This window comes from Helianthus annuus, chromosome 8 (assembly GCF_002127325.2).
Source record: "Helianthus annuus cultivar XRQ/B chromosome 8, HanXRQr2.0-SUNRISE, whole genome shotgun sequence".
Taxonomy (NCBI): Eukaryota; Viridiplantae; Streptophyta; class Magnoliopsida; order Asterales; family Asteraceae; genus Helianthus; species Helianthus annuus.
In genome coordinates, this window is record NC_035440.2 from 51,071,337 (window position 1) to 51,215,515 (window position 144,179).

The 144,179-nt window shown below is 37.5% G+C and overlaps 6 protein-coding genes and 2 long non-coding RNA genes across 10 annotated transcripts; 3 read left to right on the top strand and 5 right to left on the bottom strand.

The window, feature by feature from the left end:
* Window positions 1-2,370: 2,370 nt before the first annotated feature.
* Window positions 2,371-4,922, bottom strand: LOC110872861 (monosaccharide-sensing protein 1). 3 transcript variants are annotated; one of them, XR_002554734.2, is made up of 5 exons: window positions 4,723-4,922; window positions 4,479-4,537; window positions 3,609-4,274; window positions 2,887-2,924; window positions 2,371-2,701 (listed from the first exon to the last, which is right to left on the bottom strand). XR_002554734.2 is itself a non-coding variant. In XM_022121752.2 (4 exons), the coding sequence occupies exons 2-3, from the start codon at window positions 4,484-4,486 to the stop codon at window positions 3,641-3,643; spliced, it is 642 nt and encodes a 213-aa protein (XP_021977444.1). In that variant the 5' UTR covers window positions 4,487-4,537; window positions 4,723-4,922; the 3' UTR covers window positions 2,371-2,924; window positions 3,609-3,640. The 3 variants fall into 3 exon arrangements, 1 of the variants encoding a protein (XP_021977444.1); XR_002554736.2 differs by lacking the exon at window positions 3,609-4,274 and having other exon boundaries at window positions 2,887-3,011; XM_022121752.2 differs by having other exon boundaries at window positions 2,371-2,924.
* Window positions 4,923-5,931: 1,009 nt separating this feature from the next.
* Window positions 5,932-8,041, top strand: LOC110870002. The gene is made up of 2 exons (XM_035975989.1): window positions 5,932-7,902; window positions 8,003-8,041. Exons 1-2 carry the CDS (start codon window positions 5,932-5,934, stop codon window positions 8,039-8,041), a joined length of 2,010 nt encoding a protein of 669 aa, XP_035831882.1.
* Window positions 8,042-8,059: 18 nt separating this feature from the next.
* Window positions 8,060-9,144, top strand: LOC118481119. Its single transcript, XM_035976266.1, has 2 exons — window positions 8,060-8,896; window positions 8,991-9,144. The coding sequence occupies exon 1, from the start codon at window positions 8,095-8,097 to the stop codon at window positions 8,893-8,895; it is 801 nt and encodes a 266-aa protein (XP_035832159.1). The 5' UTR covers window positions 8,060-8,094; the 3' UTR covers window position 8,896; window positions 8,991-9,144.
* Window positions 9,145-26,216: 17,072 nt separating this feature from the next.
* On the top strand, window positions 26,217-32,227 carry LOC110870001. The gene is made up of 14 exons (XM_022119198.2): window positions 26,217-26,486; window positions 28,295-28,489; window positions 28,583-28,831; window positions 28,918-29,038; window positions 29,111-29,241; window positions 29,320-29,574; window positions 29,658-29,819; window positions 29,901-29,981; window positions 30,107-30,597; window positions 30,680-30,841; window positions 30,919-31,069; window positions 31,138-31,233; window positions 31,319-31,441; window positions 31,874-32,227. The coding sequence occupies exons 1-13, from the start codon at window positions 26,217-26,219 to the stop codon at window positions 31,418-31,420; spliced, it is 2,466 nt and encodes an 821-aa protein (XP_021974890.1). The 3' UTR covers window positions 31,421-31,441; window positions 31,874-32,227.
* Window positions 32,228-34,116: 1,889 nt separating this feature from the next.
* On the bottom strand, window positions 34,117-35,001 carry LOC110870000 (ATP-dependent DNA helicase PIF1-like). Its single transcript, XM_022119197.1, has one exon. The coding sequence runs from the start codon at window positions 34,999-35,001 to the stop codon at window positions 34,117-34,119; it is 885 nt and encodes a 294-aa protein (XP_021974889.1).
* Window positions 35,002-57,836: 22,835 nt separating this feature from the next.
* Window positions 57,837-59,100, bottom strand: LOC110871120. Its single transcript, XR_002553492.1, has 3 exons — window positions 58,990-59,100; window positions 58,387-58,440; window positions 57,837-58,063 (listed from the first exon to the last, which is right to left on the bottom strand). It is a non-coding gene; the product is annotated as an uncharacterized LOC110871120 (long non-coding RNA).
* Window positions 59,101-60,279: 1,179 nt separating this feature from the next.
* Window positions 60,280-63,815, bottom strand: LOC110869998. The gene is made up of 5 exons (XM_035975990.1): window positions 63,358-63,815; window positions 62,319-63,312; window positions 62,018-62,213; window positions 61,243-61,625; window positions 60,280-60,897 (listed from the first exon to the last, which is right to left on the bottom strand). Exons 1-5 carry the CDS (start codon window positions 63,813-63,815, stop codon window positions 60,280-60,282), a joined length of 2,649 nt encoding a protein of 882 aa, XP_035831883.1.
* Window positions 63,816-64,583: 768 nt separating this feature from the next.
* LOC110871119 lies at window positions 64,584-65,828 on the bottom strand. The gene is made up of 3 exons (XR_002553491.2): window positions 65,737-65,828; window positions 65,134-65,187; window positions 64,584-64,810 (listed from the first exon to the last, which is right to left on the bottom strand). It is a non-coding gene; the product is annotated as an uncharacterized LOC110871119 (long non-coding RNA).
* Window positions 65,829-144,179: the final 78,351 nt, after the last annotated feature.

Here is a 144,179-nt window from a genome sequence, read left to right on the forward strand (position 1 = left end):
TGAAAATTGAAAAATTCAATAGTAGAAGATTTGGACGGCCAACTTTAGTAACATTCTAATTTTAAGTAAAGGCATATAAACACGGATATCCATTGGGAATAGCCCAATGGTGTTGGTGAGATAGATAAGGTGTAGAATAGTAGGAGGTTATGGGTTCAATTTCCATGGTGTGCAAGTTTAGCCATTCAAAAAAAAAAAATATAAACACGGATTGAATGAAAAAGCCGTTCATTCAATCAACTACTTAAACTAATGTGTAGGTCCTCTAAGTTTATATTAAATTTGGAGTAAATTACTGTTTAGCCCATGTGATTTAGTCAGTTTAACTATTTCAGCTAAAAATAATCTTTTAATATATAAGACCCTGAGGTTGCATTTTATAATAGTTTGGGCCCCTAACACTAACTTTTTTTTTTTTTTTTTTTTTTTTTTGCAGTTAAGTGTAAGGGTAATTAGGTAATTATATACCTTAGGGGCTGTTTTTGATAATTACAAAATTCTTTTAATATATAAGAGATTACTAATGCAATTATTCAAGTTTTTTTTCGTTATTTTAACAATTATTATTTAACAAAATATGTTTTATATATACAAATAAATATGTATATTTTAGTTGAGTGTTTGTTTATTATAAATGTCTTTTTTAAAATCATTTGTTTTTTAACCTTTTTTTAATCGTGTATAATTTTTAAAATTATTTATTTTTAAATCGCTTAGTTATTAAAATCATTATTTTTAAAGTTGTTTGTCTTCTAAAGTTTTTCTAAATGATTCATCTTATAATGTTCTTTTGAATTCTTTTTAACTGTTTTAAGCAATTCGTTATTTTAAGTCGTTAATTTTTAAAACCATTTCTTTTTAAACAATTCCTTTTAGAATCGTTTTCAAAATCGTCCATTTTTTAAACTTTGTATTCAGTTTACTTATAGCCGTTAAGGAAAAAGAACTTCAGAAAATGAAGAAAATGAACGATTTCAAAAATAGAAGGAATTTGAAAACAACAATTTTAAACGAACAAGTGGTTTAAAAACCAAAGATCACAAAAATGACGTTCATAAAAAAAAAAAAAAAAAAAAAACCTTAAAATCCTGCATCCGTCACTGTCTAAACTATAAAAAAACTAAGACTTTCATTTATCGATAGAACTGAGGATAACTCCATACGTATTATCAAGGGAACTCATACGATGATACGAATTTGCATTATAAAAACGATTTAATGGCTGGAAAGTTCATCCATGCCCAATAACTCAATAAAAGAAACCCTGCCGTAAGCACACCTTCTTCCTAGGGAGTTCCTAACCTAAACACACCTTCACTAGTACAAAAATGAACAAAGGATGCTATGGGTGTTTTCAAAAGATGCGGTTGGTAGGTTGCAACCGCATCTTTTGATTCATCTAACAAAGTCATGTATTCATTTAAAAAAAACATCGCCCAAAAGATGCGGTTCTAATGTAACCGCATCTTTTGCATCTTTCAATTTCGCAAAAGATGCGGTTCTAATGTAATCGCATTTTTAGCATCATTCAATTTCGCCCATAAGATGCGGTTCTAATATAACCGCATTTTTTACATTCTAGTGAATGAATGTACTTGACCCATTCAATAATTAATTAATTCAATCCATAAAGTCTGACAACTTGACTTTTATATACATAAATTCGAACCATTTTAACCTTAATATAAATAAACTATTGATAATATATACAAATCAACTCACATATATCTTAAATATTTATTTTTAAAAAATAAGATATTGATAATATTTTGACTACACACGTAGTCAAAGGAAGGAGAAAGAATTCAAAAGTTTGAAAATCATCATCTTCTTCCATCATCTTCTTTCCTTTAATATCTCAAACAAACATTTCATATTTTTCATATCTTTTTCCTTTGATACTTGAAGAAACGAAGGCTCGTCAAATTTGTATCATCTTCTTCGTTTTATCTTATGTATACATTAAACTAAAGGTATTATTTCATTTATTGAAATTTTATTTTAGTTTTATTGAATATTATTGAATATATTTTGTTATATTTAGGTGAAGGTCGAATTTTACAAGTTTTTTTAGACATCTCATTCAATCATCAAGCAAAGGTATGAAATTTTAACTTTATGTGGTTATTTGTTATGTGTATGTATATTTGTGTGAATACCTTCGGTGGGTCGTAAGTCGTGTTGCACGTTAGGTCAAACGACTCGTCTATAGAGCAACAGGAGCCTACACCGATACCAAATAATGTTGCCATGAAACCAAACACTAGAGCTACATGTGAAATAAAAGGAAAAATCATCTCATCACATGCAGTTATCTTAAAATAGAATGCAAAATAATCAGGTTTGGGAAAGATAAACAAAGGCAAGACATGAAAAACTAAAAATCTTTCCATTTAGATACTGCTAGGCGTAAGTCACGTCACACACACATACATATATAGGCACAACACTAACTATATTGGACCATTTACTAAGTAATTAAGTTTTAACATGGCCGATGGCCGATGTTGTTAATAAAGAACCACGCAGCTAATGTGAATACCATGACTAGAAATTTTGAACCATTAGAGATTGGTCGACAAGCATCTGGTGTTTTTGCATCACCGATGTATCCTGGCCAACATGTACAGTTGTAGCTCCCTGTTGTATTAATGCAACGCCCAAAACAAAGGAGGTTGCTTTTATCGTCACTCTTTGACGTCTAGGAAAGAAAAATGTTCAAAAATTAAAACAAACTTTTTTACAAGTCAACTAAATAGAATAATGCATGTGTGCATTATATATATAGCAAACGAATATACAATGCTTGTTGTAGGTAGACTAGCTAATATATCTCATAACAATCAAACTATAAAAAAAGAACTTTAAGCAATTCAAGTATTCAACCTGCTTCATACCAGCATCGCGTTACTCGTATAGGTGAACTGCAATGAAAGAAACTGGCCAAACTAAGCCATAGCTAGAATAGTAGAAGCCCAAATTCTAACAGCGAAAAAATGAACCAATAAACCCTAAAACATAAGGAAATTAAGATTATACGGAAAGGCAACCAAGTAGACATCAATCAAGTAACAACATATCAAAATGTAGCTGCAAAAAATCCATTGAACATTAAAAAGATCCATAATATAAGAATAGAAAGCAAAAAAAAAAAAAAAAAAGACACACCTTCGCAGCGACGCCAAGTTCATACATAAACACAAATCGAATAACGCATAGCCAAAATTAGACCTGGCAAACGGGTTGGGTCGGGTCGGGTCATGGGTCAAAACGGGTTCGGGTCAAAACGGGTTAATTAAAAAACGTGTTGTTTTGGTTCGGGCGTTCGGGTCAAAACGGGTTCGGGTCAAAACGGGTTCGGGTCGGAACGGGTTTGGGTTAGAACGGGTTTCGGGTCGGGTCGGGATGGTTAAAATAATGTTTTTTTTTTAAGCGACTATCCATGTTTAAAGGTATTTCTCCTGAGAGCTTGTTATTATGCATATTTAATGACTCTAAAGAAGATAAATTTGCCAAAGACGTTGGAAATTCACCAGTGAGATTATTGTTCTGTAAGTCCAAAATATTTTTCACCCTGATTACCATACACCTGAAACATAACGATTCACCTGTTGTAGTATTTGAATCCCAACACCAACAATCAATGCTTGTTTAATACCAGCTTGGAAAGATCAGCCCAACTCCTCACATCTTTAGTAGACGGTTGCGGCTTGATCAGACCCGACTGAATCGGGTTCTGACCCATCGTATTATCTAAACAAAGAACTGATCTACTAACAAGAGCCGAGGCCCGAACCCCGTCACCGTCGTCTGCAACCGGGAGTGAAGCAATGGACCCGCGTCTGGATTCTGCACCACCCTCCTGGTGCAAGTAAATCCGCTGCAACCCGCCCGCTTTCTTCCCGTCTTCGGTCTTCGTATACGCCAACTGCCACCCACCACCAATCCCTATCACACTATTCGACTCGCTAGGCTGAACTGTGTTTAACATACTCCTAGAAACCGGAGCAATCATGTCTTTATCTACACTAGTTGAATTAAGCGATAGCAACGGGGTTTTTACATTATCATTAGTTTCGTCCACGGATAAGTTCCCATTTTCGTGATTACTCTCTACATCCCAGTTATCGGGTTTATGCTGATCGCCATGAAACATGCTTCCGAAATTTGGGAAGATCATGCTTCCGGTTTCGTTCTGTTTCTCGTGAACACTTCCGAATAGAGTCACTATTGGATCCATCATTTGTGCATAGATGGAACATACTGAAGTGAATCTACAAAACAAGGGTTTACAAAGTTTTTGGTGATATACCAAAGAGTAACTAGCTACAGATATACCAAACAGACACCACAGAACAAAACAGAGGTTTTCAGGTTTCAAAATACAATGTCAGTGTAACAAAGTTTTTGTTTCTTGACAGTAATTGTTGACAAGAAGTACTCACAAGTGACAAGGGATATATAAGACGGAAAATCACCTGGTCATACCAATTAATACTTCATCTCTTCATCTCTTCTGGCATATAAAAAAACAGTTCTGAAATAGAAAACTAATCAGATCAACTAAATCCAAAACATTCACATAAATTATGATACTTATGATACACATATTAATACTTCATCCCTTCTGGCATATAAAAAAAACAGTTCTGAAATCTATGAACCTAAGAATAACAATTTGGCAACTTGTTATCGAACTAGAGTTTGAACTTTATAAGTTACCTCAAAAGAGAAAGTGCATATTTCCTCCGATGGTGGCTGATAAATAACTATGTGTGTGATTCAATTAGGGTTAGGGGAGGTGTTGATGATAATTTTTGAAAACCGAATTGAAGAACGAGGGAAACTTAGTTAATATCGGAGGGAAAGTGAAAATTTTAGGAAAATTATTGGAGGTAAGACCATGGGTATGGAGGGGCGGGGGTTTGCGGCATGGGTTGACACGTGGAGTTCGAGCCCCCTTGCTGGTGAGTGACGTGTCCGTAGGGTATGGCGAGGCGGGGCGTGGCTAGCCCGGTGTGGCTTGGTCAGTTGTATTAAAATAAGAAAAATATAAAATTAAAACATGGCCCGCTATGCCCTAGCCAACAAGCAAATAAGAGTCGGTCACATAGGATCGCTAGCATGCCCCACGCCCGGCCTTAAAATCCCGCCCAAGGGGCCACGCCCAAACCCAAGCCCACCCGGGGTGGTGACTTGGGCGTTTCTCTCCAACTCACGTGCCAACCCACGCCCCATACCCCATAGTCTAAATATGGTTAGGATCCCCTTCTTACATACACACTTATTTTTTTTTAAACTAGTAGGAAACCCACCGTGCGAGAAGTAAATAATGTTCAAAAAATGGAAAGGCGACAAAACTTACATAACAAAAAACATGTAATAAAAAATAAAACATAGCATAGTAATTTCATAATAGAATGTATGATACACGAAAGTGCATTCCTTAGTCGAACTCTCGCTCCCTTGTTTTAGCTTTGTAAATTCTTGTTAAAACTTTGGTGGTAGAACTTCTTTAACTAAGGGTATCAAAAAGTTCTTCTTTAATATATTATATATTTTCAGATGGATCGTGATTATTGGATGTATAAAATTTCGCGTGTATCCGAAATTTATACAGTGGGTGTTCGAAGTTTTATTAAGGCTGCCGAAGCAAATCGCGTAAAGAGAGGAAGCCGTTCGATTTGTTGTCCTTGTGCCAAATGTGAGAACCTTAGATATTATAACTGCAATGAAATAGAGTTCCATTTGTTCGAATATGGTTTTATGCCTCAATACCATTGTTGGTCAAGGCATGGAGAGTCACTAGTTGATTTTAGCACCTCCTCGACCACTTTAGACATTAATGATAGTACATACAACAACGACTCATTATACGTTGATGACCATTCAAATGACCCTAGTGACAATTTAAATGATATGTTAAATGACATGGAGACTAATATGGGTGATGCCGAAAAAGAAAATCTACAACAACTATTTGAAGATGAAGAAAAAACATTATATACCGGTTCTAAATTTACGAAACTTGATGCTGTGTTGAAGTTGTTGAACTTGAAGTCGAAAAACGGATGGAGCGATAAAAGTTTCACAAATTTATTAGTGCTTTTGCATGACATGCTTCCGGAAGACAATGAATTACCAGTTTCGACATACCAAGCAAAAAAGTTGACATGTCCGATGGGATTGGAAGTTGAAAGAATACATGCATGTCCAAATAATTGTATATTGTATAGAAAGCAGTATGCAAATGAACATAAATGTGTTAAGTGTGGTGCATCCAGGTATAAACGACTAAAAGATTCGGACGACGCTGATGATGATGTGAAAAAAAATGGACCACCAGCTAAAATGTTGTGGTATCTCCCCATTATACCGAGGTTGAAAAGGTTATTTTCAAACGAAAAAGAAGCAAAATTATTACGTTGGCATTCAGATGAACGTGTAATTGACCAAAAACTAAGACATGTGGCGGATTCACCTCAGTGGAGAACCATTGATAACAAGTATCCTGAATTCGGGAAGGAGACGAGAAACATACGGTTTGGGCTTAGTTCAGACGGGATGAATCCTTTCGGGAACATGAGCAGTCGTCGTAGTACGTGGCCGGTTCTTTTATGCATCTACAATCTTCCACCGTGGTTATGCATGAAACGGAAATACATTATGATGTCGTTGTTGATTCAAGGTCCTAGACAGCCAGGTAATGATATTGATGTGTATTTGTCTCCTTTAATTGATGACTTAAAAACTCTTTGGGATTCGGGTGTAGAAGTATATGATGCCTATAAGAAAGAACACTTTCAATTGCATGCCATGATTTTCTGTACAATAAATGATTTTCCAGCATACGGAAACTTGTCAGGATATAGTACCAAGGGTAAGAAAGCTTGTCCTGTTTGTGAAGATGAAACAAGCTCAACATGGTTAAAAAATTGCAATAAAACTGTATACATGGGGCATCGAAGATTCCTTCCGAAGGGTCATAGTTTTAGGAAGAAAAGAGAGGAGTTTAACGGAGAGATCGAGACCGGAACGATGAGAACACGGTTCGATGCATTTTCACGAGTTGAAAATCTAAATACTGTGTTGGGAAAAAGATCTCGTGATAAGAGTGGAATCAACTGGAAAAGAAAATCAATCTTTTGGGATTTACCTTATTGGAGAGATTTAAATGTTAGGCATTGTCTAGATGTTATGCACATAGAAAAAAATGTATGTGATAGCTTGATAGGCTTATTATTAAATATTCCGGGTAAAACTAAAGACGGGATTAATGTCCGAAAAGACATGGTACTTTTGAATATACGTAAAGATCTTGCCCCAGAACAAAGGGGCGACCGTATTTATCTGCCACCTGCTTGTTATAACACAACAAAAGAAGAAAAAAGGCAGTTCTGTCAATGTTTGCATGATATTAAGGTTCCATCAACTTATTCTTCAAACATTAAAAGATTGGTGTCGATGAAAGATTGTAAATTGCTTGGAATGAAGTCTCATGATTGTCATGTTTTGATGACACATATGATTCCTATCGCGATTCGTGGATTGTTACCGGATAACGTCCGACATACGATCACAAAACTTTGTTTGTTTTTTAACAACATTCACTCAAAGGTTATTGACAAAGAAGACTTGGATAAATGGCAAAAAGATATTTATGTTACCCTTTGTGAACTAGAGATGTACTTCCCACCATCATTTTTTGATGTAATGGTTCACCTGATATCTCATATCGTACAAGAGATTAAAGCTTGTGGTCCGGTATTCCTACGGTACATGTACCCTTTTGAAAGATACATGGGTTACCTAAAAGGTTTTGTAAAAAACCGTAATCGACCAGAGGGCAGTATTATTGAAGGGTATACTTCTGAAGAGGCGGTTGAGTTCTGTCAAGGTAATGTTATCAATAATATATTACAATAAATAATATTTTATATATATATATATATATATATATATTAGTGTTAATTTACAATATAATAATTTGTTTTTTTCATAGGCTATATGGAGGGTGTCGACAGTGTTGGTGTTCCAGTAACTCGTCATTTGGGCCGGCTTCTGGGTCAGGCAGTAATTGGTATCAAAACAACCATGCCACAACGAAAAGACGTGCAAGATGCACATTTAGTGGTCCTAAAACACATGACATGCCTTGCTCCATATGTTAATGAACACATGGAGATGTTACGGTTGACACACCCGGGCAAGGATGATTTATGGTACATAAACACTCAAAACAAAGAGTTATCGAAGTGGATGGAAATGAAGGTAACCAAAACAGATGTTGATGATACTGTGAAAAGGCTTGGGCAGGGTCCAGACTGTAGAGTTATAACTTCCCAGGGGTACGACATTAACGGTTATACTTTTTACACCAGTGATCAAGATAAAAAAAGTGTTGTGCAAAACAGTGGAGTTACTATAACAGCATCAACGACCGAGTTCAGCAGAGGGCGCCACGATACAATGATGAATATCGCCAAAAATTCTTATTATGGTGTTATACAGGAAATTTGGGAATTGGACTATCATGATTTCACTATTCCTTTGTTCAAATGTAAGTGGGTGAACAACAGTACAGGTGTTCAAGTTGACAAATATGGTTTTACACTTGTCGACCTTACCACTGATGGCTATAAATCTGAGCCATTTGTTTTGGCAAAGCATGTCACACAAGTTTTCTTTGTCAATGACCCAAGCAAACCAAGATACCACATTGTCTTGCAAGGTAAACGCCGTATTCTTGGTATTGATAATGTCATTAACGAGGATGAATATGACCACTTTGATGATCTACCACCATTTTCGGTCGGTATTGAACCAAGTAATTACGACAACATTAAGCACACCAAATACCTACGTGATGACACCGATGGGATTTACGTTGATTAAGGTATGATATACTTAATACATCAATACACCTTATTCTTGTTTTTTAATATAATAATAATCATTTTATTAATATATCTTATTCTTATTTTATGCAGGATAAACGGAAATGATGAAGTAAAAAGACGTGTTTGATTATTTGTGCTAACTAAGGAGACATTTTCGATTGTTTGTGTTATTTCATTTAAAACTTTTACATTGGATAGGCCAATGTTTAACTTATTGATACACTTTTTCACTTTATTTTTTTAATCGTACATTTTCAAAATTTTGTGTAACAGGGAGGTGATTTATACACCACTAAATATGATTGTACATGTTTAGTGATGAAAATATAATATTACCTGAAGTTAGTTTTAAAAGACCTTTTGTTTGTTTTGTGTAATACTTGGTGTAAATAAATGAATCATGTAGTATTAGTTATAAATGTTATTTGAAAAACAAATTTAACCTTTCAAGTCGATGAGAGAAAAAACTTTCAGCAAAGAGAAGTCTTCCCTCCTTTCCACCAAGGATAATTATATTTTTTTAAAACTGTAAGCCTAAACCTCCTTCCCCAAAATTCTCCCCCCAAAACTCAAACCCCTACAATCTAACCCCACGTTCCACCACTTCCCACATTCAATCTTTCAATTTGCCATTTGCCACACTCCATTGCAGCCCTAATTCTCCAAAAAATTCACCCCTCAAACGCCCCTCTCCAGCCAACTGTTCTGGCGCCCCCCAAACTCCACAGCGCCATCTCTCCAGCCAACTGCTCCGACGCCTCAATCCCTCAGACGCCGGCCTTCGTCACCCCTCAAACGACATCTCCAGTTCCGAAACCACATCTAAGAGGTGATGAAAACCCTTAACCTTCTGTTTTATAAATTTCATTATTTATATGTTTGGGTCTTACATTTGATGACTTGATGTGGTTGAGGGTATAAACATAAATATATAGTTTGTGGTCCAGATTCTTGTTTGTATTGCACGTGTAGTTTATTCGAAATATGATTGTTAGTGTATTACACGTGTAGTTTATTCGAAATATATATATATATATATATATATATATATATATTCGAGCAAAAGTACTTCAGATGAAAACAATTACTTCAGAACCTAGATGAAAACAATTACTTCAGAACCTGGACCCATGGAGCACTTTGTTCCTCTTCTTGGAACGCTATAATGTTTTGTTTTCGAGCCGAGCCAGCTCGTTTTTTAATCAAGCTGAGCTCGACTCGACGACTCGACCATAGAATATTTTTCAAGTAAAGTCAAGGTAGCAAGACAACACATCGAGTAGGTTGGGTAACAAAAACTTATTGGTATGGGCCTGATGTGTGTAAAATGCAACATATAAAACACATCAATTAAGGCATAAAACTAACCCTTTTTAAGTACTAATGTTGGAAAAAGAGTGTTTTTGTCTTCCTTTTGTATTTTCAGGATGAAATGAGCTCAAAATCACAAAAGAAGCAAAAAGACTACTAAATCTACCATAAATACAAGAAAAGGAACAAAAGTGAACTGCCCGGACCCTCAACGGCACCTCCCAAGACAAAGAGAAGAGAAACAGAGCCTGAACACGCCCCGTGTCCAGTGAACACGGGGGCGTGCCCAGGAAGCAGCAGAAAAGACAAACCAGTAGAAGCTTCCATTGCTCACCACGGGGCCGTGCCCAGCGGACACGGGGGCGTGTTGAAAGTACAGCAGGCGCATTAATTGTAATTCGCAATTACAATTAATGAAGAGAGAGAATGTCAGACGGGCACGGGGCCGTGTTCAGCGAACACGGGGCCGTGTCCAGCGTTCTGTTCAGCCTATAAATAGAGGAGCTTGGCTTCATTCTCTCTCATCCCTTGGCACACCACCTCTCTCACACTTCATCCACCACCCACCACCACCATAACACCATCATCCACCACCATCATCCATTGTCCATCATAGAGTGTGTGAGTCGTCTCGGGATCCAAGATTGATCGTAAGAGTTCTTGACAATCAAGGCCATGTTTGCCTAAGTCTCTTACATCACTTGGTGAAGACAAGTGTTTAGTATAATACTTTTTATTTTTAATCTTTTGCACTTTTTATTTGGTTTTGTATTAATGACTTTAATAACTAGTTACTTATGTTGAAGGTGATCTTTCCTTATCGTTTGTCCGTGGTGTCTTGGCATTATTTTACTGTCTATATAAAATAAAAGATTTTCACCATTCATATCTCCACGGTCTATATGGAGGTATGTTGGCTACCTGGTCGGGGGTTAAGGGAACGGTTTGGTAAAGGTCTTGCCCTTGTTCAGCGTTTAGAGGTCCTGCTTGGGACCTGGGTCAAATTTAGTAGGATCTCCTTCAATGCCCATAGGTATTGGATGGCGGGGATCCAAACTCTTTGACCCCCTCATAAGCTAACTACTATTAATACTATAACCCGGCTATTTAGGACTGTATCCCTGCTGACTCAGACTACTTAGCCGAGGGTAACGTCACCGCCAAAAGCGGGGCCTACCATAATTTGCATTAATAACTTAATTCATTATCTTTCAATAATCCAACCCTTTAGGATTGTATCCTTGCTGACTCAAACTACTGGGTTGAGGGTAACGTCACCTCCGAAAAAGGGGCCTACTACAATAACTAAGATAATCTCTTAAACAAGTGCAAAAGTGCGAAAATAATCAAAGGTTATACTAATACACGTGTCGGATCCAAGTGATTCATCTTGTCTATCTGTTTTTTATTTTATTTTATTTTTCAGCATTTAGTTAGTTTTTATTTTTCTTAGTTTAAAACATTTTTCTAACTTTTTGATTTGATTAGACGTTGAGGATAAACCGGTATTAAAAGCTCTTGTGTCCTTGGACGACCTCGGTATCTTACCAACACTATACTACGTCCACGATGGGTGCACTTGCCCATATGTGTGTTTAGTGTTAGTAAATATCGTGTTTTATAAATTTAAAACTTGGCTAAAAGTGTAAAAAGGGCTTAAAAATACATCAAAAATATATACACACTAACACGCATCAAGTTTTTGGCGCCGCTGCCGGGGACACAAGGATTTTAAGAAAGCTTAAAATCAACGGCCTAATCAGTTTTTCAAAACCTTTTCAAAACGCGCGCATTTTTCTGCATTTTAGTTTAGTTTTTGCATTTACAGTAGCCTGAACACGGGGTCGTGCTCGCTGAACACGCCCCCGTGCTGCATATTTTAGAGTAGATACCCAGATACAGAGTCTAAACACGGGGCCGTGCTCGCTGAACACGCCCCCGTGCTCAACGTGACCAGTTAATTTAATTAAAACGCCCAGATACAGTCCCTGAACACGGGGCCGTGTTCACCCAACACGGGGCCGTGTCCAGCTTCTGTTTCCGTCTTATTTTTGTTTTCTGGTCCCGAGACTCAGTTGTAGTCTGTTGAGTGATTCCTATGGATCAATACTCAAGAGATTACAACTACACCTATGATGAGGATGATTATAGAGGTAATTATTGCACTAATTGTCGTAATACACACTCGGTTCAATATAATACTTCATATCAACCATCCAATTCATACAACCATTATGAGGAGTCCAGGTACGAGCCATCAACTTCATACACATCCTATGAAGACCAAAGGTATGAACCTCCTCCCTCATACTCATATTTTGATGAACCAATGTATGAGCCTTCATACTCATACTTTGAAGATTCAACATATGAGCCACCACCTTCATACACTTATTATGAGGAACCATGGCGTGAACAACCCACCTCATATGAGTACTATGAAGAACAAAGTTTCGACCCTTATCCATCATATACTTATAATGAAGAACAATGGTGTGAACCATCTACTTCATATGAGTACTATGAGGAACCAAGGAGCGAACAACCGGATTCAAGCTTTGAGGATCCAAATTCTTTCAACCTCACCGAAGTGACCAATAGGATATTAGAACACATTAAAACTATCGAACGTTGCATAAGAGAATCTCGCGCAAGGGAAGAGGAATCCCACGCGAGAGAAGAGTTAAAAAGTAATAATAACGTAGAGGTAGTTGAAAATGTAAAAATGGAAGAACAAGAAAGTGAAAAACAAACACATGAGTTAAACAACGAAAATGGTGAGTCCGATAATGTAAAAATTCAAGAAGAGTCTAATTTAGAGGAAATTATTCTCTTATCACCTACTTTCGAAAACCATTGTTTAATAACCCCTCATGCCAAGTTTTTAAAAGAGTTAAACACTAGTGCTAAAATCAAAGAAATGGTAAGTGTTAAGTTAACTAATGATCAAACCTCGCTAATAAAAGAAGATCCTTTTGAAATTAACATCACACCGGTTCCATGTTTCTTTCAAAATTCGTTTATTAGTAATGTCACTATTGATAAAGATCTTTGTGTTAACATAATGCCCAACTACATTTTTGAAAAGTTAAGTATTAGTGATTTTACTCCACTTCAAATACCCATTTTTCTATCCGACCGAAAAGTAATGAAATCAATCGGTGTAGTCGAAGATATTTTGGTTCAAACAAATCAAATGGTAATCCCAACCGACTTCGTCATCTTAGATGATGCCCCCCTAGTCTTGGGAAAACCTTTTGTACAAACTCACAAAGCTTTGAAAAACCGGAAATTCAACACTCTAACTCTTCAATTAGGGGCATTCAAAAGGAGCATAGATCTTGAGCGCTCAATGAAATATCCTTTTGGCAACAATGACCCCCTAATTGAAGATGAAGCTGAACCACCTGATACAAACCACGAGGAAGACCACTTTGTCGACAAAGAGGTAGCCATAGAACAAACTTTTAAAGTTCTTGATCTAAATGAGCCACAAAATAAGGTGTCTCCTAAAGACCCACCTATCGAGCTCAAAGAACTCCCTAAGGGTTTGGAATATGCTTTTCTAGGCAAAGATGGTAGTCTACCTGTAATTATTTCGTCTAAATTAACTAGCATAGAAAAAGAAAAATTAGTTAACCTACTTAAAAAACACAAAAATGCGATCGCTTGGAAGCTTGTAGATATTAAGGGAATAAGTCCTTCCATGTGCACGCACAAAATTTTAATGAACGATGACTACAAAACGGTGATTCAACCACAACGAAGAGTGAACCCCAATGTTCAAGAAGTGGTTAAAAATGAAGTCATCAAACTACTCGACGCCGGACTAATCTACCCTATCTCCGATAGCCCGTGGGTAAGTCCCGTCCAAGTAGTCCCAAAGAAAGGAGGTATGACGGTAATAACTAACGAGAAAAATGAATTAATACCCACAAGAACCGTCACAGGATGGAGAGTCTGTATAGACTATAGGAGATTAAATGAAGCAACAAGGAAAGACCACTTTCCTTTGCCCTTCATTGATCAAATGTTAGAAAGATTATCCGGTCATAAATTTTATTGTTTCTTAGATGGTTTTTCAGGTTACTTTCAAATACCGATAGCACCAGAAGACCAAGAGAAAACAACTTTCACATGCCCCTACGGAACTTTTGCATATCGACGCATGCCATTCGGTCTATGTAATGCGCCTGCAACATTCCAACGTTGTATGGTCGCCATTTTCCATGATATGATTGAAAAAACCATGGAAGTCTTCATGGATGACTTTTCCATCTTTGGAGACTCATATGATCAATGCCTCGATAATCTTGAACGAATGCTATCCCGATGTGAGGAAACTAACCTCGCCCTTAACTGGGAAAAATGCCATTTCATGGTAACAGAGGGAATAGTACTCGGACATAAAATCTCAAGCGAAGGAATGGAAGTTGATCGAGCAAAAATCGAGACCATATCTCGATTACCTCCTCCATCCTCCGTGCGAGCAATCAGAAGTTTCCTAGGGCATGCCGGATTCTATAGAAGGTTTATCAAAGACTTTTCGAAAATTTCAAGACCTCTAACAAAATTGCTTGAAAAAGATGCACCCTTCATCTTTGACAAGGAATGCAATCAAGCATTTCTGACCCTCAAGGAAATGCTAGTCAATGCACCTATCATGATAGCACCAGATTGGAAATTTCCTTTCGAAATCATGTGCGATGCAAGCGACTTTGCTGTTGGAGCAGTCTTGGGACAAAGAAAAGAAAAACATTTCCACCCAATCTATTATGCTAGTAAAACTCTAAATGATGCACAAGAAAATTATACAACTACAGAGAAAGAGTTACTAGCGGTGGTGTTTGCTTTTGATAAATTTCGTTCTTATCTTGTTCTTTCTAAAACAATAGTTTATACAGACCATGCAGCCATCAGGTACCTCTTCAAGAAGCAAGACGCAAAACCCCGTTTGATAAGGTGGATTCTACTCCTCCAGGAATTCGACATCGAAATCAAGGACAAAAGAGGAGCAGAAAACACTGCTGCAGATCACCTCTCACGCTTAGAAGACCCAGCTTTGGAGACAACCAGGGACGAGCAAATCAACGAAAAATTTCCCACGGAGTCCCTGGAAATGATGGAAAGCAGACAAGAACCATGGTATGCCGACTACGCTAATTTCTTAGCCAGCGGTATAGTCACCAAAGGATGGCCACATCATCAAAGAAAGAAATTCTTTGCTGACGTAAAGCATTACTTTTGGGAAGACCCCTATCTTTTCAAAATGTGTGCCGATCAACTCATCCGAAGGTGTGTCCATGGTAATGAAACACGAAGAATACTCCGTCATTGTCATGAAGGTCCATACGGAGGACATCATGGTGCCTCAAGTACCGCGAGAAAGGTATTTGATTCTGGATTTTACTGGCCAACCATTTACAAGGATGCACAAAACCTTGTAAAGACATGTGATGCCTGCCAAAGATCAGGTAATATTTCTTCCAAAAATGAAATGCCTCAAAATGGCATTCTCGTTTGTGAAATCTTTGATGTGTGGGGACTCGATTTCATGGGACCTTTCCCACCTTCAAAAGGAAACAAATATATACTTGTGGCGGTCGATTACTTGTCTAAATGGGCAGAGGCCGAAGCTCTTCCAACAAATGATGGAAGAGTAGTGGTAAAATTCCTAAAAAAATTGTTCTCACGTTTCGGCACACCAAAGGCATTAATAAGTGATAGAGGTACCCATTTTTGTAATCATCAACTCGAAAAAATCTTAACAAGATATGGGGTCTATCACCGGGTCTCAACAGCATATCATCCTCAAACAAATGGGCAAGCCGAAGTGACTAATCGAGGTTTAAAACGAATACTTGAGAAAACCATAGGGATAAATAAAAAAGAATGGGCTGACAAACTAGATGACGCTTTATGGGCTTTTCGAACCGCTTATAAAACCACTATAGGCACAACCCCATATAAACTAGTCTATGGAAAAAGTTGTCACTTGCCAGTAGAAATCGCTCACAAAGCCTACTGGGCAATAAAAAACGTAAACTTAGATTTAGAAGTTGCCGGTAAGAATCGATTTTGTCAAATAAATGAATTAGAAGAACTTAGGAATTATGCATATTCTAACTCCGAAATTTATAAGGAAAGAATGAAAAATTTGCATGATAAATATATTAAATCTAATGAATTTCGGATTGGAGATCAAGTTCTACTGTTCAATTCGCGACTTCGATTGTTTCCTGGTAAGTTAAAATCTAGGTGGTCGGGACCTTTTTCAGTCACCCATGTCTTTCCACACGGTGCAGTAGAAATTAAAACTCGAAATGGAACACCATTTAAAGTCAATGGCCAACGGCTGAAACTCTACAGAGGATCCATTGAGGATGAGGAAGAGGAAATCGCACTTCAAACGGTCAACGAATAAACTCATACCCGACATGTTACAGGTAAGTATACATTCGAAACTGGTAAAATCATCTAACCATTATTCGGAGATAAGGGGCATGCACACGAGCACGTTAAAAAAAAAAAAAAAAAAAAAAAAAATTTAATTTTCACCCGGCACGGGGCCGTGTTCGCTGAACACGGGGCCGTGTCGAGGCGACTGTCGGGATAAAACCCATTTGTTCTATCAGTTACACCATTCCACACGCCCCGTTTCGCCGAAAACTCTCTGGTATAGAGCGATTTTCTGCCGATTTCGAACGTTACCACCAAGCCTAACAACGTCAAGGTATGATTCTATCCTTCTTAGTAGTTAGATTAGTTACTTGCATGTAGTTAAAACATCAAAAATTGGGGGAAATCTAGGGTTCTTCATGTTCATCCGGATCGAACTCAAAATTTTTGATAAAAATTGTTAGTAATAGTTTAGAGTAGAGTAGTAGGAAGTAAATAGCCATGTATTGTTGATAGATTTGTCCAATTTCCAACTAAAAACACAAACCCTTGTTCTTGAACCGAAAAACTCAAAATTGAAAGGGTAAATGGTTTGATTTTGGAAAAATGACACTTAGGGTTTCATTTTCGGGGGAAACCGCTGCTATTAGGCTAAAAATTTTCAGATTTTCGAAACCGGGACGAAAAAATGAAAAATAGGTGTTACAGACGCCTGAACACGGGGCCGTGTTCGCTGAACACGGGGCCGTGTCCAGCCCACTGTTTGCAGTTTTCAACCCGAATTTCAATGTTTCGCACTAACTTTTGTTGTATTCTTTTCAGATGTCCAAATTCACACGGTTCAATGCCAGCGAACTTGACGCCAGGGCTCGCTATGAGGTCCTACAAACAAGGCCCGAAGAATATCCAAGGCGGGCATGTACCGATCTTCTGACAATGGTAAACCAACTGGACCGCTTCAACAACATAGTGACTGGTCCACTGCACGTTGCATTGACTGCCCGACTTCGGTCGGTCCACCAATGCACATTGGAGTTCTATAGCACGTTCATCTTCAGCTCGAGACGCGACCCGTTTGATCACGAGGCGGTCGAGTTTCGATGCGGGGGCACGACCTATAGGACCTCCATGGCGCAGTTCGGATCAATCATTGGGCTGTACAAAGACGAAGAAGCGGGGAACGAAGAGAATACCGGGGGATTGCGAGATTTGGACGCAACAGAACGCCAAGCCGCATGGGCTCAAATCGGTGAGGGGATCTACAACTCCAGCAGCACAAAGAGTACCAAACTGAGAGACCCGTTATACCGCTACATCCACAGGCTCCTCACGTACTCGCTGAACCAACGCCATGACAGTAGTGGCGTTGTTGGGGTTAGAGATTTGGTTGTCCTTCACTGCATCCACAACCGGAAGCCTCTCGATGTTCCTTACCTCCTACTGCGGAACATGCACTTGAACCGCCTTGCCTCTGCTCCTACACCAATCTTCTTCGGGGGATGGGTGTACCGTCTTTTCAAGCACTTCGCGAACATCCCGAAGTCCTTCGAAAGGGGCCCATGGTCGGGACGGGTTGATTACCATATCTGCCGGGCCATGAACTTGCTCTATGAAGCGGAGGACGGGACGGTGAGCTTTCAAAGGACGCAAGGCTACGCATGGAACCCGCAAGAGGCTCTAGTTCTTCATGCACCACCTCCACAGTACCAATTCCCTCCCCAAGGCGAACAGGGTCAATCCTCCTCTCAAGGAGGCGGTTTTCCTAATTTCCAAAGTTTGCATGATCTTTTGCAGGAAAACCTCATGTGCACCCGGAACACCTACAACCTCGCCAACAACACACACCTCCGGGTAGGAGCTATCGAACGAAGCGTCAACGACATACAAGATGACATCGGTAGCATCCGGGAGTACATGGCGAGGCAGGGAGGCGGAGGTGAAGACAGTGATGAAGATATGGAGTAGGAGACCGGGAGGAGCAAAGGGCTAGCTGGTTATGAGCCCACAGGTTTGATTACCCTTCCTATCGAACAATTCATGGCCTGCGTGCCATTTGTCAAGACAATTTACTTTCCTTAACTCTTTTCTTTTTATTTTTACTTTGTTTTTACTTTGTGTTGGATAATGTTTAACTATGGTAAGATTAGGATGTTTGGTGCTTGGTTGGATGATATTGAATGCTTGAACAGGTGCAATGCAAGGGTTAGAATGCTAAACATTAGCACTCGCAGCCCTAGGAGGAAGAAACCGGGAGAAAACCATATTTTTCTGGCTAACAGACTATCCACACGGGGACGTGTTCAGCCGACACGCCCCCGTGTTCATCTCCCAGTACTGCTGTTTGGCTACTGACCTGCAGATTTTTGTCGGACACGTGGCCGTGTTCACCCAACACGCCCCCGTGTTCACCCTCTGTAAGTTTTTCGTTACTGGCAGTTCAACACGGGGCCGTGTTCAATGAACACGGGGCCGTGTCCAGAGTGCCAGTAACACAAATCTTTGTTTTTAAACACACTTTTACATATTCTAATCAACCAAAAACTCTATTTTTGGACACATTGAGGACAATGTGTAATTTAAGTGTGGGGGGGATGCTAAAACCTTGGAATTTTGCAAAATCCTAAAACAAGCCTTACACAAAACTCTATTGGAACCGCTAAACACCCCAAATTTTTTTCAAAAACTTTTTCATTTTTTATTTACTTGTCTTAGTTTAAGTTGGGAATAACAAGTTATAAAAGGGTTATATTTTTACAAACTTACAACCGATAGCGTCGTGATAAAAAGAACTAACATAAGAAAATTATGAAACGGTATAACAAGTCTAGCTAAAATTCGATTATATATGCTTGGTCACATTAAAAACCCATTCCTACAAAAAGTGAGTTTTGAGCCTTTATTGAGCATAAAAATACACATATTTAGATTAAATGCTCATTTTTCGTTTCTTGTGTGAATAGCCGCTCGGTCTTTACAAATCTAGAACTTGCCACGACGATACATTCCCGGTCCTTACCAACTTAAACCCAAGTAAGTAAATGATGGAGGCATTAGGACTAACTATTTTTCTTTCAAAACCATTATTTTTCATTTTTTTTTTTTTTTACCTACCCAAAATCCCCCTAGAAAACCCCTTTGAGCCTAAACCTTTCATTTCATTACCCCCAAAAACAATTTTCTACCCACCAAAAACCTTTTTCATTTTTTCACTTTTATTTTAGTAACAAACTCGGTTTTTCATAAACATACCTTTACGTGATCAAAAAAAAAAAAAAAAAAAAAAAAAAAATGATGAAGTCAAAAACAAACATAAGCTACAAAAAGCTTGTTTGGAGAAATACTTCAAAAATAAATGTCACCAAAAATAAGGTATTTTACGAAAACCGACACTTGTTACGATTTTCGCCCTTTTTACTAACCACTAATCAACCACCCACCTTTAAACCCAAGCCTTCACCCCAAAAGACCTCTTGATATTTACAAAGGTAAAAGTTAAAAAGGAGGAGGATTGATCGCTTGGCAAGCATATGGAAAATGTAAATCCGTGCCGCTCTCGAGCGATTCACTTAAATATACACCTTCGGCCGAGTGATTGAGTGATCTCCCGTGAGGTATGTGAACTTGTATATAAATGGAATTTTAATAAGGCATGCTATGCCAAATTTAGTAATTTATCTTATGTAAAGTTCAAAATAAACCATGACGAATAAGATTGTAAATAAAATAAAAATAGAACCTATACAAACCTTGGATTCCCGACACTCTAGGACAAGTTAAAAAACTTCTCTTCTACCTATTCCATTTGGGAGTGTAAGCCACATTAAAAGAGTTTTGCTTGAGGACAAGCAAAAGTTCAAGTGTGGGGGTATTTGATGTGTGTAAAATGCAACATATAAAACACATCAATTAAGGCATAAAACTAACCCTTTTTAAGTACTAATGTTGGAAAAAGAGTGTTTTTGTCTTCCTTTTGTATTTTCAGGATGAAATGAGCTCAAAATCACAAAAGAAGCAAAAAGACTACTAAATCTACCATAAATACAAGAAAAGGAACAAAAGTGAACTGCCCGGACCCTCAACGGCACCTCCCAAGACAAAGAGAAGAGAAACAGAGCCTGAACACGCCCCGTGTCCAGTGAACACGGGGGCGTGCCCAGGAAGCAGCAGAAAAGACAAACCAGTAGAAGCTTCCATTGCTCACCACGGGGCCGTGCCCAGCGGACACGGGGGCGTGTTGAAAGTACAGCAGGCGCATTAATTGTAATTCGCAATTACAATTAATGAAGAGAGAGAATGTCAGACGGGCACGGGGCCGTGTTCAGCGAACACGGGGCCGTGTCCAGCGTTCTGTTCAGCCTATAAATAGAGGAGCTTGGCTTCATTCTCTCTCATCCCTTGGCACACCACCTCTCTCACACTTCATCCACCACCCACCACCACCATAACACCATCATCCACCACCATCATCCATTGTCCATCATAGAGTGTGTGAGTCGTCTCGGGATCCAAGATTGATCGTAAGAGTTCTTGACAATCAAGGCCATGTTTGCCTAAGTCTCTTACATCACTTGGTGAAGACAAGTGTTTAGTATAATACTTTTTATTTTTAATCTTTTGCACTTTTTATTTGGTTTTGTATTAATGACTTTAATAACTAGTTACTTATGTTGAAGGTGATCTTTCCTTATCGTTTGTCCGTGGTGTCTTGGCATTATTTTACTGTCTATATAAAATAAAAGATTTTCACCATTCATATCTCCACGGTCTATATGGAGGTATGTTGGCTACCTGGTCGGGGGTTAAGGGAACGGTTTGGTAAAGGTCTTGCCCTTGTTCAGCGTTTAGAGGTCCTGCTTGGGACCTGGGTCAAATTTAGTAGGATCTCCTTCAATGCCCATAGGTATTGGATGGCGGGGATCCAAACTCTTTGACCCCCTCATAAGCTAACTACTATTAATACTATAACCCGGCTATTTAGGACTGTATCCCTGCTGACTCAGACTACTTAGCCGAGGGTAACGTCACCGCCAAAAGCGGGGCCTACCATAATTTGCATTAATAACTTAATTCATTATCTTTCAATAATCCAACCCTTTAGGATTGTATCCTTGCTGACTCAAACTACTGGGTTGAGGGTAACGTCACCTCCGAAAAAGGGGCCTACTACAATAACTAAGATAATCTCTTAAACAAGTGCAAAAGTGCGAAAATAATCAAAGGTTATACTAATACACGTGTCGGATCCAAGTGATTCATCTTGTCTATCTGTTTTTTATTTTATTTTATTTTTCAGCATTTAGTTAGTTTTTATTTTTCTTAGTTTAAAACATTTTTCTAACTTTTTGATTTGATTAGACGTTGAGGATAAACCGGTATTAAAAGCTCTTGTGTCCTTGGACGACCTCGGTATCTTACCAACACTATACTACGTCCACGATGGGTGCACTTGCCCATATGTGTGTTTAGTGTTAGTAAATATCGTGTTTTATAAATTTAAAACTTGGCTAAAAGTGTAAAAAGGGCTTAAAAATACATCAAAAATATATACACACTAACACGCATCAAGTTTTTGGCGCCGCTGCCGGGGACACAAGGATTTTAAGAAAGCTTAAAATCAACGGCCTAATCAGTTTTTCAAAACCTTTTCAAAACGCGCGCATTTTTCTGCATTTTAGTTTAGTTTTTGCATTTACAGTAGCCTGAACACGGGGTCGTGCTCGCTGAACACGCCCCCGTGCTGCATATTTTAGAGTAGATACCCAGATACAGAGTCTAAACACGGGGCCGTGCTCGCTGAACACGCCCCCGTGCTCAACGTGACCAGTTAATTTAATTAAAACGCCCAGATACAGTCCCTGAACACGGGGCCGTGTTCACCCAACACGGGGCCGTGTCCAGCTTCTGTTTCCGTCTTATTTTTGTTTTCTGGTCCCGAGACTCAGTTGTAGTCTGTTGAGTGATTCCTATGGATCAATACTCAAGAGATTACAACTACACCTATGATGAGGATGATTATAGAGGTAATTATTGCACTAATTGTCGTAATACACACTCGGTTCAATATAATACTTCATATCAACCATCCAATTCATACAACCATTATGAGGAGTCCAGGTACGAGCCATCAACTTCATACACATCCTATGAAGACCAAAGGTATGAACCTCCTCCCTCATACTCATATTTTGATGAACCAATGTATGAGCCTTCATACTCATACTTTGAAGATTCAACATATGAGCCACCACCTTCATACACTTATTATGAGGAACCATGGCGTGAACAACCCACCTCATATGAGTACTATGAAGAACAAAGTTTCGACCCTTATCCATCATATACTTATAATGAAGAACAATGGTGTGAACCATCTACTTCATATGAGTACTATGAGGAACCAAGGAGCGAACAACCGGATTCAAGCTTTGAGGATCCAAATTCTTTCAACCTCACCGAAGTGACCAATAGGATATTAGAACACATTAAAACTATCGAACGTTGCATAAGAGAATCTCGCGCAAGGGAAGAGGAATCCCACGCGAGAGAAGAGTTAAAAAGTAATAATAACGTAGAGGTAGTTGAAAATGTAAAAATGGAAGAACAAGAAAGTGAAAAACAAACACATGAGTTAAACAACGAAAATGGTGAGTCCGATAATGTAAAAATTCAAGAAGAGTCTAATTTAGAGGAAATTATTCTCTTATCACCTACTTTCGAAAACCATTGTTTAATAACCCCTCATGCCAAGTTTTTAAAAGAGTTAAACACTAGTGCTAAAATCAAAGAAATGGTAAGTGTTAAGTTAACTAATGATCAAACCTCGCTAATAAAAGAAGATCCTTTTGAAATTAACATCACACCGGTTCCATGTTTCTTTCAAAATTCGTTTATTAGTAATGTCACTATTGATAAAGATCTTTGTGTTAACATAATGCCCAACTACATCTTGTCTATCTGTTTTTTATTTTATTTTATTTTTCAGCATTTAGTTAGTTTTTATTTTTCTTAGTTTAAAACATTTTTCTAACTTTTTGATTTGATTAGACGTTGAGGATAAACCGGTATTAAAAGCTCTTGTGTCCTTGGACGACCTCGGTATCTTACCAACACTATACTACGTCCACGATGGGTGCACTTGCCCATATGTGTGTTTAGTGTTAGTAAATATCGTGTTTTATAAATTTAAAACTTGGCTAAAAGTGTAAAAAGGGCTTAAAAATACATCAAAAATATATACACACTAACACGCATCAGGGCCGCAAACACCTTTTTGTCGATTTTTGAAGCTCTTTATTTGCAATGTATTGACTGTAGGGGTGCAAACGAGCCGAGCCGAGCCCGAGCTCGACCAGGCTTGAGCTCGAGCTCGTTTAACATATGAAAGCTCGAGCTCGAGCTCGGCTCGAATATAATTTTTCAAGCTCGAGCTCGGCTCGGGCTCGACTCGTTTAGTATTTATCAATTAATTTATATTTACTTCAGAACCTAGATGAAAACAATTACTTCAGAAGCTGGACCCATGGAGCACTTTGTTCCTCTTCTTGGAACGCTATAATGTTTTGTTTTCGAGCCAAGCCAGCTCGTTTTTTAATCGAGCTGAGCTCGACTCGTGGCTCAGCTCAACGGCTCGACTCGTGGCTTGGCTTGACGGCTCGAATCGTGGCTCGGCTCGACGACTCGACCATAGAATATTTTTCAAGTAAAGTCAAGGTAGCAAGACAACACATCGAGTAGGTTGGGTAACAAAAACTTATTGGCATGGGCCGCAAACACCTTTTTGTCGATTTTTGAAGCTCTTTATTTGCAATGTATTGACTGTAGGGGTGCAAACGAGCCGAGCCGAGCCCGAGCTCGACCAGGCTTGAGCTCGAGCTCGTTTAACATATGAAAGCTCGAGCTCGAGCTCGGCTCGAATATAATTTTTCAAGCTCGAGCTCGGCTCGGGCTCGACTCGTTTAGTATTTATCAATTAATTTATATTTACTTCAGAACCTAGATGAAAACAATTACTTCAGAACCTGGACCCATGGAGCACTTTGTTCCTCTTCTTGGAACGCTATAATGTTTTGTTTTCGAGCCGAGCCAGCTCGTTTTTTAATCGAGCTGAGCTCGACTCGTGGCTCAGCTCAACGGCTCGACTCGTGGCTTGGCTTGACGGCTCGAATCGTGGCTCGGCTCGACGACTCGACCATAGAATATTTTTCAAGTAAAGTCAAGGTAGCAAGACAACACATCGAGTAGGTTGGGTAACAAAAACTTATTGGCATGGGCCGCAAACACCTTTTTGTCGATTTTTGAAGCTCTTTATTTGCAATGTATTGACTGTAGGGGTGCAAACGAGCCGAGCCGAGCCCGAGCTCGACCAGGCTTGAGCTCGAGCTCGTTTAACATATGAAAGCTCGAGCTCGAGCTCGGCTCGATTCGAGCGTTATTTCTAAAGCTCGAGCTCGGCTCGAATATAATTTTTCAAGCTCGAGCTCGGCTTGGGCTCGACTCGTTTAGTATTTATCAATTAATTTATATTTACTTCAGAACCTAGATGAAAACAATTACTTCAGAACCTGGACCCATGGAGCACTTTGTTCCTCTTCTTGGAACCAAGGTTTAAAAAAACGGAAACGAGTTTCGAGGCGTTTTCACTTCGCCTCACGAGGCGTAAGCCTCGAGGCGAACCGAGGCGTAAGCCCGAGGCGGAATTAAAAAATAAATATAAATATTATAAATCTTATAAAAATAGTAATACTAACTAAATGCATCATCAAATTCATCAAAATAATAAAAAACACACATAAAACAGACCGAAATTGCTTGAAATTGACACAAAAACACAAAAACATCAAAAACAGATATCTAAAACCCCTGAGGCGCACCTGAGGCGCAGCCTTTTTAGCGCCTCAGCCCTTCTGAGGCGCACAAACAGTAGAAACCCCCTGAGGCGCGCCTCAGAATCGTTTTTTGGCCGTTTCGCCTTTAGGCGCACGCCTCAGCCGTTTTTTAAAACCATGCTTGGAACGCTATAATGTTTTGTTTTCGAGCCGAGCCAGCTCGTTTTTTAATCGAGCTGAGCTCGACTCGTGGCTCAGCTCAACGGCTCGACTCGTGGCTTGGCTTGACGGCTCGAATCGTGGCTCGGCTCGACGACTCGACCATAGAATATTTTTCAAGTAAAGTCAAGGTAGCAAGACAACACATCGAGTAGGTTGGGTAACAAAAACTTATTGGTATGGGCCGCAAACACCTTTTTGTCGATTTTTGAAGCTCTTTATTTGCAATGTATATTGAGCATGACTACAAAACCCAATAATAGCTATATCAATTTAAATAAAGTAACTCTTTCAACAACTTTAAACCTGTTTGGCTTATTCCTTTTTTAGCTGAATTCTTTCTATTCGACTCATTCTAGATATCTAATCGTCCAATTTTAAGTGAATTAAAAACACAAACCTTATGATTCGTTAGATTTCTGATGCCGGCCCCCAATACCGCCATGCTTTTGAAATGAAAAAAACGAAAAGTTAATGTAGTATATGTATATATGTATTTGATCTTTTTTGTCGAAAAGCTCTAATAAAGTCAACTTTTTTCTTATGTATGTGAACTTTAGGTATGGCAAGAAAACAATCTCAAGAAGATACCCGAGAACTAGGAAAAGATACAAAGAAAGCAAAACGCGGACGTGGGATTGCTTGTTTCTCAAAGAAGATACCCGAGCACAGGAGGCATATATATTTTGATAGAAATAACAAACCATATGGTGACCTGCTTTCAAGAGTGAGGTCATGGTATGGGATGATGGTTCAACATATCTTCCCAGTTCATATTCAGATGGAAGACCAGGAGGACGAATACTTTGATCGTCTATGGTTGGAGACTAAGGTACGTATTATACTTTAACATGTTAGAAATCTAAAATAGCTATAAATTAAATTTTTTTGCCCAACCCAGAGAATTGAACTTTATTCACAAACAAAGCCACAACACAGACCCTTAGCAAGCTGCTAAGGGACACAGAACAGAATTGTTCCAATTAGATAGCAAATACACCCAAACAGACACTTATGTCCACACTCTCCCGGTTTTCCAGGTCCAACCCATAGTTGTCAAAAGCGCAAAAGGCGCGCGCCTAGGCGCTCGGGCTCAGCGAGGCGCGCCTATAGCGCCTGGTGGTAGCTTAGGCGCAAAAATGGATTTTTTTTTTTGTAAAAACTGTGCTCAGGCGCAAAAGGCGCGCGCCTAGGCGCTCGGGCGCAACGAGGCGAGCCGAAGCTGAATATCCAATTGATGTTGATGGAAGTTTTGATGACTTTGATGATGCTCTTGATGATTGATGATGAACTATAAATTTAAATGTTTTAGTAACCGCAAACGTTTGTATAATTCCTAGTAACTTTTGGTATCACTACGTGTGTATAAGTCCTATACTTTTGCTACTAACTATTAGCTACATGATCTTAAATGACATATATAATAGTTTTTTTTTTATATCTGAAATCTTATTTATTTTCCAAGCTTAACATATTTTTTATATTTTATTTCTCTATATGCGCTTTTCTTAAAAAAGCCCACGCTTTTTTGCGCCTTGCGCCTAGGCTCCGGGCGAGGCCGATGCGCCTGGCCTGCGCCTTGCGTCTTTGACAACATATGCACTTGACAGTAACCTGAAGCATACATAATATTTGTGTATGTATGCAACTGACAGAAACCTGATGTATATGTAACATGTGCATAAGTTTATTTAACAAATAAGTTGAAAAACAGTTGGCAAGTGACAAAGTTATCAAACTTCCTGGTTGCCGTGTTCAAAACATGCCTACATTGCTTTTATAATTAGTCTGTGTCTCACTGCGGATTGATTGATTCAACGCTGCGTGTTGCTTTAAATGAATAAGGGTCATCCATCTGTAAGCTCATTTGTCTAAATGAGAACCCATCTCTCATCGCTGGTTGCTTTCATTTCTTTGGGTTCTTCCAGCTTTAAAAACATTAATTAAAAGGAGAACGGGGTCAACTTAGTCAAATGGATATTTTCTATTATCTGCACTGGTCAGTTGAGTCAAATGGGACACTTTGTACCTATGTTGTCAAAAGCTCGTAAGGCGCGCGCCTAGGCGACCGGGGCCAGTGAGGCGCGGCTATAGCGCTTGGTGGCTCAGGCGAGAATATGGGTTTTTTTTGTAAAAACGCTGCTCAGGCGAGCGCTCAGAGCCAGGCGCAGGTGAGAAAAGGCGCGGGCTTCAAACATGTGAGGCGCAATGAAGAAGAAAAAGGAGTGACAAACTGATTTAAGTGCAGCAATTACTTTCTGTGTCTTCGTTCTTCTCACGTTCCTTCTTTTTTTTTCTATTTTGCAAGAGCGGTAGTCTTTTTTTTACATAGGGTTTTAATGTTTGCGTATTTAAAAAATATTGGGCTTTCCTTTTCTAGTTTTGTTATATTTGAGCTTTCTTTTTTATTTGCTACTTTCTGTGTCGGCGTTCGTTTTGCCAATCCCATTCCATATGCCATTGAGAGTCTTTCTACCGGGGATAATATTCCCACTTCTGCGCCCGCTGTGAATCGAAGCAACAACCTTAGCCCACAAATCATTGCCACAGTTCTTATATCTCCACCACCACTTAGCGATAAGACCTAAGTTTAAATCTCTGATGCTTATTATGTTTTACACCGTGTTTTCTAAATTTTAGAAATATTGGAAGATTACTACCGATGAACCTAGAGAGTATATGAGGAGTTGGGCTATAAGACTTGGCACCAACTTTAGATCTCGACTTGTTAGAGATTATGTAAAGGAAGGACTAAATGCTTGTGACACATATCCATTTATTAATGGTGATCATTGGGATGAATTTGTTGAAATAAAGACTAGCAAGAAATTTCTGGTATGTTTATTATTATTATTTTTTTTTGTTATAAATATTATTATGTGTATACACTTGCAAGTAATGAATAACATTTTGTTTATTTGTGTGAAGGAACGAAGCAAGAAAGCAAAAGCTAGTGCTGCCATGAACAAACACGTGCCCCATACGGGACGAGGCGGGTGGGATCTTATTGAAAAAAAGAAACATATTATATTGCCTCAACTGGAATCAGTATACAAAGAAATTAGAAGTATTCAAAACTCACGTTCAAAGTTGTATTTAGCCGGTAGAGCCAAATATAACATAGAAACCCAGTTGTATGAACTTGAAGATGATGCATATTTGGAGGCTCGTAATTTGGTAAATGATTGTGTTATATAATTATATAAAATCGATTTTGCTTGATTTGTTAATATTATATTAGATTGTTTTAACAAATTTTATAGCTTGAAAAGGAACAAGAGATGATGGCAGATGGAAGTTATTATAAAAATAAATCAGACCCGCTAGTTCAAGTTCTTGGACCTGAGCACCCCGGACGAGCACGAACAGTATCCGGGTTTATAGGTAATGACTATGTCTGTGTATATATATGTTGAATATATTTATAGAAATTGATGCTTTTGTATTGAGTTGTAGGTCATACTAGGGTTCATGGAGGTCTATATAAAAATGTGAGCCAAGACTCGATACCACTAGTAGACACGAGGCCAACCTTTTGTGGCTCTAGCTATGGGTCTAATGGACGAGTCCACTATCCACCAATCATGGTAATACATTTTTTTTGCTAAATTTAAATGTTATATATATATATATATACATACTAAAAGCGTTGAATGATTTTGCAGAGTCACACCGAATGTGAGTTGTTAATGAATATGGCTGATAGGTTAGAGACGGTGGCTTATGGTATGGCATGGCCTAGCATGTCAACGATGATAGATTCTAGCCCAATATCCGAGGGTTGTGTCAAGGTGGAAGTGGATGATATTGTTGATAAACATAAGAAGTCGGAAGTTTATTCAGTCACCAAAACAAGTGAAATTAAATTGGTTGAAGATTTGGTTCTTCGATATGTTCAATGGCCAAGATATGCAATAAAGGTATATATTTTTGTGTATGTATTATAATATAAATATATTTTAGTATATCAATAGTTACTATATATATTTTTTATAAATTGTAGCTTAAGAATGAAGGAAGACAAAGCATGTCACCTAACGCCCCCATTGTGAACTCGAGGCGTGGGTCACAGAGTCATAGAGGCGCCTCACCATTGGTAGCCGACTCAATAATACATGATGATGACACCAGAATGACTCCAGCTTATCATCCATGCTTACAAATGGTAGCTAACCCATTTATTCTTATATCTTTGGTTAATTTAGTTATATTTGTTAGTGTCCTAAAACTTTGTTTGTTATTTTAGATTGGCGAAGACGATCACCAACTTCCAAGTCAACTTCAAATCGAAGATCAAGATCTTTTTAAAGATGGTTTTGTAAATATGGTAAGTTTTCAGAAACTTGTTTATATAACAACTTGTATATATAGATGTATATTTTCTATATACATATATACGTGTATGTGTGTATACATATATTTACCTACTAATGTTTTTATAATGATTTTTAGTTGCAGCAACAAATTGTTACAAATGCTCCCATACAGGTATCCGAACCTGTAAGGGTACCCGAACCTGTACCCGAAACTGTACCCGAACCTGTACCAGCACCCAAACCTGTATCCGTACCCAAACCCAAAAAAGTACGCAAATCCAAACTTGTACCCAAACCCGTATCGGTACCCGTACCTAAACCCGTACTCGCAACTGTACCCAAACCCAAACTCGAACCACATATAAAACTCATAACCGGTTCTCAAGGCGAAACATGGGAGGATCCTAAGTTGAATTCGATCAAGCAGAATTTACGAAACAAAACCGGTCTCATTCGAGACGTAGTTGATAAATTAGACAAACTCGTTAAGCACCGCACTCACATTCGTACTTCTTCACCGCAAGGGATGTATCCCACATCGGTTCAATATCTAATCCCATATTCGGAATTGTTAAACTTATTTCTAAGGCGGTGGCTTGATATTAGCGTAATACATTCGTTTTCCATGTAAGTTGTTTTAATATTGTACAATAACTTTTTAGATATAATTTAATTTACTAACTTTATCATTTATATATATGTATATTAGGTATTTTTTTCTGTCTCCCAATTCCCGGTGTGCATTTTTTGATCCGTACAAAATTTGTGGTGCAAAATGCGAAAGTGATCCGGATGATGTGATAAAACACATCAAAGAGGTATACGAGCATCATGAAGACAAAAGATATTTTCTTGCACCTTATCATGACAAGTAATATACAATTTTCCTCAATACATACACATACACATACACATATATTAAATTGTTCTATATATTTTATTTTTTAGCGATCACTGGAAGCTTTTAATATTTGAACCAACCACTTCAAGCGCATTCATTGTTGATTCAATAAAAAAGGGAAAGTCGGAGGAAAGTTACCTCATTTCAAAGCTAATTCCCAGTGGTTTCGAGAGAACTTTTACATGGACAGTTATCAATGTAAGTTTTATTTTTTTTTCATGTTTTTTTTCTGGTGTTTAAAATAATTAATTGTGGATTAACTGTAGTGCTACCAACAACCGGGCTCATGGGAATGCGGTTATATGTTGATAAAACACATGTGGGAGTTTGTTGAGACAATTCAACATGACTTTATTAATCGTGTAAGTGTATTTCATATATTTAAGATATATCAGCCTTTTAATTTATTTGTATACATTTAGATATTGTGTTTTATTTGTTTTTCAGAAATGGAATACACAAGAGAAGACTTCGGGTGAGGAAATTGAATCTATGGTCGTAGACTTGATGGAGCGTTGGATTAAGGAGGTGTTTGGGATTCGGACATGAACTCCGTAAAGGTGTCTCAAGGTTAGCTCAAATTCCCCCATTTAATGTTCATTTAGTATAAAAATATGTATTAATACACAATGATCTTTACAGTTTTTGTATCCATTTAAGTGAAATTTTAAATCTCTCTTGAGAAATTTGCTATGTTAATATTTTCACCCTGAATATCAATGCATGGGAATTCATGATCAGCCTCAGGTTCTTAGGTGCTGCATGGTAAATGGATATAATAAATTCTTTGTATAAATTCATACTTTTTCATCAACATTACAGGTGCTTTTAATTAACTTTGTTGGATGTAGCAAATTCGACCAGTTTTCTTGAAAATTGAAATGGGGTCAAATCCTATATAATGTGTTGTGTATTTGTAAAGTTTAAAGAAAAATTAATGTAAAGTGTTTTGTGCGTTGGTCTAAGCCGATTCGACACCCTAAAGTATATTGTATTGTGCAGTGTTCAGGTTGCAAATGAATTAGGGAGAGGAAATGCCAAAGCAGCCAAATTCTCAATTAAAGTCTTCTTGGGGACTCTTATTGCAGTTGGATTGTTTTTCTTTGTTCTCTGGTTGGTTTGATTTTTGGAAGAAAACTTGCCTACGCGTTCACCACTGATGAAAGAGTTGCAGATACAGTATCAGACCTTTCTTTGCTCCTTTCTTTTTTGGTCGGTTCAGGAAGTTATTGTATGTCAATTTCATCTTTAGAGTTATTTGTATTGTTGAAGTTCTGGAAAACTTTTGCAATATTGTGTTACTTTGAAATCTTAGTATTTTATGTTCTTGGGTTGTATTACATTTGTTCTAATTAATTTTGTTTTTTTTTTTATTTTTAGACAATTTGTTAATCATTGGAATTTATTGGAAATTTTTAATAAAATTTCCTGAAAATTATATATATATATATATATATATATAACGCCAACAGATGCGGTTCTAGAACCCCATCATTTGAGTATATTAGGAATAGCTTTTTTGTTAATATATCAAAAGATGCGGTTCTAGAACCGCATCTCTAAAGCATGTTATGGAAAAGTAGTTTTTTTGTTAATATACCAAAAGATGCGGTTCTATAAAAAAATGCGGTTCTAGAACCGCATCTTTTGGAACCGCATCTCTTGGCATATAGCCAAAAGATGCCTTGCCATAAGATGCGGGTCTAAAACCGCATCTCATAGCCAATTTAACCGCATCTTTTGATCAAATCTGTACTAGTGCTTCATGATGAACCTTGAGTGAAAAATAGTTGGTAACCATCTGCTAATTAAACAAAAGAGATTCAAATGTTATAGATTTTGGGTTCTTTAAAATCCTGTATTGGTTACACTTGCAGTAGTAATATATAGGAACAAAATCAACGTGTAAACCCCTTATCTCTCAACCCGTAATGGTTTGTCTGATCTTCATATAACCTTGGTACTTTGCTTAAGATTTGGTGGTTAGTTAACCCTCGTCGAGGAAGAAGATAAAGAATTCAAATGGGAGTGAAATCTTTGAATTTTTGCAACTAACGTTTAGGGATGTAAAGTGAAATGTCGGAAGGTTTATTAATTTTCCAACTCAAAATTATTGAGATGCCCTTGCGTGAATGTTACATATTGAATATACATATCCGTGTCCGGACGTTATCCTGAGGGACGGACCGAATCACCTAGGGACGAACATTCTAAAGACCTCCGTACCCCAAATTGCCGACGGACAACCAAACAAGTGCGTCTGGACGGATGACGTCATCTCAGTTGACTAGTATATATAAATACCCATTCAAGTACAAGGCCAAGTACGATTTTCTGAACCTTCGTCCTACTTTCTCTCTCTATCAAATACTTATCTTCACGCCGGAGGGTGGTCGCAGAGAGGCCCTCCCATCTCTTCGGCGAGCCTAACGGTTTTCTCTTTTGCAGGTTTAGATCCTCGATCTCTCCAAGGTCCAAACTCGATTTACAGGCTCCGGCCTTTGCTGAATTTTGGATCTTCACATATGCTGCTTTTCCTTTAAAAACAAACGGTCATCCATTCTAGGGAACATCATTGTTGCCTGCTAGTGAATAGTCACGATCACTAGTTTACTTTCTCAAACTTGAGCATCAAGCTTACATTATTTGTAACCCATTTAAATCATCCTTGTAACTAACTCTTTGTAAACCATTTAGATCGGTAAAAACTAAAAAGAACATTTTTGAATAAAAATATATTTTTAGTTTCAACATTTAAATATATTTTTTTACAATAATATACATATACTAGGTTATAACCCGTGGTACCCACGGATTGGTTTATTTTAAGGATATTATTATTTATTTATTATTATTTGTAGGAATTTTTACATAAAATTTAAGAGGACATACATACATTAATTCAATTCAATGTTAAACGTATATTATCATTGAAATATTTGTTCATAGATATTGCAAAAATTTGATAATATATCTTTGTAAAGTACATTTGTATTTTTTAGTAAACTACAAATCATTGTATAATATTTACATCATTAAACCTTGCATTCTTTTGACTCCTCAAAGTGCAACATATAGTTGTCCGTGTGTAAAATCAAGCGTTTTTAGAAACAACCCAACATTCGATATCGAATGTCACTTTGTTTTGTTTATAGTATTTGCGGATAACATTCAAATATAATGTAAAAAAATATCTTCATAACTAAATATCTAGTATATTAAAAAAAACTGAAATTTAAATTACATCACAAGTTACCAAATATCTCCTTGTAAACCACGTTCGATGTCTGCTTCGAAGGTTTACCATCAGCATCAAACGCTAAAATTTTGACACCTTCTCTCGTCTTCACTCTCGATAAAGCGACGTACAACTGGCCATGACTAAAAACTGGATCCTTTAAATATAGCCCAACTCTGGATAAAGACTGCCCTTGACTTTTGTTAATCGTCATAGCAAAACATACTGATAACGGAAATTTCCTTCTTTGAAATTGAAAAGGTATCTTCTTGTCAGAAGGAATCATTGAAATCCTTGGAATATAAACTCTAGTGCCAATATTCCCGCCTGATATTACTTCAGCTTCAATAACTCGTTTACCGAGAAAGGTTATTTGAAGTCTAGTTCCATTACATAGACCATTTTGTTGATCAATGTTTCGAAGAAGCATTACAGGAACACCAACTTTAAGAACCAACCTATGATTAGGTAAACCGGCTATTTTGAGAGCATTCAAATTATCAGTAGAATACAGATCTTGTTGGAAAGAATCAAGTACTTCCTCAGTTTGACAGATACTGTCAGAGCTCAAATACTCTTTTTCTTCACCCGGAAATAACGAAAGTAAACGATCATTAATTTCATTAACAACTTCATTCTTTGGTGCTAAAATAGCTCTCGCAGAAAAGAATCCAGGATTTTTGTAATTTTCTAAAATTGAAGGATAAACAAAGTCGATTAAAATTTGTATTGGATCGTCCGTATCGGTGATTGCTAAGTCATCCGGTATCTCTATAAGTGCTTCACCATCATTTTCTGAACCAACGTTTCCTTCACCAATATCAAGTAGCCATCTTGCAAATTTCTCAATAGACTCAATGTTAGATGTTTGAGCTCCAACTATCAACCTCATGTTTTTGTTAATTTTAAAACCTTGCATTCTGACCATATATATGAAGAACTCAAAGAAGCATTGACAATTTGTTGTCTTGTACCATTAGGAATGACCGGGAGGATCTGTCTAAAGTCCCCACCAAAAACAATAACTTTACCCCCAAATGGTAGTTCAGAATGGTTACCCATAGAAGACGATAAAACGTCTTTCATTGTTCGATCTAGTGCCTCAAAAGCATGCTTGTGGACCATAGGGGCTTCGTCCCATATAATCAACTTTGCCTCTTTTAGTAGGTTAGCAACATCATCGTTTGGCTTAATGTGGCACATGGAGTCTTCTGTCAAGTTTATGGGGATTTTAAACCTAGAATGTGCTGTCCTTCCTTTAGATAGTAATAACGAAGCAATACCACTTGAAGCAACATTCAAAACAATCTGCCCTTTAGATCTAATTGCAGAAGCCAATGTCTTCCACAAAAAAGTCTTCCCAGTTCCACCATAACCATATACAAAAAACAACCCTCCAGTTTGGCTATTGAGTGCATGCATAATTTCATTAAAAATGTTCGACTGCTCTTCAGTTAGACATTCTTTCATTCGACAAAACTCAGTTTGCAACTCATTTGTGTCTTGCGATAATTCATCGTTGATTAGACGGTTGGTAACTTGACGTAAAGAGTGATGATCAGGATAAGGCATTGTTGTAAACTTACTTAACGATGAACCATTGGAAATTAAATAATTCTCAATTTCGAACAAAATCTGATTCTTCAGTTGATCTTCAGGAAGCGTTAGATCTAAAAAAAAGTACAAAAAATTGGGAAAAATTAGAAAAAAATATATATAATAATGTAAAACATATAAGTGACAAAAGAAAATAACTCGTTTACCAGGGATACGTGTCTCTTTTCGACGTCTGTATAAAATGTCGTCTCCTAATAAATGCCAAGTTTTATCCCAAACAAATTCAGGTCGTGATAGAGTATTTGTTAAAAGCATTGTGGCAAATAATGCTCTTAAATACCGACAATGACCATCAAAACTTGCTTCTTTAATTGCTTCAACATATTCGTTGTCATCATCTAGAAGACCCATTGAATAGCATGCGTCTTTAAAAGTGGGGAATAACTCTCCATTAACTGTTCGAATATCTTCGAATGATTTAGGACCTCTGACTTTGTTTAGGAGAATCCTTAAATAATAAGGTTCACCAGAAGCAACTGAAATGGAATGAATTCTACCAACAGTTTTATACCTTTTTCGTATTTGCCAACATCTATCTTTTACATTCCAAACAAACTTTGATGGGAACTCCACATAAGTCAATTTAGATGCTTCCTCATTACGTTGATTTAAATCAAACCATTTCAAGAACATCGAAGAAGCAACAGATGGTTTGCTCAAGACATCTTCAATATCATCATCTGCCCCATATACAACATTATGTTGACCAGGTAAATGAAAAGGAAGCCTCATTACAGCAGGAAATCTATAATGCACTTCGTTTGAGAAAATTCTCCAAGAAGCTTCACAAGCAGATATGTATCTACAATCGTAGTATTCTTTTATTTCATCTTTTTGTTTCTGAATGCTAGAACCATCTCCTTCGCAAAACACAACGGCAGTAGCCCGGTCAGGACCTTTGTTAATGTACTTGAAAAGATACTTTATGGAGCCTGCTTGGTTACACCATTCAATATTAATGTGAGCTTGGTATCGTTTTAATAGACCTTTGTTATACGGTACAACACTTCGGTTGTCTAACTGAACACCTTTCTTTATAACAATATGGCCACAATCTCTTCTTCGATAAAGCGCCGGAAAACCACTTGAGTCAATAATAGTTTGAGCAGAAAACTTTTTCGGAAATCGTTTAGAACATCTTTTGTCAACCATGCAAGGACAACTCAAGTTAGCATTCCCATAAGGACCATGAATCATATACTCCGAAACAAGTGAGTATAATTGAGGATCTTCAGATTTGTCTGGAATTTCAGCTGAAATAAAAGGATCTATGTGATCTACGGTGGGAAGTTTATGATCGACTTTCATGAATAAACAAATGTGTGCATGAGGCAGGCCACGTTTTTGAAATTCAACGGTATAAACAACTGCATAAGTTGAAAAGTTTATGTGTTAGTAATTACACATATCAAATTTGTGTGCACTTAATAAGATGTGATAAAATAATAAAACATAAAATAAATACCTGCATTCATTTCACCAAAAAATTGATTATCCTTTAGATCTTTAATCATTGAATCCAACTTCATCTTGAACAATCGACATAATATATCTGGCCTGTCTTCTGGTTTAATAGAAGTATCTTTAAGAAATCTTGAAATTTCAGGCCATTTAGGATTGCATGTAATGGTTATGAAAAAATCTGGGTATCCAAACCACTTACATAAAGCCATAGCATCAAGGTAGTTTGTTGCATGAACCGAGCCCCTCCAGTAAAGGAAGAATGTAAAATGACCTTTTGACCGGTGTTCGATAAATTTTCTTGACCTGTGTGCTTATACTTTTGTAAATTTTCAAATGTCTCAGATCGTAGATTCTTCTGCTTACCACGTATGGAATTTAGCCTTTCGCTTTCAATCATAGTGTAAGCGTCAACCAAAAACTGTTGCAACAGTCTTCTTCCGTTTAAAACCAAAGAATAACCACTAATGCGATCCTGTATTCGATATGCAAAGAATTCCCGCATTGTGCATTTTGGTCGTATTTTTTTTGGTTGTTACACCATCCCTATGAGGAATATCGATCCTATATCCATCATCACCAAACGGGAAAAGAATGGGATATTGAAGAGCAAGGTAGGATGGATGTAACTCACTAATACGTTTAAGCATACCAGATTCAGTTTCAACAACAATGTCACGACGATCAACAAAAGCATCTAAATCGTCGACAATCAACGCAACAACTTCAGTCGAGGATGGTAGATTATAAGTTCTACCATCTTTGTCTCTCTTTTAAATAAGTCGGAGCTTAAGGTTTGCTTCAGGGTTTTCATGAAAATGGTTTCGTACCATTTTGTAAGATTTAACCAACTCATTATGGGAATCTAAAAAATCTTTAAGGTATTCAATTATTTCAACGTCCAACTCCTGTTCATGTGAAGTTACATGTTTCCTGTTATCAATGTCATAAAAAAACAACTAACTATATTTAGATAAATGTAATAACCTAAAAAAAATAAAGGCAAGGGAAAGAATTCACTTACCCCAATACACTTTGTCTGTTAGATATCTCGTTCTCAGTGTCATATATGTATAGTTGAGAAAACTTAGCTTGCTTGCCATTAGCTGGTCTAAGACTACCTAAGCTATGAAAATTTTGACCACTAATTCGGTATATGAATGGAGCATTTCCCTTGTTTATTTTGGAATCAACCTTTCCACCCATTGATGTAAAAGAGAACATACAATTATAGCGTCGGATATTCTTTAAGAAGAACTTGCTTTTATGATCGGACATGTGGAACAAATTTTGATACGACGGATTAGCCTCCTTTAAATCTGGTAGCTCAACTTTCCCATATCCACAACATAAACCATAACATAACTTGCCCATTGTCAATCGACCTTTACCACCTTCGGAGGTCCATAACTTGGCATGACAAATCTCACATATAACAACTTGATCACCATGATCTATGTACTCTGTATAAATTTTAATATATAGTAATAAAAATAATAAGTATTTGTAATTTAAAGTGTGTATTAAATAATACAAAAAGTATACCACATGAAATTCCTTTGTAAGGATCTGGAACAAAAAGTCCAGCATTGCCAGGATCACCCGAATCCAAACTTTGCATAACTACTGGGGATAAATCACTTGCCTTGTGCTTCAGTTTGCGCTTACCGGCTGATAACTTACTAATTGATGTTCTGTTAGATGTTGTAGTGGAATTCGTATATGTCACGATACTTGAGTTAAAAGTATATACACCAGGGGTACATAAGGACACGTCGTTGTTATGCAAATTATCAATACCTGAAGAATATATTAAAAGGATATTAAAAATTATAGCATAATTACTAACGGGTAAAATCCAAAACAAATAATTAAAAAATTATAATATAAAGTATTATTATTACGTATACAAAATAATATAAAGTATTAAAAAGTCTCACGTACATAAGGTTGTATCAAGTAAAGAAGCCATACCATTCATAATTCCATGTAATGGGATTGTCATATTTATATTATTTGTAACATTAGAGACTTAAGATACGTTTTCTTTCCCACGTATGACGACATCAACGTTTGTAGTAGAAGTTTTTTTCTTTCCCTTCTTTTTATCAATTATTGCTTTTCGGATACTTCGTCTTTCTCCAGTATCAATAACTTAATAATCAATAACAAATAGATAAATAAATAAATTACTACTCTTTTAAAAAAGGAAGTTAACATATAAAATACATTTTCATTATAATAAATAGAATTTCATACCAGTAGAAATGGCTGAGAGAGGAATTCTGTCAAAATCACCTATATCTATAAATGGATTATTAAAAATACCCATAAGTATTAGTGGTTTAAATATTTTTTTAAACTTACTATTAACATATGAAGACAGCGTAGCATCTATACTTCTCTGAAAAGGGATTGTTATATCTAACTGATTTGTAACATTAGATACTTGAGATGAGTTCTCTTTATCACGTAACGTCACACCAACATTTGAAGAAGAAGTTCTATTCTTCGTCCTCTTACTCTCAAGTATTCTTTTTCGGATTCTTCGCCTTTCACCGGTATCAATAACTTAAAATTCAACAAAACACATAAATAAAAGTATTAGTAGTATTATAATAAAAAAAATATACAAACTACCTTATCTGTTATATTATAAAAGGAATCTCTTACCATTAGAAATATTTGATAGAGGAGTTTTATCCAAAACACCTATATGTATACATGGATTATTAAAAAACAAACACAAAGTATAGTAGTTTAAAAAATTAAATAATTTTAATAATAGAAACTTACTGTTAACATCAAACTGTTTAGATTTACCAGATGATGTGAGTGAGCAACGAAAATTAGAGGTTCTCTTTGACATCTTGTATTAATAATAATATCTGCAAAGGTTTAGCGAAATACCATATAAAACAAATAATGAATTACAGACTTTGATAATCTAGAAAATGGATATTAATTATACCTTTATTTCTGAAAATGGATATCAAACATAATTTTGACGATACAATGATAATAAACAATTACCTTGAATTTGTTATTGAAGTCTTGTGATAGATTGACAATATTATGGTTGACAGTGAAGACTTTTTTACATGACAAATGAAAAATGATCTCAAGTAATGTGTATCCTACACATATATAGGGTTGAAAACATAATTGATTAAGTAATCTTGTGTCAATATGAAATGTATTTATGTAATTTGTTTGGCACACTTAACTTACCATAATATTTAATCCTAAACAATGGAAAAATAATAATTACTCATCTGAAAGATAAAAATCTCGAATAGGTTAAGAATAAGTTTGGAAATTATTGATAAATATGTTTGGAAATTTTAATAAATCTTTAATCCCTTAATTAGTCTAGAAAAAATTTTGGATGAAATTGACAATTTGATTAGGTTGATCATAATGATTTTCCATCAATAAGAAAACTAACTTGTAGACATTTAACACTTTTTCAAAAATCTGTACAATAACTTTTGAATGATACTTAAATTTCGCTGTGATTGAGCATAAACTTTAAATTTGGAAGTTACGAAAAAATTAATGTTAATAATCTTGATTTCGTCATTTAATGAAATGTTTATTAACATTAATTCAAAAAAAACGGGCAGCACAAATATAGCAACCTATAGCATTATGAAGTTAATTGTAACCCATTATGAATTTTAAACTTCTAATTTACTCGGTAATCATTGTCGACTTAATTAAAGCATGGATGTTAATTCAATGATAATACTTTACTTTTTCATTGATCGACATTTAACACTTTTTAAAAAATCTGTACAATAACTTTTGAATGATACTTAAAATTGGCAGTGATTGAGCATAAACTTTAAATTTAGAAGTTACGAAAAAATCAATATTATAAACTTCGAATTTACTCATCTGAATATGGAAAGAAAATTCAATTATCATTAATCATTATCATTAGTCAGTATTATAAGACGATGCTGGAACAATAAAATGAAAACGAAGTAACACAAAATCCAATAATTTGTCTTTTAAGTAATAACGATATTAGAAAATAATAACTTAAAAAAGACTAATACGAATTCTTGAAAAAACAAAAATGCAATAAATCTCATAGCTAAAACTGGAAGACAGTAGACATGGTAATCTCAATCGATGGTCTTGCGCTTTGTTGAAACAGAGTGTTCAATCGGATGAATGTCATAAACTTCATTAACACCTCGTTTACCCTTGACATATTTCTGATCCTGCAAAACATAATACAAAAAAATTATCAGCTATATGAAATTTTCACGCACCTTCAATTTTAAACATGAATTCAAAACCTGTAGAGAAACAAAGTTGTTCTTAATCTCAACAATAAGATTTGCATCATCGCTTATATGGGTAATTCCATAAACCTCGTCATAATGTACCAAATTGTGCTCGGTGACTTCTATCTTGAATGCGAAAACCTTCCCAACAATTAACTTTATGTCTTCTGGAACCTTAATAATATCGTCAGACTGAAAGTATTGTAAAATTTTGGTTTAATTATTTAATATTATCAAATGTTATAACAAACATAATCAAGTGTTGTATATGAAATAAATTTAAAACCAACCATTGTGTTCTCTTCAATCAACAGTTTTGGAGACTTATTAAAAAGCTGAACAGCCTGGTCGTGAAATAATATTAGCTCAACAGAATCAGAGAGTCATCAGAAACTTCAAGATTAATTTTGAACTTGGGAACAGGTTGAACTGTATTCTCAGAACATTGGTAATTGGAGCAGTAATAAACATCAAATTGTTTGAAATCATCAAAACAATCAGGTGCAAACAGTTCCTCGACCTCCAAAGTGGCTTCATGCGAACAGGTAGGGCATGTCATATGGTACCAACAGTTGTTAATATTAATAACAGTACCAACAATAACAACATTTTTTGGCTGGATATATGTAAAACACGTTATCAGTTGTCAAGTCTAAACATCCATAATTTAGTTCTTTATTAATATATACGTATACCTTTGATATCTCCCAGACGACACCAACATTAGTGATGGTTGTATCTTTAAGAAATAAATCTGATGAGATATCTCTGTTTGCAGACATGATAACTGAAAAAATTTGAAGACATGCATTATACGTAAAAAGATATGGTTAACAATTATTTATAAGTGCTATATCACATATGTTCAAGAAAGACATATACGATGTAAATTTATGAAAAAATACCTTGATGAAGAAACGCACAAGAAAACAAAGCAATTTTGAATGAAGATGAAAACAAATAAAAATAGTATTTATAGAAGAAGATGTTAAAATTTTGGTAAACAATTAAAATATAGTATAAGATTTATAAAATCTTGAATGTTTTATTAAATGGTTAACGAAGGAAAGGATTTGGGAAGTAATAAAGAATATTTTTTTATACAATCGTACATTTAATTTTTAGCAGTCAATTTTGCTTGGCCAAAACCAATGTTAGTTCGAATTTAAAGATTTTATAATAGTTGACTATTAATTTAACATCCGAAATATTTTTATAATCATGCCATATAAAACAAATAATTTTAATTACATAACTTAAATACTTTAATTGCAATTAAACATCCCAATTAAGCTGTAATCAACACTAAATTAGGATATTTTTTTAGATTTGAAATATAAAATATTGCAATTAAACCAATGTTAGTTCGAATTTAAAGATTTTATAATAGTTGACTATTACTTTAACATCCAAAATATTTTTATAATCATGCCATATAAAACAAATAATTTTAATTACGTAACTTAAGTACTTTAATTGCAATTAAACATCCCAATTAAGCTGTAATCAACACTAAATTATGATATTTTTTTATATTTGAAATATTTAACATAAGGTTTCTGCTATAATAAATAAAGTTTAATATTCTATATTGTAAAATTTGTAATCAAATGTAATTGCTTTAAAACAAAGATAGGATGGTTTAGCATCAAGATTATTTATACATAAATTACTAAAAAATACTTTTTATGAACGAACATAAATTATATACAGTTAAAGTAGTAAATAGAATGTTATGAATAACATTAGAAAAAAAAATTTAAAATCTGGGGCAATATAATTACACACGTAAGAGCATTCACATCCAAAGAACTAAATTGTGAGTGTGAGATTTTTAAAATATAAAGAGTATATTGAAAGTGGTTGTGAGTGGAGGAGAGAGAAAAATGTAATAATAAAGGTATAAAAATATCATTTAAGTGAAGAGGAGAGACAAAATTATTTGTTTTTAGTGGAAATCTATTGATATTGGAGTTATTTTTTAATGGAATGTATGTATAATTTTAGAGGGCTAGATGTGAATGTTCTAATATGCAAATAGAAAACAAATATTTATAATTATACACATAATACATCTATAAGACAATTAGTAATTAAAATTCAAACACGTCTATAATACAATATACAACCGGGCTCAAAGTGTTCTAAATTGCAATGTTTGTAAACAAAATAATATAACCAAACACAAAATTGATAACAACGACAAACCATAAATTCAAAATGTAATAACAACATCAAATAAATGCCATTGATAGATATCTTTACTTAAACAAAATTCTTAAATTCATATCGTCTCAAAAACATTCAGAAGAACATTAAAAAAACTCCAAAAATCACACGAACATAAATAAAAACCAGTTGTCTTAACTTCAACACCATCAAACCATAAATCTAACGACACCCACTACTTCTCGATTTTTGGAATCAAAAGATTAGCACCTTCAAATATGGGCATTCATCTTTCGCATCATTAACACGACGTTTTGTTGATGAACATCCAAGTGTATCATCAACATCATAAACATCGTGAAGATTACGTTTCACATCACCAGAAGAAGTTGTCTTTGGATCATTCTCCAAACCTTTAGACAAAGGTGTTTCGTTATCACCAGTGAACGAAACCTCATCCTGAAAAAATAATATTATTGGTAAATGAGTAGGAATAAAAAATTGCTAACAGTTCATATATTTACGTATAACTAAAATTTAAAAATAATTTCTCTTTAAAAAAAAGAAACCTTTGAAACATCACAAGGAACAGATTGAATTTCAGACGGTTGACCGCCGGTTAAATTGGAATTCTCATACTGTATCAATACAAAATAAATATGACTTGCAATTGTAATACAATATTCAACATTTAACAAAAACCAACTTCTAGTAATGATACCAGGTTTGATACCTCATGTATTTTAAATTTAGCGTAGAGTCCAGCAAGAATATCCAGATCTGACGTGAGCATTGAGATTCCGTAGTTCTCAACTTGGTGTATAATGTTAAACTCTAAAACATTGATGATAAAACCAAGTTTCTGCCCAACTAAAATGTCAAACAATTCGGGATACGGTTTGGGGACGCCTCCAGAAGCCAACTCCTATCAAGTACAGTAATCATTTAGCATTTTTGTAAGATTTAGGCCAACAAAATACAGTATTCATAAATATTAATAATAACAACGAAATTGGTATGTTAACATACCTCATCATGCACTTCAACCAACTCTTTTGCAGTTTTTTTGAAAATCTTAAAAGCCTCGAAATCAAATAGTGTCAGAGTAGTACCGTATGAGTCTTGCATTCGAATAGGAATCTTGTATCTATTTTATTTAAAACACAACAAAATATGAATGTTTAGGTGTTGTAATCAATTATATATATACAGTTAACAGTCTTTTTCGAAGAGGCTTTAAAAAAAACATACCGAGGAAAGGACACAATATCCACTCCTTTACAATCAGCGTTGGTACACATGACAATCCTTTTGTCGTCCAAACCACCTGAACCATCCTCTTTGTCAACAGTAACAAACGTTTCTTCAACACGGGATTTGCAGTGGTTGCAAGCATTATAGTACCAGATTTTATCAGTGCATATCCCGATTACTGTACCAACCAATATGACCTTCTTGGGCTAATTAATAAAAGAATTAAGACATTATTTTTCATGAAAGTTTTATTTGTTATCACGATAAATAGAATAATTAAAAAATATATATATAACCTTCTGTATGGTACTAAGATAAGCTGGCAAAACAAAACCAGTGTTGTTCAGAAACTCATCCTCAGCAGTTGATATCATATAAGAGCCAACGTTGTCACTTGAAGATGGTGTTGATGCAAACTTCTCAACATAACTATATTATTTCCAAAATGTAAAGGTATTATGTAGTTAAGCATGTTGTTAAGAAAAATAGAAAATTAAAAAACAATATGATAGTAATGTTTCGTGACTGGTAAAATAAAATATTCTTTCTTACCACTTCTTGAATGATGTTATTTCATCAATTTTAGAGTTGATGAACATCCTACTGACATCAAATGAAGTTGACAAACCTTGTTTATCTACAAAAAAGCAAATGAATAAATAAAATAAAATGTTACTAAATTTGATGCTTACTACAATTTTACCACTAAAGTTTTGAATCAATTTGATGTTGATTAATACCTCTGTAAAGATTCACGACACCAAAGTGAATCACCATAACGACATGCTTCTCTCGATTTGGATCATTAAAGTAGGCATGCATTTCAATGGCAAATGAATCCCACAATGTAGCAATAACTTGATGACCCCTACATGTAAATTAAAAACTATCTAGTAGTGAGGTTATAAGTATTAAGTAAAATACTAACTCAATATCCTTAAGTTTGATGTTCAATCTCTTCCCTTTGGTACCATCTTTTTTATCTGTGTCCTCCAGATTGAAGCAAACTTCAACATACCCTATGAAATCTATAAAGAAGGCAATAATGATAAATTGAAAAAAAAAACCTAAATGAAACATACTTCAAACAGAATTAAACATGTTAAGTTAAATCAATTACCAACAGTTGTACCAACTTCAACTTTATTTTCTACAACATCCTTGAAATTGACAAAAGAGAAGGAATACTTAGGACCACACCAATCATCACTTTTTTGAATCTGACTGAAAAGACTAAATGTTAACTTCTGCTTATTCTTCGTGTAGTTGATAGTTGCATTGTTTGGTGCAATAGATGCCCTGCTGATGAGAAGACATTCGTCGAGTTTGAAGTGATGATCAAATCTTGGCAATATCCTATGAAGACAATTTGCCAAAATCATATCACCCTGTAAAAAATAAATATTAATAAAATTTTATGTCCAAACATATTAATAAAACCATCAGACATCAGACATAAATAATACATCTACTTATTTGAATAGAAAAAACATAATTCAGTCAACACCTGTTCATCCATACATATCATGTCAACACGATATGTTACATTGGGACGTCCGTGCATCATCTTCCTGCATACCGAAACTATCTTCAACTTCAAAGTATAGTTATTCGACAGAGCGTTAACATTAGACAACATAGTTATTTTTTTAGGTTCCATGGCGATACAATTGAATTGATATAGGGAAAGAAAATGGTAAAATGTGGTGATAATGAAAGATGAAACCAGTGTATTTATAAAGACACATATATATCATTTATTTTAAGGAAGTGTACTAAAAGGTAAAAGAAAGATCAAATCTCGAATATGTTAAGAATAAGTGTGGAAATTATTGATAAATATGTTTGGAAATTTTAATAAATCTTTGATCCCTTAATTAGTCTATAAAAAATTTTGGACAAAATTGACAATTTGATTATGTTTATCATAATGATTTTCCATCAATAAGAAAACTAACATTGTAGACATTTAACACTTTTCCAAAAATCTGAACAATAACTTTTGAATGATACTTAAATTTCGCAGTGATTGAGCATAAACTTTAAATTTGGAAGTTACGAAAAAATTAATGGTAATAATCTTGAATTCGTCATTTAATGAAATTTTTATTAACATTAATTTAAAAAAAAAACCGGCAGCACAAATATAGCAACCTATAGCATTATGAAGTTAACTGTAACCCATTATGAATTTTAAATTTCTAATTTACTCGCCAATTTACTCGGTAATCATTGTCGACTTAATTAAAGCATGGATGTTAATTCAATTATAATACTTTACTTTTTCATTGATCGACATTTAACACTTTTTAAAAAATCTGTACAATAACTTTTGAATGATACTTAAATTTGGCAGTGATTTAGCATAACTTTAACTTTGAAAGTTACAAAAACATCAATATTATAAACTTGCATTCGTCATTTAATGAAATGTTTATTAACATTAATTTAAAAAAAACCAGCAGCACAAATATAGCAACCTGTATAATTATGAAGTTAACAGTAACCCATTATGAATTTTAAACTTCTAATTTACTCCCCAATTTAAGCATGATAATCATTATCGACTTAATTAAAGCATGGATGTTTTATAAGTTTAATACTTTACTTTTTGATTGCTAGATTATTAGAGTAACTCACGATAATATATACCTTATTAACAGTTACTCTATTCATAAAGTCAATTCCTTGAACATATATATTCTTTGATTTAAAAAATTTACAAAATTTAATAAACTAAAAAAGTTGACCTTAGTTAGAATTTTATTTTGAAATTGTTTGTTTTAATAATTATATAGATTTGATTTTCTACTCGTTTGCTAATAAATTTTGATTTTTTTTATATTTAGCATGTCCATATGTATTAAATTTATTTACAAAAACAACCCAAGATAATTTGTTATTCTAGATTAAATGGAATACTAATATGCGTTTAATTTAATGTTTATTTTGATAAATAAGATACTGCATGAAATTAAGTAGCACACAAATGTCTATACAAAAGTTGACACTAAATGTTATCTTTAGTCATAAAGTCATCTGCAATTTTGATAGAAATTTTTAGTTGTAGTAACAAACATAAACATTCAAGATATACACAAAAGTTAAGTAGCATACAAAAGTCTGTTATCAAAAAAGTCCATAAAGGTACATGTTCAAAAGATAGTTAACAAAACAAAGACCAAACAGTTGTTCAAAAGACAGCTTATAAAAGATAGGTGCACTTTGCTTAGACAGATCGGACATTTTTTAAGATGACGGTTTTCTTTGAAGTCACATAAGTGACATCAAGCATGACGCCAGCATTCAAATGATTTTCCGCCATAAATCTAGGCCAGTTTATGACTGAATAGCGTAATGCACTTCCATTTTTTTCTGGTTTGACTTCATAAATACTAACCTGCCCCTGCAGGTTTTCAAACTTCAGTGTATGAAGCTTCTTTGTAAACCCTGCGCGGTTTGATACCCGGACCGGAAGACGCTGCATGTAACAACGTGGATTAAAAAGCATAAATTTTAAACATCAAATAATAACGACAAACAATGTAAATTTAAAGATTGATTGAGCAAAAATCATACCAGCCTGTATTCCCCTCTACGTGTAAAGTTACAAAACTCCGGATCTTCAGGAATAGTGTGTTTTTCAGATTTCTTTCCAGGTAAACGCTTCTTAGACTTGGAAGTACCAACCGAGCTTATATTTTTCTTTACCTTTATGATTGAAAAAGTTGTTGTTTTCAAAACGATACCATATTATTGTTAACAAATGAAGATTATTTGTATAAATTGATAAACTTACATCTTTTGTGAGAGATGGGGATCCTTCAGCTATAAATCCCTTGGAAGTGCAATCAACGTCATGTTGTTTACCCTTACATGGTTCTCCAAGTCCCTCATTTATGGTGATAGCATTTTGTTCCTGAATGCAAAGATCCTGTTTCAATGACACATTTTACATTAACATACATAAGGTAAATGATTACCTGTGATTGTTTAAATTCAGATGAATTTTATGTATACATAGACATTTATAAAACTATACGATCACCTGGTGGACATTTGGTTCTTCATGTGAAAACATGAAGCCATAATCTTTATGTAAGGCCTATAAAGGACAATATGCAAATAATTAGTGCTAGATAACTATTAATAAAAAATGTATATACAGATATTAGTAGATTACCTCGTCTAGTTTATGAACGAACTGATCACGAGATACTTCAACAACCTCATCATCAGAATTGTCTCCCATTATGAACACAACCAGCAATTGAACTCAAAAAACTGTTAAGTGAAAGTGAGCATTAGCAATATTCTTAAATATCAATACATATTCATCATAAAACAAAATTTTAAAGAAAAGAGTAACTACAGATAAAGATGCAGTTTTTGGAACCGATATATTACAAAAATAAAAAGCCTTTTTATACTAAATAAGATTCAAACAATATAACCTGAATATCATAAAATAATATATCATTAATTCAGAAAAATAATATTAAATATATTCAAGAAACTATAGATTATATCCATATAGGCCTAAAACAATAATCTAACACTGAATAAACACAGTAAATTCTGAAAACATTCATCTAACATCTAACATTTAAAATAAAACAATATTAATTCCGAGAGGATAGTAAGCATGAGATAAAAGATGCAGTTTAAAGGTAAAACATAATTTCGACTAAAGGTTAACCACATTTAAACATGTAGTTTATGCAACTTATACAATACAAATACAAACAACAACATCTGCAAATGAAACAATAATTTCTGATTAATCGGGATAATTAATATTAGATATGTTCAACGAACTACAACTTTGCATCCATACAGGCATAAAAAAACTCATCTAACACTGAATAAATAATTTATAATGTTAAAAACAAAAGATATCACAATTTTTATGAAAAGAGTAACTAAAATCACATTTAATAGCAAGAATGTTCAGATAAAATAACATGCATATCTGTGGATGTAAAACAAATACCAATAATCTTGATTGGCATTATGATTCAAGAATCTATTATAAACTTCCCGGAGAAGCGTAACAAAATAAACGTCTAAACAGATAGTAAGTGCGATTAACTTACCGATTAGGTTATGATGCAACAAAGGAAAAATTTCCCCAAACTTGATTTTGCTAAGAACAAATGGGTTTCTTCAAACACTAAACAGAGATTTTTTGATAAATAGAAAAATAAAGAAGTGTAATAGATGTTTGAGATGATGGTTGAGGGGTAATGATGAATTTAGGTTACCAATGTCAGATTTTTTCTTTGCCATTAAGATTACCATATTTTATTTTGAAATATAGATACCATTACTATATTAATTTTATATAGACGATCATAAGTATTGTTAATAGATATTATTTTGTATGATTTACAATATAAAAAAATTTCCAAAGATCATATTATTGTTAATGGTGGTGTTACCATATAATATTAATAAAGATAACATATACTATTTTTGAATTATCACTTGTGTCTTTTTTGGATGGATCTTAATCAATGATGGTATTTGGTAATAAAAATGCAAGTTACCAACGCAAATCAATACAGAATTAAAAAAAAAATCATAAATTACAATTATCAGATGACTAAATATTTAAATCTTTTATTTTATAATGATTTGGAAATTGGAAATACGACACTTTATTAAAGTGTTAATATCGATAGTAAATCAAAATAATATCGGTAACATCAACTTATAAATACTAAATAGGTAAGACAACGGTCTCTTCAAACGATGCTACATTGTATAGTCCTTGAAAGGTCTCAGCGTCTCGTAAGTATTGAAAATCTTTCAGTCCAATTGGTATCTCAAGAATACCACACTGATCGATCTCAACAGACCAAGTGTCACCTTTGTTCTCAGCTAATTTGTTACGCCATGAATCAAATGAAAGTGAATTTACGTTTGTAAAAGACGACACTTCTGACCATAGTTCATCTTCAAATTTAAATAGCTTCACATTTTTATCAGGGTCTTTCCAACAATAAACATATGAAGTGTGTTGCGGATTTTGAAAAACTGCTTTGGCGACCAATAACATCAGTACATTATGGTATGGAAACCTTCGAGAAAGTTTCAGAATCCACATCAAAAGCAATCGTATAACTTTTAGCAGGCGTCCAATAGTGTGGAGATGGAAAATATAAAACATTATTGCATAAAGTTCCGGAAGACCACCAATATAAACTTGAAGCGTAATCCGGTCCTTTCAAGAAAGTTAAAGTTTTCCATTCACATGTGTTCTGAGAATACACACGCGGTACAAACACAGTAGGTAATGTTAATGGTAATTATAAGATGAATAATCACAGACAATTTATTACAAAATAAATTATTCTGGTCCCAAATTGTTATAAGATTAATACTAACCAACGATTTTCTGTCGTTGTTATGGACACGAGCAGCGAATCCATAAACCATTTCAGCTTTCTACGTATGCCTGGAACATGACACCATAAGATTTATATTTAAACCATCAAAACATAAGAGTAAAAATTTAGAAGTTCAAACAGGATCTTCAAAGAAGCAAAAAAAAATCCATTACTAAAATCAAAAAATCTTCAAATAAAATTATGTGATAAACATTAACAGTCAACCTAATCAAAACAAAATCCATTACTAAAATCACCAAATCTTAAAATAAATTTAGGTCATACCCAATAACATCACAACCGTATAAGAACAATAAAAACAAAAGATCCTTGTATAAGATTGAAGACATAGATTAGTACACTAAAGAACAAACAATCTCGAGTATGGTTTCAGTTTCCCGTTTAATCAGAAATTAAAGATCAAGAAAAACAAAAGATCCTTGTATAAGATTGAAGATATAGAAACAAAATCGAAGACGGAATCAAACATTTAAAGTAAATTACATGAACAAAATACACCAAAAACAGATTAGCTATAAAAAGTATGAGATTACCGAAAAAGATTTTGATGAAGATTGGATGAACTTGTTGAAGATCAAAGGATTTCTTGGTTTACGTGTAGAAGAAAGAGAAAGAACTAATATTTTGTGTATATTATGAACAAAAAATCTATTATATACGGTCCATTTTTTCAAGTGGGCGAGTCGGATTCTTGCCATTTAGATGCCGCGATACATGAATTAAAAAGGTGGAAGTTTTTGGAGCCAAAACCAATTTCAAGAAGCCCTATGGTGATGCCACCTCATTCTCCAAGCCCTCATAACATGACACATCAGCCCTTATTTATCATGTTTATTATATATAATAGATTAAGGGAAAATAAACTTTGCAAACTACATGATATAAATCTAATTTAGTAATGAAAGTTGCTAGAGCGTGGACATAATATAATATAAACATTTATTTTGAGACGAAAAAGTTATACATCATGGAATGATTATACGGATAAGAGCCCCATTTGTTATTGCAACCTTAGAATCACAACTAAGGGGGATCGGGGCACCTGCGGTGACCCCTTGCGGGAAGCATGTTGCCGATTAGGAGGGGTGCTGCCATCAAGGCGGTGAGGTAGGAGAGAGGGACGAAATCGGTGGGAAGTCACCGAAGAGAGAGGGAGAAGAGAGGGAGGAGTGGACCAATGAAAAATTTCTTTTTTTTTTTAATAAAAACCAAGTCACCTAAGAGGGGAGTGCCGCCATCAATTTAGGGTGTTAGGGGAGTTTAAGAGGGGAGTTGACGTGGCACACGAGAATTGGTTATGCGTAAGAGAGGGGACTCTCCTCTTAGGGGAGTGCCCCTTACACCCTAAAAGTAACAAATTGTATTAAAACCACAAACCTTCCCTCAATGGAGCTGATATATTTTAGATGGTGATTGTTTTTTCTAATAAAGATCTGCGCAGGCTCTTCTGTCTGCGCCGTGCTGACCACACGCAGACATTGCTATCTGCAGACTTTTTGTTTTTCTGAAGACGTTTCATTAACAAACGTCTGTACGAGCTTTTCTTGGTGCAGACTTAGTCTATCCACTTTTAAGATCTTCTAAGATTTGCAGAGGATTAACACCACCACCACCCACCACCATCACCGTCCACTTCCACCACCACCACCCACCACCACCACCACCACCACCACCGTCCACGTCCACCACCCAACACCATCACCCACCGTCCAAGTTCACCACCGTTTACCGCCACCGTCCAGCACTACCGTCCACCACCACCTGCCATCATCGTCCGTACACCACCACCAGTTTATTTTAGAAGTCTACATACGTTAAAAAACAAACAGCCTTCTTTCTGGAGACTGCAGAGGATTGGTCCACCTCTTCTTCTACATATGTCTGTAGATGTAGTCCGCAAACTACAGCCATTTTACTTCTTAAAAATCAAATTGCACGTAGTGTCTACTAAAAAAATAAAAGTACTTTTATGACTTCTAGAACGACTTTAAAATAGGTTCGTGTATTCCACAAGTGATTAACAATAACATAATACATAAAGGACAATATTTCCTTGTTTAAAGACTTCTGGAACGACTTTAAATTGACCAACTCAATTCCATTCTCTCGGATTTTCAGCACACAAGTCCATGATAATCTTTATATAACCAATCGAATTGTATCGTGGTTCTAGGAACTATCCTTCCGATGCCAAAATGATCATAGTTTTTAAAAATAGGCAAATTGGAAAATAATAATCCCATTTTTCTGAAATTGGCCGATAATAATCCCAAGTCAGTTATTAGCCAATAATAATCCGACCTCATCCAATTTTTTTGTAAAATGGTCCGCCGTTAAAATAGCTTAACGGAGTTAAGTTTTTTTCCGAATTACAAACCGATGTTTTAGGGCTTTTGATCAGAACGAGGATACGAGTCGATTGATATAAAACTTATCTCAAAATACTGCCCCCAACCCACTAAAACGGTGCTTCAATTCGGGTGTTTAACTTCCAATTAACAAAATTCAAGCCATTTCGAACACAATTTCGAGGTAAGTTTTACATCAACCGACTCGTATCCTCGTTCTGATCAAAAGTCCTAAAACATCGGTTTGTAATTCGGAAAAAAACTTAACTCCGTTAAACTTATCTTAATGGCGGTCGATTTTACAAAAAAAATTGGACGAGGTCAGATTAGTATTGGCTAATAACTGACTTGGGATTATTATCGGCCAATTTCAGAAAGATGAGATTATTGTTTTCCAATTTCCCTTAAAAATAATACAATATTTTTATGATATATACTAACGCTAGGTGGTAGCATAATAACACTCAATAGCGTCCTCCTTCCCTGTTGTCTGGGCACCACTAGGGGACGCCATTAACCCTCTCGCAAGCACAATAACAAGGGCTAACGGATGTATTGTGGGGCCCACTTCACTTTAAAATTAGGGCTGGCAAATCATGTCTTAGCAGGTTTAACAGGTATCTGATAACGCGAAAAACAAAAAATTTAAACATGAATACGACTCGTTTAACTACTTTATATCCAATGTCTATAAGACATATGTATATTTTATGCACCTAGAAGGATAAATAATGGATCCTAACTTTCAAATTTTGATTATTTTAAAAAACGTAAAAAATCACATGGTGTACTTTTCTGTTATCGTGTCTTAGCAGGTTACCTACAGGTTACCTATTGCCAGCCCTATTTAAAATGCATAAATGAAAAGAAAAATAGGAAGGGGACGTCATTGTGGGGCTTTAACCCATTTCTTGGGTGTTAATGGGGGCGCCATTGTGGAACTTTGCTTACGTGTATGCTGATGTTGCGGAGAGGCTCCATTCCATACCAGTCAGCCTAGTAGATATAACGTCATGTTCATAGATTCGTCATGTTCATAGATTTGTCTAATTTTTCGACCCCCCGGTTCTATAGAAATTTTTTGGTATATACGTTTTCGACCCTCCGTCTTCATTGTCAAGCTTCGGCACTGACTCACAACCTTTTTTTATAATATAAAGAACACACTACAATTGATGAAAGAGATGTGAATGCTCTAATAGGCATCAAATGCACAATACTATTAAGGAGGATGTTTTGGTAATATGGTGGACTTTAGATACATGTTGATGTAAAAGTTAAGTTTAGCTAAGGCCAAGGGGTGTGGCATACCGCCCCTAGCCATCTCAACGTCGTTAGCGTCCCTTAGCGCCCCTACTCATCTCCTGCTCGCCAGGGGGGAGGGGCGCAACGATCCTCCGCCAGCCCAGTAACGAGCGTTAAAGGGAAGGGCTGGTGGGATCCATTGTTTTCAGCTAATCAATTTTTTTCTCTTTATTTTTTTTTTGTATTTTGCTTAATAGGGGGGCTTTAAAGGGGATTTAAACCATTGCATACAAGTTAAAGTGAGTGACTTTAAAACCCCCTATGTGACGTGGCACTGATGTGGACCACACCCCAGCCTAAACACGCAGGTCAAATATTATAAATAGTTTAAAAGTGAGTCGAAATGTTAAATCTCTATGGTGAGTTATTCTTTTTTTTAACCGTAAATTTCTTTACTCCTGTCATCTGTGGGACTTGAAATCAAGACCTCCCTCACTCAAGGTGTTTAAAGACATTGTCTTTGCGAATGAATCACCACCCATTGGTTATGGTGAGTTATTCTAGTGTAAAAATAATCAATATTTGAATAATTATGTTGGGTTAGGATATAATAGGAAGTTTTTTTAGCTAGGAAGGCTAGGAAGTAATCTTGACTATCAATTGATTTAATCAATGGCTAAGATTAAATGAGTGAAATTGAAGATCAAAAAAGAGGCGTGTGGACCAAAAACGCATTGCACCAAAAAACACAAAGATATGTTTTTTCCTAAAACGCAATGGACCAAAAACATAACAAAATGTGTTTTTCGAAAACGCAATTGCTAGAAAACACATAAAAATGTCTTATTTCTAAAACGCAATAGCCTAAAAACACAATAGAATGAGTTTTATCATCATGTTAACACAATGGAATAAAACACAATGATTTAGTGTGTTTTATAAAACACAATACAAAACAAGTGATGAACTAGATGTGTTACTGCGTTTTAGAAATATACATTAGAAATTGTAAAATGCGTATAACTGTGTCATGTGTGGCAGCTAGGTGGTTTTTTACCAATGGAAAACAATATAGAATAGAAAAAATTGACATTTTCCATAATCAAAAGAGCTGCGTTTTAGAAATTCCCACAAACCAACCATCTTTTCAATGATGGAAACTTTGCTTTAAGTCACTATGTAGTGGGGCGGTATGCCCCAAGATGGCGTCGGAAAACGCCCCCAAACACCGAAACGAGGGGCGGTATAAATGAAAAATGGGGTGGGGCGCGAGTATTATAGCGGCGGTATTGGGGTTGGTTTTCAAACTTTAACCAATCAAATTTAAGTAAGGTTTTTTATAATTAATTAATAAAATTGAAAATTAATAATTAGGTAATGATGGGTAGGAGCTTTATGACTACGGGCTCTAGTGATATAACGCCTCATAAAGCCCCCGTGTGACGTGGCACGACACGTGTCGCGTAACGCCCCACAAGGGGCTTTATGACTACGGATGGCCTAAGAATAACTTATGAAAAAAGAATAATATAAATAGCAGTATGTCACACCCCTATTTTCCACGTGTCACCGGTGGGCCCGGTGGGGGTATAGTGACGTAGTTGATATCATCATAGTCAAACAACACAATTTAAATGCACAACGGAAGCAAAAGATAAATATATTACAATCCGATTCAAAAGTAATATCAAATATTACAACGGAATGTAAGTTGGATCCACAGGCGGATCTTAAAACAGAAAGATAACATTGTTCAACAGACTTTAGGCATCTAGAACTTGCGAGATTCCCTATTGACGCCCTGAGCTCTCAGCCAATTACGTATAGTACCCATCACTTAAACTTTTGGGAAAATACGTCAGTTTACACTGGTAAATACAACTTAACTGACTCATTTTTAAAATGTTTTAGAAAATTGATTTGAATGCACATGGCACAAAACTTTTATAACTTGGGACAATTATAAAAAAATAATCTTGTATACAGATTTACATGTTCGTTATACATTTAGGGCCCGATGTAGAAACCGAGTCAAGATTAACAGACACGCCACAAGTATAGGCCCACAAGAGAGTGAGATATCGTTTCCCTTATGCAACTGTCAGGTGTACGCCTACACCCCGTGCATAAGACGTGGCCATTTTATAATATAATGATGCCAAGGATATCCGGGACATGGTCATTAACCCCTAAAGGCTTTTATTTCAAACAATACAGATTAAAGCGGGTTACCTCGATAATTTAATCACAATACGATCAAACATTCAATACCCGACCAAGCGGTATTATTATAATACCATATCCCAAGCCCGTATAGGGAAAATAAGTTAAGAGTATTACCTGAGCTTAAAATGCAATTATACTCAGCCGTATATCCTAATCAGCAAGCACAAGTACTTCTACTGGGGCACTTAATCTGGAACGAAGGTTTTTTTATTAACCTATTAGATTCCTAGTGGATCTTGTTTAAGTATTAACTTGGACCGGTTAGTTTTAAGGAAAGGTTTACGGTTCAAACGCAAGATTAAGCGAGAACTGGATTAGAATGTAGTTTAGACCCGACAAGCTTGGTGTAATAAGGGTAAACTAAACACATTCTGGATTTTTGAGATAAAAATGATGAGGTTTGTCCCGTTTCGGCTAATTTATGCAAACTAGTTACATAAGCCGATCCGAACGCGAAAAGGGCATAACGGGTAACCACAAGAGTTATGAACAGGTTTCCTAAGTTAATATGCCTTAAATATGTCGTGATATCAGTAGGATACTGTAACGGCCCTAAATTTTTCCATTTGAATTTTAATCATTGACATACTATATCTAACGAAATTTGGGCATGACCCGTTCGCAAAAAGAGCGGTCCCCTGTTTTTCACAATCAAAACATCATTCAAAAAGACGCTACGTTTCAAAAGACATAATATACACATCAAAACAAACCTTGTTTCACCTACGAAACCATTAAGTTTATGTACTTACATACGACTAAGTTTTCAAAAGACAAACATAATAAAAACTAGGATTAACTACTAGACATGGACAAAAGTGACAAAGTATTAAACATTGTCTTCTTTACAAAAATGCGGAACGCATGACGGGCTTGAGGTGTGTTTGGACCGGGCGAAGCTTGTCATTAAACTTGAGATTTACCTACATCACAACAACGAGTAAACTTCATTAGGACTAAAATTCTTTCTTTTAATTCAAGATTCCAACTAGCGGATTTATAGTCACTATGACATCTGCAACTTGCAAATCTCTAAATACCATTTCTTTCATTCTTGCATTCTATTCTTTTGACCCATTCATAAAAGGGTCCGAACATACGAATTCATTCTATTGCATACTAAACCATCATATTCGACCCATTTATCAAATTCTACACAAGTACTTTCTCATGATCGATTCAATTTAACGCATCATATGGTAAAACAACAATATGATAAAATTCTGAATTTGTACAAGTGGCGTACCTCGTTCTTGATTTCCTTGTTGCTTCGCGTGACTCGAACCTTCCTCCTTTACACCTATACATAATCATTCATACTTAGAATTCATGCCATATACATATTAACATACATTCCTTGATAAGATGTCATACACTTTTAACTCTTACTTCACAAGCATATTCAAATCATGATTTTTACATAAAGTTTATGGTTAATGTGGCTGAATTCTTTATTGAAGCATTTCATCAAACACTTAGTGTGCACAATATCAACAAAGCACAAGGTACAAGTGTTCATAGCATAGTTCTACATGTTCACTTTCTAGTCTAACAAGAAGCAATCAAATTCACATCTTTCTTTAATCCTACATTAACTTATCTAATTTCTCTATCATATTTAGATTGTGTATCAATTCACATCTATAAGCATATTGTTATAATTCATCATGTTCATCATACTCCTACAACAAGTGGGTATGAACCCTAATCACCCAAACAATCAAAATTAAACAAAATTCTCAATCTATTGTGAATTCCTAACTCACAATTACACAAGATTTCCACAAAAATTCAGGATTGGGTCAAAACCCACTTTCTACAAACCACCAAATCAGAATTTTCGACTTACCATTTGTTGCACAAGCTTCGATGGTTAAAGATTTGAGTTCATGCATTAACTTGGGCTCATAATTTATTCTTAATCTTGTGAATTTCTGAAACTAGGGTTTTTCTCCTTGGTTCTTTGCTCTGGTCGATCCACAGAACACACCGGAAGGTGTGTTTTGTGTTTTATTTTATTTATGAAAAACTTTCATCACTTTATACAAGTTCAGCCCCTCTAATTCTAATGGTTGATAATTAACACATTAACTTTCATTCTTGTTGAACTAATACCACATTCTTTTAACTTAGTTAATATTACAAAATTAGACATTTAAGGTAGCATAAATAAATTGCGTATTTTGGGGTGTTACAAGTCTAGCCCCCTTAAAAGAGGTTTCGTCCCCGAAACCTTAATACGTACCAAATAATGTCGGGTAGTGCTCCCTCAATTCATATTCCAACTCCCATGTAAGATCCAATCCTTTCCGATGTTGCCATTGCACCAAAGACTTGCTTTATAGTTTTGTTCCGAAGGTGCGTTACCTTGGAATCCTTGATGGCTATCGGTCTTTCAACATAATTCAATCTTTCATCCAATTCGATATCGTCGAGGGGCACGTAAGCCGTTTCATCCGCTAAGCACTTTCTCAATTGTGACACATGGAATGTGTCATGTATTCCATCTAAGGTTGGCGGTAATTCCATCCGATATGCTACCTTCCCAACCCGGGCTAAAATCTTGAAAGGTCCTATGTAGCGGGGGGCTAACTTTCCTCGCTTACGGAAACGGATTATACCTTTCCATGGGGAAATCTTTAATAGCACATGATCACCTACCTGAAACTCAATAGGTCGCCTTCTTCGATCTGCGTAAGCCTTTTGTCGATCTTGAGTTGCTTTTAAACGGGCTCGCACAAGATCGATCTTTTCGTTAATTTTAGCTACTACATCATTGGGCGCAATTTCTCTTTGCCCAACCTCTCCCCAACAAATGGGAGTTCTACACTTCCTCCCGTATAATATTTCATACGGTGCCATTTGAATGCTATTGTGGTAGCTATTGTTGTACGAAAATTCCACCAATGGCAAGTGGTCATCCCAGCTCCCCCCGAAATCTATAGCACACGCTCGCAGCATGTCAATAAGTGTTTGAATGGTTTGCTCAGACTGACCATCCGTTTGGGGGTGGTAGGCGGTGCTGAAATGTAATTTTGTACCCATACTCTCATGGAAACCTTGCCAATATCGAGATATGAATCAGGTATCTCGATCCGACACAATAGATACAGGGACTCCGTGTCGGGATATTATCTCGTTAACATAAATTTCCGCCATCCTTTTCAGAAGAGAAAGTCTCCCTAATGGGTAAGAAGTGCACGCTCTTGGTGAGACGGTCCACGATCACCCATATAGCATCGTGACCTTTCCTTGTCTTAGGAAGCTTGGTCACTAGGTCCATCGTCACTTCTTCCCATTTCCATACCGGAATTTCTAACGGTTGCAACTTTCCGTATGGTTTCTGATGTTCTGCCTTTACCTGCGAACAGGTCAAACATTTTGCAACATACTTGACGATATCACATTTCATACCGGGCCACCAATAACTTTTCTTCAAATCCAAATACATTTTTGTAGCTCCTGGATGAACCAAAAATCGGGATTTGTGAGCTTCTTCGAGTAACACGTCTTTTGCTTCACTAAACCGAGGTATCCATATCCGGCCATACATCAATTTAATTCCACTGGGTCTTTCTTCTAATTTATCAACAAACCCCTTTGTTCTTTCCTTTCTTGAATCCATTTCGCTCAGCGACTTGACTTGGGCTTCCTTAATCATTTCGAGAAATCGAGGTGTAACTACCATTTTCATGGATTTCACTTGAATTGGAGGCGGATAATCCTTTCGGCTCAGGGCATCGGCCACTACATTTGCCTTGCCCGGATGGTAAAGGATTTCACAATCATAATCTTTAAGGAGTTCTAACCACCTTCGTTGCCTCATATTTAAATCTTTTTGCTCGAAAAAGTATTTAAGGCTTTTGTGGTCAGAATAAATTGTGCTTTTCATACCGTATAGATAATGCCTCCAAATTTTTAAAGCGAACACCACTACTGCTAATTCCAAGTCATGGGTTGGATAATTACTTTCATGTGTTTTCAGTTGCCTTGAAGCATAAGCAATGACTCTACCCTTTTGCATTAAAACACATCCCAACCCTTGGTGTGATGCATCAGTAAACACCACCAAGTCTTCCGTTCCATCAGGTAAGGTTAGCACCAGGAAGCTTGACAACTTCTCTTTCAAGGTTCGAAACGCCTTTTCTTGATCTGTAACCCATGTAAACTTCTCATTCTTCTTGGTTAACTTGGTCAACGGCAGGGCCAATTTAGAAAAGTCTTGAATAAACCTCCTATAATAGCCTGCTAAACCCAAAAAGCTTCTTACTTCACTTGGGTTCTTTGGAGGTACCCATTTCATAACAGCTTCCACTTTTGACGGATCCACTAAGATACCATCTGCATTAATCACATGACCGAGAAATTGTACTTCTCTAAGCCAGAAAGCACACTTAGAGTATTTCGCATACAATTTCTCCTTACGGAGCACTTTAAGAATTTCGCGCAAATGGCATGCATGTTCGGCTTCACTTCGGGAATAAACTAAGATATCGTCAATAAAAACTATAATAAATATGTCTAACATGGCCCGACAAACTCGATTCATAAGGTCCATGAACGCGGCGGGCGCGTTCGTTAACCCAAAGGACATTACTAAGAACTCGTAATGTCCGTATCGCGTTCTAAATGCCGTCTTCGCCACATCCTCATCTCGTACCCTTAACTGATGGTATCCGGATCGTAAATCAATTTTTGAAAACCAACTTGCCCCTTGTAACTGATCGAAGAGATCATCAATTCGGGGCAACGGATATCGGTTTTCACCGTTAGCTTATTCAACTCTCGATAGTCGATGCACATGCGCATCGAACCATCTTTCTTTTTCACAAAAAGAACAGGCGCTCCCTAAGGCGATACGCTCGGGCGTATAAAACCTTTGTCGAGTAATTCTTGTATTTGAACCATTAACTCCCCCATTTCGGTTGGGGCCAACCTATAAGGGGCTTTGGCTACAGGTTTGGCCTCGGGATACAATTCAATCTTAAATTCCACCTCACGTTCGGGGGGAAGCCCCGACAAATCTTCCGGAAATACATCAAGAAACTCGTTCACAACTTCAACCTCTTCTATCTTAGGGGTATTTTGCTTAGTATCTATCACTTAAGTTAGAAACGTCTTGCTTCCATTTCGCACATACTTGAATGCTTGGACTATAGAACATAGCTTCTAATTAACATTCCTTTCCCCTTGTATACTCACTCGTTTTCCTTCCGGTGATAACACGTGAATCATCTTTTTCTCGAAATGGATTTCAGCATGATGTTTTGCTAGCCAATCCATGCCAACTATAACCTTAAATTCTCCCAATACCATGGGAATAAGGTCAATGGCAAACTTCTCGTCTTCAATGATAATTTCATAATTTCTACAAACTTCGTGCAGCAAATAACTCTTACTATCCGCTATCTCTACTTCTAATGGCACATGCATTCTTTCGATTCTAAAAGAGGGGTGTGACACTAATTCACTTGATACAAACGATCTACTGGCCCCAGTATCAAATAACACGTATGTAGGCATCAAGTTCAATAAGAATATACCTGATACGACATTCGGGTGGTCCTTTGCTTCTTCAGTCGTGATCTGAAACATCCTCCCCTTAGCTCTTGGGGCTTCCTCCTTTCTTGCTTCCTTATCGGTTTTCTGTTGAAGCTTGGGACATTCAGCCTTAATATGACCCGGTTGGAAACAGTTATAGCACGTTCTGGAAGGATTAGGACACCTATAATATGGATGTCCCTCTTGACCACAATTGTAACAGCCCTTCTTCCCTTTCAAGCACTCCCCCGTGTATAACTTCCCGCACGTTTTGCATTTTGGAATGCTACCCTTCGCCTTATCCTTCTTGCGCTGATCTTGAAATTTCTGTTTCTTTGACAGGCTCAAGCTGGAAACATTCTCAGACGCTCTCTTCTCACCTCTTTCTGCCTGTCTTCTTAGTTCAATCTCCCTATCTCGGGCCAAGTTAATGAGTTCATTCAAGGTTTCACATTTAGCGGGAATTATGAACTCCCGATATTCAGCCTTCAACATACCATGATAGCGGTTTATCTTCATTCTTTCCGTTCCCGCTATTTCTTTACAAAATTTCAGCTTATCGAGAAAAGTCTTGGTGATTTCATCAATGGTTTCGTCTTTCTGACGGAGATGTAAGAAATCTTCTTGGATTCTGTCAATGGCAGATTGCGGACAGTGGTACTTTAGAAAAGGTTACTTGAACTCTTGCCATGTCAAGACTTGAACTTTGTCTTCCCCAATCTCTTTACTATGAGCATCCCACCAGTCTTTAGCTTGGAGTTGTAACAAACCGGTGGCGAACATCACTTGATCCTCCTTTTCGCAATGACTCCTTACGAACACCACCTCCGTACTTGCAATCCACCTTTGACATGCTATAGGATCAATTTCTCCTTTGAAAGGTAATGGGTTGCACGCCATAAATTCTTTGTAAGTGCATTTGCGAGTTCCTTTCTTTCCTTGCATATCTCCAATCATTCCTTTCAACTCGTCCATCTTACTCGCCATCATTGTTTCCACCACTTCCAACACATGACTTTCCACTTCTTGGGCTAAATGAGGCATATTTGCCTGCATTGCCTTTCCAATCTCTTTCGAAATCATAGTTTTTAGTTGTTCTTGTTGTGTCGCTTCATCCTCATTCGTATCCGCCATCTACACATAAACATTGTTCTTTATTTCAAGCATTCATTCATCATTTCCATCATATAATCATGCTAATAATACATAACTTCCTTTGAAAACTCAACATTCGTACATAATAACATTCTTTAGAGTCTTATTATAACGTTTACAATACTCCCCGTATGATAGAAAACATCAAACAGAACAATACCATTAGAATGGGCTGAAAATGGTCTCCACCGTAAGCTACGGTGGCCACCGTAGCTTACGGTGGCGTCTTTTTCCTTACGCCACGAACTTACTGTCTTACGGTAAGAATTTTGTCCCAGGGTTTACCGTAAGCTACGGTAGCCACCGTAGCTTACGGTGACGCCCAGCATACTATGGTGATTTTTCAAATTTTTGCAGCCATTTTTCCGACCCGTTCTAGCCCAAACTAATCTGATTCATCCCACACCCTTCCACAACATTCCTTAACAGTTCCATAACATCCTGTAACTAAATTATTCATAATGCAAAATTCTAAAGTTAAAGGTACTTACTTGCTTCGCACCGCGGAACGAACACACACTTCACACGAGCTTTCGGTTTGAGTTCAAGCATTTGATGCTTAAATACCTCAAACCTAGGCTCTGATACCAACTTGCAACGGCCCTAAATTTTTCCATTTAATTTTTAATCATTGACATACTATATCTAACGAAATTTGGGCACGACCCGTTCGCAAAACGAGCGGTCCCCTGTTTTTCACAATCAAAACATCATTCAAAAAGACGCTACGTTTCAAAAGACATAATATACACATCAAAACAAACCTTGTTTCACCTACGAAACCATTAAGTTTATGTACTTACATACGACTAAGTTTTCAAAAGACAAACATAATAAAAACTAGGATTAACTACTAGACATGGACAAAAGTGACAAAGTATTAAACATTGTCTTCTTTACAAAAATGCGGAACGCATGACGGGCTTGAGGTGTGTTTGGACCGGGCGAAGCTTGTCATTAAACTTGAGATTTACCTACATCACAACAACGAGTAAACTTCATTAGGACTAAAATTCTTTCTTTTAATTCAAGATTCCAACTAGCGGATTTATAGTCACTATGACATCCGCAACTTGCAAATCTCTAAATACCATTTCTTTCATTCTTGCATTCTATTCTTTTGACCCATTCATAAAAGGGTCCGAACATACGAATTCATTCTATTGCATACTAAACCATCATATTCGACCCATTTATCAAATTCTACACAAGTACTTTCTCATGATCGATTCAATTTAACGCATCATATGGTAAAACAACAATATGATAAAATTCTGAATTTGTACAAGTGGCGTACCTCGTTCTTGATTTCCTTGTTGCTTCGCGTGACTCGAACCTTCCTCCTTTACACCTATACATAATCATTCATACTTAGAATTCATGCCATATACATATTAACATACATTCCTTGATAAGATGTCATACACTTTTAACTCTTACTTCACAAGCATATTCAAATCATGATTTTTACATAAAGTTTATGGTTAATGTGGCTGAATTCTTTATTGAAGCATTTCATCAAACACTTGGTGTGCACAATATCAACAAAGCACAAGGTACAAGTGTTCATAGCATAGTTCTACATGTTCACTTTCTAGTCTAACAAGAAGCAATCAAATTCACATCTTTCTTTCATCCTACATTAACTTATCTAATTTCTCTATCATATTCAGATTGTGTATCAATTCACATCTATAAGCATATTGTTATAATTCATCATGTTCATCATACTCCTACAACAAGTGGTTATGAACCCTAATCACCCAAACAATCAAAATTAAACAAAATTCTCAATCTATTGTGAATTCCTAACTCACAATTACACAAGATTTCCACAAAAATTCAGGATTGGGTTAAAACCCACTTTCTACAAACCACCAAATCAGAATTTTCGACTTACCATTTGTTGCACAAGCTTAGATGGTTAAAGATTTGAGTTCATGCATTAACTTGGGCTCTTAATTCCTTCTTAATCTTGTGAATTTCTAAAACTAGGGTTTTTCTCCTTGGTTCTTTGCTCTGGTCGATCCATAGAACACACCAGAAGGTGTGTTTTGTGTTTTATTTTATTTATTAAAAACTTTCATCACTTTATACAAGTTCAGCCCCTCTAATTCTAATGGTTGATAATTAACACATTAACTTTCATTCTTGTTGAACTAATACCACATTCTTTTAACTTAGTTAATATTACAAAATTAGATATTTAAGGTAGCATAAATAAATTGCGTATTTTGGGGTGTTACAGATACCTTCCATTATGCCCAAAACGAATTTAAAACCAATTTATGCCCCATAAGGGTATTTTGGTCATTTTAAAGGTTATAAAAGAGGTTAATTATAAATCTGACTTTCAGGTCTGATATAATCAATAAAAATACTTAATTTAATAAGTTATAACAGTAGGGTATTACACATATGTGAATTTTATCATTTATAACCAAACTGTGCACCGAAGGGGCATTTTGGTAATTTCACATAAGGTTTAAAGGTCAAATTTGGAAATCATAGTTTAAAACTTTTGCTTACTGTTAAAATATAAAAATGTACTAAGAAAATCAGTAGGTATCAACCCTTATATCATTAAACTAGTTTTGATACATATTTATGCGTTAAAAACGCTTAAAAAGGCGATTTGGAGTCATTTCCGGGTTTTGTATAGAAAACTGATATTTTTAATATTCCAGAAGGCTCAAAATATTTTATTTAACATATTAGATAAGTAGAAAAATGTTTGGGGTCAAAAGAATTTACAAAACTCATTTTATAGCCCAAAAGGGCAAAACCGACAATTACCGAATTAATGCTATAACCCCAAGTTATGCTCAGCCTAAAAATATATAAAAATCTTCAAAAATCTCAAAATATTATTTTATATCAGTGCGTAAAAAGTTTGGTATTAAAAATTGGGTTTAGATAGGCTATACGCTAATTATGTCGTTTAATTAGTAAAAGAGTGAATTGCAAGTTTTGTCCTTTATCTTTAGGCCATTTTGCAAGTTTTGTCCTTTATGTTTAAATTAGACGAGTTTTGTCCTTTATGTTTGAAAATCAAGCACGTTTTACCCTTTGGGGCAAAACGTGCTTGATTTTTAAGGACAAAACGTGCTTGATTTTTTAAACATAAAGGACAAAACGTGCTTGATTTTTAAACATAAAGGACAAAACGTGCTTGATTTTTAAGGCCCAAAGGGTAAAACGTGCTTGATTTTTAAACATAAAGGACAAAACTCGTCAAATTTAAACATAAAGGACAAAACTTGCAAAATGGCCTAAAGATAAAGGACAAAACTTGCAATTCACTCTTAGTAAAAAGCTTTTCATTTACGCTAATGAGCATAACTCCTAATCTAGACCTCAAACTAATGTCAAATTTTAGGGACAAGTTTATAATTCAGTAGTGGAGGTTTCTATCCTCTCAAATTTTCAAAAATATCGTTTTAAGGTCCAAAGGGCATAACGGTCAACATTTAGGCATATAACGGAAATACGCATGAACTAGGATTTCTATGGAACCAAGTTGTATAACCTTGGAGGGTTATACTAACTTATAATATGGTCCTAATGGAATCCTAAGGCATATCTAAACTAAGCTAAATCGGGTCAGAACTGAAAGTCAAAGCAAAAGTCAACTTTTGCGACTTCCAGTTCCGAACCGAGCCTATACTTAGAATTGTCGGGTTGAATCATGCTTAGGCATGTTCAACTAATATTCACCAAGTTATTTAAGTGAGAAAAATGATTTTACGACTTTTATATAATAGCCATGTATTTTATTTAAAACTAACCTGTTTGACTTTTATTTGACCCGACAATTAAACTAAGTAAACGTGGTAATTAGGAGGTGCCCTTTTAAGGGTTAAACACCTTCTTAATTACGGTCACGTAGCCATGTTTGATGCGAACAATGGCTCAACCGTTTAAAAGTCAAAGCGTTTATAAAAAAATGCTTGACTTTTGGTTATAACCGCCAGAATTTAAACTAAGCATGAAAGGACACTTACAAAAGTTCCAAGCAAGGAGGGAGTTGATCTTGGATGTTCAGGTATGAAGCACAAGGGCCCCAACTTAGAACAATGAGATCAAGGGGTGAATGAGATCAAAAATTTGAGGGGTATTTATAGGTTTTTGAGAACCGTTAGGATCATTTCTCGTAAACCGTGATCAAATCTGAGTCATACACCTCCTACCCATGGTTTACTAAACAATGGGCAGCCCCTAAATTCAAATATGTGAGTATGGAGCAAAACCACAGCTGGTTTTTAATTTTTATGGAACTGGGCAAGCTATACGGACCGTAAGGGTCAGTCTATACGGTCTGTAAGGACCAGTACAGCATACACAAACTTTCATTTGTTGACAGCTTTGGCCCCTGCACCTCCAAATGCCATTTCCGACACATCCAAGGCCCGTTAAACCATTTTTAAGGCTCTACAATGATGTCTAAACATGGGGAACATGAAACATGCTCAGAAACATGCCGGATGTCGGTTCGTTTGGTCGTACGGTCACGTTGTTCGGTTAATTACGACGAAACACGAACGGACGCGAAAAACGAACCAAATTACGCGACGAATGGAATTTTATCAAGCCAAACACTAAAATAAAATATTTTAGTGCTTACATAAATTTTTGGGTGTCCGGGGATATCCAGAATGCAAGATATGCACGAAAATGCAAACTTGTGCACTTTTTGACACTTTTAGTCCCTGCATGACGTAAAAGTTTATTTTTGCGCACCAAACACCTCTAAGCCTATATCTAAGTTATATAAAGAATAAATAGGGTATGTTTAACTCATGTAAATTTTCCGGAAGGTCCGTTACCATACGAATTGACCTACTTTTGCAGTTTGACGCAATTAGTCCTTTAATTGCGCAAAGTAGCGCGAAATGCCGTTTAATGATATCTCAGCCTTATATGGCCCATAATAATCATTCCCAAGCATATTTTTAAATATTACTACGCTCCCGTTTGCTTAAATGGTCACCGAATGGCGTAGATTTCAAAGTTGACGCTTTAGGCCCCTCTATTGCGCAAACTTGCGCATTTCATCATTTATTAGCATTGAAGCCTCATCTAATCCATATTAGGAATCCTTGAAAGTATTATTAAACATTACGATGCTTCGGGCTCGCTAAAAGGTCATTCAGAGGTATAATTAAACATATTGACACTTTTAGTCCCTCTAACTTGCAAAGTTGCGCGTAACTTTACTTATAGGCATAAAAACCTTAGACGACCATTATTTGGCATTCCCGAGAGTATAATTAAATATTATGAAACTCCCGGTTTGTTAAAAGGTCACTCAGAGGTAAGAATTAACATGTTGACGCTTTTAACCCTTTATTGCGCAAACTTTCAATTAATTACGCAAACGGCTACACTTAATCATCAAGTGGCACATTTGTGAATATAAACATCGTAAGAGGTTATTTAGAAACTTATTTTAGGTATGCTAACACTTCCAGTCCTTTCATAATCAAAGTTTTCAATTTTTTGAACAATTAGTCCCTAAATTTCAATGTTTGACTTCATTAGGGTTCATTACACGTGTCAATACTTTATTAGACGTGATTTTACGAGGTGTTACATCCTCACCCCTTAAAATAAATCTCGACCTCGAGATTTGCTTAAGTATTGGAAGTACTCTCTGTCGGACAATGGATTTTAACTTCCACAGCCTATTTGGGCCTCAAGAGGCATCCTAAATGACCTTTATAATAGGTTCATGTTTCTTCCTTAGATCCTAATCCTGACGATCCTTAATCGATATGGGTTTCTTATCATATCATAGATACGCGTATCATTATGTGATAATGCTTCTTGACTTATTAATGAAACCTCCTTAAATCATTAGTGTGGGTCACATTGCGAGTTCCACCACGTTCCATAAATAGGTTTTAGTTTATAAGCTATTGACCTTTGAAGTATTCGATTTCCTCGAATTATCCTATATATAGTCAGAGCTTAACTAGCCTGATAGTTAACAAATTGGCACACCCTTCCTGGGTGATATTTTTTTTGTTGAACCTTATTCCTTAACAAGAACTTAGGAGGGTTGCTATTTTCATTAATCCTTGATTTTCTGTCGATTACTGGCAACTTTAAGATGATAATAAATTCGAATGATCTTATTTGTTGTTTCCAATGCAACTTTCAGATCCTGATAATTGGACTTACCAATCCATTGTTCTAATAATAGATGTTTAACATTCCATCTATACAAGGTCTCCAAAGGAACAACCTTGATACTTATATATCAACTATAATAGAAAATCTTATTTTATGGTGAGATGGTTATTCCAACCAATGCTTAAAACTAATCTCAAAGAATAGCTAATCCTTACAGCTAGTCGAATCAAGTCGACGATCCTGGGCAGTTAATGGCGATTCTTAATTGTTACCTAAAAAGGGTTGCGGTAATCAAATGCATAAGCAAAATAAACCGTCTTTCTTAATTAACTATACCGAATTCTCAGAATATTAAGTTAGGCTATATGAACCTCTATCCTAAAACTCACTTAATCAGGGTTTCGGTTCTTCCAATGATGGTACTAGCCGTCATGGAGATTTCATAATAAAATATAGTCCTAATTGGGATATAAATCTTAACTCTACATGCCTATCAAGAGGTAAACAGGGTAATCTTAGGAGAAGATGATCAAAATACAAGGAGGTTACAGATACATTCCAAATCTCAGGCTCCAGTTCATCCATCATTGCTTGTGCCAAATAAGTGACACGTTTATGTTACAAGTCCACGAATTCCTTAATTGGGAACATTTACTTGGAAACCTTCATTCAGGATATCTTCTTTGAATACCTTTAGCTGATCTTAGTACCTCATGACCATCGGGATATCCTTGTGGTTCCATGCATTAAACCTCCATACTGATCAGGCATAGAAGCAATCTATGGAACATATTAAGATACCCCAATCCTCATAAGGCGCTTTTATCATACCCTCTGGTATTCGCAATCGATAGAGATCGAGAGATATCAATTACTTATGATGATGTACTTCATCTGGAGAGAGGGTACACTAGAATTTCATGACTGAAGATTTGACAGGAGCAGAAGAAATGGTTCCTATGGTTTTCGCCTGTAAGTTTTACCTTACACTTAATATCTAGGGTTCTCGTGGGAGATTTTTAAGAGTTTACTATACATACCATCTATGAAGGATTGATTGGTATCTGAATCAAAGCAGAACTCTTAGCGTTTATTCTACTTCACATTTTATGCTTAGGGTTCTAACAAGCAGATTTAATAACTTAAAATATCTTTTTCCACAAATGACTTATCTGCAACTGAATCAAACAAAGCCTTGCATATACATCATGGGTAAGGACGTACCGGTTTTGACATTGTCATCTTGTATGGCCTCTTTTGCATCCATCTGAGAGACCTTAGCGTTGGTCTTCTTATCTCCTTCATGCTTCTTTGCATACTTTGGGCAATTTGATTTGATATGCCCTTTCTCGTTACAGTTGTAACAAGTCGCATCTCCTATCTTCTGGCATTCCAATGTTTTATGCTTACTAGATTTGCAGATCCCACAAGCCCTAGGCTGCGATTGGGATTTTGGTTCGTACCTGCACTTCCCATAATGGCGCTTCTTGCAGGTCTTACATTTAGGTTTCTGGTTGGACTTTTGTTTGTTCTTCTTTTTAGAGCTCTGGGAGTTATCTTCCTCCCATTTCCTTTTTAGTTCACCCTTTACATTAGAGGCATGAACGAGATCCTTCTCGTGAATAATGAAGGGTGGTCTTGGTTGAGATTTGGAGCAAGTAGCATTGGGCTCCTTGATCTTTTTCACAGCCTTCTTCACAGCTTTTCCAACAGTTGCGTCTATCATAGTCTGAAGAACATCTTTGGAAATTCTAAGGTTTACAATTGTAGCATCATTAGCATGTGTCGCATCATCCATAACACGATCAACGGCTGTCTTATCCGAGTTTGTCATACTCGATATTTGTTTCCTAACACCAAATAAAACAATTATTTAGTTGCAATCCAACAATCGCTACTCATCATCCTGATGCCCTAATATATACTAACCATGGTATCGTTAAACCATACAGGTTAATATAGTACGAACATTCTCAATGAACGTCATTTAGATATGTATATATATCAATTATACTTAGCCTAGGTCATAAAAGACCATTAATGGCGATTAAGGTTTGGACCTAGTCCATCACCTGTTTGACAGAGGATCAATTGTCATGTCTGTCTTGATCATATTGACGATTTGAATAGCTTTAAAGCTTGATATTAGGATATTGGATAAGAGTGTCTCCTATTGGATATAAAGCATCCATCTAAGGTTGTTGAAACAGTCTCTAAATGTTATTGGCCAGTTCTACCTTGCACTATAAGCCTAAGATCTTAATAGGCGGATACAACAGCTTACAATATTTATTGTCCTCAATAGACTTTTTGCGCCAGAATCAAATAATCCCCATATAAGCATCATTGATAAGGAAAGGTACCTTTTATGATGTCATTTTTTTCCATATTGCCTCATGGTGTCCATCCAGAAGACTCACGCGTTTGCTTTCTTGGTCTCTCCAGACTTCTTCTGATTCTCGTTGCAACCATAACAGGTCGCATCTTTCAGCTTTTTGCAATCCAAGGTCTTATGCTCCTTAGACTTGCAGATTCCACAAGGTAGAGGCTGAGATTCAAATCTACATTTCCCCAGGTGGTATTTCCTACATGTTTTGCACCTGGTCTTTTCACCCGTCTACTGGTTACCCTTATTATACTCGGAACTCTTCCTATGATCAGAGTTTCCATTTTTCCTCTTATCGGAGCGATGAGAACCCTCATCCTCCTTTTTATGCTTCCCTTCTTCAAAAGCTTTTGCAGCCTTGTTTCTGACTACGTCGAGTGTGAGAGATAGCGACAGATCTGCCGCTGACCTGAATGTAGTAGGTCTTGATGCTTTCACGCTTGCCTTGATTTCTGGGGCTAGGCCTCCAATAAAGCGAGCTATACGCTTTGGTTCCAGTGTGATCAAGTAAGGAACCAATCGAGACATAGTATTGAAATTTGTAAGATACGCCTGGCAATCTAAGTCCTTCATGACCAATGCCAAGAAATCGGTTTCAATTTTCTCAACTTCATGTTGAGGACAGTAATTTTCCTTGATAAGAGCAACAAACTGATCCCATGTTTGATTATACAACGGGATTTTCCCAGTGGCCTGGATTAGCGACCTCCACCAAGCTAGAGCTTCTCCTTTAAAAGATTGTGAAACAAACTTCACAATGTCTTGCTCTGCACATCCGCTAATATCAATAACATTGTCCATCTCTTCGAGCCATGTCATGCAGTCGATGGCTCCTTTTTCTCCTGTGAAGTCTCTAGGCTTGCAGGAGACAAAATATTTATATGAACAGGTTTTAACATGTGGCTCTTGGTTAAGCACAACCTGTCTAGGCGGATCACTCCTCTGATTTGATGAGTGATGAGCATCGTCCTCCTTTGACTCATGCGTTTTAGAAGGGGGGTTACTACGAGCCACAGATGGAGTCTTAGAGTGTGCACCACTTGACTCATTATACTGTCTGTCAAGAGCTCGAGTAACAGCATTATCTATCAATGCCTGCAGTTCGTCACCAGTTATATTAACTCTGGTAGTGTCATTGTTCTCCTTCGGGTGGCTGTTAACCTCATCTGATCCAGCCATGTAGCTTGATTGCTACATAAATATTAACAATGATTTATTTAGAATTTATTATGGAATCATCATTTTTGAATGATTCATTAACCATGATAATATAAACCATATTGGTTAATTTGTTAGTTACATTTAATTAGTATTTTCATTATAGTTTATCCTAGTTATAAAACATTAAGGATATTAAAGTGGCGCAAATAGCCTAGTCACAAAGACAGTTTTTAAATTTATAAGCCATGATTTCGGAGAATCGAGGCATTCAGGTTTGAACATATTTCATTACCTTTTCTTGACAGAGAGTCAAAGACTACAACTGTCTTTTATCTCACAGGACGTTAATTATAGCCCGTAGGCACTTCATCCTTAAGGGATGGTTATATTAATAAGGGAAATTAAAATATCCCAATTTAAAGGTGACCTATGTGATTTTATCATATCACAGTTTGTCGAAAATGTTAACATGCTTTCAGATGTTAACAAGAATTTGATTCTTTTGAATAGGTTTTACCATCTCGGTCGTGTCTGAAATAACAGGTAGGCTAGGTTTTACCTTTAAGATTCTTTTTAATATTAAGAGCAGAATAACCCTAAATTGAGATGTTAATAAGAATCTGAATCTACTTGAGGAACTGCCATCTTGGCCCTGTTCTAAAGGTGACACATGGGCTAGGTCTCGTCCTTTTTAGATTTTGCCATCTCATTATAATGGGAGTTCTTATAATAGGAACTTTATTTTAAATCTAACCGTTCCATTAAAATTTAAACAGGTACATGGTTGCCCTAAACGGGACTTTTAACAGCACTGACTCGCCCATGCAGGGCTAATCAGAAAAATAACAAAGGAAACAAATAAAAGGACAAAAACGAATCAGGGGTAGTCCTAAGTTCTTTGTCTAGACTCAAGAATGTGCAGCTGTGTAACTGAGATTAAACACAAAAGGCTAGTGTTTAATTCACTCAGTGTTGGCTCTGATAACAACCTGTCACACCCCTATTTTCCATGTGTCACCGGTGGGCCCGGTGGGGGTATAGTGACGTAGTTGATATCATCATAGTCAAACAACACAATTTAAATGCACAGCGGAAGCAAAAGATAAATATATTACAATCCGATTCAAAAGTAATATCAAATATTAGAACGGAATGTAAGTTGGATCCACATGCGGATCTTAAAACAGAAAGATAACATTGTTCAACAGACTTTAGGCATCTAGAACTTGCGAGATTCCCTATTAACGCCCTGAGCTCTCAGCCAATTACGTATAGTACCCGTCACTTAAACTTTTGGGAAAATACGTCAGTTTACACTGGTAAATACAACTTAACTGACACATTTTGAAAATGTTTTAGAAAATTGATTTGAATGCACATGGCACAAAACTTTTATAACTTGGGACAATTATATAAAAATAATCTTGTATACAGATTTACATGTTCGTTATACATTTAGGGCCCGATGTAGAAACCGCGTCAAGATTAACAGACACGCCACAAGTATAGGCCCACAAGAGAGTGAGATACCGTTTCCCTTATGCAACTGTCAGGTGTACGCTTACACCCCGTGAATAAGACGTGGTCATTTTTTAATATAATGATGCCAAGGATATCCGAGACATGGTCATTAACCCCTAAAGGGTTTTATTTCAAACAATACAGATTAAAGCGGGTTACCTCAATAATTTAATCGCAATACGATCAAACATTCAATACCCGACCAAGCGGTATTATTATAATACCATATCCCAAGCCCGTATAGGGAAAATAAGTTAAGAGTATTTACCTGAGCTTAAAATGCAATTATACTCAGCCGTATATCCTAATCAGCAAGCACAAGTACTTCTACTAGGGCTCTTAATCTGGAACAAAGGTTTTTTTTATTAACCTATTAGATTCCTAACGGGTCTTGTTTAAGTATTAACTTGGACCGGTTAGTTTTAAGGAAAGGTTTACGGTTCAAACGCAAGATTAAGCGAGAACCGGATTAGAATGTAGTTTAGACCCGACAAGCTTGTATACTTGTGTAATAAGGGTAATCTAAACACATTCTAGATTTTGAGATAAAAATGATGAGGTTTGTCCCGTTTCGGCTAATTTATGCAAACTAGTTACATAAGCCGATCCGAACGCGAAAAGGGCGTAACGGGTAACCACAAGAGTTATGAACAAGTTTCCTAAGTTAATATGCCTTAAATATGTCGTGATATCAGTAGGATACCTTCCATTATGCCCAAAACGAATTTAAAACCAATTTATGCCCCGTAAGGGTATTTTGGTCATTTTAAAGGTTATAAAAGAGGTTTAATATAAATCTGAGTTTCAGGTCTGATATAATCAGTAAAAATACTTAATTTAATAAGTTATAACAGTAGGGTATTACACATATGTGAATTTTATCATTTATAACCAAACTGTGCACCGAAGGGGCATTTTGGTAATTTCACATAAGGTTTAAAGGTCAAATTTGGAAATCAGAGTTTAAAACTTTTGCTTACTATTAAAATATAAAAATTTACTGAGAAAATCAGTAGGCATCAACCCTTATATCTTTAAACTAGTTTTGATACATACTATGCGTTAAAAACGCTTAAAAAGACGATTCGGAGCCATTTCCGGGTTTTGTATAGAAAGCTGATATTTTTAATATTCCAGAAGGCTCAAAATATTTTATTTAACATATTAGATCAGTAGAAAAAGGTTTGGGGTCAAAAGAATTTATAAAACTCATTTTATAGCCCAAAAGGGCAAAACCGACAATTACCGAATTAATGCTACAACCCCAAGTTATGCTCAGCCTAAAAATAAATAAAAATCTTCAAAAATCTCAAAATATTATTTTATATCAGTGGGTAAAAAGTTTGGTATTAAAAATTGGGTTTAGATAGGCTATACGCTAATTATGTCGTTTAATTAGTAAAAAGCTTTTCATTTACGCTAATAAGCATAACTCCTAATCTAGACCTCAAACTGATGTCAAATTTTAGGGACAAGTTTATAATTCAGTAGTGGAGGTTTCTATCCTCTCACATTTTCAAAAATATTGTTTTAAGGTCCGAAGGGCATAACGGTCAACATTTAGGCATATAACGGAAATACGTATGAACTAGGATTTCTATGGAACCAAGTTGTATAACCTTGGAGGGTTATAGTAACTTATAGTATGGCCCTAACGGAATCCTAAGGCATATCTAAACTAAGCTAAATCGGGTCAGAACTGAAAGTCAAAGCAAAAGTCAACTTTTGCGACTTTCGGTTCCGAACCGAGCCTATACTTAGAATTGTCGGGTTGAATCATGCTTAGGCATGTTCAACTAATATTTACCAAGTTATTTAAGTGAGAAAACAGATTTTATGACTTTTATATAATAGCCATGTATTTTATTTAAAACTAACTCGTTTGACTTTTATTTGACCCGACAATTAAACTAAGTAAACGTGGTAATTAGGAGGTGCCCTTTTTAGGGTTAAACACCTACCTAATTACGGTCACGTAGCCATGTTTGATGCGAACAACGGCTCAACCGTTTAAACGTCAAAGCATTTATCGAAAACGCTTGACTTTTGGTGATAACCGCTAGAATTTAAACTAAGCATGAAATGACACTTACAAAAGGTCCAAGCAAGGAGGGAGTTGATCTTGGATGTTCAGGTATGAAGCACAAGGGCCCCAACTTAGAACAATGAGATCAAGGGGTAAATGAGAGCAAAAAATTGAGAGGTATTTATAGGTTTTTGAGAACCGTTAGGATCATTTCTCGTAAACCGTGATCAAATCTGAGTCATACACCTCCTACCCATGGTTTACTAAACAATGGGCAGCCCCTAGATTCAAATATGTGAGTATGGAGCAAAACCACAGCTGGTTTTTAATTTTTCTGGAACTGGGCAAGCTATACGGACCGTATGGGTCAGTCTATACGGTTCGAAAGGACCAGTACAGCATACACAAACTTTTATTTGTTGACAGCTTTGGCCCCTGCACCTCCAAATGCCATTTCCGACACATCCAAGGCCCGTTAAACCATTTTAAGGCTCTATAATGATGCCTAAACATGGGGAACATGAAACATGCTCAGAAACATGCCGGATGTCGGTCCGTTTGGTCGTACGGTCACGTTGTTCGGTTAATTACGACGAAACACGGACGGACGCGAAAAACGAACCAAATTACGCGACGAATGGAATTTTATCAAGCCAAACACTAAAATAAAATATTTTAATGCTTACATAAATTTTTGGGTGTCCGGGGATATTCAGAATGCAAGATATGCACGAAAATGCAAACTTGTGCACTTTTTGACACTTTTAGTCCCTGCATGACGTAAAAGTTTATTTTTGCGCACCAAACACCTCTAAGCCTATATCTAAGCTATATAAAGAATAAATAGGGTATTTTTAACTCATGGACATATTCCGGAAGGTCCGTTACCATACGAATTGACCTACTTTTGCAGTTTGACGCAATTAGTCCTTTAATTGCGCAAAGTAGCGCGAAATGCCGTTTAATGATATCTAAGCCTTCCATGGCCCATAATAATCATTCCCAAGCATATATTTAAATATAACTATGCTCCCGTTTGCTTAAATGGTCACCGAATGGCGTAGATTCAAAAGTTGACGCTTTAGGCCCCTCTATTGCGCAAACTTGCGCATTTCATCATTTATTAGCATTGAAGCCTCATCTAATCCATATTAGGCATCCTTGAAAGTATTATTAAACATTACGATGCTTCGGGCTCGCTAAAAGATCATTCAGAGGTATATTTAAACATATTGACACTTTTAGTCCCTCTAACTTGGAAAGTTGCGCGTAACTTTACTTATAGGCATAAAAACCTTAGACGGCCATTATTTGGCATTCCCGAGAGTATAATTAAATATTATGAAACTCCCGGTTTGTTAAAAGGTCACTCAGAGGTAAGAATTAACATGTTGACGCTTTTAACCCTTTATTGAGCAAACTTTCAATTAATTACGCAAACGGCTACACTTAATCATCAAGTGGCACATTTGTGAATATAAACATCGTAAGAGGTTATTTAGAAACTTATTTTAGGTATGCTAACACTTCCAGTCCTTTCATAATCAAAGTTTTCGATTTTTCGAACAATTAGTCCCTAAATTTCAATGTTTGACTTCATTAGGGTTCATTACACGTGTCAATACTTTATTGGACGTGATTTTACGAGGTGTTACACAGTAGGTGGTGTTGTAACTTGTGCATAAAACAAATGATATAATTGAAGTATTGCGTTTTACAAAATTACCAAAAATTGGCTCACTTGTTATGAAAAAGAATAATATAACGTGGTGTTTTCACCTATGCATAAAACAATAATATAATTGAAACCATTGCATTTTATAAATTACCAAAAATCAACCAAATTTTCAGGAAAACACAATGCGTATTAGTTCTTCTAGATAAAAATGATACTGGGAAACCATGGATGTTAGTTGATTATAAAAGCAAGCAACACTTTACCGTAGAATCATGAGAAGACTCTTGACTAGAGGAAAAACGGTGGTAGAGTGGTGTTGGTGGTGTAGAGGTGAGATGAACTATACGGATCTGGGTTTTTTTAGATCTAGGGAAGGAAAGGTTGAAGAAGAAAAGAGAAGATAGGGTAACATCGACTAAAATACCTTTTCTTTTTATTTTAAATTTTGGCACATGTCATAATTCTATTGCTTCCTATCCTTTCTAGTCGAGTAAATTGCCATTTTAGTCCCTGAGTTTTGTCCAAATTTGCCATTTTGATCCAAATAGTTTCTTTTTGCATCTGGGTCCCTGACTTTTACAATTTGTTGCCATTTTGTTCATTTTGTTTAACTCCATCCAAAAACCCAGTTTGTAACAGGGGTATTTTGGGGATTTCCTTAAAAAATGTTTTCAGTTGCCATTTTGATCCAATTCCAAAAATTCAAAAAAATTCCAAAAAATTCAAAAAATTCTAAAAAATCATAAAAATTCTAAAAAATTCAAAAAAATATAAAAATAAAAAAAATTCTAAAAAATTCTAAAAAAAATTCTAAAAAATTCGAACCCGTACCGTATCGAACCGTACCGTTTCGACGCGAACCGTTTCGAACCGTACCGTTTCGACCCGTACCGTATTGAACCGAACCGTTTCGACGCGAACCGTTTCGACCCGTACCGTTTCGACGCGAACCGTTTCGAGCCGAACCGTTTCGACACGAACCGTTTCGACCCGTACCGCTTCGAACCCGAACCGTTTCGAGCCGAACCGTTTCGACGCGAAGCGTTTCGACGCGAAGTGTTTCGACCCGTACCGTTTCGAACCGTACCGTTTCGACGCGAACCGTTTCGAACCGAACCGTTTCGACGCGAACCGTTTCGAACCGAACCGTTTCGACCTGTACCGTATCGAACCGAACCGTTTCGACGCGAACCGTTTCGAACCGTACCGTTTAGACCCGTACCATATCGAACCGAACCGTTTCGACGCGAACCGTTTCGACCCGAACCGTTTCGAACCGTACCATTTCGAACCCGAACCGTTTCGAGCCGAACCGTTTCGAACCGTACCGTTTCGACGTGAACCGTTTCGAACCGAACCGTTTCGACCCGTACCGTATCGAACCGAAGTGTTTTCGGCTTCGAAACGGTATGGGTCGAAACGGTTCGCGTCGAAACGGTTCATCTCGAAACGGTTCGGGTCGAAATGGTACGGGTCGAAACGGTTTAGCTCGAAACGGTTCGGTTCGAAACGGTTCAGCTCGAAACGGTTCGGTTCGTTATGGCACGGTTAGGTTCGAAACGGTACGGGTCGAAACGGCTCGGCTTGAAACGGTTCGGCTTCGAAACGGTACGGGTCGAAACGGTTCGCGTCGAAACGGTTCAGCTCGAAACGGATCGTGTTCGAAAACGGTTCGCGCCAAAACGGTTCGTGTTCGAAACGGTTCGCGCCGAAACGGATTTTTTGGATTTTTTAGAATTATTTGGATTTTTTAGAATTTTTATGTTTTTTTAAGAATTGGATCAAAATGGCAACTGAAAAGGTTTAAATTGAAAAGAGTAACTGGGTTTTTGGATGGAGTTAGTCAAAGTGATCAAAATGGCAACAAAATGTAAAAGTCGGGGACTCAGATGCAAAAAAAAACTATTTGGATCAAAATGGCAAATTTGGACAAAACTCAGGGACTAAAATGACAATTTACTCTTTTTGTAGTCAAAATAAACTTTTTATTTGATTCTCACCCATGTTTGTAATACCAAAAGATAGTTATTTCTAAATTAAGAATACAAATAATACACTTATGTTGGGTTAACCGAACCTGAATCAATTAACGCTCTTTGATGCTACTTTTAAAATGTAAATTTTAATTCATTAAACCAAAGAAATTCATTAAACTAAAGAAACACCTACAAATCAAATTGAATGGAGGAAAAACGGATTTATGTAGACGACAATATCCAGTAGTTTGTGTTTCATGTTGATAGGCGATAAAATCGTCTTGTTCGTGCATTATTATGAAATTTGTTTGATCTCTATATACAAACCAGTAACGTTTGCTCTAAAACAAAAGCTATTTGAAAGTTTCCTACCGTAATAAACATTCATGAGTAAATATTTAACGATTCAAAGCTTTTAGAAGGACAAAACGTTATATTATTTTTATGGTTAAATCATATCTTTAGTTTTGAATGAAGTCAATCCTCAAGATTGTGTTCCAAGGACATAAGCATACATCCAAATGGATACATACATGAATCAGGGGCGGACCTATGTGGACATAAGGGGTAACGGCCGCTACCGCTTGGTGCTCCGGCAGTAGTGTAAAATTAGTGTAAATTTTGGAAAACTTTGACGTTTTTTCGATTTCGTTACCGCTTATTTATAAAATGTTACCGCTTGGAGTGAATCCTAGATCCGCCACTGACATGAATGAAGTCCATAGAAAAAGTCATATAAACAACCAAATGGAGAATATGTTTTAAATTCAAATATGGAAGATTAAATAACGAGAGCCGTTGTTCCATACAATGCTTTCGATTCATGCTTAAAATAAGTTGGCGAGCATAATTTTAACTTTAAAAAACATAATTTGTAAATTTAAAAATTCAAGGAAAAAATATTTTCCTAATCCCAAGTTCAAGCAAGATCCTAAAATATCCTAAACTATACACATGTGGGTAGTATAAAGAAGTGTGACCCATAATTTGGTTTGTCGATCATGACAACATAAAAATGTCTATTAAGTGGAAGGGACACTTGTCCGTTCTTACTTGCTACCCTACGTCCAGCGGAGCACCTTTTAAGGGGTAAAGGGGTGCACCTGCCTACACCAACGTTTTAGTTAGTAGTGTAATTTTTCGATGAGTAAACTGCTATTTTGGTCCCTGAGGTTTGCTCACTTTTGCCACTTTAGTCCAAAACTCAAACCTTTTAAATCCGGTCCCTGTGGTTTCACTTTTATTGCCATTTTGGTCCAAAAATGAAATAAGCTCATATTTGGCTAATAAAATCCTTTTTTTTTCCTTTTCCTCAGGGGCAAAACGGTCAATATAATTTTATTATAACACATTATTAATTAAATTAATGAAATCAGCTAATATTGGGCCATTTTGACCCTGAGGAAAAGGACAAAATAACAGGATTTTATCAGCCAAATGTGAGTTGATTTCATTTTTGGACCAAAATGGCAATAAAAGTGAAACCACAGGGACCCAGATTTAAAAGGTTTGAGTTTTGGACTAAAGTGGCAAAAGTGAGCAAACCTCAGGGACCAAAATGGCAGTGTACTCTTTTTCGATTTTTCATCCGAAATTTTTAAAGTGTATAGGTCCACCCCCATTAATTATTTTGCCTAAAAATTCTCTACCTCTACCAAGTTTGTTGTCCAAAAAATTATATATATTTTTGTACCAAGTTTAAAAAAAACGTGAAGAATGGGGTTATTAGTAAATTTTTATAATTGTTTTCAAACTTGAAGTGAGTTTAAATAAAGTTTGAAACCAGTTTTTATATAAATGAAATTTGAGGGTTCATTTTTGTCTTAAATGAAAGATGTTTAAACAAAAAAAGAGTAATAAATGACTAAGTTGCGCTCCATCTGTGTGTTCGACTTCAACAGAAGGCAAAAAAGGTTTTGTGTTCGACACTTCGACTTGAATCATCCATCAAATTTGATTGAAATAAGACTGAAATCGAGCTGCATAGAGGTTTTTAATCACGAAGTTAAAGAAGGTAATTATCTATTTTAGTTTCTCATTTACTATTGTTTAGTTCTTGAAGGGTAGGTTGTGAACTAGGGTTAATATTGAATCGAAATTTTGGGCATTACCAGCGTTCTAGACCTTAAGTGTATCATTTAATATGTGATTAACCTTAATTGTGTCGAAATTCTGTGTCGAATTGGTGGTTATTGGTGCATGATCAGACATCTCCCCAATTCTCACTCATGGAAGTTGCAATTAACTAAAGGTATAATCATATACCCAGTTCAACTCTTCCACAATCAAAACGTTAGGATGTTGTGGATGGTAGTATTTAAAAACTGGAGGAGGTTGGTTTGTAGGTGGGTTTGAAGGTTCAGGATTTGCTTGATATGTTGACTGTCAATGGTTTGAAGGCGGTGGTATGAATTTTGCAAGCGGGTACCCTCAAGTTTTACATGATGCTCTTTGTGGTATGAATTTTGTGAGTATCCCAATCTTTACCAGCTAACACCGTTATATTTTTAAGTTAAGTTTGTGTAAAATGACTAAATTACCTTCGGTATTTAAAATAACATGCCTAAATAAATAAATTAATTAAAGAGTCATTTCTATGTTTTTAAAACTTCTTGGGGTCGATGTAAAAAATTTCTGGGGACTTGGAGATTTTATCGTATATATAATATCAGAGGTTAGAGGTTAGTGGGGAACGGGCAACCCATGTAAAAATATCTTAGGTGCGTCCTTGTATCCATCTCGCCGGGGACAAGGTGAAACCGATGAGGATATGTGATGTTTGGCACACGGATAAGTCATAATGGCGGCGACCAAAAAAAAAAGAAGTAAAAACACTCACTTGATCTATTGCCTCGACCTGTTGAAAAAATGAAAACTGGTGTAGTCGGCTTTCCGACAAGTACACACCAACAGGTTGTGGGTACAATGCAAAAGATCGGCAGTGACGGTGGTTTAAGCAGGTGGTCGACTTTGTTTCAGCATGGATGATTCAAGCGGTGGCGGCTTTCCGGTCAAATAGCGACCAACATCACTTGTTTCTCTAGAAGATGCGGAAAAACATGATGCTTGCCGACGATGTGGTGTGTAGTGGTGATTGGAGAGAGAGAGATAGATAGAAAGAGAGAGAGAAAGAGAGAGAATGGAGTGAAGTGGTGAAGTGGGAAAGAAGATAAAGAGGCGGGTCTCATTTGATTTCTTTAATAATTAAAATTAAGAGTTATCTAACTTTATATGGTTTATTTATTATTATTTTTTAATAGCAAGGGTACAATAGTAATTTTACGTAAAATTAACAGATAGTCATCAAATTTAGGGATAACCATAGTTATAAAATGAATAACACTAGAAGCAATTGTGTAGTTTCGAAAAGTTAAACAACCAAAGTTGTAATTTCTACAAAGCACAAGACCTTCCAAGTAATTAACCCTATAAAGAATTTAAAAAGTTTGATTAGTTTAAAAACTGGTTTAATAAAAATATTGTTTAATATAATATATAAAGAGTAAAGTGCAATTTGTATCCATGTAGTTTTATGGCGGGATACTATTCATTCCTCATACTTAATTTTTTCCATCTAAGCCCTTGTGGTTTACAAAAGTTTTTCTTTTTGTCCCTCTCGCTAATAGACTCTAGATTTCATTTTAAATGTTGGTGAAGAGACTAAACCTTCCTTTTATTATTGTGATATATTTCCCTGTGTTTTCAATATTATTCCAAACATATAGTTTTACAAATTACCTTCGTAATCTTGCATGAACCGACCTTGCACCCTTACATGAACCCCTGGCTTGATTACCCAAGTCCCAACATAGAACCATCCATTATTCCAATCACTACCCAACAAACATAAAATCAGCCATGAAACCAACATAGAACCAAGCATACATAAACCAACATAGAATTGGCAATGAAACGAACATAGGACTTGACATTAAAACAAAACCATTTAACCTGACATTAGAACCGTATATAACCATATACCCTAAAGTAACATAAAATCCTCCATGAAACCAACACATGACCTGACATTAGAACAAAACCATTCGACCCGAGCAACCAAACCATATATAACCATATACCTCAAACCAACATAGAATCCGCTGTGAAATCAACACAGGATCCGACATTAGAATAAAACCATTTTGACATGGTCAACCAAACCATATACCCTAAACCAACCAAACCATTTAACCCAACATTATGTAGGATCGTTGTAGGACCCGACTGAGTCGATCAGAAGAGCTTTATATCCGGATCAAAGGCGGAATCAGTGAAACGGACGTGAAAACAGCTTGATACTATTAAATCTGTCACTTATATTGATTATAACATCAATTACAACCTGAACAGATTTTGGCAGCACTTCGTTACAAATCCAGAAGCTGTACCAAATGAAAATACAAGTGCCCTATATATAAGGTTGGGATTCCGCTCGAAATGGACAAAGGTGGTTTCAAGCGGAATCAGATAGTTCTGATTTCGCTTGAAATGACTCCTTGCACTTTCAAGCGGAATCAACCATATATCTACTAAACTCAGTTTCTTGCACCTCGGGCACTGATTATCCTATCCTATCTTATTACATGATACAAGACGAAGTCAATAGACGGAATGCACTAACAGACTCCCCCTCGGATATTGACGAAGTCTTCAGTGTCTAATCGTCAACATGACACATCTTCAGTCTTGATCATTCTGCCTTCTCATTCAAGTTGTAACATTATAAGCATCCATCAATCTTTCTCTTCTTTCATCAGCTTCAGGCTCCCCCTTTCGTCAAGCTTCCGTGCTTTGGGATCGACACCTAGCTATCCATCTACAAGCTCCCTTTTGCTTCAAGCTTGTCTTCAAACTCCCCCTTAGACTCTGCTCTTGGTATCGTAATCTGGACTATCTGCAATCACTCAAACATCTATAAATACAATGTTCTTTTGCAAATCATCAATCAAAATCTCTAATCCACTCCCCCTATCAACAAATTAGATGATTTAGCAATGTTAAAGAATCCAACTCCCTCACAGTAAATCATCCAAGTCCAAACTAATGACCTTGGAGATATCACAAACTGTTTTTGAATTTTTGTTTAGAAATCAAGTTTCAAATTAATGAACTTGTTTTATTTTCAGAAACAAGCTTATATAGATTTTGAAACTCAGCATTTCAGACATCGGTTGTCGAAAATAAAGCAAAAATCAAAACCTTTTTGAATTTTTCTGAAAATATAAAGCAGTAAGAAATATGTACAAGCATATTTACAGACAATATTTTTTGTTTGAGTATGCGTTAGAGGATCATATCAATTTTTTGACAAGTCACAAGTACCGTTGAGCTTAGTTACACATTAAGAATTAAACTATTCACTTAGATTGTCGATATATTGATCCACTTAAATTTTCATACAAATTTCAACTGATTCAGGATATGAATTAGATGTTTTAAGACTTAAACTCATTCATGTGTCCCACTTCTTGAATATACTCCCGTATCCAGATCCCAATATTCAGTCTTACAGGTGAGTATACCTAGATGATATCTGTAAGGGGTTAGATGCGAAACCGTGAGAGCTCAGGTCAGAACTTCCGTTCAGCAAAGAGATGACGGTTCGACTTTAGGTGTGTCCCCTTTAGAGGATCTTTTTACAACAACACACGATTATCATTTTGCAATGTTTCATCATTTTTTATGCTGAGGGTGAGCTATATTTCAAGCAATGCGGAAAGTATTATTCGGGGACTAGGTCAGAACTTCCATTCAACAGAAGTCCCGGAATAATACTCCAGATATCACTGAGTATAAAGACCTAGTATTTCAGAAAGAGGGACCTTTCAAACAAGATTTCGGGGGTTACCCATATATCCAAGTAGTGTTCCCCACGAAATAAGCAGGTTTGAATTTAGGTTTATATCCCGAAAAAGTTTACTAAATGTATAAAAACCTATCGGCATATCATCAGTGAGACTGTTTAACGCTATTAAACATTACATTTCTTTAGCATACTGTAACTGTCTACTGATGTATTATCATTTCCTCTTTTTACACAAAACTCAATCTTCGAATTTTACCATATTTTTGGCTTTTTCAAATTTTCTAATGTTTTTGTATTTTCTGACAATTTTTCTCCCCCAAAATGCAAAATCATTAAAAGAAAATCGTATTCGTAAAAATATTTGGAAAAGGAAAGGATAACCCCTTGGACTGCTACGAAAAACACCATTTTGACAACCAATACTGATAGCTTTGTCTCGCCATCCATTTTCTGCTAAAAGTGCTCTGATTTGCAGAAAATTTAACATAAAGTACAGTACCCCCATGATTTACAACCCATTGATCTTCAACAGTTTTAGAACCGTTTTTCAATCTTGTGAAAGTAATCATGTTTGTTTAGCCGTGAGGGTTTCGGTGTATTCAATCAACATATTTTTGGATTTTAATTTTTCAAATTTTTAGGGTTTTTGAAAATATTGTTTATTTATATACAGAAAAACAAATAAACTCCCTGTTTCAACCAACACAGGGTCCAGCAGCCTCCTCTTCTCGTTGTGTCAGGCTGCTCCAACTTTCATTCTCACAATCTTTGATTTTGTTGAGCACTTGCACATTCAAAACATTCAATTACTTGAACAATTTAGCCCAGGTCTGTTGGACCTTAGGCATTTCAACACAATAATTTTCATTTAATACTGGAAATTCTTTGTCATTTTGAACAAAGACTTTTTCATCCTTAATTTCTACTTTCTCATCTCTTACCGAAGTCACTTGTTTCTTAACAGACCATGTTTGACCTTTCGGTGTACCTCTTTTGTAAAAATGTGAATCTTTTTGAATCTTTTGATTTTGAACAACAACTTTTGGTTTCCAAAACTTTTTGGGTTTTGTTATATCAACTGATGTTTTCCAACTTTGCGTTGTTCTGAATCTGGGTGTGTGAGAATTCCAGGTCTGTCTTGAATCGAACTTGTTTGGGCTTGATTTCCAGTTTTGATTTGAAGCAAACTTGTTTGTATTGTACCTCCAAGTTTGTTTCGAATCAAATCTATTTGACCTTTGTTTCACATCCTCAGATTTCTGTGTTATCACATTTTCAGACTTCTTTTTGTCAACATTCGCAGGTTTCAGATTTGGACACCTTCGTGCAAGATGTCCTTTTTGATCACATTTGAAACATGTTCTCATAAACACATCTTTGACCTGTGGTTGTTGCTTTTTCTTTTGAGCATAAAACTCATCATTAGATTGTTGTCCAATTTTGAGGTCTTTCTCTTCAGCTAAACTCTTTCCTTGAACAAAACTCATTTTTTTCCTGAGACTTTTGTGTTTCATTTTTCTTCCAAGTTTGTTTCTTTTTATAACCCAACCCAGCCTTCATGTTTTTCTTTTTAAAACCAGGTTTGTTATAAGAACCTTTGTGACCCTTACCAGCAAATTTTGAAATCTCAGACTTTTCAATCTCAACCATTTTAAAAACTTTATCAACCTTTTCTGAAATCACATTCTGAATCGGGAATACAACATCTAAGAACAATTTGTCCGATCCAATCATGGTATAAACCAATCCTTTTGAATCATCATTCAAATTTTTCTCAGATTTTGTGTTTTTCAGATATCCATCATGAAAATTACCTTCATTTTCATCCTGTGATTCAGGCTTACCTGTATCAACTGACTCTTCTTTCAACACACTTTCAATGACTTTACCTACCACCTCTGAATCATGAGAATCATCAGATTTGGAATAGGTTATGTCAATGTTGTCTGGCAATTGATCTACCAGGTTGAAAGCTTTTTCGACCTTTTCCTCATCATAAAATGCAAACTTTTCCGGTGGTGGAACTTGATGAATCTCTGAGCCAATGCCTTTCTTGTTTTGCTCAGACTCATCATCTCCCGGTTTTATATTGAAAATTCGTTCAAGCACATATGATGACACGTGACAACTTTTTAACTTGTTGTTATCCTGTTCTAAATCAGCAATCTGTCTCTTTAGCTTAGCAACATCCTCAATATATGAATTAACAACATCTTGTTTTATAGAATACATTCGTTTAAGTTCTTTTGTTGTTTCAGAAAGATAATTCATTCTTGATTAAGCATATTTCATTTCATCTTTCACTTTTTCATATGACTCTTTTGTAATGTGATATGCTAATTTCATTGAGTCATATTCCTTTTTCATTTCTCGACAAGCAATTTCTTTTTGAGAACACTCTTCTGTCATTTTAGAAACATTTTCTTTCAAAACTTCATTTTCTTTTTCTATCTTTTTACATTTTTCGGAAAGTTTTTCATCATTTTCTTTAAAAACTTTTTCTTTTTCTAGCATTTCTTTGCATTTTTCTTTGAAAATGTTTTCAATTTTTGTGAATTCAAGATCTCTTGTTCTGAATTGCTCATCTTTTTCAGTACAAGCGCTGCACGGTTCCATGCATTTCTTGCACTGATCAATTGTTTTTAAGATTTCAGAACCAGAATGTACCTCAGTGATTGGCACTTCGGTGTTTGATGTAGTTGCCTCAGTTTGCTTTTGACCAGCATCATCTTGCTTTTCTTCAACACTGACTTTATCACCAACATCACCAACTTCCAAATTCTCATTCTTTACTTCTTCTTCTTCTTTCTTCAAATCTTCTCCAATCTGCTGTTCTTCAGTAACAGCTTTCTCAACTTCTTCATTCACAACAACCTCTTCACTTTTGATTTCCTTCACAACCTCAACTTCAACAGCTTCTGGGTTAACCTCTTCAGCAACCTTCTTCAGATTGTTCACAATCTCTTCAACACTTTTCTTCATTCTCTCTTCATCCCTTTTTCTCAAACACGATATCATGGCATATCTGATCTCCTTTTCATGCCTTTTAGCATATGTGTCATCTTTCATCACATTTCTATAGTATTCAGTTCTCAAAGGAATTATGAAAAGAACATCATCAAGATTATATCTTTCTTTGGAACAACTGGTTCTCCTTCTCTGTTGTAGTAACACTCTCTCTTCTTATCCCATCTTCTGCTCATAACAGCACTCTCATATTCTTCCTGCATCTTATCCATTCTGTTGTAAACAACGTTTCTTTCTCGATAAGTTTTCTCACTCAAGATTTCTTCTCGAGTTTTCTCCTTCATCTCAACTTTATCCTTTTCTTCATTGTTTTCTTCACGGATTTCAGCAACAAAAACAAACTTTCTTTCCTCTGTTATAGCTCTGCCATGAGCTGTTTTTCGAACATTCTCCAAACGATCTTCTTCTAGACAAATAGAGCTCCAGTCAAAACCTTCATCATCGTGAATTACAAAACAAGCTCTTGATTTTGATTTATCTTCAATCATCTTTGGCTCTTCTCTGCTTCGGTGATAAATCGCCTTTCGATAATAATCATCATTTAAAGGTCTCTCAGATTCAGCAACTTCAGAATTTCTGCATTCTCTATTGAAATGACCCTTTTGCTTGCATCTGAAGCGGGTCGCTTTGGATTTTTTGAATCCAAGCTTCGTGGACGGACCACCCAATGATTGTTTCCCGGTAATCTCCATGTATCTTTGAGCTCAGCGAATACAACTAGCTAAACACCAGTGGATGTCAATGAGTTCCATTTCTTCCGGATCAATCTGGTTGTAGTCTTCTTTGGTTAACTCTGAGTTTCCAATTTTGCCAGCTACAAGACCTTCATATGATTCTAGAACTGATGCAAGAAAACTCATTTGCTGCTTAGCTGCATTAATGCTCATTGACGGAGAATTCTTCAGTTTAAGAGCGATATTGCACAGAATTTCCTCAGTTTCATCAGAACTTGATTTTGAAGATGAATGATATCCAGAATGGTAACTTGATGGAGTTGTTTGAGGTTCTTTCATCTTTTCACCACTGAATGCTGTCTTTGGTGAACTAACACCTTTCTCCGAAGGTACACTCCCTTTGTAGTACAAGCCAACATTCTGTTGATGTGAAGAACCAGTCATCTTGCTTTGCTTTTGTAGCTCCAAATCATGACTCTCTATCTTTTCAAACTTAAGAGAAATTGTGTCATATAAAGCATCATTTTTCAAAATAAAAACAAATGTTTGCCACTGATCAGCTCGTGGTAACGCTTCAATGACTTTATCAATAATTTCCTCTCTTGTTTTTTCAATTTTAAAACGTTTAAGTTCAATTTTGAGATGACAGAATCTCTCTATCATTTGCCTCACCGACTCTCCTTTTAAACTATCAAATAGATCGAATTCTTTTTTAAGCAATGCAATTTTATTCTTTCTAATCTGTTTACCCCCAGCTTTAACACGTAAGGCTTCCCAAATAGATTTTGACGACCCGTCATGATTAAGCAATGCAAAAATATCATTTCTAATTGCCGTCTGGATTAAAGCTATCATTCTCTATTCAGCTGCATAATCTGCTTTGTCTTCTCTAGGTAATTTCTTGAATGAAATTACTTCGCCTTTATCATCCTTCGGTCTTTCGTATCCAAATTCTAAACAGAACCAGCTTTCATGCGCATACGCTTTCGCCCAGTTAAGAAACCGTTCTTTCCACCATGTATAATCCTCAATGCTTTCCCGAGTTGGTGGCTTTGAGTGTGTTCCGTAGAAGTTATCATGCTTGATGTTCTCATTGATCGCTTTCGTGATGGTCTTTGGTGTAACATTTGTAATCTCGGACGATTCGGATGTGAACGCGTTGAAAAACGTGTTGTAGAATTCTTCAGCCATGATGTAATCCTGAACAGATTTTCAAACAAACACAATCAGTACAAAACAATTAAAAAAAACTGAGACAAACTGACACTCGATTGACGTGAAACGATCTCGACACGAAAATCCACTTTTCAAGCGAAATAAGATACTCAAGCGGAATCACAAATTGACAACTCAAGCGAAATCAGTTGTTTAACACTTCAAGCGGAATCACTTGAATAACATTTGGAGCGAAATCAGAATTCTGTTTTCAAGCGGAATCTCTAAGATGGTAATCTGGAGCGAAATCAGAACAATTCTTCAAGCGGAATAGTTCTTTGACGCGGAATCACTAGCTATTTCAAGCGAAATAACAGTTTGAAGCGAAATCTGATGACATTTTCAAGCGGAACTAAATGTGTTCGTTCAAGCGGAATAAGGTTTCTGTCCAGCTTTTTGTCGTTTTTAATCCGTATTTTGATCTCAAACTTTCAAGGCTTTGTTAATGTACTGTTATGCACGTTTGGTGAAAAACTCAGACCATTTTTACCATAAAATCTTGCCCAATTTGAAAAAGAAGGTGTAGAAGTCAGAAAATAGATGATATCAAGCTAAACTCTTCTTCCTGTGCTCTGATACCACTTGTAGGATCATTGTAGGACCCGACTGAGTCGATCAGAAGAGCTTTATATCCGAATCAAAGGCGGAATCAGTGAAACGGACGTGGAAACAGCTTGATACTATTAAATCTGTCACTTATATTGATTATAACATGAATTACAACCTGAACAGATTTTGGCAGCACTTCGTTACAAATCCAGAAGCTGTACCAAATGAAAATACAAGTGCTCTATATATAAGGTTGGGATTCCGCTCGAAATGGACAATGGTGGTTTCAAGCGGAATCAGATAGTTCTGATTTCGCTTGAAATGACTCCTTGCACTTTCAAGCGGAATCAGCCATATATCTACTAAACTCAGTTTCTTGTACCTCGGGCACTGATTATCCTATCCTATCTTATTACATGATACAAGACGAAGTCAATAGACGGAATGCACTAACACATTATAACCTTATAAAACCGAACTTTTCCTGATACTCCACACCATTTACAAATTAACCTAGATAACTAGCATAATTAGGCATTAAAAATACCATGATCAAATGTTAGTGTTAACATAATTAGACATCAAATGATACAAAAGCATCTAGCCCTAGTCGATCCTATCTATTGGATTCCATCTTCCCTTCCTCGCTCAAATCGGAATTCCAAGTTCATGTTGTTAAAGAACTTCACAACTACCTTTAAGTGAAATATGAGGCGGGTTAGGGTATCATTAAGCCTAATGCCAACTACAAATGTTTAAATCAACTTGTATCATGTTCAGTTTCAGGTAAACTACGTTAATTATTAATCAAGATAAAGTAATACTGAAGTTACATGTGGCCACTTGTGTATGCATCAACGTTTCAATTGGAAAAAAAAACCATGATCGGGTCAGTGGTGATGATCAGAGGTGGGGGTGGTGATGATCGAAGAAGGGTGTCAAGTTGGAGTGCAGGTGAAGTTGGGTTGCAGTTCAGATGAAAGGGAGTAGGGTGGCCAGTGACATGGGGTGGTTGTCGGAGGATGGTGTCGTGTGTGGTGGTCGGTCCATGAGGGGAGGGTAGGTGAGTAATTGTGAGGGACTCGAAATGTTTGAAAGTTGATATATGGGGGAGTTAGGGTTTTTGATAGGTTGAAAAGACCAAAATGCCCTCCCTGCCGTTAAGTCATTAACATAATATGCTGACGGAGTTAGAGGGAGAGGCTCATAGTGTAACGTTTGTAAATAAGAGGGACTCTGATGTTGTAAATTAAGTATGATGGTGAACAGTGATCCGGCCACCAAACCCATAGGGACGTCAGTTAGGGGTGTTCAAAACCGGATATCCGAAATTTCGGATATCCGAAAGTCGGATATCCGAACCTTCCGGATATCCGAAAGTCGGATATCCGAACATTTCGGATAGTGGATTTCACTATCCGAATCCGTATCCGAAATTCTAAAAAAAAATAAATTTCAAATAAAAATATCAACTTTTCTAACATACCAAATATCAAATAAAAAGATCTGATGTTCAAAGTTCAACTGAAACAAATATATTCATGTCCAAAAATCAAAATACAAAGTATTTGTGAATAGTTTTATGAAGCAACTTTACTGTTGGAACAAATCCAAATAAAGTATTAAACTAATGTAACAAATCTACTGTTGGAACAAATATATGGAACAAAACCAAAAGAAAAAAAAAGAACAGCTTCGATGCTTTAAACAAACAAATCGTAAAATAAACACTAAACAACTTCGAATCGTATATAAACAGCTTCCATGTTTTGAAACTGAAACGAATCGTGTAAAACTGAATCAGTAAGTCGTATATAAACTAATTGAACCTTTGATGTTCGTTTATAATTATAAACTGATGAAATCTTTTGATGTCCGCATATAAACTGTTGAACAAATCAGATTCGATAATAGATATATGGTAACAAACCTTGAAACGTCGACTTCCAGATCTCGATCTTTAATATTCGTATCTTGATTCTTCAGATCTGGATCTTCAATGCCCAGTTGTTCGAATCTGGATGTGGGTCGTAGTGGGTGGGGATGTGGGGTGTGAGTGTGAGAGCAGCTGGAGAGAATGGATTAGGGCTATTAGGTTTTAACTTTTAAATGATATTTATATATTATACAAATATAATAAAAAAATGTTTCGGATATCGGATATCCGAAATATCTGAAATTTTCTGAAATTACTATCCGAATCCGAATCCGAAAATTCGGATTATCCGAATTTCGGATATCTGAATTTTCGGATAATTCGGATACGGATATTCGGATAATTCGGATAATTTTGAACACCCGTCAGTTGCACTTTATTCAATATAAAAACTTAAAAACATTTTGTAATAAAAGTATAATTTTTTAGACTTTATCATGTAAAAGAATATATATTTTTCAATAAAATAAATAGATATTTTTTTTCAATAACATAAAGATGATTATAGGAAAGTTTAACTTGGCAAAACCAAAAGATTTAAAATAATCCAGAAAAAAAAGCTGCTATAACGTGGTGGATATGAAATAAACATTGTAGAACTTATAAACACCATAAACAATAACACATCGTATCAAAACTAAGAACCCTTCCCTCAGTTTTAGTTTTTAATACAACTAATCAACTTTAACGACTACCTAAAAGAAACAAATTTAATTTTACGAGATGAAATTGGGTCGCCATGTCCCATAAATTGACATAAAGACATTAAAAAGGACCATTTTTCTTATACAAGTCCATGACAATTATTATAAAATAAATAAATAAACGACTTGTCTCATAGTTCTAGGAACTTTCCTTTCGAGGCCAATTATAAAAATAAATAAATAAACGACTTGTCTCATAGTTCTAGGAACTTTCCTTTCGAGGCCAAAATCATCGTGCCACCAGCAGAACCACCCGATCATATCCATCTCCACTAGGCGATAATGCCTATACACCAATTCAGGAGGAAACCCAATAAATCTGGGAAAACCCCCTTTGTAGGAATCGAACTCATGACCTAATGGTCATAAGCCTTATCCCACCCCCAAGATACCACTAGGCTATAATGCCATGGGTATTTTTTATACATATAGTAGATTATTTTTTAAAAGATCAAACAACCATATATTTCTTCGAGAAGCATGATTACAAAAAAAGTTAAAGCGAGCGTGAAATGAATCAAAGGTCGTGTTTCTAAAAAGAATTGAACTTCTTCTTCTCGGTTTATGTAATATATAGTTATCACCGAGCCTTGTGGTTGGGTGCTTTCCAATTAGGAGGTCATATGTTGGAGTCTCATCTGTGACAAATTTTGTTTAGGACTGAGTAAAGGGGTTTTCTAGTTGTGTTTTTCTTCTTAAAGGGTGGGACAGGTCACCATCTTTTGTTATTCAGGTGCAAGAGTGATCCATTTGGTAGGGTGATCTCGAATAGCCTCATGGACGGGACTTTCGTGTTAAAATATGTTATACATAGTTAAGTAAATTCCATACCAATCATAAATAGCAAAGATGCTAGCTCATAAAGATTGATTGATTGACCTTAAATACATGTTTTGATCCATTGACTGTTTTCAAAAGATAAACGTATTTAGTTTAAAGTAATTACAAATTAAGTTAGTGACCTACTAGCTCTACCTAAAAAAATAAATTATAATTCTCCTATATATTAATAAAGCAATGTTTTTGAACCGTAGAAAAATAGAAAAAAGTTATAATAATAAATATAGTTTTTTTTAATTATTTTTATTATCTTTTTTACTTTTTAAGTTAGATCAGTTTGTGTCAACCGGTACTGGTATCGAAAATACCAATATGGTTATCGGTACATGAAGTTAAAAATCGACACCAGCCTGGTACAGAAATCATCAATAGTCGGTATCAAATTGATTTTGAAAATCTTTTAGTTCGGGAAATTCGGTACTGCTATCCGATACCATTTGCTCATCCCTGATCACGGGTGTCGTACAAACAACAACGGTATCGTGCAACTTTTTTTTTGTTGATTTTCTTCAACTTTTAATGATTTCTTTTTATAGTTTCAAGGGTAGGGATGAGCTCAATGCCAACCAATACTGAATCGGTACTGGTACCGAAAATACCAATTACAGTACCGATATATGAAGGTAAAAAACGGTAGCGAACCGGTATCAGGAACGCCAAAAGTCGTACCGAATTGGTACTTAAGATCTTTCGGTTCAGAAAATTCGGTACTGGTACCCAGTATCATTTGCTCATCTCTGACCAAAGGTTTCATACGAACAACATTATTACCATACAACTTTTTTGGTTCATTTTCTTTTGATTATCTTTTAGTGTTTTTTTCTATATTTTCTTTTTATTCTTGTCAACGGTTTCCGTGTGCAACGCGCTCGTAGTGATTTCAAAACACATGTAAACACAGACTAAACAACAAAAGACGTTCGCCGTAACGCGGCGATAGTAAAAAACTAGTTTAGGGGTGAAACTAAAGTAGACTTATTGGTATGAGCCTCTAGCATGTAGGGCTTACTAAGATGTTAATGTACAAGTTAAAAAAAACTAAATAAACCCATCAATTAATATAGATTTAGTTTAAAAGTGATTTGAAACTCGAAAGGAAAACTGTGAATACTAAAATCTCATATGCTATTAGATAAAATGTCTGCATTCTACGAATCATATCTGTAAACATCTGTTGGAGAAGAGGTTGACCAAACCTTTAAGAAGAAGACTGTTTTTTTTTTTAACTTCTGTATGCTGCTGCAATAAATTGAAATTTAAATAAACTGACATTTTAAACTTAAAAGAGTTTTTCAATATTCAAATTTAAATAATAGTTATACAACACTGAAATAATATTCATAAAAACACAATAACATTTTTTTTAAATCATTTATTCCATACTTTGCATTAACTGCTCAACAATCTCATCTCGTAACTAAGTCATATATTCTGATCCGGTGCAGTACCATGTGCTTCAACCTCGTCTTCATCAGCATCATTGTGCGCTTGCCTATTATGTAACAACACATTGGGTTGATCGTATTATGTAAACAACTCATCGCTCAAACCCTATTTCCTTTTAAAATGATAGTAGCGCCAAAGATGCAATGGTAATGTTCCTTTGTGTAACTAATGGAAATGGTGCCATCCTCTTCAATATATGGAATCGTGCTTTCAAGAACACCAAAAGCACGCTCAATGATGTTGCGAAGTTTTGCATGTGCATGGTTTATTAGTCAATGCATGTCTCCGGCGAAAATCTCCAAGCCAATACTTCACCTTACGAAATGTAGCCATAAATCCTCGTATGTGTGCATACACAACATCACAAAGATAATATGTGTCTGTAAAGATATACAATTAATTAGAATATTATACTAAGATATGAATATTTAAAAAAACCATAAACATACCTGGTGGTAGAAACAGGAATGGTGCATGTGGATCTAATAATGCCTCTGATAATATTCTAGCATCATATGCTACCCCTTCCCAGCTAACCACAGTGAACGTAAAAATCATGTTAAAGTCACAAATTGCTAATACATTTTGATAACAATCCCCATTTCCCCTTACTCTATATAAATCTTGTTTACTAGTAGGGACAACATGTATCAAAGTTCCATCTAGTGCACTAACCGCTCCTTTAAAAACCCGTTGTAGCCTCTTGTTATGTCCCGGAATTTTTGGATTCGGATTGAAAGAAGTTGGTACCATCATATCTTTGGTGCAAAGCATCGTTTTATCCAAGACTTCGTAACAATATTTATGAATTGTTTGCTTTGAGTGTTGAAATCTCCGCTTGATAACCACGTAACGTTGATTATGACCGATTCTTATAAAAAGCATAGCCATCTTCACCTCAACCGATACATGTTTACTATTCTCTAACGAATATTTTAGTCTAAAATGTGCACATAGTTGGACAAACGATTCACGAGACATACGTAGCTGTTCAATGCATTGTTTGGGATTTCTTGTCAATAACTCTAACATGTATTTATGTCACATCATATACAAGTACATAAGAATGACGAGAAGTAATTTCTTATTATAATCCATTATGATCCTGTGTTAATATAACATAAACAACAATTATAAACAACCATTAAACATAAACCAAAAGCATACAATGTTTTCAACATAAACCAAAAGCATAAAATGTTTTCTACATAACCAAAAGCAATCAAGGTTTTCAGCATAACCAAAAGGATTCAAAGTTTTCAACATAACCAAAAGAAGCTAATAGTCGTGTTAAGCAGATAATGTTCTTCACTACTTTATTAGTCCCAAACTTGTATCTGTCATCGCGAGCCACCCTCTTAAGACCTCAGGAATCTTCGGCAATGCCATCCATGCCTCTCTCATGTCAGAGGACACTCCAAACAATTTTGCACAAAGTTCCAATGGGCAGTATTACCATCAAATAATTTTGCACAAAGTTCTAAAAAAGGCAATGGAACTGTTTTCAATGATGCAGCCTTCGGATGCCCCTAAACCCAAAGTAAAAAAATGCTGTAAGTTTTTATTTATAGGTAGAAGTTATATGAATGAATATACCTTCTTAAAATCTTCCCATTCCTCGTTCGTTAAGGTAAAAGTATTTGTTTGAGAATTGTACATGTTGCCAGTTTTGTTTTTCAAATACATCCAACCTACGTATTTGGTTTTAAGATTATCATAGGAATTTTTCATTTGTTTTTGAGTAAAATCCAAGCCAAATTTTTCCTTAAGAACTCTTCCTAACTTAATTCATCAGTCTTTGTGCAAACTCAATCCTTTTTTACCCACTGTGTTTAACTCTTTAATGCAAGTCTCTAACAAGCATTTTAGATGCTCATTTGACCATTAATGTTTCTCTCTCATTTCCACTAATCAACAAACAAGCAACAACATATTCAAACCAAGTGCTAAATTCAAACAAGAAGTTCCATATTCAATAATCGTATATAAATGCATCTAATTCCAAAGATTATTTGTCATTTTCAGAAATTATATCCAATATTCAAACATAGGTTCAGAAAAAAATATTTTTCATAAAAAAACTAATCACAAAAGTGTTTACAATATTCAACCATAGGTTCAGAACCATCACACACATACGCATGAATCAAATACAACATACATCAATTTTTGAACAACAAAACTACGAAAATATAATCATCACAAACAAAAAATGAACCTGGATGTGCTCAGTAGTAGAAACGGTGCAACAGTGGAGGGGAGGGCTGTGGCGGTGGAGCAGATGGGTGTGACGGTGGAGGGGTGAAGGGTGGAGCGACGGTGGAGGGGAAAAGGATGGAGCGACGGGTGGATAAGAGGGAATGGGGCGGCTGGGGGGGTGTTAGGGTTTGAGGAAAATGAATCTGATATGTTATGATGGGGCACAAAGGTTATTCCATGTCTGCAGCTAGAAGAGGGCACGCATACAGTTTTTTAATGAAATGTCTTCTAAAAAACAAACATACTGCAGACCAAAACGTCTGCACGTGGTCTGTGCGGCACAGCGAAGAGAGGACATGAAGACCTTTTGTGAAAAAAATAAACAACCCCTTAGTGTATGTATAGGTTTCCTAAGAACATGCCACATGGTGTTTCTAGTTTTTAGAAAAAAAAATTATTTAAGTTTTGATTTCATCCTTTAAATACATCTTTTCCTTGTGTAAAGTATACATAATTTCCCGATATGTCTTATAATTCAAGGAGACGTCCGCGATTTATACAGAATGACCTTTGAAGTAGTTTGCTAGGAAAACCGGCTCTGGAGTAAAATAGTTCTCCCTTGTTCATTACTTTACATTTCCTTGGAAGTTAAGAACTAGACACTTATTCGCTATAATGTTGTGTAAGCACCAAATGCATGTTGTCAGCGTCATCGCAAATTAATTCCTCATACTATTTCAAAGCTAGTTGCATGAAATTTATATCCATAACAATTGGGAGGCATAAAAGGAATTGGTGTTGGAGATTGTGGTGCTTCTTCGTCACTGGAACTCAATTGTATATTATGAGGTTTTTAGAGATGGGTTGGAGTGAGTTTAAAGTATGTAAATGGAGTAATTTATAGTAGAAAAAGTTAATTATTTTACCAAAACTAGATATTGGGATATGGATAGCTGTTGGAGGGCCCCACAGTCCGCCTCTAGTCTGGGACCAAACTAGGGTTGTTCATGAGCCAATCTGATCCGAGTGAGGGTCTACTCGTGCTTGGATTGAATTACAACTGAGAAAATCGGTTCGGGTCGATTTTGCAAGACCGAGCACAAAAGTGATGCTCGTGCTCGGTTCGAATTTTAATCGAGCGGATCGTTTTCGCTTGGTTTTTCTCAGCACCTTAATTAAAATATGGGCAGCAACACAAAAAAAACTGAAATCAAGACTATTACAAGGCCGCATTAAGCAAAAACAAATCTTAACTTAATTAAAAGATGTCCAACACCTTACTATGCTGCATTAAACAATAACAAAAGCAATACATAACTGAAATCATGATCCTAAAAATGTTCTTAACAATATCAAATCTGAAGCACAAAATAAAGTGCGAAATACAAATTGTCATTTAGCTCAAATTGGGGATGAAGATGTAGGACAGACCTTTCAGTTGCCGGAGCGAGGGTCCGTCGTGGAGCAAGGAACGGTCACCGGAGCAAGGGGCAGTCGCCGGATCTAGGGGCAGTCGCCAGTGTCTCTGAAGTTCAGTCTTCATAGTTCATTCAATGTTGAACAGTCGCAGAGTGAAGAAACAAGTCGACAAGTCGTTGGGGAGTGGGGTTTAGGAATTAGGGTAAGGACTTAGTATTGAATTTGGCTAAATCTGATTCTTGGGCTTTGAATTTTTATGGGCTACTTATACTTGTAAGTTATAAATCGTTAAAATCTATAGTGTGTGTGTGTGTCTATATATATATATATATATATATATATTAGTTATTTAATAAAAACAATTTGAGCGAAACCCAGCGATCGACGAGCGAGTTGACCTTTGCTCATGCTTAGCTAGTTTTCAAATCGAACCGAGCTGAGGGGCTCATTTGCAAACTGAGCGGGAATCAAACAAACATTTTTCGGGCCATTTTCAAGCGATCATTGAGGATCCTTAATCGTAGAACAATTTGTATAGCCCTAGACCAAACTTCACCAAAAAACTAGCTTCACAATGTTTATCAGACTTCATGTCCTTTTGTACCTTATGTCTACCTTGTTTTGGTCAAAAATCAAGCCAAGATAATGCAACCAAATCTTTAGATGTGAGGTGTGATGCTTGAATCAATGAACAATATTAAGGATCACTCAGAAATGTAATAAACAAGTGACACAATGATTTATACGAGGAAAAAGCCCTTGATCAAGAGTTGATCTCCGGCATAAAAAACCTCGGGTGATGGAAACTACCGATCACCAACTCAAATTAAACAGAAAATGTATTACAACTTTGGATGATAGCGAGCTTGTTACAAGGATCATTAAAGTGTAAAGTGCAAAAAAATGTGTAATCGCCGAGTAAACAGTTGAGAGCTAATAAGAGCAGTTACGAGTGTGTGTGTTCAGCCAAAAATAGCCAAGTGTTCTAATCTAGCTCGCTATCCCCGTATAAATTTGGAAAATATCTATACTAACTAACTATATGCATTTCGTGCAAGTCTTCCACGACCTCCATAACGTCCATATTAGCCAAGCACGTGCGGAATATAGAGGGAATATGCTCCAGGAATATCGCCAAGACCAAGTCCAAGCACGTACTCCTGAAAAATAACTTCATACTCAAAGCAGACAATTGTTAGTATAAGGATCACTATGATGATCCTGGATCCTGATCCTACAATACTCTCTGAGGATCACCAATTCAAACAGAATTAAGGATCCCTAAGCCTAACAGTAATTGAGGATCACTGATCTTTGGAGAATCCTCCCCTAACAATTGCCCCCAAAATATAAGGAGTAAAATGTAAATAAACGAGTTATATTTTCTCGTTCTTATCTGCAACAAACCAACGGATATATAGCCGTTACATCCTGACAAGCCGTTGCCATTCTGACGTCACTGAAGTGACTATCCTGCAAAATCATGATTATAAATTGAAGTTAGAGATAAGAGTTATGAAGCATTTAAATTCGTGCGTTTCATCCTTTAAATCCTCATTCGAAGATCCGATCAAGTACTTCTCTTTCCCTTCTCTCTTCATCTTCTTGTTCTGTTTCTTCTCCTCTATCATCATCATTGTTTTGGTCAAAAATCAAGCAATGATAATGCAACCAAACTTTTTGTTGTGAGGTGTGATGCTTGAATCAATGAACAATATTAAGGATCACTCTTGAAATGTAATGAACAAGTGACACAGAGATTTATACGAGGAAAAAGCCCTTGATCAATGAATGATCTCCGGCATAAAAAACCTCGGGTGATGGAAACTACCGATCACCAACTCAAATTAAACAAGAAATCTGTTACAACTTCGGATGATAGCGAGCTAGTTACAAGGATCACTATAGTGCAAAGTGTATAAAAGTGTGTAATCGCCAAGTGAATGGTTACGAGCTGGTGAGAGCAGTTACTAGTGTGTGTTTAGCCAAAATTAGCCAAGTGTTTCTATCTTAGCTCGCTACCCCATTTAAAAATAGAAAATATCTAAGCTAACAAACATTCCGCAATTCATGCAAGTCACCCACAAACTCCATAACGTCCACATTGGCAAAGCACGTGCGGAATAAACATGGAATATGCTCCAGGAATATCGCCAAGACCAAGTCCAAGCTCGTACTCCTGCAAAACAACATCATATTCAAAGTAGACAATCGTTAGAATAAGGATCCTTACTATGATCCATGATCCTGATCCTGTAACACTTCTGAGGATCACTAGCTGAGACAGAAGCAAGAATCACCAAACCCAACAGTAACTGAGGATCACCGATCATTGGTAAATCCACCCCTAACAATTGCCCCCAAAATATAAGGAGTAATATTGTAAATAACGAGTTATATTTTGTCGTCCTTATCTGTAACGAATTACCCATCAAACTAGCCGTTATAAGCGGACTAGCCGTTGAGATCCTGACGTCACTGAGGTGACTTATCCTGCAAAATCATCATTATAAATTGAAGTTAGAGATAAAGGCTAGAGTGCATTTAAATTCGAGCGTTTCTTCTTTAAATCCTCATCAGAAGACTTATTCAGGTACTCCTCTCTCCTTTCTCTCTTCATCTTCTTGTTTTGTTTTTCTTTCTTTACCATCATCACAATAAAAATGATGCTCCGATCCTCACCGGGCAAGGATCACAAGAAGAACAGCCCCTTGAAGAGCCAAGGGATCATCAAAGATTCCGCAAAAGAACACTGCTGCTTCACCGATCCACAAATTGATAGAATTCGCCATTGTTTTCCGGCGAACACCATTTTCAAACCGTTTGATCCCACCGTTTTAAGTGACTGTGCTTCTGAAACCTGGATTGCCTTTCCCGTCACCCCATTCACCATAGGATACCCCTATCCTTTTCCAGCCTTTACCCAATCCTTTTTCTCTCTTACCGGCATTTCTTTCATTCAAGCGATGCCCATGGTCTGGAGGGTTTTGATCACCCTTGAGAGGATCATTGAGCAACATGGTATCGATCTAGGAATGTCGGAGCTTTCTGAAATGTATGACCTTGTCAGCCATGGATCTCACCGGTATCTTCTCAAACACAAGCTGGGTGAAGAACATCCCATCTTCAAAGCTACTAAAAACGACACCAATTGGAAACGGCGATTCTTCTTCGTCAGAAGGGATTCCATCCCTAATGGAAAGGATCTGCCTAGAAAGTGGACCGCTCATGGTAGGATAGAGGATCCTTAGAAGGATCACTAGATGAAAACTTGCTTCTGACCAGGATCACTAACATGTTTTCATTCTTTTGTGCAGCTATTTCTGTCTCTCATCTGTTCAAAACACCTGCAACAAGAGAAAGGCTTCTTGCTTTCCGAAGACTTAACCCTGCAGTAAGATCATTCAAAGCAAACACCCAGGATTCACAAGAGGTATCCTCAGGCTCAGTCACCATGTCAAGTAAGTATCCGTGTTTATGTGTGATTAAATGATAAAAGTAAGATAAAATAAGGATACTTATCTGTTTTGAATGTGTAGGTGCCGGAAAATCTTCAAAATCTGCCTCCAAATTCAGCGTCACTGACCTTGACACTGTGCGATCCTCGAAGAAGAAGCTTCCCGCCAGTCCAACTGCTTCTATCCCCAAGGCACCCACTAAAGGAAGGGGTGGCAAGAAAAGAAAAACCTCTGAGGTTGAGGATCTGCAAGGCTTGCCTTTGATCCGCCACCAGTTCCTTGAATACTTCAATGATGTAAGGATCACTGACCCTGCCTATATATCCTGCTTACTTGAGGATCACATGATCTTGAACTGTGCTTTATCTTTTTTGCAGAAATTTGCTGAGATCGAAGACTATGTTGGGAGTGTTGAAGAGCTGGACAAGAAGTATGCAGACCCTCAACAAGTTGCGGTGCTCAAGGATCACAAGATTGCCGATCTCGAGAAAGCCCTCCAAGACGCCAAGACCCAGACAGCTGAGGTTCTGATCAACACCGACTATGAGAAGCACGAGCTCATGGAGGGTGCCAAGGTCTCCGCTGCCATTGCTATGTATAAGACTAAGATGAAGATGGCCCAAGAAGCCCAGGATCCTGACTTCGACAAAAGCAGCTGGGATGTTGAGGGCTGGAAGGCAAGGCTGGCTGAACTAGAGGATGAAGAAGAGGCTGAGGAGGTTTTAGCAATCGAAACTGGAGGCAGTGGCAAGGATCATGGTGGAGAAGCTAGTGGAGCGGCTGAAGACGATGCAACGAAGGTGTAGGCTGCAGCAATGGGCGATGATGGACACTTCTAGACATAGCCGGAGCCCATTTTTTAAGTTTGGTAGTGGTTTTTTGGTTATGGTGTTTTGATTTCAAACAATGATGGTCTGTAATAACTTTAGACAATAGCTATTAGGGTTGAGGATCATGGATCCTTTGAACAATAGGCAGGATAATGGGTGGTGGATGGATCCTCTGTTTGGGGGATGGAGCCACTCGTTATCCTTCCATCTTTTAATTCCTGCACTGCAAAGACCCGTAAACAATGGACACTCTTTGCCAACCCATGTGGACGGGCCACGTTTTGCTGGTAGAAACGTGGGTTGGCAATTTTGACAACCTTAAGGGGTTGAACATTTTGTGAATAAAATAACTTTTAACTTTTTGGCTATTTCCCGTGTTGTTATCCTTGTATATCCTTTAATTTTCAATTGTTTTGATATACACGTGTTTGAATAAGAAAAGTTAAGTAAATTAAGTCTAAGAATTTTATGATATGATCCAAGATCAAATATCCTATAGTTGAAAAGTTCCGTAAAGTAGTATATTTTAAGTATCATAAGTTCAGTTGTCAAAGTATAAGGGTTATTCAAATGAATAAAGAATAAAATCAAAACATTTAAGGATCATACCTGAGGATCCAAGTTAGGATCCTAACCTTTAACACTATAATCAGGATATCCATAAGACAAACCTTAATAGAAGGTAAGGATCAAGGATCCTTAGTTGTTTAACTTCAAAGACCTGAAATAGAATGTAACTTGGGACTAAGCCAACATATAAGACAAGTTAGTAACTGGGGACAAGCCCAACAATTCTGGGGACAAACCCAACATACTGGGGACAAGCCCAAAGGATAATTGGGGACCAGCCCAAAGGATCATGTGTAAACTGGAGTATGGCCCTCACTGGCGACTATCCAAACTTAGTGACATGAAAATGCCAAAACCTTAGCTAACGTGAAAATGCTAGAAACCTTAAGAACGGATGTATGGTACGTCTACCATTATACATAGTGTTTTGGTCAAAAATCACACAAGGATAATGTAACCAAACTTTATGTAAACGGGGTATGATGCTTGGCTAATTATGAAAATAAAGGATCACTTCTGTGATAAAAGATGCAAAGACACAATGATTTATACGAGGAAAAAGCCCTTGATCAATGAATGATCTCCGGCATAAAAAACCTCGGGTGATGGCAACTACCGATCACCAACTTCAATATAACAAAAATATGGTTACAACTTTGGATGATAATGAGCTGAGTACAAGGATCACTATTGCTTTTGGTGTCTAAGTGTGTGAGAGTTGCGTCGTATGTCGTGTGTGTTCTTCCGAATGAGGAAGAGTGGTATTTATACATGTGTGGGTGACCTATTTTAGGTAAAATGACTAGATATCAGCTCATTACCCCTTTAGAAATAAAGATAATCTAGCCTAAATTGCTGCCCATGAATCAAGCCATGTTTCCATATCCTGTGCAACGTCTATCTCTGATTTAGCTCTTGCCATATTTGTGAAGACGCGTCCCTGGATCATGGTCTTTAGAGCATATCCTGCTAGATGTTCCTGCAAAACAATATTGTATTAAGCGGAAGTGGCCGTTAGTATGAGGATCACCATAATGTCCCATGATCTTGATCCTGAAGTTCTGCTGAGGATCACTGTCTGCCAAAGAAACAAGGATCACTGGTTAGGATCATGTGTAAGGATCACCTATAATAAAAATCCAGCCCTAACAATTGCCCCCAAAATATAAGGAGTTAATTGTAAATAGACGAGTTATATTTTGTTTTGATCTTATCTCTAACGGGCGATTCCGAATAACTAGCCGTTACACATGGACTAGCCGTTGTGATCATTACGTCATAGATGTGACAATCCCTGCAAATCATCATTATAAATAGGAGATAGGGTTAGGATCATTCTGCATTTAAATTCGAGATATCTTCCCTTTATAATCGCTACCGAAGACTGATCAGGTATCCTCTTCTTCTCTCTTTCCCTTCTTCCTTCTCTTTGCTCTGTTTTTTCTACTCCGTCTCTGTTTCTATTCCGTCACAAACATGTTGCTCCGGAATTCTCCACACAAGGATTCCAAGAAGGATAGTCCCCTGAAAAGCCAAGGGATCATTAAGGATTCTCCTACGGAGAGATGTTGCTTTACCGATGCTCATGTAGATAGGATTCGTCATTGCTTTCCGGCGGATGCCGTTTTCAAATCCTTCACATCCACTGCCTTGAGTGATTTTACTTCAGATACCTGGGTGATCTTTCCTGCAACTCCATTTATCATAGGATATTCGTATCCTTTTCCGGCCTTCACCCAATCTTTCTTTTCTCTGACCGGCATATCTTATATCCAAGCTATGCCGATGATCTGGAGGGTTTTGTATACCTTCGAGAGGATCATCGAGCAGGAGGGGATTGATTTAGGGATGGCAGAGCTGGCCGCACTTTATGATCTTACCACGTTTGGTTCTCATCGATATTTGTTGAAACGGAAGGCCGGGGAGGATCATCCTGTCTTGAAAGTTACCAAAAATGACACAAATTGGAAGCGTCGTTTCTTCTTCGTGAGAAGGGATTCCCTCCCTGGTGGGAATGATCTGCCCAAGGAGTGGGCTACTCATGGTAGGGTAGAGGATCCTCGAAGGATCACTATCAGTCCTGTCTTATTTGACGAAGATCACTAATATCTCTTTTCCTTTGCAGCTATTTCCATTGCTCATCTCAAGTTAACCCCTGCTGCAAGAGAAAGAGTTTTAGCTTTTAAAAGGCTAAACCCTGAGGCCAGAAGTTTTCAAGTCACCATCCGAGATTCACAAGAAGTATCTTCCGCGTCTGTCACAATGTCAAGTAAGTATCCTTACCAGAAAGTAAAATATTAAATTAGTTAGGAGACTTATCTTGTTTTGATTGTGTAGGTGCTGGGAAATCTGCTAAGTCTGCCAAATCTGCCTCCTTGTTTGGGATTGATGATCTTGCCAAGGTCACGTCTTCGAAGAAGAAGACTTCGGTTGCTAGTCCTTCTGCTTCAGCCCCCAAATTACCCATTAGGGGTAAAGGGAAGAAGAGGAAAGTTTCTGAGGACCTTCAAGGATTCCCCCTTCTCCGTCAGCAATTTCTTGATTCTGTCAATGAGGTCAGGATCACTGCCCCTGTTGGTTATCCTGATGGTTTTTGAGGATCACCCATGTCTGACGTTATATCCTGTTGTTTTTGCAGAAACTTACTGAAATAGAATCTTATGTCAGCCACGTTGAAGATCAGGATCGCCGGATTGCCGACCTTCATCAAATGGGTGTGCTGAAGGATCTCAAGATCACTGATCTTGAGAAGAAGATCCGGGCTGTTAAGGATGAGGCTGTCAAAGCATTGATCAAGTTCGATTATGAGAAGCATGACATTACTCAGGACGCTAAGGTCTCTGCCGCGATAGCTATGTACAAGATACAACTGCAGATGGCCACGGAGGCTCAGGATCCTTCCTTTGATAAGAGCACATGGGATATTGAAGGCTGGAAGGCAAGGCTAGCAGAGTTGGAGGACGATGATGATGTTGAGGATATCCCTATGCTTGAAGGTGGAGATGCTGGTAAGGATCAGGGTGAAGCGAGTGGAGCTGGTGGTGATGGTGCAGCGAAGGTTTGAGCTGCAAGATTGGGCAATGATGGAAACTTCTAGACATAGCCGGAGCCCAATTTTTTAGGATTGGTAGTGGTTTTTTGTGGTAGTGGCGTTTGTGAACAATTATGGTTTGTAATTTCTGAACAATAGTTTCTTAGGGTTAAGGATCCTGGATCCTTCGAACAATGGGTAGGATTGCAAAAGGTGGAGGGATCCTCTGTTTGGGGGATGAAGCCTTTGTGATCCTGCCGCTTTTACTTTCCTGCAAAAATGCTAAGACCGCATAGACAATGGACACCCTTTGCCAACCCATGTGGACGGGCCACGTTTTGCTGGTAGAAATGTGGGTTGGCAATTTTGACAACTTTTTGAAAGGGTTAATGATCCTTTTGTTTAATAATATAACTTTAATCTTTCTGGCTTATCTTGTGTTGTTATCCTTCAATAATCCTCTTTATTTCTCAATAACAAGAGTTGAAAAAGTGTTTAATAAACTTAGGATATGATCCTAGATCAAATATCCTCATATTGAAAATTCTCAAAGTGTTTTAGTTCAAGGATCATAGGTTCGGTTGTCAAAGTATAAGGGTTGGTTAGGATAAAGAGTATAGTCAAAAATAATCAAGGATCATACCTGAGGATCCACGTTAGGATCCTAACCTTCAATCAAGACAATCATAGATAAGACTTTGATAGTTAATAAGGATTAAGGACCCTTATATGTTTAGACTTCCAAAACCTGAAAAGTGAGATATAACTTGGGACTAAGCCAATGTAAAAGATAAATTAGTAACTGGGGACAAGCCCAAAGGATAACTGAGAATGATCCCAGAGGATCACTGGGGACAAGCCCAAAGGATAACTGGGGATGATCCCGGAGGATCACTGGGGACAAGCCCAAAGGATAACTGGGGACAAGCCCGAAGGATAACTGGGGACAAGCCCGAAGGATCGTATGTAAACTGGAGTATGGCCCTTTCTGGCAACTATCCAAACTTGGTGACATGAAAATGTCAAAACCTTAGCTAACGTGAAAACGTTAGAAACCTTAGGAACGGATGTATGGTGCGTCCACCATTATACGTAGGATCCTAAATATAGCCAGTACGATGAGGTTGTCAGGCCCGAAAGTGGGTACTGGTCCCAAAGACGTGAACTATACCAGGATCATCGTGCGCTGCTGGCGGAAACTGGGGATAATCCCAAGGATAACTGGGGTTGTACCCAAGGATCTGTGGTGCTTTTGGAGATCTTTGACGATTTGCTGAAGATACCTGAACTATCATAACTCAAATGGTTTGTGAGTAGAGGATGAAGGATACATGATCCTTATCCTTAGGCAAAAAGTAAGAAAATGCAATAGTTTTAGGATAAGCATATTACCAGAGTAAGGATCACCGATATCTCCAGGATCCTTCAAGGATACTTCAATGTAAGGATCTCATGCAGGAAGGATCATGTTCACATGAAATATTTCTTTAAGTGAACAGCATTCCAGGCTCTTGGTAACAAGTTTCCTTCCATGGTTAGCAACCTGTATGCCCCCTTTCCTGCTTCAGCTTCAATCAAGTAGGGACCTTCCCATTTTGGTGCTAGCTTCCCGTCAGCAGGATTGATAGTATTTTGAAATGCTTTTCTCAACACCATATCTCCGACTTGGAACTTCCTTATCCTGACATTCTTGTTGTAGGCACCAGCCATCCTTTGTTGGTAGCTTGCCATCCTTATCCTAGCTAGATCCCTGTTTTCCTCAATAGTATCCAAATCCTGAGCTAGGATTGTAGCATTTTCTTCAGGATCACGAGCACTTGTTCTAGCAGTTGGGATCACCATCTCTGTTGGGATCACTGCTTCTGCCCCAAATACTAAAGAGAAGGGTGTTTGACCGGTGGCATTCTTGGGAGTTGTCCTATCAGCCCATAGCACATAAGGTAACTCTTCTGCCCATTTCCCTTTCTTGGATCCTAGCTTCTTCTTCAGATTGTTGATGATGATCTTGTTGGATGATTCTGCTTGACCATTGGCTTGTGGATGAACTGATGTTGATGTTATCATCTTGATTCCCCAACTGTTACAAAAGTTAGTGGTTCTGCTTCCAATGAATTGGGAACCATTATCACATACAATTTCAGAGGGAATGCCAAATCTAGTTATAATATTTCTTTTGATAAAGGATATAACTTCTTTTTCTCTGACTTGAGCAAAGGCTTCAGCTTCTATCCATTTAGAGAAGTAGTCAGTCATGGCAAGCATAAATACTTTTCCACCAGGTGCTTTAGGGAGCTTGCCAACTATATCCATTCCCCATCTCATGAATGGCCAAGAGGATGGTATGGGGTGTAGTAATTCAGCTGGTTGGTGAAGGATATTGCTATGTCTTTGGCAAGGATCACATCTCTTAGCATACTCCACAGCATCCCTTTTCATGGTTGGCCAGTAGTATCCTGTTCTAAGGATCCTTGAAAATAATGCCCTGCCCCCAGTGTGGTTTCCACAATCTCCTTCATGGAAGTCTCTCAACACTTCTTCAATTTCAGGATCCTCAATACATCTCAAATATGGTCCTGCAAGGGATCGTTTATATAGCACATTATTTAAGATCGTAAATTGAGATACCTTGATCCTGAAAGCTCTAGGATTTTCTCCCATTGGGATCTCTCCGTTTTGCAAATATTTCACGATTGGTGGGATCCATGATCCTGAATAGGATTGAGCTTCTTCACTAGGGATTACTGCAGTATCCTCTTCTATTTCCATGGCTACTTGATTTTCAATAGCAGGAGCCAGGATATGGATGATAGGGATACTTATATCTTCTGGAATCTTCAAGGATGATCCTAGGTTGGCCAATGCATCAACTTCCGTGTTATCCTCCCTTGGTACATGTGTTAAGCTAAAAGAAACAAAAGAGAGTGCCAATTCTTTGACTATCTCTAAATATTTTGTTAGTTTTTCACCTTTAACAGCATAGGATCCGTTAAAGTGATTAGTGATCAATAATGAATCTACATATACTTTGAGATACTTTACCCCCATATCCTTAGCAATTTGTAAGCCAGCAATTAAGGCTTCATACTCAGCTTCGTTGTTAGTTGCTTGGAACTCACAGGCTATGGAGTGGGGTATTATGTCCCCCTGTGGCGATTTTAGTAGGATCCCTAGCCCTGTGCCTTTGATATTTGAGGATCCGTCAGTGTGTAGGATCCAGGGATCCTTAGTCTCATCCAGCTGCTGGACCTCCAATTCTGCTTCCTTTTGTAGATCACTACTGAAATCAGCCACAAAGTCAGCTAGTGCTTGAGATTTAATGGCTGTTCTTGGTTCGTATCTTATATCATGGGCACTAAGTTTCACTGCCCACTTAGCCATTCTCCCTGACATATCCGGTTTCCGGAGGACATTCTTAATTGGAAAATTAGTTTTAACAACAATAGTATGGGTTTCAAAATAATGCCTTAACTTAGTCGATGCCATGATTAATGCAAGGATAAGTTTTTCGAGGTGTGAGTACCTGGATTCGGCATCAAGTAGACTTTTACTTACATAGTAGATAGGATATTGTGTACCTTCGTGATCCTTAACAAGGACAGCACTTACAGCGGTTGAGGATACCGCCAGATATAAGGATAACACATCTCCTTTTTCCGGTTTTGCTAATGCTGGTGCTGAGGACATATACTCTTTTAGGGCTTGTAAAGCATTCTCATGCTTCTCAGTCCATTCGAACTTCTTATTCTTCCTTAGGATATCGTAGAATTCTTTGCATTTTTCTGAGGATTTCGATATGAACCTGTTCAAAGCTGCTATCCTGCCTGTCAGTCTTTGAACATCCTTGGCATTGGCAGGAGATTTGATATTTATTAATGCTTTGATTTGTTCCGGGATTGCTTCAATGCCCCTCTGGGTTACCATGTATCCTAAGAATTTTCCTGCCTTAGCACCAAAATGACATTTTGAAGGATTAAGTTTCATGTTGTAATTATCAAGGATATCGAATGCTTCTTCCAAGTCCCTTAGGTGATCCTCAGCTTTCTTTGACTTGACCACCATATCATCTATGTACACCTCCATAGTTTTTCCAATTTGATCTTTGAACATCATATTTACCAGCCTTTGATACGTTGCACCTGCATTTCTTAGTCCAAAAGGCATGGCAATATAACAATATAAACCGGTTGGGGTCATAAAGGCTGTATTCTCTTGGTCAGATGGTTCCATCTGGATTTGTTGGAACCCAGATGATGCATCCATAAAGGTCAACAGTTCATGCCCCGCTGTTGCATCCACCATGGAGTCAATGTGGGGTAATGGGAAAGGATCCTTGGGACATGCCTTGTTCAGATCAGTGAAGTCGACACATACCCTCCACTTTCCGTTTTTCTTTTGTACAACAACCACATTGGCTAACCATTTAGGATATTTTACCTCTCTGATCATACCTGCTCGAAGTAGTCTCTCTACTTCTTCTTGGATAATGGCATTCCTCTCTGGTGCAAACTTCCTCCTTTTTTGATGGATTGGTTTGATAGACCTGTCAATGCCAAGTTTGTGAGTAATAATATCCTTAGATATACCTGTCATGTCTTCATGTTTCCAGGCAAAGGTGGATTTTCTTCTTTTGAGGAAGGATATTAAGTCTTCTTTCATTTGGCCAAGGATCCCTGATCCGATACAGATTTTTGATTCAGGATCAGTGGGATCCAAGAGGATTTCGTCCACATCTTGTTCCCTTGCCTCCAAGACATTCCTCGGAGGATACTGTAATTGCTATTGCTCTCTTGGCTTCGAGGTTGGCTTCATGGATGAGGTATAGCAATCCTTAGCCTCTTGTTGATCACTGTCGATCTTGATTATCCCCCATGGGCTAGGGAGCTTCACACATTGATGGTAGGTAGATGGAACTGCTTTCATGTCATGTATCCAAGGCCCGCCAAGGATAACGTTGCAACAAGATAAACAATCAATAACACAAAATTTTTGGTAATTATGTAATCCTTCCACGTAGATTGGGAGTTTGATGTCCCCCAGAGTTTTCTTCGTTTCCCCACTGAATCCTACAAGCACGGAGGATCTTGGTGTGATGTCTGATTCTGGGATTCCCATCTTCTTCAAGACATCAAGCTGGATAATGTTCACTGAGCTCCCTCCGTCAATAAGGATCCTGCGGACAAAATGGTTAGAGATGAAGAGAGTGATAACTAAACTATCATGGTGAGGATCCTGAATGTTAATGCGATCATCCTCATCAAATGTTATCATCTTCCCTTCTGAGACACTTGAGGTTCTAATAGGCCTTTCTCCATTATCCATTTTTGATTCTTTTGCATGTCTTTTGGCCGCTGAAAAGGATGTACCACAGATGTCTGATCCTCCGGATATAAAGTTAATCACTTGTGCGTCTGCCGGAGGTGCTGGAGCCTTTTCAGGGATCCTTTCAGGATCCTGGGTCCTTTGCTTTTTTCTCCCCAACAATTCTTTTAGATGCCCCTTGCTTAGCAGGTATCCAATTTCTTTTCTTAAGGCTATGCAATCTTCAGTTAGATGCCCGAAATCCTCATGGTATGCACACCATTTGGACTTGTCTTTAGTCCCGGATGGTTTATCATTCTTCCTGGGCCACCTAGCCTTTTCACCTAGATTCTGCATTGCAAGGATTAGTTCATGATTATCAACGGAAAAACAATATTGTTGGAACATAAAGGTTTATTCATGCAAGTTAACAATATATAGGGATTGATCTTGTAATTAGTTTAATTATGTTTTGGGTTAATCTTATGTGGGTTGGGCTTGTAAGTGTGTCGCATGGGCTTGTAGTTTCGGCCCTTATGTTTTGTATTTAAACACCCTTAATCAATAGATTAAGGGTTGTTGATACCGAATAGAAGCAGGGGCGACACATAGCAAGGAACCGAGTTCCTACCGATCTTGTATCAGTCATCTTCAAGTTGAATGCAAGTTTGGTTTGTTTATTCATTGTGTTTTATTCGATCTGTTTATATATTGTTTCTTGAATCACCTTTGTGTTTGGTTTTCCGCACTCTCACAAAGTTAGATTGATATCATTGTGATCCTCACGGGTTTTAAAATGACATACGGACCCAAAAATAATAAGCCCTCGGTAAATGTTGAAAGTTCCAAAAACAGTAAGTCATCAATCAATGGCAAATTTACTGAAGAGCAGGTAAAATCAGAGACATGTTTTGTGTCAAAGGGTACTTTTGATCCTAACAGTTCTTCGTCATGTGCAGATAAAGTACCTGAAGTGATATGGGGAGATGTGTTTGGAAGTGAACAAGTTTTAGAATCTGATTCTTCTAAAACTTCTTTTGATGATACTAATTCTGGTTGTGTGTTTGGACAAGCGTTTTTGAACTCTTTTCATAGTTATGTTTCGTCTTCTTTTGGGCCTGATGTTTTGGGCAAAACAGTGAATGCTTGTGATGAATTTTTTAAAACTGCGTGTGATGATGATTGTTTTGAAACTGCTGAAAGTTGTGATTCTGATATTTCTGATTCTCTAGGAGAAAATAGTGTGACCAACGATGTTCCTCAGAACACATCCAGTGAAACCACTGATGATGCTTCACAGGAAACTCAATCACATACTGATTTTTCGTGTGAATCAAATTCAGTAAATATTTCTACTGATGAATCTGAGGGAACATCATTGGATGACAATGATCGAAAGGAATCGAAATTTGTTGATGACGTCTCAGCTTCGATCGAGACTGAAACTCAAAATGATTTGCAAAAAGAGAAAGAAGTTTTCTTAAATGAAAATTTAAAAGAAAATGATTGTGAAGAAAATCATAAGTCAACCCCTGAAAACTCTAATCAAAATGATTTTCATGAAGCAGTTAAAAATGAAAAATCAAATTTTTCGGATTCTCATGCTTGTGCCAGTGCTAGTTCTGATTCTGATCCTCAGGTATCTACAAGCTCAGGGAAGGCACAAGCAAGTAAATCAAAACAGAACAAGCAAGCTCCATCTACAAGACCCAAAAGACCCGCAGCCTCTGTGAATCGTCAAAAATCTTCCGCAGTGAAACGGCAAATTTGTTTCAACTGTGGGATAGCTGGGCACATTGCCAGAAACTGTGTCTCTCCATCTTCCTCTGTGCAGTCTAAAACTAAACATGCACAGCATCAGAAAGTCAAATCAAATCGATCTGGTCCTTCTAAGTCAATGACGACTCATCAGTCTAAGACAATGAAGAACGACCATCGTAAGGTCAAGCCTTCTGATCAAGATTGGAATGCAGCCAAACGTAGACATAAAAATCAGCAAAATCATTTTTCTGAAAACAGATTTCAAGCGTTTGGTAATTATGCTAACAACTGGTCTAAACAATATTGGAAACCTAAACCCAAGGCCAAGCATTCCAATCTGCCTCATCCACTTCATAACAATTCTGTCAATGCAAGTTTATCAAAATTCTTAAACAAAGACAATTTAATCTGGCAGAGGGTAACGTATTTCGATGCTCAAGGAAAACCCAGATCCACTATGGGCTGGGTTCCTAAATCTAACTAATCCCGCTATTCGTGCAGGAACAGCTGTGGAGGACTACCGTGCGCCTCTGGTACATGGATAGTGGCTGTTCCAGGCACATGACAGGAGACTTATCCCAACTTGTGAATGTCAAAAAATTTAATGGTGGATATGTCTCGTTTGCGGGAGGTGAATCTGGCAGAATCACGTTGAAAGGAACTGTTCAAAACGGAGTTCTCAGCTTTGAAAATGTTAACTATGTTCCAGAACTGAAGCACAATTTGTTGAGCATTTCGCAAATTTGTGATAGAGGAAATTCAGTTCACTTTACGAAGAAAGGTTGTCATGTTCTCAAGCCTGGGATTGTTATTCCAGAAGACTGGTTCTTGATGACAGCTGAAAGAAAAGGAAACGCTTACGTCATTGATATGAACAAGAAGCCATGTGAAGAGATCACCTGCCTATTCTCGAAGATTTCAGAGCATGATGGTTTATTGTGGCACCGTCGACTAGGGCACGTGAATATGAAAAATCTGAATCGTCTAGCTAAAGGTCAATTGGTACGAGATCTTCCGATCAAGGATTTCATGTTGGTAGAGAAGTGTGTTGCTTGTGCGAAAGGGAAGGCTCATCGAAAACCTCACAAGTCTAAACCAGTACCCTCGACAAAGACTGTACTCGAACTACTTCACATGGATCTTTTTGGTCCAGTGAATGTGCTGAGTATCGGGAAGAAAGCCTACTGTCTAGTAATCGTCGATGATTACTCTCGCTACACATGGGTGTATTTTCTTAGTCACAAAAACGAAACTGCTGCACTGGTGAAACAGTTTATTACATTGGCTGAAAATCAAGCGAGTACTAAGGTGAAGGTTATTCGATCAGACAATGGAACAGAATTCAAGAATGTTACTTTGGATACGTTCTGCAGTGAAAAGGGAATTGATCGACAGTTCAGTGCGCCTCGAACTCCACAACAGAATGGAGTGGCTGAAAGAAGGAATCGTACTCTAATTGAGGCAGCACGTACCATGCTGGCTGATTCAAAGCTTCCTAGCTTCTTTTGGGCCGAAGCTGTTAGCACGGCTTGTTATATCCAGAATCATGCTTTAGTTAATAAACGTCACATGAAAACCCCTTACGAGATTCTGGAAGGACATAAACCTTCGGTTTCACACTTTCGTATTTTTGGTTGTCCATGTGTGTTATTACTAATGGACTCAAATGGAAAGTTTGAAGTCAAAGGTGACGAATGTTACTTTGTTGGATATGCTAAAGGCTCTGCTTATAGGGTATACAACAAAGTAACTAGGAAAGTCGTTGAGTCGTGCAACATCGAATGGCTTGAAGAGAATGCTACGGACGCTAGAGTCGGTCCAGATTGGTTATATGATTATTCTGCTCTGTTTAAATCATTTAACATTTTGTCAAGTGATGTTTCAGTTGCAGGTGAATCAGTTCCAAAACAACCATTGTCGTTTGAAGATACAGAGGACGAAGTACAGATAGATGAAATTGTAAAGCATCATACTGTTGATCCGCCGGGAATGGTGTTCACGCAACATCCTACACCGACACCGGTGGTCAATCAATCCCCTGAAGGTGCATCAACCAGTGACTCTGCAATGTTTCCTGATCCAATCCCTGAGGATTGTACAGTCACTTCTCCTGTAATTCACACTACAAGTGCACCTGATGAGGGGGAGTGTAGCAACACCACCACTGAAGAGGAGACGGTACCAGATTTGGCCATACCGACGAGCGTTCAACGCAATCATCCAATCGAAAATGTGATTGGTCCTGTAAATGCAGGAGTTTTGACCAGGAGTCAATCAGGGACCATTAACACTTGCTTATATTCTAGTTATCTTTCTCAAATCGAACCTAAAACCATTGATATAGCTTTGCAGGAACCTGGCTGGGTAGATGCTATGCACGAAGAGCTGAACCAGTTTGAAAAACTTGGAGTATGGAAGCTTGTCAAGTTGCCAGCAGGAAAGCGTAAGCTTGGAACTAGATGGGTTTTTCGAAACAAGCAGGATTCTGCAGGTGTCATTGTTCGAAACAAAGCAAGACTGGTGGTTCAGGGATTTAGGCAAATCGAAGGACTGGATTATGATGAAGTTTATGCTCCGGTTGCACGACTTGAAGCCATCCGGATCTTTTTGGCGTACGCGTCATACATGGGATTCACTGTCTATCAGATGGATGTCAAGACCGCGTTTCTCTATGGAGATGTGAAGGAGGAAATTTTTGTTGAGCAACCGCCAGGATTTGTGCATCCAGATCATCCTGATTATGCCTACAAGTTAGACAAGGCACTGTATGGGTTACACCAGGCTCCTCGAGCTTGGTATGCCACCCTAACAGAACATCTGTTGGCTCATGGATATACACGAGGCACTATTGACCAGACTTTGTTCATCAAGAGGATAGGCAGTGATCAAATCTTGGTTCAAATCTACGTTGATGATATTATTTTCGGATCAACTAGCGAGGATCTATGCAAGGAATTCGAGAAAGTTATGAAGAAAAAGTTTGAAATGAGTGCTCTGGGGGAGATGACTCTGTTTTTGGGCCTTCAAGTCAAGCAGAGTTCGCAAGGAATTCTGATTCATCAAGGGAAGTATGTGGATGATGTGCTGGCAAAGTTCAAGTTCACGGATGCAAAGCCTGCTGAGACACCTATGGCTGAGAGACCATTGTTGACTGAAGATGAAGAAGGAGAGTCTGTAAATCAACGTCAATATAGGTCAATGATCGGGTCATTGATGTATCTCACTGCTAGCCGTCCGGACATCATGTTTGCTGTTTGCAACTGTGCACGCTATCAGGCTAATCCTAAAACTTCTCATCTTATTGCTGTTAAACGGATCTTTCGGTATCTTAAAGGCAGACCTCGGTTTGGCCTGTGGTATCCGAGAGATTCCAATTTTGACTTGTTTGCTTTCTCTGACAGCAATTTTGGAGGTACTGACAGTGACAGGAAATCCACTTCTGCGGGATGTCAATTTTTGGGTGATCGGCTCATTTCTTGGCAGTGCAAGAAACAACAAACGGTAGCGATATCCACAGCTGAAGCTGAGTATGTTGCTGCTTCTGCTTCTTGCTCTCAAGTGGTGTGGATGCAACATCAATTGCAGGATTATGGTTTGACATATCTTAACACTACTATTTACTGTGATAATGATGCTGCAATACAAATTGTTAGAAATCCTGTTTTTCACTCCAAAACCAAGCACATTGATATTAAAGTTCATTTCATTCGAGACTGCTTTGACAGAGGTCTGATTACGCTTGAACAGATCGACACAGATGCAAATGCTGCCGATTTGTTCACTAAACCTGTCAGCAGCTCGAAATTCAGAGTGCTTGTGGATTTTCTAAAAATGATCCGTTTTACTGATTGAGCATGTTTTGTATTTTCGTAGGTAAATTTGTTCATACAGTTTTCTATTCTTAGGTAGTTTTTATTTATGCACAAATTTAGGGGGAGAAAAATCGAAAAATACAAAAACATTGAAAAATCGAAAAATACAAAAACATTGGAAAATTAAAAAAAAATACAAAAAGAGTTTCAAAAGGAAGTGTGGCTGGACTGGGAAATGAAATGAATTTTCACTTTATGGTCAAGGGCTGACTCATGTAAGACCAGTATCGAAATTGTTTGACTCTAGTATGATGTGTTGGTAGGCTCTATCCTTAAGATTGGAAACAATGGCTGTTTCTGTTCAGAACTAAACCAGTACATGACCTCAGAAAAGAAAATCACTTGGAATTAGCTCATGTCTATTTGAATGTTTGTATGCTTTTCCCGATACACACAATTTCGGTCTGATTCTGAAATCTTATCTGAAAAAGTCGTGTACCTCCTCTGCTGCATCCAGATACATGCTGACCTGGAGGTGCTAGGCAACGTCGGCTTCTGCTGCATCCTGATACATGCTGACCTAGCTGTACGTTGTCGATCTGTAGATCAATTAAACACCCGAAAGAGGCCCTCTAGTGCCCAAAAGAAACCCAAGAAACCTATATCAAATTGAGAAAACTCATTTGATCTGTATATTATATCATCTCTTTTTAAGATCTATTCTGTTCTTTTCTCAACCTATTCCCAGTTAAGATTTCAGAAATTTGGATTGGGCTTGTGAAATATGTGGTAGGGAAACTGCTTGCATGATAGAGTGAGCTGTGTATAATTCCGGGATTTGATTAGTATTTGTTTGGGTGTTCATTATTAAAATATCAAAACATGATAAAAGGAGATACAGGCAGTTATATGGAAAAGATCTAGGGAGATGAGTTTAAGAGGACAAATATACTGGCAATTGTCTAGATCATCCTCTAGTAGATCAGTGTTGATAAGTGAAGTCATGCCCGAGACCCTGTGATTTGATCCCTGAGCATCTATGCAAATTTCCTGTTTTTATTTTTGTAAATAATATTTTATTTTATTATTTATTTTTGTTTTTTTAGGTTTTTATTTTGCAACACAAATGCTCAATGGGTTAATGGTTTATTTTTGAAAAATCAGATTTTTTAGTTGGGTTGGTTGAAATTATTTTTGAAAATCATTTTATTTAGCCCAAAATGCTAAAAGATATTAAGCCCAAGTTCATAAGGCCTAGGCCCAACAAATTTGGGCCCATGAGAACATTGGCCATATAAATGCTGATCACGAGTCATTATCACCATAATCCACTCGAAATCTTCTCTAATTTTCTCTCAACAATTCCGGCCGAAATCAAGATTCCGACTCGAATTCCGGTTGCGACTCGCAATTAAGGTAGATCATCAACAGAAATTATGACGTCATTGTTCAAGTTTTGCAGGTTTCCGATGAGTTCTTGAAGTTTCCGATGAGTTTTCCGACGAGTTCTTGAAGATTCCGATGAGTTTTCCGGCGAATTCTTGAAGATTCCAGTCGAAATCAAGAACAACTGGACTCGAGACCAACGATTACGACTTGCAACCTCGAGATTGCGACTCATGGTTGCGACCCATCTTGTTCGGTTGCGACTCGCAATCTCATGGTTGCGACTCATCTTGCTCGGTTGCGACTCGCAATCTCATGGTTGCGACTCAGTTATCCTGGTTGCGACTCACGGTTTCGACTCGAAACCTTGGGTTGCGACTCATGGTTACGAGTGAACAGTAACAGTGTTTATTTTTAATTCTTATTTTTATCACTGTTAAATTTGGGAACTTATGTGTTGTTTGTGTATTTGCAGAAAAATGGACCTCAAGTTTATTGCTTCTCACAATCAAGTTGCGTATTTGGCACCCCCACCTGTAAAGCACAAGGAGTTGTACACGTCTTTGATTAAAGGCTTGAATACATGCCGCATTGCTCACGCTCTTCGAGACAATCCGGTAGTGTATGAAAGTCTTATCCGAGACTTCTGGAAGACTGCGAAGGTGGAAATAGTTGAAGGCAAAGGAGCGATAGCTGCTGAAATTGACGGAACAACGATTATTGTGACAGAGCAGGGTATCAGGGAGGTGTTGCAGTTTAATGATCAAGAAGCGGATCCAATCGAGCTTGCTGCTGGGGTAATTGAAGCTATCTTGCCACGTCTAAGCTATGAAGGGAGATTTCCGCCCCTGGTCAAGAAGTTTGTTCATCCATATTGGCGCTTATTATTGCACACGTTCCTATTGTGCATGACTGAGAACCGAGGAGGAACTGATCAACTAAACACAACACAAACGGCTGCATTGATCTGCGTAATTACAAATGAGCCGTTCAATTATTCGCGATATGTCTTAGAAGCAATGAAGAGGAATGCTATCGGGCTTAGAAAGGATAAGTTTCTGATGTATCCTAGGTTTGTACAAATGATTCTGAATGCTCGATATCCAGAATTGAAGAGATCGGGCAACACACTGGAATTAAAGCCCATGGGTCCTTCTTGTTTTGGAGCACTTACAACAAAGAAAGGAACAGAAAAGAAGTTTGAAGGTTTGATTGCTTTGGAGAAGTTCGGTCAGTTTGCTGAGACTGAAGAAGTTGCTGTGAATTTAGTCAGGGCACTAGCCGTACCAGCACGTGCCATAGTAGCTGAAGAGCATGACATCCAGCAAAGAGATGAAAATGAGCCTGAGCCAGAGCGTATCACCATCAACTCTGACGATGAAGGTGTTGAGATTACGTGTGATTCTGATGATGATAACATAGAGCTTCCTCCTGAAGCTAATGCTGAAACCGTTTCTACTGTTACTCCAGTGATTTCTGCTGAGAACTTGGCTCTGTTGTTAAAGAAAGTGACTGACACGATGGGTAATCCTCCTACTAATCTGTCAGTGTCTACTGAAGAGCCTGAAGAAAGCCCAAGGGATTCTGATGATATTCCACTAAAAAGGAAAAGACGGGATCCGAGACCTGGAATGTTTATTGAACAAAGGAAAGATCAATCTGTTGCTGTTGCTGATGATGCTGAAGGTTTATACAATTTTGATTTCGAAAGAAATGTTGATGACACCACTACCACGATCACTACAGACAACATCTTTGAGTTTGATGCTGGAACTCAAGGTGATGATACAGTTATGGCAAATGCTGAAGCTCAAAATGAAGTAGTGCCTAATATTGAAGTTCAAACTGAAGCTGTATCTAGTGTTGAGACTCGTACTGAAGCTGGGCCCTCTGGAGCTGTTGGTGCTGGATCTTCCGGTACTATTCATGAAGAACCGGGCAGCTCTAGTGGTAAACGACCTGTTGAACCACTCAGAATGCCTTTTGACAGTGATTCAAGCGATGATGATGAGTTCATAAGTATGAGGGAAATGAAGAAGCGTTTGGTTGTGCTCGAACAAGATTCCATACATAAAGATGCTAAGATCATACAGCTTGAAGACATTATTGTGAAGAAGGATCAACAAATTGAACAACTACAGGGAGATGTTGGCCTGTTATTCAATATTGTTTATGATATGCGAGGCAAACTTGAGAAGAAGTTTGGTCAAGAGTTTTCTGATCCCACCGATGTAGAGAACAGAAAGAAAGCTTTCGAGAAGGATAATGCTGAAAAGGCTGCTGCTATGGAAAAGTACTTTGAACGGGTTACTGATCCAGAAGCAGAAAAAGCGAAAGCTGAAAGGTTGAAGAAGAAGAGAGAGTTTGTGATTCTGAAAAACAAGAATGCTAATCCTGACGATGAAGATGCGCATGCTACACATCATTTGATGGATGTGGGTGAAACTCTCTATGACAAGAAAGGGAATAGATCTGGTGTAGTTAGCTGGGGGTATGATCACGATCGTAAACGATGGTGGATTAAGAGGAAGGTTGGACCAGTCGAATGGTACAAGCGATCGGGGCAATTTCAGTCATTCACTAAGGTTGATTTGACAGATCTGGTAAATAAACCTTATGTGGATGATAAGCCTAATGGTCCTGGTTATATGTTCTTCGAGAGATTGAAAAGGGAAGTGGCAAAAGGCTTTCCTTCGATGCGTACAGCAGATACCACAGTTAAACCAGCAAAAGGGATCAGGGATCCATACACCAACAAGCGGATGAAGATAGTACACTGGCCCGCTACTGATAAAGAAAAGACTATTCCGTTGGTAAGGAAGATTCCGAAAGGGGCGTTGAAGACGATGCACTTCTGGGCATATAATGAAAGACTTGGTCAAGCTGTGATCGTTTGTGATGGAGATGAAAGTTACTGTCTGGTGGATCAGATTGATTTATTGAATCTTGCACCTGAAGATCTTGCAGTACTGGCAAGCAACCAAATCCGAGCCACCGAAAAATATGAAGAAATTGCTAAAGGGTGGACGTCTGCTGTAGCCTCTGTGATGCATATTCACAGAAAGGGATTTGGTGGATACAAGGATAACATGAGTGGTGGTCATTAAGGAAGCTGAAGCAAGAAGAACTTGTATGCATAAACCTAGGGGGAGATTGTTGGAACATAAAGGTTTATTCATGCAAGTTAACAATATATAGGGATTGATCTTGTAATTAGTTTAATTATGTTTTGGGTTAATCTTATGTGGGTTGGGCTTGTAAGTGTGTCGCATGGGCTTGTAGTTTCGGCCCTTATGTTTTGTATTTAAACACCCTTAATCAATAGATTAAGGGTTGTTGATACCGAATAGAAGCAGGGGCGACACATAGCAAGGAACCGAGTTCCTACCGATCTTGTATCAGTCATCTTCAAGTTGAATGCAAGTTTGGTTTGTTTATTCATTGTGTTTTATTCGATCTGTTTATATATTGTTTCTTGAATCACCTTTGTGTTTGGTTTTCCGCACTCTCACAAAGTTAGATTGATATCATTGTGATCCTCACGGGTTTTACAAATATTCTGAGATTGGAGGATATTCTTCATCATCCTCTTCTTGGTCAACAGCATGCACATTCTTGTTCTCGTTTCTGTGGTAGGATTTGAACTTGTTGCTTTTGAAGGAGGATCCTTGCTTATCTTGTTTTGAGGATCCTACTTGTCTTTCCTGGATCCTCTTGTCATCCTCTAGCCGGATAAACCTGAGTGCTCGAGTTCTTACTTCATCTAAATTCCTGCATGGTGTCATAACGCGATCATCATAGAATAATGAATCCTTAAGCAGTCCCATTTTGAAGGCTTCAACAGCCGTAGCCATATCCAAGTTGGGAATGTCCAAGGATTCTTTACTAAATTTAGTTATATAATCCCTTAATGATTCGTTATGATTTTGAGTTATCCTGTACAAATCACTAGTTAATTTTTCAAATTTTCTACTACAAGAGAATTGGTTATTGAATAAATTAACTAAATTGGCAAATGAAGTAATAGAGTAAGGGGGAAGACTTAGCAGCCACTTAAGAGCTGATCCAGTAAGAGTAGATCCAAATCCTTTACATAGGCATGCTTCCTTCAATTTTTCTGGGATAGGATTGATCTCCATCCTCTCCCTGTATTGTGCTATATGCTCCTCTGGATCCGTCGTGCCATCATACAGCTTCATGGTAGGGATATGGAACCTTTTGGGTACCTCTGCATCACAAATTGGTGGTGCAAAGCGAGATACCTTGTGGCTCCCATCTGCAATCTCTGGGATAGGCTTGACTACCCCTGGAACACTTGAGATCATGTCCTTTAGTTTCTGTAATTCCCTGGCCATAGCATGATTGGTACCTGTATCCTGCATGAATCCATGGTTAGTGGTAGGATAATTATTTAAAGTGTTACCTCCCATTGGGTTCAAGTTAGGGAATCCGAATTGCTGGGATTCTGGAACAATGGAGGGACCAGTGGAAGCAATGGTCTGCATTGGAATGAAGTCCCCTTGATGGACATCTAGACTTCCTGTTTGCAAACTTTTTAGGGATCCTGGCATCTGTAAGGATCCTGGTATCTGGGATGATCCTGGAATGAAGGAGGATCCTTGAACCTGGGATGATCCTGGAACAAAAGAGGATCCTTGGCCCTGAAATGATCCTGGAATGAAGTAGGATCCTTGAAGCTGCTGTGCCCCCGGATAGGCTCCCGGATTCATGAAGGATCCCATGTATTGAGGATAGGATCCTATTGGCTGAAAATGTGAGTCTGATGTCTGAGTCATTGCCGCCGAGTTGAGACGTGATCCTCTTGACTCCCCTATGATTTGCACGTCCGGGACCCCTGATGGCTGGGAAGTTATTATTGGAGTATCGAAGCTCAAGGATTTGGGCATCAGTGGAGAATGATCCTCTGCCGTTTTCTTTTGTCTTTTGAGATCTCCAATTTCCCTGAGGATCCTTTCGTTAGTTTCATCTTGCCGCTGCATACGATCCTTCATCTGCAAAATTAGAGCAAATACATCACTAGTACTGGGAATAGAAGAATTCATAGCAGAAGAAGATAGAGGTTTAGAGAAAGTGGGAGTTGATCTCTTCTCAGTATTTTTCTGAGATCCTGCCGGTGGAGGAGGCAAGGTGATCTGTGATGAGGTGACCGCAGACATCGCCGTGGACGTGTTCTTCAATGATGAAGCCATGTAACTCTCTGAAATGATTTCGAACAAAAGATTTTCTTATGAATGAAGCACCAATTGCCTCACGGTGGGCGCCAAACTGTTTTGGTCAAAAATCACACAAGGATAATGTAACCAAACTTTATGTAAACGGGGTATGATGCTTGGCTAATTATGAAAATAAAGGATCACTTCTGTGATAAAAGATGCAAAGACACAATGATTTATACGAGGAAAAAGCCCTTGATCAATGAATGATCTCCGGCATAAAAAACCTCGGGTGATGGCAACTACCGATCACCAACTTCAATATAACAAAAATATGGTTACAACTTTGGATGATAATGAGCTGAGTACAAGGATCACTATTGCTTTTGGTGTCTAAGTGTGTGAGAGTTGCGTCGTATGTCGTGTGTGTTCTTCCGAATGAGGAAGAGTGGTATTTATACATGTGTGGGTGACCTATTTTAGGTAAAATGACTAGATATCAGCTCATTACCCCTTTAGAAATAAAGATAATCTAGCCTAAATTGCTGCCCATGAATCAAGCCATGTTTCCATATCCTGTGCAACGTCTATCTCTGATTTAGCTCTTGCCATATTTGTGAAGACGCGTCCCTGGATCATGGTCTTTAGAGCATATCCTGCTAGATGTTCCTGCAAAACAATATTGTATTAAGCGGAAGTGGCCGTTAGTATGAGGATCACCATAATGTCCCATGATCTTGATCCTGAAGTTCTGCTGAGGATCACTGTCTGCCAAAGAAACAAGGATCACTGGTTAGGATCATGTGTAAGGATCACCTATAATAAAAATCCAGCCCTAACACATAGGATCCCGGATACAGCCAGTACAATGAAATTGTCAGCCCCTAAAGCGAGTACTGGTCCCATTGCCATGAACTGTACCAGGATCATCGTGCGCTACTGGCGATAATGGGGTCAGGCCCAAATAACTGGGGTCAAGCCCAAATAACTGGGGTCAAGCCCAAATAACTGGATACTTCTGTGGATAATCAATCCTTTGTTAAGGATACCTGAACCTTCAAAACTCAGAATCAAGTGAAAGGAGGATAAAGGATGCAGGATCCTTATCCTTATATAAGAAAATAAGAGAATGAAATAGTTTGAGATTAGAATGTTACCAAAATGAGAATAATCTGTTCTGTAGGGGTCCTTCAAGGATACTTTTTATGTGAGGATCATCTGTTCTGTGAGGATCCTAATCACATGAAATATTTCTTCAAGTTGACAGCATTCCAGGCTCTTGGTAGCAAATCACCTTCCATTGTTAGCAATCGATATGCCCCCTTTCCTGCCTCAGCTTCAATCAAATAAGGGCCTTCCCACTTTGGAGCCAACTTTCCATCAGCAGGATTAGTGGTATTCTGAAATGCTTTCCTTAGTACCATATCACCAACTTGGAATTTCCTGATCCTGACATTTTTGTTGTAAGCTCCAGCCATCCTTTGTTGATAACTGGCCATCCTTATCCTTGCCAAATCCCTGAGTTCTTCTATAGTATCTAGGTCTTGAACCAAGTTTTCAGCATTTTCTCGAGGATCACGGATGCTTGTTCTTGCAGTAGGAACCACCATCTCTGTAGGGATCACTGATTCTGCCCCAAATACCAAAGAAAATGGAGTTTGGCCAGTGGCATTCTTGGGAGTTGTCCTATCAGCCCATAGTACATAAGGTAGTTCTTCTGCCCACTTTCCTTTCTTGGATCCAAGCTTCTTTTTCAAATTGTTGATGATGATCTTGTTGGATGATTCTGCCTGGCCATTAGCTTGTGGGTGGACTGGTGTTGATGTTATCATCTTAATCCCCCAGCTGTCACAAAAGTTAGTAGTTCTATTCCCAATAAATTGGGATCCATTATCACATACTATTTCAGAAGGGATACCAAATCTAGTAATAATATTTATTTTGATAAAGGATATCACTTCTTTTTCTCTGACTTGAGCAAAGGCTTCAGTCTCTATCCACTTGGAGAAGTAATCAGTCATAGCAAGCATGAATACTTTTCCACCAGGTGCCTTGGGAAGCTTACCAACTATATCCATTCCCCATCTCATAAAAGGCCAAGAAGAGGATATAGGATGCAAAAGCTCTGCTGGTTGGTGAAGGATATTACTATGTCTTTGACAAGAATCACACTTCTTGGCATATTCTACAGCATCCTTCTTCATAGTTGGCCAATAGTATCCTGTCCTCAGGATCCTTGAGAATAATGCTCTGCCCCCAGTGTGGTTTCCACAATCTCCTTCATGGAAATCTTTTAAGACTTCTTGGATCTCAGGATCCTCAATGCATCTTAGATATGGTCCTGCAAGAGATCGCTTATACAACATATTATTCAATATTGTAAATTGAGATACCTTGATTTTGAAAGCTCTGGGGTTTTCTCCCGTAGGGATCTCTCCATGTTGTATGTATCTCATGATTGGGAGGATCCATGATCCTGAATGAGATTGAGTATCATCACTAGGGATGATTGCAGAATCCTCTCCTATCTCCATAGCTGCATGATCCTCGATAGCAGGGGTCAGGATATGGATAATAGGGATTCTTATATCTTCCGGGATCTTCAAGGATGATCCAAAATTAGCCAGTGCATCAACCTCTGCATTTTCTTCCCTTGGTACCTGTGTCAAACTAAAGGATACAAAAGAGAGTGCCAATTCTTTGACTATCTCTAAGTATTTGATTAGCTTTTTACCTTTGACAACATAGGATCCATTAAAGTGATTAGTGATTAATAATGAATCTACATGTACCTCAAGATACCTGATCCTCATATGCTTAGCAATTTGCAAACCAGCTATCAAGGCTTCATATTCAGCCTCATTGTTAGTAGTTTGGAATTCACAAGCTATAGAGTGGGGTATTATGTCCCCCTGTGGCGATTTTAGTAGTATTCCAAGCCCTGTTCCTTTGACATTAGAGGCTCCATCAGTGTAGAGTATCCAAGGATCCTTAGTTTCCTCTAGCTGTTGGACTTCTAATTCAGCTTCTTTTTGCAAGTCACTACTGAAATCTGCCACAAAGTCAGCTAAGGCCTGCGATTTAATTGCTGTTCTAGGCTCATATCTTATATCATAAGAACTAAGCTTCACTGCCCACTTAGCCATCCTTCCTGACATTTCAGGTTTCCTGAGAACATTCTTGATTGGAAAATTAGTTTTAACAATAATGGCATGAGTTTCAAAATAATGTCTTAATTTAGTGGATGCCATAATCAAAGCAAGGATGAGTTTTTCTAAGTGTGAATACCTGGATTCAGCATCAAGCAAACTCTTACTTACATAATAAACAGGATGTTGTGTACCTTGATGATCCTTAACAAGGACTGCACTTACTGCTTTTGAGGATACTGCTAAATATAAGGATAATATATCCCCTTTTTCTGGTTTCATCAAGGCGGGGGCTGAGGACAGGTAATCCTTAAGATCTTTAAGGGCACTTTCATGCTTCTCAGTCCATTCAAATTTCTTATTTTTCCTCAGGATGTCATAGAATTCCTTGCACTTTTCTGAGGATTTGGATATGAATCTGTTCAAGGCCGCGATCCTGTCTGTCAATCTCTGCACATCCTTAGCATTGGCAGGGGATTTGATATTCACAATAGCCTTGATTTTCTCTGGACTTGCTTCAATGCCCCTCTTAGTCACCATATATCATAGGAATTTACCTGCTTTAACACCAAAATGACACTTGGAAGGATTTAGTTTCATATTATATTTGTCAAGGATATTGGATGCTTCCTCCAAGTCTTTAAGGTGATCCTCAGCTTTCTTGGATTTAACCACCATGTCGTCTATATAGAATAGTGTGTCCAATTTGTTCCTCGAACATCATGTTGACTAGCCTTTGATAGGTAGCACCTGCATTTCTTAGTCCAAATGGCATAGCAATATAACAATATATACCAGTTGGGGTCATAAAAGCTGTATCCTCTTGATCAGATGGTTCCATCTGAATTTGTTGAAATCCAGAGGAAGCATCCATAAAAGTTAACAGTTCGTGACCCGCTGTAGCATCCACCATGGAGTCAATGTGGGGTAATGGGAAAGGATCCTTGGGACATGCCTTGTTTAAATCAGTAAAGTCGACACATACCCTCCACTTTCCATTTTTCTTTTGAACAACAACCACATTGGCTAACCATCTTGGATACTTAGCTTCCCTTATCATACCTGCTCGGAGTAGTTTGTCTACCTCTTCCTGGATAATATCATTCCTTTCAGGGGCAAACTTCCTCCTTTTTTGATGAACTGGCTTGATTGACCTGTCAATGCCGAGTTTATGAGTGATTACATCCTTAGATATACCTGTCATATCCTCATGTTTCAAAGCAAAGGTGGTCTTTCTTCTTTTAAGGAAAGGTATCAGCTCCTGTTCAATGTCGCTAAGGATCCCTGATCCTATGAAGATCTTGGATTCAGGATCCTCAGGATCCATGAGAATTTCTTTTACATCCTTGTTAGGGCAGGATTTTAATGACCTATGATCCTTACATGATATCCTAATAAGTGATCCTTGTTTCTTTGGCAGGTAGTGATCCTCAGAAGAGCTTCAGGATCAGGATCATGGATCATCCTAAGGATCCTCATACTAACGATTATTCTCTTTGAATTTAATGTTGTTTTGCAGGAATTACGAGTTGGATCCGGTCTTAGCAACGTTATCAAGGAATCTGTCACGCTGATTTCGCACATGCATAACCAAGAATAGACATTATGAAGAATATATGGAAACTTAGCACAAATTACGGGCATTTAGTTAGGCTAAATTTACTTCTATTCCTAAAGGGGTAACGAGCTAGTAGTTAGGTGATTTGCCTAAAATACGACCACACACACTCATATAAAGGGCACTCTTCAGCATTTGGAAGACACGACACATTTCTCACACGCTTTAGCATACGATACTATAGTGATCCTTGTACCTAGCTCGTTACCATCCGAAGTTGTAAACATTGTTTGTTATATTGAAGTTTGGTGATCGGTAGTTTCCATCACCCGAGGTTTTTTATGCCGGAGATCATTCTTTGATCAAGGGCTTTTTCCTCGTATAAATTCTTGTGTCATTTGTACAATTTTCATTTTAGTGATCCTTATCTTTGTTCATCATACCAAGCATCATTCCCCGTTTACAAAGAGTTTGGTTGCATTATCCTTGTGTGATTTTTGACCAAAACAGTTTGGCGCCCACCGTGGGGCAATTGGTGCTTCGTTCATAAGAAAGATTCTCTGTTGGTGATCATTCCGGAGTGTTGCATGGCTTCATCGTTGAAGAATACCTCCACAGCGATGTCTGCAGTCAATTCATCTAATGGCATTCCACCTTTGCCTCCACCACCAGCTGGATCTCAGAAAAATGCTGAGAAGAGACCAACTCCTATCTTCTCTAAACCTTCATCTTCTGCTCTAACTTCTTCTGCTCCCAATACTAGTGATATCTTTACTTTGATTTTGCAGATGAGGGATCGTATGCAACAGCAGGATGAAACTAATGACAGGATCCTCAAAGAAATCGGAGATCTCAAAAGGCAAAAGAAAACGGCAGAGGATCATTCCCCACTAATGCCCAAATCTTTGAATTTTGATACTCCGATGATTACTTCTCAGCCATCAGAGGTCCCAGACATTCAACATATGGGTGGATCAAGAGGAGTGCATTTCGGCCCGGCAACAGTGACTCAGGCATCAGGATCATATTTCCAGCCGGCAGGATCCTATACTCAGCATATGGGATCCTTTATGAACTCAGGATCCTCCTTCATTCCAGGATCATCCCAGGTTCAAGGATCTTCCTTTTTTCCAGGATCATCCCATGTTCAGGGATCACTTCAGATACTAGGATCCTTGAAGAATTTGCAAACAGGAAGTCCAGATGTCCATCAAGGAGATTTTATTCCAATGCAGACCATTGCTTCCACTGGTCCCTCCATCATCCCAGAATCCCAGCCATATGGATTCACATCCAATGTTCCTAACTTGAACCCGATGGGAGGTAACACTTTTAATAATTCTCTTACCACTAACCATGGATTCATGCAGGATACAGGTATCAACCATGCTATGGCCAGAGAACTGCAGAAACTGAAGGATATGATATTAAGTGTTCCAGGGGTAGTCAAACCTATCCCGGAGATTGCAGATGGAAGCCATAAGGTATCTCGTTTTGCACCACCAATTTGTGATGCTGAGATACCCAAAAGATTCCATATCCCCACTATGAAGCTGTATGATGGTACAACGGATCCTGAGGAGCACATAGCACAATACAGGGAGAGGATGGAGATCAATCCAATTCCAGAAAGGTTAAAGGAAGCATGCCTGTGCAAGGGATTTGGATCCACTCTTACTGGATCAGCTCTTAAATGGCTGCTAAGTCTTCCCCCTTACTCTATTACTTCGTTTGCTAATTTAGTTAACTTATTCAATAATCAATTTTCTTGTAGCAGAAAATTTGAACGATTGACTAGTGATTTATATAGGATAACTCAGGGTCATAATGAATCATTAAGGGATTATATAACCAAATTTAGTAAAGAATCCTTGGACATTCCCAACTTGGATGTGGCCACAGCTGTTGAGGCCTTCAAGATGGGATTGCTTAAGGATTCATTGTTCTATGATGATCTTGTTATGACACCATGCAGGAACCTAGACGAAGTAAGGACTCGGGCACTCAGGTTCATCCGGCTAGAGGATGACAAGAGGATCCAGGAGAGACAAGTAGGATCCTCAAAACAAGAAAAGCAAGGATCCTCTTTCAAAAGCAACAAATTCAAATCCTATAACAGAACTGACAACCAGAGTGTGCATGTTGTTGACCAAGAAGAGGATGATGAGGATTATCCTCCGATTTCTGAATACTATTTTTCCGTTGATAACCATGAACTAATCCTTGCAATGCAGAATCTAGGAGAAAAAGCCAGATGGCCCAGAAAAATGACAAACCAGCCGCAGCTAAAGACAAATCAAAGTGGTGTGCATACCACGAGGATTTTGGGCATTTGACAGAAGAATGCATCGCATTAAGAAAGGAAATTGGATATCTGCTGAGCAAGGGGCATTTGAAAGAATTGTTGGGAAGAAAAAAGCAAAGGACTCAGGATCCTGAAAGGATCCCTGAGAAAGCTCCAGCCCCTCCGACAAATGCACAAGTGATAAACTTTATTTCCGGAGGATCAGACATCTGTGGTACATCCTTTTCAGCAGCTAAAAGGCATGCAAAGGAAGCTAAAATGGATAATGGAGAAAGACCTATTCGAACATCAAGTATCTCGGAAGGAAAAATCATAACCTTTGATGAGGACGATAGAATTAACATCCAGGATCCTCATCATGATAGTTTAGTTATTACTCTCTTTATTTCTAACCATTTTGTCCGCAGGATCCTTATTGACGGAGGAAGTTCGGTAAACATTATCCAGCTTGATGTTCTGAAGAAAATGGGTATTCCTGAATCAGACATCACACCAAGATCCTCCGTGCTTGTGGGATTTAGTGGCGAAACTAAGAAAACCCTGGGGGACATCAAACTCCCAATTTATGTGGAAGGATTACATAATTATCAAAAATTTTGTGTTATTGACTGTTTATCTTGTTGTAATGTTATCCTTGGCAGGCCCTGGATACACGATATGAAGGCAGTCCCATCCACTTACCATCAATGTGTGAAGCTCCCTAGCCCTTGGGGAATAATCAAGATCGATAGTGATCAGCAAGAGGCTAAGGATTGTTACACCTCATCAATGAAACCAGCCTCGAAATCAAGAGAGCAATAGCAATTAAAGTATCCTCCAAGGGGTGTCTTGGAGGCAAGAGAGCAGGATGTGGACGAAATCCTCTTGGATCCTGATGATCCTGAATCCAAAATCTATATCGGATCAGGGATCCTTGGACAGATGAAAGAAGACATCGTATCCTTCCTCAAAAGAAGAAAATCTACCTTTGCATGGAAACATGAGGATATGACAGGTATATCTAAGGATATTATCACTCATAAACTTGGCATTGACAGGTCAATTAAACCAATCCATCAAAAAAGGAGGAAGTTTGCACCAGAAAGAAATGCCATTATCCAGGAAGAGGTAGAAAGATTACTACGAGCAGGTATGATTAGAGAAGTAAAGTATCCAAAATGGCTGGCTAATGTGGTTGTTGTTCAAAAGAAAAATGGAAAGTGGAGGGTATGTGTCGATTTCGCTGATTTGAATAAGGCATGTCCCAAGGATCCTTTCCCATTACCCCACATTGACTCCATGGTGGATGCAACGGCGGGTCATGAACTGTTAACCTTTATGGATGCATTGTCTGGATTCCAACAAATTCAGATGGAACCATCTGACCAAGAGGATACGGCTTTTATGACCCCAACCAGTTTATATTGTTATATTGCTATGCCATTTGGATTAAGAAATGCAGGTGCAACATATCAAAGGCTGGTGAGTATGATGTTCAAAGATCAAATTGGACAAACTATGGAAGTATACATAGACGATATGGTGGTGAAATCCAAAAAAGCTGAGGATCACCTAAGGGACTTGGAGGAAGCATTTGATATCCTTGATAATTATAACATGAAGCTTAATCCTTCGAAATGTCACTTTGGTGTTAAAGCAGGTAAATTCTTAGGATATATGGTAACCCAGAGGGGCATTGAAGCAAGCCCGGAACAAATCAAAGCATTGGTGAATATCAAATCCCCTGCCAACGCTAAGGATGTGCAAAGGCTAACAGGCAGGATAGCAGCTCTAAACAGATTTATATCCAAATCCTCAGAAAGGTGTAAAGAATTCTATGATATCCTAAGAAAGAACAAGAAATTCGAATGGACTGAAAAGCATGAGAATGCTTTACAAGCCCTAAAAGAATACATGTCCTCAGCTCCAGCATTGATGAAACCAGAAGAAGGAGATGTGTTATCCTTATACCTTGCGGTATCCTCAAAAGCAGTAAGTGCAGTCCTTATTAAGGATCATGAAGGTACACAATATCCTGTCTATTATGTAAGTAAAAGCTTACTTGATGCTGAATCCAGGTATTCACACCTTGAAAAACTTATCCTTGCACTAATTATGGCATCTACTAAACTAAGACATTATTTTGAAACCCATGTTATTGTTGTTAGAACTAATATTCCAATTAAGAATGTCCTCAGGAAACCAGAGATATCCGGAAGGATGGCTAAGTGGGCAGTAAAACTTAGTGCCCATGATATAAGATATGAGCCTAGAACAGCCATCAAATCCCAAGCATTAGCAGACTTTGTGGCTGATTTCAGTAGTGATTTACAAAAGGAAGCCGAATTGGAAGTCCTGCAGCTAGATGAAACCAAGGATCCTTGGATACTACATACTGACGGATCCTCAAATGTTAAAGGCACGGGGCTTGGTATACTACTAAAATCGCCACAGGGGGACATAATACCCCACTCCATAGCTTGTGAGTTCCAAGCCACTAATAACGAGGCTGAATATGAAGCCTTAATCGCTGGTTTGCAAATTGCTAAGCATATGGGGATCAGGTATCTTGAGGTATACGTGGATTCATTGTTAATCACTAATCACTTTAATGGATCCTATGCTGTTAAAGGTGAAAAACTAACCAAATATTTAGAGATAGTCAAAGAATTGGCACTCTCCTTTGTTTCCTTCAGTTTGACACAGGTACCAAGGGAAGAAAATACAGAAGCTGATGCATTGGCCAATCTAGGATCATCTTTGAAGATCCCAGAGGACATAAGTATCCCCATCATCCATATCCTGGCTCCTGCTATTGAAAAACAGGTGGCCATGGAAATAGAAGAGGATTCTGCAATGATCCCTAGTGAGGATACTCAATCTTGTTCAGGATCATGGATCTCACCAATCATGAGATACTTACAACACGGAGAGATTCCTATGGGAGAAAATCCTAGGGCTTTCAGAATTAAGGTATCTCAATTCACAATCTTAAATAACATGCTGTATAAGCGATCTCTTGCAGGACCATATTTAAGATGTATCGAGGATCCTGAAGTTCAAGAAGTGTTAAAAGATTTCCATGAAGGAGATTGTGGAAACCACACTAGGGGCAGGGCATTGTTCTCAAGGATCTTAAGGACAGGATACTACTGGCCAACTATGAAAAGGGATGCTAAGGAGTATGCTAAGAAGTGTGATCCTTGTCAAAGACACAGCAATATCCTTCATCAGCCGGCTGAATTTCTACATCCTATACCATCCTCTTGGCCATTTATGAGATGGGGGATGGATATAGTTGGCAAACTCCCTAAGGCACCTGGTGGAAAAGTGTTCATGCTTGCTATGACTGACTACTTCTCCAAGTGGATAGAGGCTGAAGCTTTTGCCCAAGTCAGAGAAAAGGAAGTCATATCCTTTATTAAGAGAAACATTATAACTAGATTTGGCATTCCTTCTGAAATTGTATGTGACAATGGTTCCCAATTTATTGGGAGCAGGACTACTAACTTTTGTGACAGTTGGGGGATTAAGATGATAACATCAACACCAGTCCACCCACAGGCCAATGGTCAAGCAGAATCATCCAACAAGATCATCATCAACAATATGAAGAAGAAACTTGGATCCAAGAAAGGGAAATGGGCAGAGGAATTGCCTTATGTGTTTTGGGCTGATAGGACAACTCCCAAGAATGCTACTGGTCAAACACCCTTCTCTTTGGTATTTGGGGCAGAATCAGTGATCCCAACAGAAATGGTGGTTCCAACTGCTAGAACAAGTACCCGTGATCCTGAGGAGACTGATGCAAACATGGCTCTAGACTTGGATACTATTGAGGAAATCAGGGATCTGGCTAGGTTAAGGATGGCTAGCTACCAACAAAGAATGGCTGGTGCTTACAACAAAAATGTCAGGATAAGAAAATTCCAAGTGGGGGATATGGTATTGAGAAAAGCATTCCAAAATACCACCAATCCTGCTGATGGGAAATTGGCACCAAAATGGGAAGGCCCTTATTTGATCGAAGCCGAAGCAGGAAAGGGGGCATATAGGTTGCTAACCATGGAAGGAAATTTGTTACCAAGAGCCTGGAATGCTGTCCACTTGAAGAAATATTTCATGTGAGCAGGATCCTTCTGGCACATATGATCCTTACATTAGAAATATCCTTCAAGGATCCCTGAAGCATCAATGATCCTTACTCTGGTAATGTCCTAAGCTCGAACTCTTATTTACATATTTTCTTATTTAAGGATAAGGATCATGTATCCTTCCTCCTTCTCTCACGAGATTTTGAGTTCTGATAGTCCAGGTATCCTTAGCATATTGTCGACAATCTTCAGAAGCAACTCAGATCCTTGGGTTCAACCCCAGTTATTTGGGCTTGTCCCCAGTTATCCTTGGGCTTGTCCCCAGTTTCGCCTGTAGCGCACGATGATCCTGGTATAGTTCACGTCTTTGGGACCAGTACTCGCTTTAGGGGCTGATAATTCCATCGTACTGGCTATACCTAGGATCCTACGTATAATAGTAGACGTACCATACATCCGTTCCTAAGGTTTCTAACGTTTTCACGTTAGCTAAGATTTTGGCATTTTCATGTCACTAAGTTTGGACAGTCGCCAGTAAGGGCCATACTCCAGTTTACATACGATCCTTGGGCTTGTCCCCAGTTATCCTTGGGCTTGTCCCCAGTTGTCCTTGGGCTTGTCCCCAGTTATCCTTGGGCTTGTCCCCAGTTATCCTTTGGGCTTGTCCCCAGTTACTAACTTATCTTTTATATTGGCTTAGTCCCAAGTTATATTCTACTTTCAGGTTCTCGAAGGTAAACAACTAAGGATCCTCAATCCTTATTATCCATTAAAGTTTTCCTTATGGTTATCCTGACCAAAGATTAGGATCCTAACTCGGATCCTCAGGTATGATCCTTAACTATTTTTAATTTCATTCATTATTCATTTGAATAACCCTTAGACCTTGACAACTGAACCTATAATCCTTAAAATGAACTACTTTTTGGAAGTTTTCAACTATAGGATACTTGATCCTGGATCGTATCCTAAATTTCTTAAACATAATTTGCTTAACTTTTCTTACAAAGACAAATATATATCAAAACAATTGGAAATTAAAAGGATAAACAAGGATAACAACACAAGATAAGCCAAAAAGATTAGAGTTATTTTATTAACAAAAGTTTAAACCCTTCAAAGTTGTCAAAATTGCCAACCCACGTTTCTACCAGCAAAACGTGGCCCGTCCACATGGGTTGGCAAAGGGTGTCCATTGTTCATGCGGTCATAGCAAGTGCAGGAAATTAAAGGCGGCAGGATCACAATGGCTTCATCCCCCAAACAGAGGATCCCTCCACCATATGTAATCCTACCTATTGTTCATAGGATCCTAGATCCTCAACCCTAAACCTATTGTTCAAATACAGACCATAATTGTTTTAAAACATCACAACCATCAAACAAAAAAAAATTGGGCTCCGGCTAAGTCTCGAAATTTCCATCATTGCCCAATCCTGCAGCTCAATCCTTCGCTGCACCATCACCACCGGCTCCGCCTGCATCACCACCATGATCCTTGCCAGCACCTCCACCCTCGAGCATCGGGATCTCCTCAGCCTCTTCATTATCATCCAGTTCTGCCAGCCTCGCCTTCCAGCCCTCTACGTCCCATGTGCTCCTGTCGAAAGCAGGATCCTGAGCCTCCATAGCCATTTGCAGCTGGATCTTGTACATTGCTATTGCAGCAGAGACCTTGGCATCTTGGGTGATCTCATGCTTCTCATAGTCAAAGTTGATCAGCATTTTGGCAGCATCATCCTTGGTGGCTCGGAGCTCCTTCTCAAGATCAGCTATCTTGAGATCCTTCAACACAGCAACTTGTTGGAGGTCAGCAATCTGGCGGTCCTGATCCTCGACGTGGCCAACATACGTCTCTATCTCAGCAAATTTCTGCAAGGAAGACAAGGCATAACATCAGAAACAAGTGATCCTCAAAACTGTCAGGATACACAAACAAGGGCAGTGATCCTTACCTCGTTGAAGTAGTCCAGGAACTGTTGGCGGAGCAGGGGCAGACCTTGAAGATCCTCGGCTTCAGAGGCCTTTCTCTTCTTGCTTCCTTTTCCCCTAATAGGTGCTTTAGGGGCCGAAGCACTTGGGCTAGCAGGAGTCTTCTTCCTTGAGGATTTGACATTAGTAAGATCAGCAATACCGAACTTCGAAGCAGACTTAGAGGATTTTCCAGCACCTACACAACCAAAATAAGATAAGTATTTTAATTTAATTCGAATTCCCACATAGAATTACTTCTTAATAAGGATACTTACTTGACATTGTGGCAGAGGAAGAGGATACTTCCTGAGAATCCTGGGTGGTAACCTGGAAAGTTCTTATTTCAGGATCAAGCTTCTTAAAGGCCAGGAGTCTCTCTTTTGCAGCAGGAGTTAACCTAAGATGAGAAACGGATATAGCTGCACAACAAGAAAACAACAGAACATCAGTGATCCTTATACTAAAGGATAAAGTCCTACGGTGATCCTTCCAGGATCCTCTATCCTACCATGGGTAGCCCACTTCTTGGGCAAATCCTTCCCATCAGGGATGGTATCTCTCTTCACAAAAAAGAACTGCCGCTTCCAGTTCATATCATTTTTAGTAACCTTGAGAACAGGGTGCTCCTCTCCGGCTTTTCGTTTGAACAAGTATCAGTGGGATCCAAAAGTTGTAAGATCATACATCTCACCCAACTCCGCCATACCCAGATCAATCCCTTCTTGTTCGATGATCCTTTCAAGGGTGTATAAAACCCTCCAGATCATCGGCATAGCCTGGATATAGCAGATGCCGGTAAGGGAGAAAAAGGACTCGGTGAACTGAGGGAAAGGATACGAGTATCCTATCATGAAAGGAGTGACCGGGAAAGCTACCCAAGTCTCAGAGATATAATCGCTCAGAGCGGTAGGGTCAAAAGATTTAAAGAGGGTGTTCGCCGGAAAACAATGACGAATTTTGTCAATTTGAGGATCAGTAAAACAACACCTCTCGGCGGGAGAATCCTTGATGATCCCTTGACCCTTCAAGGGACTGTTCTTCTTGGGATCCTTGCTAGGAGAGTTCCGGAGCAACATCTTTTACAGAAGGATTGAAAGAGAAAGAAAAACAGAGCAAGCAAGAGAGAAGATAAAAGGGAATACCTGTTCAATCCTCTGGTCGCGATTATAAAGGGAAGAGTTCTTGAATTTAAATGCAAACGATCCTATCCCTATTTCTATTTATAATGATGATTTGTGCTGGGCTGTCATCTCCATGACGTCAGATCGCAACGGATAGTTCATTCTTAACGGCTATATATCCGTTGAGTTAGTTATAGATAAGATCCGGCAAAATATAACTCGTTAATATTACATAATCACTCCTTATATTTTGGGGGCAATTGTTAGGGCAGGATTTTAATGACCTATGATCCTTACATGATATCCTAATAAGTGATCCTTGTTTCTTTGGCAGGTAGTGATCCTCAGAAGAGCTTCAGGATCAGGATCATGGATCATCCTAAGGATCCTCATACTAATGATTATTCTCTTTGAATTTAATGTTGTTTTGCAGGAATTACGAGTTGGATCCGGTCTTAGCAACGTTATCAAGGAATTTGTCACGCTGATTTCGCACATGCATAACCAAGAATAGACGTTATGAAGAATATGGAAACTTAGCACAAATTACGGGCATTTAGTTAGGCTAAATTTACTTCTATTCCTAAAGGGGTAACGGGCTAGTAGTTAGGTGATTTGCCTAAAATACGACCACACACACTCATATAAAGGGCACTCTTCAGCATTTGGAAGACACGACACATTTCTCACACGCTTTAGCATACGATACTATAGTGATCCTTGTACCTAGCTCGTTACCATCCGAAGTTGTAAACATTGTTTGTTATATTGAAGTTTGGTGATCGGTAGTTTCCATCACCCGAGGTTTTTTATGCCGGAGATCATTCTTTGATCAAGGGCTTTTTCCTCGTATAAATTCTTGTGTCACTTGTACAATTTTCATTTAAGTGATCCTTATCTTTGTTCATCATACCAAGCATCATTCCCCGTTTACAAAGAGTTTGGCTGCATTATCCTTGTGTGATTTTTGACCAAAACAATCCTGTTCTCTGGCCTCCAAGACATCTCTTGGAGGATACTTTAATTGCTATTGCTCTGTAGGCTTGGAGGCTGATTTCATTGATGAAGTGTAGCAATTCTTAGCCTCTTGCTGATCACTCTCAATTTTTATCACTCCCCACGGACTAGGAAGCTTTACACACTGATGATAGGTGGATGGGACTGCCTTCATGAGATGTATCCAAGGCCTGCGAAGGATAACGTTACAACAAGATAATCAATCTATAACACAAAATTTTTGAAAAGAATGTAATCCTTCAATATAGATTGGGAGTTTGATGTCCCCCAGAGTATTCTTGGTCTCCCCACTGAATCCCACAAGCACTGAGGATCTTGGTATAATGTCGGATTCAGGAATATTCATCTTTTTAAGGACTTCAAGCTGGATGATGTTCACAGAGCTTCCTCCATCTACAAGGATCCTGCGAACAAAATGGTTAGAAATAAAAAGAGTAATAACGAGACTGTCATGATGAGGATCCTGGATGTCAACACGATCATCCTCATCAAAAGTTATGACTTTGCCCTTGGTAACACTGGATGTTCGAACAGGTCTGTCTCCATTATCCATCTTGGTTTCCTTAGCATGTCTTTTGGCTGCTGAGAAGGAGGTACCACAAATGTCTGAGCCTTCAGATATGAAATTTATAACTTGTGCATCTGCTGGAGGAGCTGGAGCTTTTTCAGGGATCCTTTCAGGATCCTGGGTTCTCGACTTCTTTCGTCCCAATAGTTCCTTTAAGTGCCCCTTGCTTAACAAGTAACCAATTTCCTTTCTTAGTGCGATACACTCTTCAGTGACATGCCCAAAATCCTCGTGATAAGCACACCACTTGGATTTATCCTTTGTAGTAGCTGGTTTATCACTTTTCTTGGCCATCTTGCTTTTTCACCTAGATCCTGCATCGCAAGAATCAGTTCATTGTTATCAACAGAAAAACAGTATTCAGAGATTGGAGGATAATCCTCATCATCCTCTTCCTGTTCCACTGCATGCACGTTCTGGTTATTAGATTTATTGTAAGATCTGAACTTGTTGCTTTTGAAAGAGGATCCTTGTTTCTCCTGTTTTGAGGATCCTGCTAATCTCTCCTAGATCCTTTTGTCATCCTCTAACCGGATGAACCTAAGAGCCCTGGTTCTCACTTCGTCAAGATTCCTGCAAGGTGTCATAACAAGATCATCATAGAATAGTGAATCCCTAAGCAATCCCATTTTAAAGGCTTCTACAGCCATAGTTATATCTAAGTTAGGGATGTCTAAGGATTCTTACTAAACTTAGTGACGTAATCTCTAAGTGATTCATTTTGACCCTGTGTTATCCTATACAAATCACTAGTTAATCGTTCAAACTTTCTACTACAAGAGAACTGGTTATTAAACAAGTTAACTAGATTAGCAAACGAAGTAATAGAGTAAGGGGGAAGACTTAGCAGCCATTTAAGAGCTGATCCTGTGAGGGTGGATCCAAATCCCTTGCATAGACATGCTTCCTTTAACCTTTCTGGGATGGGGTTAATCTCCATCCTTTCCCTATATTGAGCTATGTGTTCTTCAGGGTCTGTGGAGCCATCATATAACTTTATGCTTGGTATCTGGAACCTATTAGGTATCTCAGCATCACATATAGGTGGTGCAAAACGAGATATCTTATGGCTCTCATCTGCAATTTCAGGGATAGGCTTAACTACCCTTGGAACGCTGGATATCATATCCTTAAGCTTTTGTAACTCCCTAGCCATAGCTTGGTTGATACCTGTATCCTGCATAAGGCCATGGTTAGTGTTATAAGAATTATTGAAAGTGTTACCTCCTAACGGATTCAAGGTTGGAATTCCATATGTGAATCCATATTGACGGGATTCTGGTATGATTGAAGGACCAGAAGAAGCAATGGTTTGCATTAGGATGAAGTCTCCTTGATGAACATCAGAACTTCCAGGTTGCAAACTTCTTAAGGATCCTAGATCCTGCGGAGCATTGGATCCTTGATGCATTGTGGATGGGGGTCTTGGAGGATAATCCATGGATCCGAAAACCTGTGAGGATCCTTGAGGCTGAAAGGAGGATGCTAAGACCTGAGAGGATCCTTGAACCTGAGAGGATCCTTGAACCTGAGAGGATCCTTGAACCTGGGAGGATCCTCGAACCTGGGAGGATCCCTGAACCTGGGATGATCCCTGAACCTGGGAGGATCCTTGAATTTTGGAGGATCCTTGAATCTGCTGCATCCCCATGTACCCTCCTAAGCTTACAAAGGATCCTTGACGTTGAGAGAAGGATCCTGCTGGTTGGAAATAGGATCCTAAAGCCTGAGATGCTGCTGAGGATCCGCAATGCACTTCTCTTGTTCCACCCAAGTATTGGACATCCGGGGCTGCAGAATGCTGAGAAGTTATAACCGGAGTGTCAAAATTCAGTGATCTAGGCACCAATGGAGAATGATCCTCCACTGATCTCTTCTGTTTCTTGATTTCACCAATCTCCCTGAGGATCTTTTCATTGGTCTTGTCCTGCTCTTGTATGTGATCCCTCATCTGCAAAATCAAAGTAAAAAGGTCACCAGTAGTAGGATTAGAAGAAACAGAAGAAGTTGGTGGTTTTGAGAAAATAGGAGTTGGTCTCTTTTCAGCATTCTTCTGGAATCCAGAAGGTGGTGGAGGCAGAGGTGGAACGCCCTGAGTAGAACTTATTGCCGGCATGGCATTTGAAGTATTCTTCACTGAAGAAGCCATCTGCTTGGTTGTAACGAACCGGAATGATCACAAAAACAAGAATTCTTTAGGAATGAAGCACCAATTACCCCACAGTGGGCGCCAAACTGTTTTGCTTAAAAATCAAGCAATGATAATGCAACCAAACTTTTTGTTGGGAGGTGTGATGCTTGAATCAATGAACAATATTAAGGATCACTCTTGAAATGTAATGAACAAGTGACACAGAGATGTATACGAGGAAAAAGCCCTTGATCAATGAATGATCTCCAGCATAAAAAACCTCGGGTGATGGAAACTACCGATCACCAACTCAAATTAAACAAGAAATCTGTTACAACTTCGGATGATAGCGAGCTAGTTACAAGGATCACTATAGTGCAAAGTGTATAAAAGTGTGTAATCGCCAAGTGAATGGTTACGAGCTGGTGA

What these genes read in the sequence shown, in the direction of transcription:
- LOC110870002 (XM_035975989.1), top strand. Translation starts at nt 5,932, where the DNA reads ATGGAGACTAATATGGGTGATGCCGAAAAAGAAAATCTACAACAACTA. An exon ending in TTGAGTTCTGTCAAGGTAAT is followed by an intron (nt 7,903 to 8,002) that starts GTTATCAATAAT and finishes TTTTTTTCATAG; the next exon opens with GCTATATGGAGGGTGTCGAC.
- LOC118481119 (XM_035976266.1), top strand. Translation starts at nt 8,095, where the DNA reads ATGCCACAACGAAAAGACGTGCAAGATGCACATTTAGTGGTCCTAAAA.
- LOC110870001 (XM_022119198.2), top strand. Translation starts at nt 26,217, where the DNA reads ATGGCAAGAAAACAATCTCAAGAAGATACCCGAGAACTAGGAAAAGAT. An exon ending in TCCACTATCCACCAATCATG is followed by an intron (nt 29,242 to 29,319) that starts GTAATACATTTT and finishes ATGATTTTGCAG; the next exon opens with AGTCACACCGAATGTGAGTT. An exon ending in CTTGCACCTTATCATGACAA is followed by an intron (nt 30,842 to 30,918) that starts GTAATATACAAT and finishes TTTATTTTTTAG; the next exon opens with CGATCACTGGAAGCTTTTAA.
- LOC110870000 (XM_022119197.1), bottom strand. Translation starts at nt 35,001, where the DNA reads ATGAGGTTGATAGTTGGAGCTCAAACATCTAACATTGAGTCTATTGAG.
- LOC110869998 (XM_035975990.1), bottom strand. Translation starts at nt 63,815, where the DNA reads ATGGCGGATACGAATGAGGATGAAGCGACACAACAAGAACAACTAAAA. An exon ending in TTGACATGGCAAGAGTTCAA is followed by an intron (nt 63,313 to 63,357) that starts GTAACCTTTTCT and finishes TGCCATTGACAG; the next exon opens with AATCCAAGAAGATTTCTTAC. An exon ending in AGAAGTTGTCAAGCTTCCTG is followed by an intron (nt 60,898 to 61,242) that starts GTGCTAACCTTA and finishes CATCCGGGCAAG; the next exon opens with GCAAATGTAGTGGCCGATGC.